This window comes from Oncorhynchus mykiss, chromosome 18 (assembly GCF_013265735.2).
Source record: "Oncorhynchus mykiss isolate Arlee chromosome 18, USDA_OmykA_1.1, whole genome shotgun sequence".
In the NCBI taxonomy this organism is placed as follows: Eukaryota; Metazoa; Chordata; class Actinopteri; order Salmoniformes; family Salmonidae; genus Oncorhynchus; species Oncorhynchus mykiss.
Window position 1 is genome coordinate 2,332,944 of NC_048582.1, and position 144,179 is coordinate 2,477,122.

The window sequence follows — 144,179 nt, forward strand, 5'->3', positions numbered from 1 at the left end:
TCTCACATCCCACAGAGAGGCTGTGTATCGATAATTGACCAAGCGGTTCTCTCACATCCCACAGAGAGGCTGTGTATCGATAATTGACCAAGCGGTTCTCTCACATCCCACAGAGAGGCTGTGTATCGATAATTGACCAAGCGGTTCTCTCACATCCCACAGAGAGGCTGTGTATCGATAATTGACCAAGCGGTTCTCTCACATCCCACAGAGAGGCTGTGTATCGATAATTGACCAAGCGGTTCTCTCACATCCCACAGAGAGGCTGTGTATCGATAATTGACCAAGCGGTTCTCTCACATCCCACAGAGAGGCTGTGTATCGATAATTGACCAAGCGGTTCTCTCACATCCCACAGAGAGGCTGTGTATCGATAATTGACCAAGCGGTTCTCTCACATCCCACAGAGAGGCTGTGTATCGATAATTGACCAAGCGGTTCTCTCACATCCCACAGAGAGGCTGTGTATCGATAATTGACCAAGCGGTTCTCTCACATCCCACAGAGAGGCTGTGCATCGATAATTGACCAAGCGGTTCTCTCACATCCCACAGAGAGGCTGTGTATCGATAATTGACCAAGCGGTTCTCTCACATCCCACAGAGAGGCTGTGTATCGATAATTGACCAAGCGGTTCTCTCACATCCCACAGAGAGGCTGTGTATCGATAATTGACCAAGCGGTTCTCTCACATCCCACAGAGAGGCTGTGTATCGATAATTGACCAAGCGGTTCTCTCACATCCCACAGAGAGGCTGTGTATCGATAATTGACCAAGCGGTTCTCTCACATCCCACAGAGAGGCTGTGTATCGATAATTGACCAAGCGGTTCTCTCACATCCCACAGAGAGGCTGTGTATCGATAATTGACCAAGCGGTTCTCTCACATCCCACAGAGAGGCTGTGTATCGATAATTGACCAAGCGGTTCTCTCACATCCCACAGAGAGGCTGTGTATCGATAATTGACCAAGCGGTTCTCTCACATCCCACAGAGAGGCTGTGTATCGATAATTGACCAAGCGGTTCTCTCACATCCCACAGAGAGGCTGTGTATCGATAATTGACCAAGCGGTTCTCTCACATCCCACAGAGAGGCTGTGTATCGATCTCAGCCTCTGGGAAATTAGACAGGATATATTTTTTTTAAAAGTTCAGAACAGTCAAAGTCACGTCGTTCATGAAATTGGATAAAACCAGATCAAAGTACGACGACCAAAGTTTGAAAACGGACTGTTACCCCTACATCGATAAAGTTACATCAGAAAGTTCCTGACTCAGACCCCAGACTGTTGCCCCTACATCGATAAAGTTACATCAGAAAGCTCCTGACTCAGACCCCAGACTGTTACCCCTACATCGATAAAGTTACATCAGAAAGTTCCTGACTCAGACCCCAGACTGTTACCCCTACATCGATGAAGTTACATCAGAAAGTTCCTGACTCAGACCCCAGACTGTTGCCCCTACATCGATAAAGTTACATCAGAAAGCTCCTGACTCAGACCCCAGACTGTTACCCCTACATCGATAAAGTTAAATCAGAAAGTTCCTGACTCAGACCCCAGACTGTCACCAACAGACAGAGAGACTCAGACCCTAGACTGTTACCAACAGACAGAGACTCAGACCCCACACTGTTACCAACAGACAGAGACTCAGACCCCAGACTGTTACCAACAGACAGAGACTCAGACCCCACACTGTTACCAACAGACAGAGAGACTCAGACCCCAGACTATTACCAACAGACAGAGAGACCCCAGACTGTTACTAACAGACAGAGACTCAGACCCCACACTGTTACCAACAGACAGAGACTCAGACCCCAGACTGTTACCAACAGACAGAGACTCAGACCCCACACTGTTACCAACAGACAGAGACTCAGACCCCAGACTGTTACCAACAGACAGAGACTCAAACCCCACACTGTTACCAACAGACAGAGAGACTCAGACCCCAGACTGTTACCAACAGACAGACTCAAACCCCACACTGTTACCAACAGACAGAGAGACTCAGACCCCAGACTGTTACCAACAGACAGAGAGACTCAGACCCCAGACTATTACCAACAGACAGAGAGACTCAGACCCCAGACTGTTACCAACAGACAGAGAGACTCAGACCCCAGACTGTTACCAACAGACAGAGAGACCCCAGACTGTTACCAACAGACAGAGAGACTCAGACCCCAGACTGTTACCAACAGACAGAGACTCAGACCCCAGACTGTTACCAACAGACAGAGACTCAGACCCCAGACTGTGACCTGGAGACAGAGAGACCCCAGACTGTTACCTGGAGACAGAGAGACCCCAGACTGTTACCAACAGACAGAGAGACTCAGACCCCAGACTGTTACCAACAGACAGAGAGACCCAGACCCCAGACTGTTACCAACAGACAGAGAGACCCCAGACTGTTACCAACAGACAGAGAGACCCCAGACTGTTACCAACAGACAGAGAGACTCAGACCCCAGACTGTTAGCAACAGACAGAGACTCAGACCCCAGACTGTTACCAACAGACAGAGACTCCACACTGTTACCAACAGACAGAGAGACTCAGACCCCAGACTGTTAGCAACAGACAGAGACTCAGACCCCAGACTGTTACCTGGAGACAGAGAGACCCCACACTGTTACCAACAGACAGATACTCTCAGACTCCACACTATTACCAACAGACAGAGACTCCACACTGTTACCAACAGACAGAGAGACCCCACACTGTTACCAACAGACAGAGAGACTCCACACTGTTACCAACAGACAGAGAGACTCCACACTGTGACCTGGAGGCTCAAGTTCAGCAGGCTAAATGTGGAACCAATCCAACTAATGACATCACCACGGTCAGTCAGTCACAGCCAGCAGCTACACTACAGGGAGGGACGGCAAGACACTTAGAGGGACACAGAGAACCACACACACAGACAACAGAACCACACACACACACAGACAACAGAACCACACACACACACACAGACAACAGAACCACACAGAGGCGACACAGAAACCCACACACACACAGACAAACGTAGAAAACCACACACACACAGAAAACCACACACACACACAGACAGACGTAGAAGACCACACACACACACAGACACACAGAACCACACACACAGACACACAGAACCACACACACATACAAACACACAGAACCACACACACACAGATCCACACAAGGTGGGACGGCAGTCGCTAGGTAGTAAGTATTCTTGTCTGAGCCAGAACGGCCCACAGGGCAGGAGCCCATGTCCTGTAGTGTGAGGCAGCTTGATGAACTCCCTCTGGACCAGACACTAGTCTACGGCAGGAGGTCACTAGGTCAAAGTGCTGTTTAAACAACCAGACACTAGTCTACGGCAGGAGGTCACTAGGTCAAAGTGCTGTTTAAACAACCAGACACTAGTCTACAGCAGGAGGTAACTAGGTCAAAGTGCTGTTTAAACAACCAGACACTAGTCTACGGCAGGAGGTCACTAGGTCAAAGTGCTGTTTAAACAACCAGACACTAGTCTACGGCAGGAGGTCACTAGGTCAAAGTGTTGTTTAAACAACCAGACACTAGTCTACGGCAGGAGGTCACTAGGTCAAAGTGTTGTTTAAACAACCAGACACTAGTCTACGGCAGGAGGTCACTAGGTCAAAGTGTTGTTTAAACAACCAGACACTAGTCTACGGCAGGAGGTCACTAGGTCAAAGTGTTGTTTAAACAACCAGACACTAGTCTACGGCAGGAGGTCACTAGGTCAAAGTGTTGTTTAAACAACCAGACACTAGTCTACAGCAGGAAGTAACTAGGTCAAAGCTTTGCTGAGAATAAACAAGTTGGAGGTAGAGAACTATAATTATAATTCAGTTCACACAGTACACAGCTACAGTCCAAATGTGTTCTGACTCGCTATACTGTCTCCGGAACATTCTCAGGGAAAGAGAGAGAACCAGGAAATAGAACCTAGTGACAAACAAGGAAGTCCACACTCCAGAATCCTCTAGAATGACATAACCATGGCAACACCACAGTTGATATTCCCTGGGTATTATTATTCTGTTATGTTTAACTCCCTCCAACAACGTCACAGGGATCCCTGGCCTTCAAGAAAACCCCACCCCAACTGAACACTCGGGGGGGGGGGGGGGGGGGGGAACCTATTTCCTATACGGTGCACTTCACACCATAGTACATAGGGTCCAATTTGGGACGCAACTCCATTCAAACGAAAACGGGTCCATTATCACAACCTGTTCAGCTGATTTCCTGTTCTACACTCCCTGTGTCAATCCCTCCATTCCAAATCTCTGAAACGTCTCTGGAAGTAAAAAAACATTTTACCGCCCAGATTGAGCTAAACGAGTGTGTGTGTTTGAGTGTCACATTACCAAGGTACTTAACAGATTGGAAGAGGACCCAGGGACCTCAGGAGAAGACTCTCATAATGATTAAAACTTTAATCTAGGGCAGCAGTGTAATAGACTGTCAGCAATTCCATTTGAAAAGGTAACATAACCCTCTGGCTGACGGAGGGAGCTCAGAATATACATCCAAATGGACCCCTATTTCCATAAGGATCTGGTCCAAAGTAGTGCACTATGTAGGGAATAGGGTTCTATAGGGCTCTGGTCTAAAGTAGTGCACTATATAGGGAATAGGGTTCTATGGGGCTCTGGTCTAAAGTAGTGCACTAAATATAGGGAATAGGGTTCTATAGGGCTCTGGTCTAAAGTAGTGCACTATATAGGGAATAGGGTTCTATGGGGCTCTGGTCTAAAGTAGTGCACTAAATATAGGGAATAGGGTTCTATAGGGCTCTGGTCTGAAGTAGTGCACTAAATATAGGGAATAGGGTTCTATAGGGCTCTGGTCTAAAGTAGTGCACTATATAGAGAATAGGGTGCCGTTTGGAACAAAGGCCTTATTTCCAACTTCTGCAGTCGGTTGCTCAAGCCTGCATATTTGCATTGGATTAGAATTAAAAAGTCAGAGAAGAGAGAGAGAGACAGAGAGGAGATACTCCATTAGTTTTGTGTCGCTCATAAAATGTCATTAACATTTGTCGGCCGTGATCTGCTGCCTAAAGAAGGAAAGAACCATTTCTCTAAGATGAAAGAAGCTCTTATAAAAAAAAGTTCCTAAGACAAGCATCAATGCTTCTCTTCAATACTGGCACAGGTGACAACGCAAATGAATCAAAGTGTTTAAATATATATATATATATAATTTAACCTGGCTGCAGAATAAACTGAAACATTGTTGCTGAAAAAAATAAAGCTGAAGCAATGAAAAGGGAATGTGTGGAAGTCGGAACCCTTGAATTAGAATCATCATTAGACTCGTTCTAATTCTAGAAGTGGAACATCTGAAAGACTAGACTGATGTCTGGTGTGGCAGGAGCAGTCTCACAGTATGGAGTCTCAAATGGCCTCCTATTCCCTTTACAGAACACTACTTCTGACCAGTCAGCCCAAGGAGAGGTCAAACCTTATTTGTCCACGTGGTGTCGAGAAAGACGGACCAGAGCAGTCAGACAACATCGGTCAGTAGAGTACAGAGGCAGCGGGATTACATCTAGCTTACTTATCCCCTGGCTAATTTGACGTGTTGATACAGCCCAGCTTGTCTGAGGCAAAGCAAATACAACCACCACAACGTAATGCTGGACTGTAGGCCTGTATCTGGGATATCAACAATACTTCTTCGTCCTGAACTGACTGAATATCCTACATTGTTATTTTAACATTAGTCAGCTACCACACCCTTAGTGAAGTACCTCAACTCCTCCACCGACTAGAGTTCTTCAAATGAACCTCTGACTCGCTATGCATCTACACTTAACATTGTTTAAATTCTTAAACCCTTATGTGTTTGTTCTCTGGCGTTGCATGCCTGTCTTAGTTTGCTGAAATCCAAACGACGTTTTGTAAAGGTAACCTGTAACAGCTAGTAATGGATACCACAAATCTCAGGTATACAATCTTGTAGCTATGTTTGACTCTATGCTATATTACAGACGACCATTAGAAAAAGGAGAGACAAAATGTCCCTTTCATTTGAAGAGAGAGAGAGAGTGGGCTTTGCTAGATTTGGCACAGAGCAAATCCTTGTAAAAAATTATTAATGTCAACGTTTACATTATCAGTGGAGAAAAAAAATGAGATTTAGCACAATGTGAGTGCAGACAAGACAGATTGACTTTCAAAACAAACATCAGTACATGGCATTGTACTGGAATGTCAATTATTAGCAGGTTTACGGGAACAAGTATTTAACTACCAAGCCTGAATTGCATGATGATGGTGGGCAAAAACGCATTGTCAAAACGTCACTTCAGCTCGTCCTGAGAGTTAATTTACAACCCAGGGTGAGTTGTTTCACTTGAGTTAAACTGTGTCGAGTCAGTGACACTTTCAGCGATCGATTTTTAGAAAAGGCCTACTTACAAACTTTGGTTTACGGTCTCCATCCTCGCCTCCAGACGATCCACCTTGTCCTGCGGTGAATCCCTTCTTTCGCTGTTTGTCTCGTCCACTGGACTGAAGATTACTCCAATGGTTCTCCATGATAACTACAGTAGCTTAGCTGGGCTACTCACTGTCACTACTGTACCCGACCTTTGCAACAAAAAAAAACGGCGAAACATACAATACGGTTTGTTAACAAAAGAGATTATTGGTGGAAAGTTACTTTAACCTGATATCGGGTACAAACAGACAATGTGATAACGAGGACAGAGAGAGAAAAGCGACGCCTTCAAAGATGCTAACGAGCTAGCTAACTATCACGGTCGGATTGCCTTAATCCTATTTGTGGCTTTTCAGGTAGTTTGCCTTCCAAGACGTATAGAAAAGATAAACTACTGTTATCAACACGTTTTCTTGAATACTATTGTTGAAATATTTGCAAAACGATGTTGACAAAGTCAGTTAAGCTATCAGACAACGTTAAAGCGAGTTGATATTTTTACAGCTCAAACTTCTGACTGTAAAAAAAAAATGTTCAGTCCGAAAACCGCGCCACCAGAAGTTGTCAGTGTGACGTTGTTTCATTCTAGCCAATTGTTTTAGCCGAAAACGGAAACGCCTTTAATTTTGAGATAAATGATTGGCCGTTTGTCATGTCACTCATTTCATTCAAGAGATGAGCAACATGATAAAAAAACGACGCGGGGAAAAAAGCACGTTGTTTATTAATCTACAAAGGCTCTTTTGACAAAAATGTTGACAGTTTTACCTTGTAGACTAAAACATTTTCCCTGAATCCAACTCTTTCATGTGTCGAACATAAACAGACACTTGGCAAAATCGTACTGTGTGTAGTCTGTCGGAATCATCTAATCTTTCTTTGGGTATTTTACAATTATTTAGTGGTTTCTTGTAGAGGACTGTATTGCTTGTAGCCGTTCCCGACATAGATCATTGAGGCGCGGTCGGTCGGACAGACATGCAATTTTGGGATGAAAATATTTTCGTTGTCCCTGAGATTATTTGTAAACGGTTGTCTTTCTGCTTTGTATGCGTTAGCCTAATTTTATATATCGTATTAAAATAACATATTTGACTTTTTTTCACATTATTCACACACTCAGAATTCAACGTCAGTAGTTTACCCCTCCTTGCCTCTCTCCTAGTTGAGCTTGCGAGTTCATGTGCCCCTTACATGTATGTTGTACATGTGTGTCTGGCCTCACTGGAATAGAGTAAATCAAATCAAATGTTATTGGTGACATAAACATGGTTAGCAGATGTTAATGCGAGTGTAGCGAAATGCTTGTGCTTCTAGTTCCGACAATGCAGTAATAACCAACGAGTAATCTAACCTAACAATTCCACAACTACTACCTTATACACACAAGTGTAAATTAATGAGAATATGTACATCAAGATATATGAGTGAGCGATGGTACAGAACGGCATAGGCAAGATGCAGTAGATGGTATCGAGTACAGTATACACATATGAGATGAGTAATGTAGGGTATGTAAACATTATATTAAGTGGCATTGTTTAAAGTGGCTAGTGATATATTTTACATCAATTTCCATCTTTTTCCACCATCAATTTCCATTATTAAAGTGGCTGGAGTTGAGTCAGTGTCAGTGTGTTGGCAGCAGCCACTCAATGTTAGTGGTGGCTGTTTAACAGTCTGATGGCCTTGAGATAGAAGCTGTTTTTCAGTCTCTCGGTCCCTGCTTTGATGCACCTGTACTCACCTCGCCTTCTGGATGATAGCGGGGTGAACAGGCAGTGGCTCGGTTGGTTGTTGTCCTTGACGATCTTTATGGCCTTCCCGTGACATCGGGTGGTGTAGGTTTCCTGGATGGCAGGTAGTTTTCCCCCGGGGGTGATGCGTTGTGCAGACCTCACCACCCTCTGGAGAGCCTTACGGTTGTGGGCGGAGCAGTTGCCGTACCAGGCGGTGGTACAGCCCGACAGGATGGCTCTCGGTTGTTCATCTGTAGAAGTTTGTGATGGTTTTAGGTGACAATTGGTGAGTATGCTGCCTACACGGCGGACAATCACGTGGCAGTTAACTTTAATATGAAATTAACTTAAATATGATTAGACTGCAGTTTACTACAGTGTCTGTAAAATACATATTGACAATGGCTAAAGAAGTGGATGGTGCTCAACCAACGTGAGTTGAGATTTAATCAGAAGATAATTGAACAGGAAGGGGTATAGTATAGTATTTGATTATGCATGTATTTAGTCTCTGACTGCAAACCGTCCTCCTAAAAGGTATATCCAATATGCAAAACGTAGAGCAAGTGTTGCTGTCATCTTCCTTCATGCTTCAAGTTCAGTAGTACCTGCAAGCAATGGTGATCCATCAGTCAGAGCAGGTGGGGCCCCACACTTTTAGAAAATAAATAAATACAAATGCAAATTATATATATATATCTATTATTTATTTATTTTGTATTTATTTTTTTGGGGGGGGGGCTTGCCTGTTTTTTTGCATGTTATTTTGGCATTAATATGTGTCCCATATCAGTTTGCAAACAATGTAATAAAAATATATATATATGTATAATTGAGTTAATAAAGTCTCATACACACACGTTCTCTCTTTAGTTTTCTTGAGTAAGGCAGCTCCAAAACGCAGGTGTTTCAGTCTAGGCTCAGTGCTTTCCTGTGGTGGTGGGAGCGAGCCAGCAAAAAAATAGGAGTATTGCGCCGTGATTGGCTCAGTGTTCTGTCACTCATGGAGACACTACGTCATCGCCAAGTTTAAGTCCTTAGTAAGGGTAGACATGCAACATTTCAGCCCTTTGGGTCCTGCCATAGAGTTATATTACAAGTGTCCTTCCAAGAAGGCTGAAGGTCATTGGCCACAGATAGAATGATGTCAAATCATGTTGTATGTAGTTTTGAATGGACTGATCATGTCAACATCTCATTTTCAAAGTCTTATCTAGCAGTCATCATCATGAATCAAGTCGACAATCTACTGGCAAATCATGTTTATTCCTTGTCATATGAAGATAAATAATGAAGAGAAATTAAAGATAAAATGTATCGGTGCTCATAATGAATAGAAATTATAGATAAAACGTATCGTAGCTCATCGGCCATTGGACATAAAGATTACACAACAAGTTGGAAATCGTAAATTCAACAATGAGTCGTTTGGAAGGAATCAGTGGCTAACTGCAAGCATTGCAAAGCAACCAGTAGCCTGCTATTCAATGGAGTGGCTGTGTGGGGGTTTTTCTCTCCAAGAGTTCCCACCATACATCCAGAGAAGGCCAGACTATGATGACAAAGTTTGATGACAAAATTCACCCACAGGAAGGACCCTCGCGCCAGCTTCCTGTTCAAGTGAGCACATCACAACAACGTGAGTCCAACAATGTCTTGTCTGCTGCTGCATAAATGATGTAACATGCCAGGGAGATATGTACAGTATACTGTAGCTAAGAAATCAATACTAAGTGTGTGTTGTGTAGTAAGCTGTTAGTAGCCCATGTGCCTCACCCTAATAATTTGGCTATTTTCACCTAACGTTACTGCTCTGGCTTGGTGGTGCTGCACATGAAGCCTATAACCTGTTTTTGAGAAATGTCATCATCTAATATTGTAAGAGTTTTCACTGTCTGCTTATATGCCCCCTTTATTTATCCTACGGTTCTGACTTGGTGTACAGGGAGAACAGCCCATGTTCTGCATTCTGTCACAGTACTTTTCAAAAGTGCTAAACACAGTAGTTATATTTACTACGCCAGTCTTACTGTAGCGGGCTCATTAATGTCTTAATCGAAATGACGGATTGCCTCTTATCTGCTCATCTTTCCCTTATGTAATAGTTTGTCCATCTCACTTGTCAGTAGAAACCACATTTGTTTACGCGAGTCAAAAAAAACTAGGCTGAATTAATTGTTTCGCTGCCAGACAAGGCTCAGCTGATAGCCAGGTGTAGCCGTGGTAAGGATTCACTCCATGGTGCTGAACAGACAGCTCTGCTGATGAGACAGCTTTATGTAGGGCCCTAACAGATTGTGGGCTCCGCTTGTCGCCGTTATAGTGCAATTAATGCATTGTTTAGTGTTGTGTTGTGTCTATGCTGGCATGCATCTAAATGTTTTAGAGTTTGCCACACCAAGATTTTTATTTACATGCTAACATTATCACTGCCTCCGAGATCAGGTGCGCGTGAGGTCTCAATTGAATAGAGTAGGCTGTGGCCTCTATGCATGGATGGAGAAGCACGGGGCAGTTACCTTTTCCAAGGAAATATACTTCCTAAATAGGCCTATGATTAGGCTATAGTTTACAAAATTGCCTAGAAAATAAATAATGGTCACCCATATTTCTCCTTCTGAAAATCCTCCCGTTCCTAAAAGGTAGGATATAAAAATAGCTCAAGAAAAGTGCTCAATCTCTCCAACTCTGATCTCTTCCAACTACATCTATCATAGTGGCTGATAGAGCCCAGTAATACAGACAGCCTACTATAATAATCTACCATAGTAGCTGATATTGCCCAGTAATACAGATAGCCTAATATAATGTGCCTCGTGAAAATCTCTCATATTTTAATCTATTTCTTCAGTTATTTTTTGCGCATTTGATATTGCCTATACAGGGCGCAAAAATGCTGTGACCATGGCTGGAAAGTGAGCGTCGTCACACACGCCTAAAATGACATTGCTGGACTGCGGTTGGGTTTGGGACCAGTTCTTGCGGTACCGGGTTGGAGTCAGGACATAAAGCCAGCGGGTGCGCTATGAAATGCTGTGGGTGTGGGTGGGAGCTGGATTAAGAAATCAGTCCCGGGCAGACCACTAGTTAGTTGCTTGTCGCTACCCTGTGGTGCCAATTGAAATGACAGTCTTATAACGCGTTATAACGGCACGGCATTAGGTCTCATTCAAATCTGCTTACTCACTCTCAAACCTATAGGCCCTAACTAACTGAATTCCTCGTGGATATGAAATATACTGGATATATGATAAAACAGTTCGACACAATCTCACGACAAAAAGGGCCTTTCTAACTACAAGTTCACCAGTATCCCAAAGTATTAAGCGAAATCAAGCCTAGAAAACCACATTGGTATAATAAAACACATTTTCCCATAAATTAAGTCGCACTTAAAAATGTGTGTCTTTTCTCACAAATTCTGTTCAGAAAGTATTGTGTGTGTAGTCTACTGGTAAAATGCGTGTCTTTTCTCACGAATTAATCCGCACAAAAGCGCACGAAATCTGCTGAAATACATTATGTACATTTATGCACGAATTCAATGTGAGATTGTGTTGAACAGTTCCCCCTAGGATATAAGAGCTTCTGCTAAATGACTAAATTGTTAATGTAAATGAGGGTGTAACAGAACAAGTGTGCTGTTGGAGGCAAATGTGTTCACCGTCTCTGTCTCGTGCAGCCGTGCGTTATTGACCGGAGGCGAACCCCAAGTCAAACACTTCACTACCAAACCATACAAGGATATCAAGAAGCAATGATTTGTGTATCAGTAATCTTTTGTCAAAGAACGGGACATTAGTTTTTGGGGAGGCGAGAGTTTTAGAATTGATGAGTGAATGATTCTACACCCTCCAGTGTTCCGGGAAGTGCCGGAACTGTCACATGACGCTGGAGAGACGAAGCAGGTACGGGGAGTAAACCATTTAATCATAACGGACAGAGACGAGACCGGAACAGCGTCAGAAACACATTCAAAAGACAAAAACAATACAATGCAGCGGCTGGGAACAGAGCTGGGGAACTGATCTGGGAACAGAGCTGGGGAACTGATCTGGGAACAGAGCTGGGAACAGAGCTGGGAACAGAGCTGGGGAACTGATCTGGGAACAGAGCTGGGGAACTAATCTGGGAACAGAGCAAGGGAACAGAGCTGGGGAACTGATCTGGGAACAGAGCTGGGAACTGATCTGGGAACAGAGCTGGGGAACTGATCTGGGAACAGAGCTGGGGAACTGATCTGGGAACAGAGCTGGGGAACTGATCTGGGAACTGATCTGGGAACAGAGCTGGGGAACTGATCTGGGAACAGAGCTGGGGAACTGATCTGGGAACAGAGCTGGGGAACTGATCTGGGAACAGAGCTGGGGAACTGATCTGGGAACAGAGCTGGGGAACTGATCTGGGAACAGAGCTGGGGAACTGATCTGGGAACTGATCTGGGAACAGAGCTGGGGAACTGATCTGGGAACAGAGCTGGGGAACTGATCTGGGAACTGATCTGGGAACAGAGCTGGGGAACTGATCTGGGAACAGAGCTGGGGAACTGATCTGGGAACAGAGCTGGGGAACTGATCTGGGAACAGAGCTGGGGAACTGATCTGGGAACAGAGCTGGGGAACTAATCTGGGAACAGAGCAAGGGAACAGAGCTGGGGAACTGATCTGGGAGCAGAGCCGGGGAACTGATCTGGGAACAGAGCAAGGGAACTAATCTGGGAACAGAGCTGGGGAACTAATCTGGGAACAGAGCTGGGGAACTGATCTGGGAACAGAGCTGGGGAACAGAGCTGGGGAACTGATCTGGGAACAGAGCTGGGGAACTAATCTGGGAACAGAGCAAGGGAACAGAGCTGGGAACAGAGCTGGGGAACTGATCTGGGAACAGAGCCGGGGAACTGATCTGGGAACAGAGCTGGGGAACTAATCTGGGAACAGAGCTGGGGAACAGAGCTGGGGAACTGATCTGGGAACAGAGCTGGGGAACTAATCTGGGAACAGAGCAAGGGAACAGAGCTAGGGAACTGATCTGGGAACAGAGCTGGGGAACTGATCTGGGAACAGAGCTGGGGAACTGATCTGGGAACAGAGCTGGGGAACTGATCTGGGAACAGAGCTGGGGAACTGATCTGGGAACAGAGCAAGGGAACAGAGCTGGGGAACTGATCTGGGAACAGAGCTGGGGAACTGATCTGGGAACTGATCTGGGAACAGAGCTGGGGAACTGATCTGGGAACAGAGCTGGGGAACTGATCTGGGAACAGAGCTGGGGAACTGATCTGGGAACAGAGCTGGGGAACTGATCTGGGAACAGAGCAAGGGAACAGAGCTGGGGAACTGATCTGGGAACAGAGCTGGGGAACTAATCTGGGAACAGAGCAAGGGAACAGAGCTGGGGAACTGATCTGGGAACAGAGCTGGGGAACTGATCTGGGAACAGAGCTGGGGAACTGATCTGGGAACAGAGCTGGGGAACTGATCTGGGAACAGAGCAAGGGAACAGAGCTGGGGAACTGATCTGGGAACAGAGCTGGGGAACTGATCTGGGAACAGAGCTGGGGAACTGATCTGGGAACTGATCTGGGAACAGAGCTGGGGAACTGAAGCAATGATTTGTGTATCAGTAATCTTTTGTCAAAGAACGGGACATTAGTTTTTGGGGAGGCGAGAGTTTTAGAATTGATGAGTGAATGATTCTACACCCTCCAGTGTTCCGGGAAGTGCCGGAACTGTCACATGACGCTGGAGAGACGAAGCGGGTAAACCATTTAATCATAACGGACAGAGACGAGACCGGAACAGCGTCAGAAACACATTCAAAAGACAAAAACAATACAATGCAGCGGCTGGGAACAGAGCTGGGGCTGGGAACTGATCTGGGAACAGAGCTGGGGAACAGAGCTGGGGAACTGATCTGGGAACAGAGCTGGGGAACTAAGAGCTGGGAACTGATCTGGGAACAGAGCTGGGGAACAGAGCTGGGGAACTGATCTGGGAACAGAGCTGGGAACAGAGCTGGGAACAGAGCTGGGGAACTGATCTGGGAACTGATCTGGGAACAGAGCTGGGGAACTGATCTGGGAACAGAGCTGGGGAACTGATCTGGGAACAGAGCTGGGGAACTGATCTGGGAACAGAGCTGGGGAACTGATCTGGGAACTGATCTGGGAACAGAGCTGGGGAACTGATCTGGGAACTGATCTGGGAACAGAGCTGGGGAACTGATCTGGGAACAGAGCTGGGGAACTGATCTGGGAACAGAGCTGGGGAACTGATCTGGGAACAGAGCTGGGGAACTGATCTGGGAACAGAGCTGGGGAACTGATCTGGGAACAGAGCTGGGGAACTGATCTGGGAACAGAGCTGGGGAACTAATCTGGGAACAGAGCAAGGGAACAGAGCTGGGGAACTGATCTGGGAACAGAGCCGGGGAACTGATCTGGGAACAGAGCAAGGGAACTAATCTGGGAACAGAGCTGGGGAACTAATCTGGGAACAGAGCTGGGGAACTGATCTGGGAACAGAGCTGGGGAACTAATCTGGGAACAGAGCAAGGGAACAGAGCTGGGGAACTGATCTGGGAACAGAGCCGGGGAACTGATCTGGGAACAGAGCTGGGGAACTAATCTGGGAACAGAGCTGGGGAACAGAGCTGGGGAACTGATCTGGGGAACTGATCTGGGAACAGAGCCGGGGAACTGATCTGGGAACAGAGCTGGGGAACTAATCTGGGAACAGAGCTGGGGAACAGAGCTGGGGAACTGATCTGGGAACAGAGCTGGGGAACTAATCTGGGAACAGAGCAAGGGAACAGAGCTGGGGAACTGATCTGGGAACAGAGCTGGGGAACTGATCTGGGAACAGAGCTGGGGAACTGATCTGGGAACAGAGCTGGGGAACTGATCTGGGAACAGAGCAAGGGAACAGAGCTGGGGAACTGATCTGGGAACAGAGCTGGGGAACTGATCTGGGAACAGAGCTGGGGAACTGATCTGGGAACTGATCTGGGAACAGAGCTGGGGAACTGAAGCAATGATTTGTGTATCAGTAATCTTTTGTCAAAGAACGGGACATTAGTTTTTGGGGAGGCGAGAGTTTTAGAATTGATGAGTGAATGATTCTACACCCTCCAGTGTTCCGGGAAGTGCCGGAACTGTCACATGACGCTGGAGAGACGAAGCGGGTACGGGGAGTAAACCATTTAATCATAACGGACAGAGACGAGACCGGAACAGCGTCAGAAACACATTCAAAAGACAAAAACAATACAATGCAGCGGCTGGGAACAGAGCTGGGGCTGGGAACTGATCTGGGAACAGAGCTGGGGAACAGAGCTGGGGAACTGATCTGGGAACAGAGCTGGGAACAGAGCTGGGAACAGAGCTGGGGAACTGATCTGGGAACAGAGCTGGGGAACTAAGAGCTGGGAACTGATCTGGGAACAGAGCTGGGGAACAGAGCTGGGGAACTGATCTGGGAACAGAGCTGGGAACAGAGCTGGGAACAGAGCTGGGGAACTGATCTGGGAACTGATCTGGGAACAGAGCTGGGGAACTGATCTGGGAACAGAGCTGGGGAACTGATCTGGGAACAGAGCTGGGGAACTGATCTGGGAACAGAGCTGGGGAACTGATCTGGGAACTGATCTGGGAACAGAGCTGGGGAACTGATCTGGGAACTGATCTGGGAACAGAGCTGGGGAACTGATCTGGGAACAGAGCTGGGGAACTGATCTGGGAACAGAGCTGGGGAACTGATCTGGGAACAGAGCTGGGGAACTGATCTGGGAACAGAGCTGGGGAACTGATCTGGGAACAGAGCTGGGGAACTAATCTGGGAACAGAGCAAGGGAACAGAGCTGGGGAACTGATCTGGGAACAGAGCCGGGGAACTGATCTGGGAACAGAGCAAGGGAACTAATCTGGGAACAGAGCTGGGGAACTAATCTGGGAACAGAGCTGGGGAACTGATCTGGGAACAGAGCTGGGGAACTAATCTGGGAACAGAGCAAGGGAACAGAGCTGGGGAACTGATCTGGGAACAGAGCCGGGGAACTGATCTGGGAACAGAGCTGGGGAACTAATCTGGGAACAGAGCTGGGGAACAGAGCTGGGGAACTGATCTGGGGAACTGTTCTGGGAACAGAGCCGGGGAACTGATCTGGGAACAGAGCTGGGGAACTAATCTGGGAACAGAGCTGGGGAACAGAGCTGGGGAACTGATCTGGGAACAGAGCTGGGGAACTAATCTGGGAACAGAGCTGGGGAACAGAGCTGGGGAACTGATCTGGGAACAGAGCTGGGGAACTAATCTGGGAACAGAGCAAGGGAACAGAGCTGGGAACAGAGCTGGGGAACTGATCTGGGAACAGAGCCGGGGAACTGATCTGGGAACAGAGCTGGGGAACTAATCTGGGAACAGAGCTGGGGAACAGAGCTGGGGAACTGATCTGGGAACAGAGCTGGGGAACTAATCTGGGAACAGAGCAAGGGAACAGAGCTAGGGAACTGATCTGGGAACAGAGCTGGGGAACTGATCTGGGAACAGAGCTGGGGAACTGATCTGGGAACAGAGCTGGGGAACTGATCTGGGAACAGAGCAAGGGAACAGAGCTGGGGAACTGATCTGGGAACAGAGCTGGGGATCTGATCTGGGAACAGAGCAAGGGAACAGAGCTGGGGAACTGATCTGGGAACAGAGCTGGGGAACTAATCTGGGAACAGAGCAAGGGAACAGAGCTGGGGAACTGATCTGGGAACAGAGCTGGGGAACTGATCTGGGAACAGAGCTGGGGAACTGATCTGGGAACAGAGCTGGGGAACTGATCTGGGAACAGAGCTGGGGAACTGATCTGGGAACTGATCTGGGAACAGAGCTGGGGAACTGATCTGGGAACAGAGCTGGGGAACTGATCTGGGAACAGAGCTGGGGAACTGATCTGGGAACAGAGCAAGGGAACAGAGCTGGGGAACTGATCTGGGAACAGAGCTGGGGAACTGATCTGGGAACAGAGCTGGGGAACTGATCTGGGAACTGATCTGGGAACAGAGCTGGGGAACTGATCTGGGAACAGAGCTGGGGAACTGATCTGGGAACAGAGCAAGGGAACAGAGCTGGGGAACTGATCTGGGAACAGAGTTGGGGAACTGATCTGGGAACAGAGCTGGGGAACTGATCTGGGAACAGAGCTGGGGAACTGATCTGGGAACAGAGCTGGGGAACTGATCTGGGAACAGAGCTGGGGAACTGATCTGGGAACAGAGCTGGGGAACAGAGCAAGGGAACAGAGCAAGGGAACAGAGCAAGGGAACAGAGCAAGGGAACAGAGCAAGGGAACAGAGCTGGGGAACTGATCTGGGAACAGAGTTGGGGAACTGATCTGGGAACAGAGTTGGGGAACTGATCTGGGAACAGAGCTGGGGAACTGATCTGGGAACAGAGCTGGGGAACTGATCTGGGAACAGAGCTGGGGAACTGATCTGGGAACAGAGCTGGGGAACTGATCTGGGAACAGAGCTGGGGAACAGAGCAAGGGAACAGAGCAAGGGAACAGAGCAAGGGAACAGAGCAAGGGAACAGAGCTGGGGAACTGATCTGGGAACAGAGCTGGGGAACTGATCTGGGAACAGAGCAAGGGAACAGAGCAAGGGAACAGAGCTGGGGAACTGATCTGGGAACAGAGCAAGGGAAAAGACAAATATAGGGGAGGAAAAGAACAGACAAATATAGGGGAGGAAAAGAACATGTGATAAGTGAGTCCAATAACGCAGATGGAGTGACGAGGGAGGGCAGGTGTGAGTGATGGATGGCAGGAAGTGAGTGATGCAGGGTAATCTGGCGCCCTCAAGCGCCAGAGGAAGGGAAGAGCGGGAGCAGACGCGACAGGAACAGAAAGTGAGCGTGAGAGGGGGATGACTTGGGGAACTCTGAGGTAAAAAAACAAACACATTTAGGATAAAGCAGTAAAGATATATCATTGTATTTGCGTAGTGGCCTCGAGCAGTAGACTAGAGGCGGTTATAGAAGTTGCAAACATGGCGATTTTTTTTTTCATCTCGCATTTTTTTTTTGCCTTTTATAAAAACATTTTATGCAATTCTATATCCTTTTACATGACTGGAGACTTTGTCAGAATCTTTTTTTTTAATACTGAACAAATGATCGAAATGTCAGGCTACTTTGACACTGACAATCTGACAATCTGAGATCAATAAAAAAAACGACCGTGTCTTGAACCCGTCAAATCAAATCAATTTATTTGTCACGTGCGCCGAATACAACAAGTGTAGGTAGACCTTACAGTGAAAATGCTTACTTACAGGCTCTAACCAATAGTGTGAGAAAAAAAAGGTGTGTGTGTGTGTGTGTGTGTGTGCGTGCATGCGTGCGTGTGCGTGTGTGTGTGCGTGTGCATGCGTGAGTGCGTGCATGTGTGTGTAGGTAAGTAAAGAAATAAAACAACAGTAAAAAATACATTTGAAAATAAGAGTAGCGAGGCTACATACAGACTGGACCGGAGGCGAACCCCAAGTCAAACACTTCACTACCAAACCATACAAGGATATCAAGAAGAAATGATTTGTGTATCAGTAATCTTTTGTCAAAGAACGGGACATTAGTTTTTGGGGAGGCGAGAGTTTTAGAATTGATGAGTGAATGATTCTACACCCTCCAGTGTTCCGGGAAGTGCCGGAACTGTCACATGACGCTGGAGAGACGAAGCAGGTACGGGGAGTAAACCATTTAATCATAACGGACAGAGACGAGACCGGAACAGCGTCAGAAACACATTCAAAAGACAAAAACAATACAATGCAGCGGCTGGGAACAGAGCTGGGGAACTGATCTGGGAACAGAGCTGGGGAACTGATCTGGGAACAGAGCTGGGAACAGAGCTGGGAACAGAGCTGGGGAACTGATCTGGGAACAGAGCTGGGGAACTAATCTGGGAACAGAGCAAGGGAACAGAGCTGGGGAACTGATCTGGGAACAGAGCTGGGAACTGATCTGGGAACAGAGCTGGGGAACTGATCTGGGAACAGAGCTGGGGAACTGATCTGGGAACAGAGCTGGGGAACTGATCTGGGAACTGATCTGGGAACAGAGCTGGGGAACTGATCTGGGAACAGAGCTGGGGAACTGATCTGGGAACAGAGCTGGGGAACTGATCTGGGAACAGAGCTGGGGAACTGATCTGGGAACAGAGCTGGGGAACTGATCTGGGAACAGAGCTGGGGAACTGATCTGGGAACTGATCTGGGAACAGAGCTGGGGAACTGATCTGGGAACAGAGCTGGGGAACTGATCTGGGAACTGATCTGGGAACAGAGCTGGGGAACTGATCTGGGAACAGAGCTGGGGAACTGATCTGGGAACAGAGCTGGGGAACTGATCTGGGAACAGAGCTGGGGAACTGATCTGGGAACAGAGCTGGGGAACTAATCTGGGAACAGAGCAAGGGAACAGAGCTGGGGAACTGATCTGGGAGCAGAGCCGGGGAACTGATCTGGGAACAGAGCAAGGGAACTAATCTGGGAACAGAGCTGGGGAACTAATCTGGGAACAGAGCTGGGGAACTGATCTGGGAACAGAGCTGGGGAACAGAGCTGGGGAACTGATCTGGGAACAGAGCTGGGGAACTAATCTGGGAACAGAGCAAGGGAACAGAGCTGGGAACAGAGCTGGGGAACTGATCTGGGAACAGAGCCGGGGAACTGATCTGGGAACAGAGCTGGGGAACTAATCTGGGAACAGAGCTGGGGAACAGAGCTGGGGAACTGATCTGGGAACAGAGCTGGGGAACTAATCTGGGAACAGAGCAAGGGAACAGAGCTAGGGAACTGATCTGGGAACAGAGCTGGGGAACTGATCTGGGAACAGAGCTGGGGAACTGATCTGGGAACAGAGCTGGGGAACTGATCTGGGAACAGAGCTGGGGAACTGATCTGGGAACAGAGCAAGGGAACAGAGCTGGGGAACTGATCTGGGAACAGAGCTGGGGAACTGATCTGGGAACTGATCTGGGAACAGAGCTGGGGAACTGATCTGGGAACAGAGCTGGGGAACTGATCTGGGAACAGAGCAAGGGAACAGAGCTGGGGAACTGATCTGGGAACAGAGCTGGGGAACTGATCTGGGAACAGAGCTGGGGAACTAATCTGGGAACAGAGCAAGGGAACAGAGCTGGGGAACTGATCTGGGAACAGAGCTGGGGAACTAATCTGGGAACAGAGCAAGGGAACAGAGCTGGGGAACTGATCTGGGAACAGAGCTGGGGAACTGATCTGGGAACAGAGCTGGGGAACTGATCTGGGAACAGAGCTGGGGAACTGATCTGGGAACAGAGCTGGGGAACTGATCTGGGAACAGAGCTGGGGAACTGATCTGGGAACAGAGCTGGGGAACTGATCTGGGAACAGAGCAAGGGAACAGAGCTGGGGAACTGATCTGGGAACAGAGCTGGGGAACTGATCTGGGAACAGAGCTGGGGAACTGATCTGGGAACAGAGCTGGGGAACTGATCTGGGAACAGAGCTGGGGAACTAATCTGGGAACAGAGCAAGGGAACAGAGCTGGGGAACTGATCTGGGAACAGAGCTGGGGAACTAATCTGGGAACAGAGCAAGGGAACAGAGCTGGGGAACTGATCTGGGAACAGAGCTGGGGAACTGATCTGGGAACAGAGCTGGGGAACTGATCTGGGAACAGAGCTGGGGAACTGATCTGGGAACAGAGCAAGGGAACAGAGCTGGGGAACTGATCTGGGAACAGAGCTGGGGAACTGATCTGGGAACAGAGCTGGGTAACTGATCTGGGAACAGAGCTGGGGAACTGATCTGGGAACAGAGCTGGGGAACTAATCTGGGAACAGAGCAAGGGAACAGAGCTGGGGAACTGATCTGGGAACAGAGCCGGGGAACTGATCTGGGAACAGAGCAAGGGAACTAATCTGGGAACAGAGCTGGGGAACTAATCTGGGAACAGAGCTGGGGAACTGATCTGGGAACAGAGCTGGGGAACTAATCTGGGAACAGAGCAAGGGAACAGAGCTGGGGAACTGATCTGGGAACAGAGCCGGGGAACTGATCTGGGAACAGAGCTGGGGAACTAATCTGGGAACAGAGCTGGGGAACAGAGCTGGGGAACTGATCTGGGGAACTGTTCTGGGAACAGAGCCGGGGAACTGATCTGGGAACAGAGCTGGGGAACTAATCTGGGAACAGAGCTGGGGAACAGAGCTGGGGAACTGATCTGGGAACAGAGCTGGGGAACTAATCTGGGAACAGAGCTGGGGAACAGAGCTGGGGAACTGATCTGGGAACAGAGCTGGGGAACTAATCTGGGAACAGAGCAAGGGAACAGAGCTGGGAACAGAGCTGGGGAACTGATCTGGGAACAGAGCCGGGGAACTGATCTGGGAACAGAGCTGGGGAACTAATCTGGGAACAGAGCTGGGGAACAGAGCTGGGGAACTGATCTGGGAACAGAGCTGGGGAACTAATCTGGGAACAGAGCAAGGGAACAGAGCTAGGGAACTGATCTGGGAACAGAGCTGGGGAACTGATCTGGGAACAGAGCTGGGGAACTGATCTGGGAACAGAGCTGGGGAACTGATCTGGGAACAGAGCAAGGGAACAGAGCTGGGGAACTGATCTGGGAACAGAGCTGGGGAACTGATCTGGGAACTGATCTGGGAACAGAGCTGGGGAACTGATCTGGGAACAGAGCTGGGGAACTGATCTGGGAACAGAGCAAGGGAACAGAGCTGGGGAACTGATCTGGGAACAGAGCTGGGGAACTAATCTGGGAACAGAGCAAGGGAACAGAGCTGGGGAACTGATCTGGGAACAGAGCTGGGTAACTGATCTGGGAACAGAGCTGGGGAACTGATCTGGGAACAGAGCTGGGGAACTGATCTGGGAACAGAGCAAGGGAACAGAGCTGGGGAACTGATCTGGGAACAGAGCTGGGGAACTGATCTGGGAACAGAGCTGGGGAACTGATCTGGGAACAGAGCTGGGGAACTGATCTGGGAACAGAGCTGGGGAACTAATCTGGGAACAGAGCAAGGGAACAGAGCTGGGGAACTGATCTGGGAACAGAGCTGGGGAACTAATCTGGGAACAGAGCAAGGGAACAGAGCTGGGGAACTGATCTGGGAACAGAGCTGGGGAACTGATCTGGGAACAGAGCTGGGGAACTGATCTGGGAACAGAGCTGGGGAACTGATCTGGGAACAGAGCAAGGGAACAGAGCTGGGGAACTGATCTGGGAACAGAGCTGGGGAACTGATCTGGGAACAGAGCTGGGTAACTGATCTGGGAACAGAGCTGGGGAACTGATCTGGGAACAGAGCTGGGGAACTAATCTGGGAACAGAGCAAGGGAACAGAGCTGGGGAACTGATCTGGGAACAGAGCCGGGGAACTGATCTGGGAACAGAGCAAGGGAACTAATCTGGGAACAGAGCTGGGGAACTAATCTGGGAACAGAGCTGGGGAACTGATCTGGGAACAGAGCTGGGGAACTAATCTGGGAACAGAGCAAGGGAACAGAGCTGGGGAACTGATCTGGGAACAGAGCCGGGGAACTGATCTGGGAACAGAGCTGGGGAACTAATCTGGGAACAGAGCTGGGGAACAGAGCTGGGGAACTGATCTGGGGAACTGTTCTGGGAACAGAGCCGGGGAACTGATCTGGGAACAGAGCTGGGGAACTAATCTGGGAACAGAGCTGGGGAACAGAGCTGGGGAACTGATCTGGGAACAGAGCTGGGGAACTAATCTGGGAACAGAGCTGGGGAACAGAGCTGGGGAACTGATCTGGGAACAGAGCTGGGGAACTAATCTGGGAACAGAGCAAGGGAACAGAGCTGGGAACAGAGCTGGGGAACTGATCTGGGAACAGAGCCGGGGAACTGATCTGGGAACAGAGCTGGGGAACTAATCTGGGAACAGAGCTGGGGAACAGAGCTGGGGAACTGATCTGGGAACAGAGCTGGGGAACTAATCTGGGAACAGAGCAAGGGAACAGAGCTAGGGAACTGATCTGGGAACAGAGCTGGGGAACTGATCTGGGAACAGAGCTGGGGAACTGATCTGGGAACAGAGCTGGGGAACTGATCTGGGAACAGAGCTGGGGAACTGATCTGGGAACAGAGCAAGGGAACAGAGCTGGGGAACTGATCTGGGAACAGAGCTGGGGAACTGATCTGGGAACTGATCTGGGAACAGAGCTGGGGAACTGATCTGGGAACAGAGCTGGGGAACTGATCTGGGAACAGAGCAAGGGAACAGAGCTGGGGAACTGATCTGGGAACAGAGCTGGGGAACTAATCTGGGAACAGAGCAAGGGAACAGAGCTGGGGAACTGATCTGGGAACAGAGCTGGGGAACTGATCTGGGAACAGAGCTGGGGAACTGATCTGGGAACAGAGCTGGGGAACTGATCTGGGAACAGAGCTGGGGAACTGATCTGGGAACAGAGCAAGGGAACAGAGCTGGGGAACTGATCTGGGAACAGAGCTGGGGAACTGATCTGGGAACAGAGCAAGGGAACAGAGCTGGGGAACTGATCTGGGAACAGAGCTGGGGAACTGATCTGGGAACAGAGCTGGGGAACTGATCTGGGAACTGATCTGGGAACAGAGCTGGGGAACTGATCTGGGAACAGAGCTGGGGAACTGATCTGGGAACAGAGCTGGGGAACTGATCTGGGAACAGAGCAAGGGAACAGAGCTGGGGAACTGATCTGGGAACAGAGCTGGGGAACTGATCTGGGAACAGAGCTGTGGAACTGATCTGGGAACTGATCTGGGAACAGAGCTGGGGAACTGATCTGGGAACAGAGCTGGGGAACTGATCTGGGAACAGAGCAAGGGAACAGAGCTGGGGAACTGATCTGGGAACAGAGTTGGGGAACTGATCTGGGAACAGAGCTGGGGAACTGATCTGGGAACAGAGCTGGGGAACTGATCTGGGAACAGAGCTGGGGAACTGATCTGGGAACAGAGCTGGGGAACTGATCTGGGAACAGAGCTGGGGAACAGAGCAAGGGAACAGAGCAAGGGAACAGAGCAAGGGAACAGAGCAAGGGAACAGAGCAAGGGAACAGAGCAAGGGAACAGAGCTGGGGAACTGATCTGGGAACAGAGTTGGGGAACTGATCTGGGAACAGAGTTGGGGAACTGATCTGGGAACAGAGCTGGGGAACTGATCTGGGAACAGAGCTGGGGAACTGATCTGGGAACAGAGCTGGGGAACTGATCTGGGAACAGAGCTGGGGAACTGATCTGGGAACAGAGCTGGGGAACAGAGCAAGGGAACAGAGCAAGGGAACAGAGCAAGGGAACAGAGCAAGGGAACAGAGCTGGGGAACTGATCTGGGAACAGAGCAAGGGAAAAGACAAATATAGGGGAGGAAAAGAACAGACAAATATAGGGGAGGAAAAGAACATGTGATAAGTGAGTCCAATAACGCAGATGGAGTGACGAGGGAGGGCAGGTGTGAGTGATGGATGGCAGGAAGTGAGTGATGCAGGGTAATCTGGCGCCCTCAAGCGTCAGAGGGAGGGAAGAGCGGGAGCAGACGTGACAGGAACAGAAAGTGAGCGTGAGAGGGGGATGACTTGGGGAACTCTGAGGTAAAAAAACAAAAAAAACACATTTAGAATAAAGCAGTAAAGATATATCATTGTATTTGCGTAGTGGCCTCGAGCAGTAGACTAGAGGCGGTTATAGAAGTTGCAAACATGGCGATTTTTTTTTTCATCTCGCATTTTTTTTTGCCTTTTATAAAAACATTTTATGCAATTCTATGTCCTTTTACTTGACTGGAGACTTTGTCAGAATCTTTTTTTTAACACTGAACAAATGATCGAAATGTCAGGCTACTTAAGGGCGCTGTACTGCAGCGCCAGCTGTGCCATCAGAGTCCCTGGGTTCTCTGTCGTAACCGGCCGCGACCGGGAGGTCCGTGGGGCGACGCACAATTGGCCTAGCGTCGCCCGGGTTAGGGAGGGCTTGGTCGGTAGGGGTGTCCTTGTCTCATCGCGCACCAGCGACTCCTGTGGCGGGCTGGGCGCAGTGTACGCTAGCCAAGGTGGCCGGGTGCACGGTGTTTCCTCCGGCGGGCGCATTGGTGCGGCTGGCTTCCGGGTTGGATGCGTGCTGTGTTAAGAAGCAGTGCGGCTTGGTTGGGTTGTGTATCGGAGGACGCATGACTTTCAACCTTCGTTGTAGCGATGAGACAAGATAGTAGCTACTACAACAATTGGATACCACGAAATTGGGGAGAAAAAGGGGTAAAAATCAAAAAATAAATAAAAAATAAATAAAAAGAAATGTCAGGCTACTTTGACACTGACAATCTGACAATCTGAGATCAATAAAAAAAACGACCGTGTCTTGAACCCATCAAATCAAAGTTTATTTGTCACGTGCGCCGAATACAACAAGTGTAGGTAGTTCACCTCACAGTGAAAATGCTTACTTACAGGCTCTAACCAATAGTGTGAAAAAAAGGTGTGTGTGTGTGTGAGTGTGTGTGTAGGTAAGAAATAAAACAACAGTAAAAAGACATTTGAAAATAAGAGTAGCAAGGCTACATACAGACACCGTTAGTCAGGCTAAAAGCACAATAGGTTAGGAGACCGTAAAACGGCGGCCATCTTCTCCGACGCCATCAATAGCCTACGTGTGTGGATAAACTCTCAACGTGTGGCATTCAACAAGGGTTCTTCTAGGATCCTCAAAGTTCTTCAAAGAACCTTAGGGTTCTTGGCATTGAAAATGACCCAAAGGTTCTTTCAAGAACCCCCATAGGAGGTGGGGTTCCGCGTGGAACCTCCTTAGATGGTGGGGGGGGTTCTTGCAGGAACCTAACGGCCCAACTGAAACATTAGGATTTGAATTTGAAAGGACAGCAGGTGAAGGCACTTAACTTATTTATTTTTTAAGATCTCCTCAATTTAAAGAGAGGTTGGTCCCTTGTATATGAGCTACATTTATATTGTTTTATAATCATACCATCTATCTTTTCATGTTGGTGCAAATCTTTCTAAAAAACAGAAAATGGACACAATTCAATGGACAAACAGTCAACAAAGAGGTAAGAATATGTAGGCTATAGCCTACAGCAGATAGATACCAGTTGTGTCTTTTCAGCAGGAGTTATGTCCTTTCCAACCTGTGTTTTCTGGCAATTATATCTGAAATATTGCAAAACGGCCTGTTTTGTCTGCATGCTGTTTGTTCGCTGACAGATTTGCTGCTGTGTTCCCGACTGTAAATTGACTGTGAGAAAGTTCTGGACTGTAGGCTATGCTTTGTCATTTGGCTACAGCCACAGCTAGGATATATATATATATATATATAAAATTAGAAGAAGCCATTGATCTTCTGTGGCTAAATTATAGGCCTTATCTCGGTGTATTAGGCTATTCTGAATTATTTCCTTCTTCCTCAACAAACAATAATTCTATAATTTTGGAAAATGTCTTTCAATTTATCAGGGGTGCTGCGGCTCCTCCAGAACCCTGCGCACAGCCATGATTCTATAAATAAACTAAGTATTAAGTGCAACGCTGGAGAGATGAGAGTTGCAGGTTCTCGTCTATCAGAGAAGAGAGCGGGAGAGAGATTATGATAAGTGAATACAGGCGTGCTTCTCACACAACCACCGCCAGGTGTTGGTCTCAAACAGGTTCGTTACCATGGTAAGGGAGCAAAAATATTGTTATCAATTTACAGATACTTTTGAAAAACGAGATGATTACTTCGAGGATTAGGCCTACTTTTAAATTCAGAAAGGATGTTTTCTCGATGACATTCAAATCAGCATTGTAAAAAAAAGCGCAAGTTTAAGTTTGTTCCACCTGAGCGAGTCTGACCACCAATCAGAGACCACTATGATGACACACCAAATGATGACCACCAATCAGAGACCAGTATGATGACACACCAAATGATGACCACCAATCAGAGACCACTATGATGACACACCAAATGATAACCACCAATCAGAGACCACTATGATGACACACCAAATGATAATCACCAATCAGAGACCACTATGATGACACACCAAATGATGACCACCAATCAGAGACCACTATGATGACACACCAAATGATGACCACCAATCAGAGACCACCATGATGACACACCAAATGATGACACACCAATCAGAGACCACTATGATGACACACCAAATGATGACCACCAATCAGAGACCACTATGATGACACACCAAATGATGACCACTATGATGACCCATCAAATGATAACCACCAATCAAAGACCACTATGATGACACATCAAAGGATGACCACCAATCAGAGACCACTATGATGACACATCAAATGATGACCACTATGATGACACACCAAATGATAACCACCAATCAAAGACCACTATGATGACACACCAAATGTGTTTGATGGATCGCGGGGAAAAGAGCAGGAATGTTTTTTTTTGTCGGCTTCAGTCCAAACTATGTCCTCCAATGGTGTGACTGCTGTCGGCATCCAAAGATGATCCATCTTGAATAAACGCTTGGAGGTAAAGGATGACATCAGAGGTGTAGTCTACAGCGATACGGATATCACCTTGTTATTGTTATCTACATAGCGCATTGATGTGGATCTCACTGCCGCTCTCTCATTTAGCTATTTGTGCCTTACGGATTGTTGTTGTTGTGGACGGCTGTGTTCACAAATCTAAAATGTATGTTCGAACCCAATGAATGGTTGAATTCTCTACATATTATGTCAAACAGAAAATGAACGTTGACCTCAGGGATGCAGCAGCCCGAGTCGGCTCACAACCTGTTCTGAAACCGACAGAGTGTTGGATGTGTGCTGGGTCGCCAGGCGGGTTTTGTTCTCTCTGTACGTCACCGGGTGCACTTGTACAGATGAGAGGAGAACCAACACAGAGAAACAAAACATACAAAGGGGGATTAGACCGCGGCCTTGTGCACGATACACTGCATGAGCTAAGCTTCAGAATCGCTCTAGAACTCTCCTCAGAGCAGAGCAACTTCTAATTCACACAGAGAGATATGTTCTAATTCACACAGAGAGATATGTTCTAAATCACACAGAGAGATATGTTCTAGTTCACACAGAGAGATATGTTCTAGTTCACACAGAGAGATATGTTCTAATTCACACAGAGAGATATGTTCTAGTTCACACAGAGAGATACGTTCTAATTCACACAGAGAGATATGTTCTAGTTCACACAGAGAGATATGTTCTAGTTCACACAGAGAGATATGTTCTAATTCACACAGAGAGATATGTTCTAGTTCACACAGAGAGATATGTTCTAATTCACACAGAGAGATATGTTCTAAATCACACAGAGAGATATGTTCTAATTCACACAGAGAGATATGTTCTAGTTCACACAGAGAGATATGTTCTAATTCACACAGAGAGATACGTTCTAATTCACACAGAGAGATATGTTCTAATTCACACAGAGAGATACGTTCTAGTTCACACAGAGAGATATGTTCTAAATCACACAGAGAGATACGTCCTTTTGGTATTTTATTCATAAATATTCACAAAAATCAAACCTTTTAAATGAAGTAAAATTATTGAAATAAATATTTTTCTCTAAAACATGTGTGCCACAATTATTGGCACCCCCAGAAGTTCTAATGAGTAAAATCTAACTGAAGTATATTACCATTCATATGTTACATTTTTTAAGTTCACCTGAGTGTGTAGGAACACTTAAGTGGTAAGCCATGACTTCCTGTTTCACTGGGGGTATAAATATGAGGTGACACACAGGCCAAGTTCCCATAGTCATCCATCACAATGGGAAAAACCTGGGAAAACAGTAACGATTTGAGACAAAAGGTTGTTGAGCTGCACAAACCAGGAAATGGCTGTGAGAAAATAGGTTTAAAATGTCCATTTCCTCTATCAGGGCAATAATGAAGAAGTCTAAAGCAACTGGAGATGGTAACGATCGGCCTGGAAGAGAACGTGTCTCTATATTGACCCCAAGCACAGTGAGGAGGATGGATCGAGTGGCCAACAAAAATCTCCAAGGATCACAGATGGAGAATTGCAGACGTTAGTTGGGTTTTGGGGTCAGAAAGTCTCCAAAACTACGATCAGACGCCATCTACATAACCACAAGTTGTTTAGGAGGGTTTCCATTAAAAAATCCTTTGCTGTCATCGAACAACAAACTCAAGTTCTATGTTCAGATGAGACCAATATAGAGTTTCAATGGGACCCGGTTCTATGGTCAGATGATACCAACATAGAGGTTCAATGGGACCGGGTTCTATGGTCAGATGATACCAACATAGAGGTTCAATGGGACCGGGTTCTATGGTCAGATGAGACCAATATAGAGGTTCAATGGGACCGGGTTCTATGGTCAGATGAGACCAATATAGAGGTTCAATGGGACCAGGTTCTATGATCAGATGAGACCAATATAGAGTTTCAATGGGACCGGGTTCTATGATCAGATGAGACCAACATAGAGTTTCAATGGGACCAGGTTCTATGGTCAGATGAGACCAATATAGAGTTTCAATGGGACCAGCTTCTATGGTCAGATGAGACCAATATAGAGTTTCAATGGGACCGGGTTCTATGATCAGATGAGACCAACATAGAGTTTCAATGGGACCAGGTTCTATGGTCAGATGAGACCAATATAGAGTTTCAATGGGACCAGCTTCTATGGTCAGATGAGACCAATATAGAGTTTCAATGGGACTGGGTTCTATGGTCAGATGAGACCAACATAGAGGTTCAATGGGACCAGGTTCTATGGTCAGATGAGACCAATATAGAGTTTCAATGGGACCAGGTTCTATGGTCAGATGAGACCAATATAGAGTTTCAATGGGACCCGGTTCTATGGTCAGATGAGACCAATATAGAGTTTCAATGGGACTGGGTTCTATGTTCAGATGAGACCAATATAGAGTTTCAATGGGACTGGGTTCTATGTTCAGATGAGACCAACATAGAGTTTCAATTGGACTGGGTTCTATGTTCAGATGAGACCAACATAGAGTTTCAATTGGACTGGGTTCTATGTTCAGATGAGACCAACATAGAGTTTCAATGGGACTGGGTTCTATGGTCAGATGAGACCAATATAGAGTTTCAATGGGACTGGGTTCTATGGTCAGATGAGACCAACATAGAGGTTCAATGGGACCAGGTTCTATGGTCAGATGAGACCAATATAGAGTTTCAATGGGACCGGGTTCTATGGTCAGATGAGACCAATATAGAGTTTCAATGGGACTGGGTTCTATGTTCAGATGAGACCAATATAGAGTTTCAATGGGACTGGGTTCTATGTTCAGATGAGACCAACATAGAGTTTCAATGGGACCCGGTTCTATGATCGGATGAGACCAACATAGAGTTTCAATGGGACCGGGTTCTATGATCAGATGAGACCAACATAGAGTTTCAATGGGACCGGGTTCTATTGTCAGATGAGACCAATATAGAGTTTCAATGGGACCCGGTTCTATGGTCAGATGAGACCAATATAGAGTTTCAATGGGACCCGGTTCTATGATCAGATGAGACCAACATAGAGTTTCAATGGGACCGGGTTCTATGGTCAGATGAGACCAATATAGAGTTTCAATGGGACCAGCTTCTATGGTCAGATGAGACCAATATAGAGTTTCAATGGGACCCGGTTCTATGGTCAGATGAGACCAATATAGAGTTTCAATGGGACCCGGTTCTATGGTCAGATGAGACCAACAGAGTTTCAATGGGACCAGCTTCTATGGTCAGATGAGACCAAAATGGAGCTTTTTGTAAACAAACACCAGAGGTCGGTTTGGCGAAGACAAAAGAAAGATAGCCTTGTAGAAAAGTACCTCATCCCCACTATGAAGTATGGGCGGTGGATCTTTGATGCTGTGGGGCTGTTCTTCTTCCAAAGGTCCTGGACCACTTGTTAGGATACATGTTATCATGGACTCAATGACCTACACTTCCTACACTTCCTACTCTTCTATATGCCTAGCATTATTAGTGCCTGAATGTATCCTAATGCACAAATTGAGTTGAGGAGGCTGTCGGGCTCACCGGCTGCCCCCCCGAACCCCTGTGATTGACACCTTGCATAGCCACGGGGCAGGGAGCGCGTTTTCGGGTAAAGCCCCCATCTGAGACAGCAATGTTACGTCCATTGTTAACCTGTTACAGGTCTAACCACAAGCCTCAGTCTATAGATGATGAAGGTCATTATACAAGAATGGTGTCTTTCCTGTCCAGCCCCACCTTAACTACCAGGAGAAAACACCTAGAAATATTAAATAATGACACAATATATGTTTTACTTTTAACATAAGTGTTTTATTGTTCATAAAACATATTTGTAAGACAGTTATATTGCAATTTTTTTAGGCGGGCTGTTTTGAAAAGCACATCATGAGTCTGCACTTTTCCGTCATATGTTAAGCAATTTGACTACTAATTTGGTAATTTCATGCGAAGCTTTTAGATGTGTCTCTGGTGTTACACAGTTTATAGTAAAAGGTGAAAAGGAAATTTGATTAAAATAATTGATCCAATCACGTGATTTTCATTCATTTACAACTTAAGAAGTACTGTTTGAGCTACTGTTGGCCTCCATTTTAGATATTCTATATTCTCTGAAGATTTGTCACTGGTGTTGCCGGTACTGGTCTTATTATAGAAAAACATGTTCAAAGTCAATTATTACTAATGAATACAAATATGCAAAGTAAAGAGTAAAATTACATTCTGGAATGCCTGAATTGTCACTAAAAGGTTATAGAGGCATATGATCTAACAGGTTATAGAGGTAAGGCATATGAACTAACAGGTTATAGAGGTAAGACATATGAACTAACAGGTTATAGAGGCATATGAACTAACAGGTTATAGAGGCATATGAACTAACAGGTTATAGAGGCATATGAACTAACAGGTTATAGAGGCATATGAACTAACAGGTTATAGAGGTAAGGCATATGAACTAACAGGTTATAGAGGCATATGAACTAACAGGTTATAGAGGCATATGAACTAACAGGTTATAGAGGTAAGGTATATGAACTAACAGGTTGTAGAGGTAAGGCATATGAACTAACAGGTTATAGAGGTAAGGCATATGAACTAACAGGTTATAGAGGCATACGAACTAACAGGTTATAGAGGCATATGATCTAACAGGTTATAGAGGCATATGAACTAACAGGTTATAGAGGCAAGGCATATGAACTAACAGGTTATAGAGGTATATGAACTAACAGGTTATAGAGGTAAGGCATATGAACTAACAGGTTATAGAGGCATATGAACTAACAGGTTATAGAGGTATATGAACTAACAGGTTATAGAGGCAAGGCATATGAACTAACAGGTTATAGAGGCATATGAACTAACAGGTTATAGAGGTAAGGCATATGAACTAACAGGTTATAGAGGCATATGATCTAACAGGTTATAGAGGCAAGGCATATGAACTAACAGGTTATAGAGGCATATGAACTAACAGGTTATAGAGGTATATGAACTAACAGGTTATAGAGGCATATGAACTAACAGGTTATAGAGGCATATGATCTAACAGGTTATAGAGGCAAGGCATATGAACTAACAGGTTATAAAGGCATATGAACTAACAGGTTATAGAGGTATATGAACTAACAGGTTATAGAGGCATATGAACTAACAGGTTATAGAGGCATATGAACTAACAGGTTATAGAGGCATATGAACTAACAGGTTATAGAGGAAACAACGCAATTATCACAACACACAGGTTGTAATGTGTCTTTTTTCTGGCTTGGCTTCCCCAGTGATTTTACCCATGCATTCTACTGGATTTTTAGTTACCCCCTAATTCTAAAATTCTCTTTTGTTATATAGGCCTAGCTGTTAGACTTCCTAAACTAGGCTATGTAAGGTGTTGGCCTAAATTATGCAGAAGAACTTTGTAGCTAATTCTGGGTGCAGACCGACCCGGGACTCAACCCCTGGTCTCATTGTCAGTGACAATAGACATTAAAACCAGTCTTATTGACTTGTGTGTTTGTTTTAGTCCATGTGTAACTCTGTGTTGTTTTATACGTCGAACTGCATTGCTTTACAATTGGCCAGGTCGCAATTGTAAATGAGAACTTGTTCTCAACTTGCCTCCCTGGTTAAATAAAGGTGAATTGAAATTAACATTATTATATTTCACAGAGTGTAGTAGATAGATCATTGGATTGATAAAAGCACCGGAGATGTAGTGACTGTCTTTGCCACTGGGGCTGCTGTTTTTCTTCCTTCCCTCTTTGCCGACAAGTATCAGATTCAACTTTGACGTCTCTTCCAACGGGAGGTCATTTGTTTTTAGTCCGGCAAAACGCTAAAAATATCCGGCTAAACTCATTGATTATCGGATGAATTATTAAAGATTAAAAAAACAATGGATAATCCACAAATTAAATAGTTAATCGACTATATTTGCATTTGATACTTTATTTTTTTATTTGAAAGAAAATGGCTGAAATCAACTTAGCCCTCACTAAAGAAGGCTGGTGGGTAGCTTGTGGCTAATGTGCTAGCTAGCTAGCTACATTACACGTTCACTTTGCTAGCATAGCTTTAGCTTTTCTAGTTAACACCTCATTTAGGATCTCACATACTGTGATGCCTGTGATAATGTAGATAGATATATGAAATTTCTGGCCTACGGACTGGTAACAGTAGCTAATAATTATTATTTTGGCAGTTGATGTTGTGAATTTGTCTAGCAAATTGCTGTCAATTATTTTAGCATGTTTAGCTTTGATATGCTAACTAACAAGGCCGTGTATGCTCATTTGAAGCTTAGTAGCTACCTAGCAATACATTACTGTACTGTAGCTAGCTAGCAATACATGAATGTACTGTAGCTAGCTAGCTCTACATTACTGTACTGTAGCTAGCTCTACACTACTGTACTGTAGCTAGCAATACATTACTGTACTGTAGCTAGCTCTACACTACTGTACTGTAGCTAGCTCTACACTACTGTACTGTAGCTAACTCTACATTACTGTACTGTACTCTACACTACTGTACTGTACTGTAGCTAGCTCTACACTACTGTACTGTAGCTAGCTCCACTACTGTACTGTAGCTAGCTAGCAATACAACACTGTACTGTAGCTAACTAGCAATACATTACATTACTGTAGCTAGCTAGCAATACATTACATTACTGTAGCTAGCTCTACATTACTGTACTGTAGCTAGCTAGCTCTACACTACTGTACTGTAGCTAGCTCTACACTACTGTACTGTAGCTAGCTCCACTACTGTACTGTAGCTAGCTAGCAATACATTACTGTACTGTAGCTAACTAGCAATACATTACATTACTGTAGCTAGCTAGCAATACATTACATTACTGTAGCTAGCTCTACATTACTGTACTGTAGCTAGCTAGCTCTACACTACTGTACTGTAGCTAGCTCTACATTACTGTACTGTAGCTAGCTAGCAATACATTACATTACTGTAGCTAGCTAGCAATACATTACATTACTGTAGCTAGCAATACATTACATTACTGTAGCTAGCTTTACATTACTGTACTGTAGCTAGCTCTACATTACTGCACTGTAGCTAGCTCTACACTACTGTACTGTAGCTAGCTAGCAATACATTACTGTACTGTAGCTAGCTAGCAATACATGAATGTACTGTAGCTAGCTAGCAATACATTACATTACTGTAGCTAGCTCTACATTACTGTAGCTAGCTCTACATTACTGTACTGTAGCTAGCTAGCAATACATTACTGTACTGTAGCTAGCTAGCAATACATTACTGTACTGTAGCTAGCTAGCTCTACATTACTGTAGCTAGCTAGCTCTACATTACTGTAGCTAGCTATTAATATATCTTCAAAGTTGATCTGCTAGTCAGTTGTTAGCTATGTTATTTCGAGTGATATGCGAGTTGGCTGGCTAGCTTTTGATTTTCAATGTGTTTGTTCACTGTGGCTAGCTGGAGTGTTGTTGTTTAATAACCACAGTGCATTGGTTACGCCATTGACACGTGAGCCCTTTCTTTTGGTTGACCTCCTACACAGGTACCTTACAGACGAAGGAATAGAGGAGTTGAAAGGCACTTCTGAGAACCCCTCAGCTAATTACCTTATTCGCGTTGCACTCAATGTAAGTAGCTAGTATTCTCACATCTCTCTTCTAGTATACCAACAACAAAATAAAATATGTTTTCACCTTTCACCTGTGTAGATGTACATTTAACTGACCCCAGGGGTTGGAGTAGAAAAGAGACGTGATTTTTAAAAAATCAATCAAGCTTTTTACAAAAAACAGGTTTGTGTAAAACAGATTCCTCTACATTGTTTTGAATATTGCTTATTGAATGGTTTGCCGGTATGTCAGATAAATGAAAGTCACACTAATGTGGCTGCATTCCAATTCTCCACCATTGTTTGTACTTGCACACTTCACCCTGTCCCTCCAGCCAATGCTTTACGACAATCTAGTCTGAATAATCAGGCTGTAGTACACACTTAATTGGTATAGACAGCCTCTGGGCCATGTGTGAGCACAAATGGTGTAAATGTTCCTTTACAAGCCAGAATGTTGATTAAAATGACATGTAAAGTTTGACCTTCCGCTGTTCTAAATTTGAGACAAAATCTCCACAGGAAAGTATTGTTTTAAGTGACTTTTTAGTTAAAGCCCAGAATCTCTCGTCAACAGCTATTGAACCAAGTATGCTGTGACAATGAAAATGGTATATTCTATCAACAGCTATAGAACCAAGTATGCCGTGACAATGAAAATGGTATATTCTATCAACAGCTATAGAACCAAGTATGCCGTGACAATGAAAATGGTATATTCTGTCAACAGCTATTGAACCAAGTATGCTGTGACAATGAAAATGGTATATTCTATCAACAGCTATTGAACCAAGTATGCTGTGACAATGAAAATGGTATATTCTGTCAACAGCTATTGAACCAAGTATGCTGTGACAATGAAAATGGTATATTCTGTCAACAGCTATTGAACCAAGTATGCTTTTGAGTTCTCTTTCTTGTTTTCGTTAGTTTGTTCATGTATAGTGTCTTCATTAAAATACTATGAACAACCACCACGCTGCTTTTTGGTCCGCTTCTACTTCACAACAAGAGAACCGTTACACAATGGGACCGGGTTCTATGATCAGATGAGACCAATATAGAGTTTCAATGGGACCGGGTTCTATGGTCAGATGAGACCAATATAGAGTTTCAATGGGACTGGGTTCTATGATCAGATGAGACCAACATAGAGTTTCAATGGGACCCGGTTCTATGGTCAGATGAGACCAACAGAGTTTCAATGGGACCGGGTTCTATGGTCAGATGAGACCAAAATGGAGCTTTTTGTAAACAAACACCAGACGTCGGTTTGGCGAAGACAAAAGAAAGATAGCCTTGTAGAAAGGTACCTCATCCCCACTATGAAGTATGGGCGGTGGATCTTTGATGCTGTGGGGCTGTTCTTCTTCCAAAGGCCCTGGACCACTTGTTAGGATACATGTTATCATGGACTCAATGACCTACACTTCCTACACTTCCTACTCTTCTATATGCCTAGCATTATTAGTGCCTGAATGTATCCTAATGCACAAATTGAGTTGAGGAGGCTGTCGGGCTCACCGGCTGCCCCCCCTAACCCCTGTGATTGACACCTTGCATAGCCACGGGGCAGGGAGCGCGTTTTCGGGTAAAGCCCCCATCTGAGACAGCAATGTTACGTCCATTGTTAACCTGTTACAGGTCTAACCACAAGCCTCAGTCTATAGATGATGAAGGTCATTATACAAGAATGGTGTCTTTCCTGTCCAGCCCCACCTTAACTACCAGGAGAAAACACCTAGAAATATTAAATAATGACACAATATATGTTTTACTTTTAACATAAGTGTTTTATTGTTCATAAAACATATTTGTAAGACAGTTATATTGCAATTTTTTTAGGCGAGCTGTTTTGAAAAGCACATCATGAGTCTGCACTTTTTCGTCATATGTTAAGCAATTTGACTACTAATTTGGTAATTTCATGCGAAGCTTTTAGATGTGTCTCTGGTGTTACACACAGTTTATAGTAAAAGGTGAAAAGGAAATTTGATTAAAATAATTGATCCAATCACGTGATTTTCATTCATTTACAACTTAAGAAGTGCTGTTTGAGCTACTGTTGGCCTCCATTTTAGATATTATATATTCTCTGAAGATTTGTCACTGGTGTTGCTGGTACTGGTCTTATTATAGAAAAACATGTTCAAAGTCAATTATTACTAATGAATACAAATATGCAAAGTAAAGAGTAAAATTACATTCTGGAATGCCTGAATTGTCACTAAAAGGTTATAGAGGCATATGATCTAACAGGTTATAGAGGTAAGGCATATGAACTAACAGGTTATAGAGGTAAGACATATGAACTAACAGGTTATAGAGGCATATGAACTAACAGGTTATAGAGGCATATGAACTAACAGGTTATAGAGGCATATGAACTAACAGGTTATAGAGGCATATGAACTAACAGGTTATAGAGGCATATGAACTAACAGGTTATAGAGGCATATGATCTAACAGGTTATAGAGGCATATGAACTAACAGGTTATAGAGGCATATGATCTAACAGGTTATAGAGGCATATGATCTAACAGGTTATAGAGGCATATGAACTAACAGGTTATAGAGGTAAGGCATATGAACTAACAGGTTATAGAGGTAAGACATATGAACTAACAGGTTATAGAGGCATATGAACTAACAGGTTATAGAGGCATATGAACTAACAGGTTATAGAGGCATATGATCTAACAGGTTATAGAGGTAAGGTATATGAACTAACAGGTTATAGAGGCATACGAACTAACAGGTTATAGAGGTATATGAACTAACAGGTTATAGAGGCATATGAACTAACAGGTTATAGAGGCATATGATCTAACAGGTTATAGAGGCATATGAACTAACAGGTTATAGAGGCAAGGCATATGAACTAACAGGTTGTAGAGGTAAGGCATATGAACTAACAGGTTATAGAGGCATATGAACTAACAGGTTATAGAGGTAAGGTATATGAACTAACAGGTTATAGAGGCATACGAACTAACAGGTTATAGAGGTATATGAACTAACAGGTTATAGAGGCATATGAACTAACAGGTTATAGAGGCATATGATCTAACAGGTTATAGAGGCAAGGCATATGAACTAACAGGTTATAGAGGCATATGAACTAACAGGTTATAGAGGTATATGAACTAACAGGTTATAGAGGCATATGAACTAACAGGTTATAGAGGCATATGATCTAACAGGTTATAGAGGCAAGGCATATGAACTAACAGGTTATAAAGGCATATGAACTAACAGGTTATAGAGGTATATGAACTAACAGGTTATAGAGGCATATGAACTAACAGGTTATAGAGGCATATGAACTAACAGGTTATAGAGGCATATGAACTAACAGATTGTAGAGGAAACAACGCAATTATCACAACACACAGGTTGTAATGTGTCTTTTTTCTGGCTTGGCTTCCCCAGTGATTTTACCCATGCATTCTACTGGATTTTTAGTTACCCCCTAATTCTAAAATTCTCTTTTGTTATATAGGCCTAGCTGTTAGACTTCCTAAACTAGGCTATGTAAGGTGTTGGCCTAAATTATGCAGAAGAACTTAGTAGCTAATTCTGGGTGCAGACCGACCCGGGACTCAACCCCTGGTCTCTTTGTCAGTGACAATAGACATTAAAACCAGTCTTATTGACTTGTGTGTTTGTTTTAGTCCATGTGTAACTCTGTGTTGTTTTATACGTCGAACTGCATTGCTTTACAATTGGCCAGGTCGCAATTGTAAATGAGAACTTGTTCTCAACTTGCCTCCCTGGTTAAATAAAGGTGAATTGAAATTAACATTATTATATTTCACAGAGTGTAGTAGATAGATCATTGGATTGATAAAAGCACCGGAGATGTAGTGACTGTCTTTGCCACTGGGGCTGCTGTTTTTCTTCCTTCCCTCTTTGCCGACAAGTATCAGATTCAACTTTGACGTCTCTTCCAACGGGAGGTCATTTGTTTTTAGTCCGGCAAAACGCTAAAAATATCCGGCTAAACTCATTGATTATCGGATGAATTATTAAAGATTAAAAAAACAATGGATAATCCACAAATTAAATAGTTAATCGACTATATTTGCATTTGATACTTTATTTTTTTATTTGAAAGAAAATGGCTGAAATCAACTTAGCCCTCACTAAAGAAGGCTGGTGGGTAGCTTGTGGCTAATGTGCTAGCTAGCTAGCTACATTACACGTTCACTTTGCTAGCATAGCTTTAGCTTTTCTAGTTAACACCTCATTTAGGATCTCACATACTGTGATGCCTGTGATAATGTAGATAGATATATGAAATTTCTGGCCTACGGACTGGTAACAGTAGCTAATAATTATTATTTTGGCAGTTGATGTTGTGAATTTGTCTAGCAAATTGCTGTCAATTATTTTAGCATGTTTAGCTTTGATATGCTAACTAACAAGGCCGTGTATGCTCATTTGAAGCTTAGTAGCTACCTAGCAATACATTACTGTACTGTAGCTAGCTAGCAATACATGAATGTACTGTAGCTAGCTAGCTCTACATTACTGTACTGTAGCTAGCTCTACACTACTGTACTGTAGCTAGCAATACATTACTGTACTGTAGCTAGCTCTACACTACTGTACTGTAGCTAGCTCTACACTACTGTACTGTAGCTAACTCTACATTACTGTACTGTACTCTACACTACTGTACTGTACTGTAGCTAGCTCTACACTACTGTACTGTAGCTAGCTCCACTACTGTACTGTAGCTAGCTAGCAATACAACACTGTACTGTAGCTAACTAGCAATACATTACATTACTGTAGCTAGCTAGCAATACATTACATTACTGTAGCTAGCTCTACATTACTGTACTGTAGCTAGCTAGCTCTACACTACTGTACTGTAGCTAGCTCTACACTACTGTACTGTAGCTAGCTCCACTACTGTACTGTAGCTAGCTAGCAATACATTACTGTACTGTAGCTAACTAGCAATACATTACATTACTGTAGCTAGCTAGCAATACATTACATTACTGTAGCTAGCTCTACATTACTGTACTGTAGCTAGCTAGCTCTACACTACTGTACTGTAGCTAGCTCTACATTACTGTACTGTAGCTAGCTAGCAATACATTACATTACTGTAGCTAGCTAGCAATACATTACATTACTGTAGCTAGCAATACATTACATTACTGTAGCTAGCTTTACATTACTGTACTGTAGCTAGCTCTACATTACTGCACTGTAGCTAGCTCTACACTACTGTACTGTAGCTAGCTAGCAATACATTACTGTACTGTAGCTAGCTAGCAATACATGAATGTACTGTAGCTAGCTAGCAATACATTACATTACTGTAGCTAGCTCTACATTACTGTAGCTAGCTCTACATTACTGTACTGTAGCTAGCTAGCAATACATTACTGTACTGTAGCTAGCTAGCAATACATTACTGTACTGTAGCTAGCTAGCTCTACATTACTGTAGCTAGCTAGCTCTACATTACTGTAGCTAGCTATTAATATATCTTCAAAGTTGATCTGCTAGTCAGTTGTTAGCTATGTTATTTCGAGTGATATGCGAGTTGGCTGGCTAGCTTTTGATTTTCAATGTGTTTGTTCACTGTGGCTAGCTGGAGTGTTGTTGTTTAATAACCACAGTGCATTGGTTACGCCATTGACACGTGAGCCCTTTCTTTTGGTTGACCTCCTACACAGGTACCTTACAGACGAAGGAATAGAGGAGTTGAAAGGCACTTCTGAGAACCCCTCAGCTAATTACCTTATTCGCGTTGCACTCAATGTAAGTAGCTAGTATTCTCACATCTCTCTTCTAGTATACCAACAACAAAATAAAATATGTTTTCACCTTTCACCTGTGTAGATGTACATTTAACTGACCCCAGGGGTTGGAGTAGAAAAGAGACGTGATTTTTAAAAAATCAATCAAGCTTTTTACAAAAAACAGGTTTGTGTAAAACAGATTCCTCTACATTGTTTTGAATATTGCTTATTGAATGGTTTGCCGGTATGTCAGATAAATGAAAGTCACACTAATGTGGCTGCATTCCAATTCTCCACCATTGTTTGTACTTGCACACTTCACCCTGTCCCTCCAGCCAATGCTTTACGACAATCTAGTCTGAATAATCAGGCTGTAGTACACACTTAATTGGTATAGACAGCCTCTGGGCCATGTGTGAGCACAAATGGTGTAAATGTTCCTTTACAAGCCAGAATGTTGATTAAAATGACATGTAAAGTTTGACCTTCCGCTGTTCTAAATTTGAGACAAAATCTCCACAGGAAAGTATTGTTTTAAGTGACTTTTTAGTTAAAGCCCAGAATCTCTCGTCAACAGCTATTGAACCAAGTATGCTGTGACAATGAAAATGGTATATTCTATCAACAGCTATAGAACCAAGTATGCCGTGACAATGAAAATGGTATATTCTATCAACAGCTATAGAACCAAGTATGCCGTGACAATGAAAATGGTATATTCTGTCAACAGCTATTGAACCAAGTATGCTGTGACAATGAAAATGGTATATTCTATCAACAGCTATTGAACCAAGTATGCTGTGACAATGAAAATGGTATATTCTGTCAACAGCTATTGAACCAAGTATGCTGTGACAATGAAAATGGTATATTCTGTCAACAGCTATTGAACCAAGTATGCTTTTGAGTTCTCTTTCTTGTTTTCGTTAGTTTGTTCATGTATAGTGTCTTCATTAAAATACTATGAACAACCACCACGCTGCTTTTTGGTCCGCTTCTACTTCACAACAAGAGAACCGTTACACAATGGGACCGGGTTCTATGATCAGATGAGACCAATATAGAGTTTCAATGGGACCGGGTTCTATGGTCAGATGAGACCAATATAGAGTTTCAATGGGACTGGGTTCTATGATCAGATGAGACCAACATAGAGTTTCAATGGGACCGGGTTCTATGGTCAGATGAGACCAACAGAGTTTCAATGGGACCGGGTTCTATGGTCAGATGAGACCAAAATGGAGCTTTTTGTAAACAAACACCAGACGTCGGTTTGGCGAAGACAAAAGAAAGATAGCCTTGTAGAAAGGTACCTCATCCCCACTATGAAGTATGGGCGGTGGATCTTTGATGCTGTGGGGCTGTTCTTCTTCCAAAGGCCCTGGACCACTTGTTAGGATACATGTTATCATGGACTCAATGACCTACACTTCCTACACTTCCTACTCTTCTATATGCCTAGCATTATTAGTGCCTGAATGTATCCTAATGCACAAATTGAGTTGAGGAGGCTGTCGGGCTCACCGGCTGCCCCCCCTAACCCCTGTGATTGACACCTTGCATAGCCACGGGGCAGGGAGCGCGTTTTCGGGTAAAGCCCCCATCTGAGACAGCAATGTTACGTCCATTGTTAACCTGTTACAGGTCTAACCACAAGCCTCAGTCTATAGATGATGAAGGTCATTATACAAGAATGGTGTCTTTCCTGTCCAGCCCCACCTTAACTACCAGGAGAAAACACCTAGAAATATTAAATAATGACACAATATATGTTTTACTTTTAACATAAGTGTTTTATTGTTCATAAAACATATTTGTAAGACAGTTATATTGCAATTTTTTTAGGCGAGCTGTTTTGAAAAGCACATCATGAGTCTGCACTTTTTCGTCATATGTTAAGCAATTTGACTACTAATTTGGTAATTTCATGCGAAGCTTTTAGATGTGTCTCTGGTGTTACACACAGTTTATAGTAAAAGGTGAAAAGGAAATTTGATTAAAATAATTGATCCAATCACGTGATTTTCATTCATTTACAACTTAAGAAGTGCTGTTTGAGCTACTGTTGGCCTCCATTTTAGATATTATATATTCTCTGAAGATTTGTCACTGGTGTTGCTGGTACTGGTCTTATTATAGAAAAACATGTTCAAAGTCAATTATTACTAATGAATACAAATATGCAAAGTAAAGAGTAAAATTACATTCTGGAATGCCTGAATTGTCACTAAAAGGTTATAGAGGCATATGATCTAACAGGTTATAGAGGTAAGGCATATGAACTAACAGGTTATAGAGGTAAGACATATGAACTAACAGGTTATAGAGGCATATGAACTAACAGGTTATAGAGGCATATGAACTAACAGGTTATAGAGGCATATGAACTAACAGGTTATAGAGGCATATGAACTAACAGGTTATAGAGGCATATGAACTAACAGGTTATAGAGGTAAGGCATATGAACTAACAGGTTATAGAGGTAAGACATATGAACTAACAGGTTATAGAGGCATATGAACTAACAGGTTATAGAGGCATATGAACTAACAGGTTATAGAGGCATATGAACTAACAGGTTATAGAGGCATATGATCTAACAGGTTATAGAGGTAAGGTATATGAACTAACAGGTTATAGAGGCATACGAACTAACAGGTTATAGAGGTATATGAACTAACAGGTTATAGAGGCATATGAACTAACAGGTTATAGAGGCATATGATCTAACAGGTTATAGAGGCATATGAACTAACAGGTTATAGAGGCAAGGCATATGAACTAACAGGTTGTAGAGGTAAGGCATATGAACTAACAGGTTATAGAGGCATATGAACTAACAGGTTATAGAGGTAAGGTATATGAACTAACAGGTTATAGAGGCATACGAACTAACAGGTTATAGAGGTATATGAACTAACAGGTTATAGAGGCATATGAACTAACAGGTTATAGAGGCATATGATCTAACAGGTTATAGAGGCAAGGCATATGAACTAACAGGTTATAGAGGCATATGAACTAACAGGTTATAGAGGTATATGAACTAACAGGTTATAGAGGCATATGAACTAACAGGTTATAGAGGCATATGATCTAACAGGTTATAGAGGCAAGGCATATGAACTAACAGGTTATAAAGGCATATGAACTAACAGGTTATAGAGGTATATGAACTAACAGGTTATAGAGGCATATGAACTAACAGGTTATAGAGGCATATGAACTAACAGGTTATAGAGGCATATGAACTAACAGATTGTAGAGGAAACAACGCAATTATCACAACACACAGGTTGTAATGTGTCTTTTTTCTGGCTTGGCTTCCCCAGTGATTTTACCCATGCATTCTACTGGATTTTTAGTTACCCCCTAATTCTAAAATTCTCTTTTGTTATATAGGCCTAGCTGTTAGACTTCCTAAACTAGGCTATGTAAGGTGTTGGCCTAAATTATGCAGAAGAACTTTGTAGCTAATTCTGGGTGCAGACCGACCCGGGACTCAACCCCTGGTCTCTTTGTCAGTGACAATAGACATTAAAACCAGTCTTATTGACTTGTGTGTTTGTTTTAGTCCATGTGTAACTCTGTGTTGTTTTATACGTCGAACTGCATTGCTTTACAATTGGCCAGGTCGCAATTGTAAATGAGAACTTGTTCTCAACTTGCCTCCCTGGTTAAATAAAGGTGAATTGAAATTAACATTATTATATTTCACAGAGTGTAGTAGATAGATCATTGGATTGATAAAAGCACCGGAGATGTAGTGACTGTCTTTGCCACTGGGGCTGCTGTTTTTCTTCCTTCCCTCTTTGCCGACAAGTATCAGATTCAACTTTGACGTCTCTTCCAACGGGAGGTCATTTGTTTTTAGTCCGGCAAAACGCTAAAAATATCCGGCTAAACTCATTGATTATCGGATGAATTATTAAAGATTAAAAAAACAATGGATAATCCACAAATTAAATAGTTAATCGACTATATTTGCATTTGATACTTTATTTTTTTATTTGAAAGAAAATGGCTGAAATCAACTTAGCCCTCACTAAAGAAGGCTGGTGGGTAGCTTGTGGCTAATGTGCTAGCTAGCTAGCTACATTACACGTTCACTTTGCTAGCATAGCTTTAGCTTTTCTAGTTAACACCTCATTTAGGATCTCACATACTGTGATGCCTGTGATAATGTAGATAGATATATGAAATTTCTGGCCTACGGACTGGTAACAGTAGCTAATAATTATTATTTTGGCAGTTGATGTTGTGAATTTGTCTAGCAAATTGCTGTCAATTATTTTAGCATGTTTAGCTTTGATATGCTAACTAACAAGGCCGTGTATGCTCATTTGAAGCTTAGTAGCTACCTAGCAATACATTACTGTACTGTAGCTAGCTAGCAATACATGAATGTACTGTAGCTAGCTAGCTCTACATTACTGTACTGTAGCTAGCTCTACACTACTGTACTGTAGCTAGCAATACATTACTGTACTGTAGCTAGCTCTACACTACTGTACTGTAGCTAGCTCTACACTACTGTACTGTAGCTAACTCTACATTACTGTACTGTACTCTACACTACTGTACTGTACTGTAGCTAGCTCTACACTACTGTACTGTAGCTAGCTCCACTACTGTACTGTAGCTAGCTAGCAATACAACACTGTACTGTAGCTAACTAGCAATACATTACATTACTGTAGCTAGCTAGCAATACATTACATTACTGTAGCTAGCTCTACATTACTGTACTGTAGCTAGCTAGCTCTACACTACTGTACTGTAGCTAGCTCTACACTACTGTACTGTAGCTAGCTCCACTACTGTACTGTAGCTAGCTAGCAATACATTACTGTACTGTAGCTAACTAGCAATACATTACATTACTGTAGCTAGCTAGCAATACATTACATTACTGTAGCTAGCTCTACATTACTGTACTGTAGCTAGCTAGCTCTACACTACTGTACTGTAGCTAGCTCTACATTACTGTACTGTAGCTAGCTAGCAATACATTACATTACTGTAGCTAGCTAGCAATACATTACATTACTGTAGCTAGCAATACATTACATTACTGTAGCTAGCTTTACATTACTGTACTGTAGCTAGCTCTACATTACTGCACTGTAGCTAGCTCTACACTACTGTACTGTAGCTAGCTAGCAATACATTACTGTACTGTAGCTAGCTAGCAATACATGAATGTACTGTAGCTAGCTAGCAATACATTACATTACTGTAGCTAGCTCTACATTACTGTAGCTAGCTCTACATTACTGTACTGTAGCTAGCTAGCAATACATTACTGTACTGTAGCTAGCTAGCAATACATTACTGTACTGTAGCTAGCTAGCTCTACATTACTGTAGCTAGCTAGCTCTACATTACTGTAGCTAGCTATTAATATATCTTCAAAGTTGATCTGCTAGTCAGTTGTTAGCTATGTTATTTCGAGTGATATGCGAGTTGGCTGGCTAGCTTTTGATTTTCAATGTGTTTGTTCACTGTGGCTAGCTGGAGTGTTGTTGTTTAATAACCACAGTGCATTGGTTACGCCATTGACACGTGAGCCCTTTCTTTTGGTTGACCTCCTACACAGGTACCTTACAGACGAAGGAATAGAGGAGTTGAAAGGCACTTCTGAGAACCCCTCAGCTAATTACCTTATTCGCGTTGCACTCAATGTAAGTAGCTAGTATTCTCACATCTCTCTTCTAGTATACCAACAACAAAATAAAATATGTTTTCACCTTTCACCTGTGTAGATGTACATTTAACTGACCCCAGGGGTTGGAGTAGAAAAGAGACGTGATTTTTAAAAAATCAATCAAGCTTTTTACAAAAAACAGGTTTGTGTAAAACAGATTCCTCTACATTGTTTTGAATATTGCTTATTGAATGGTTTGCCGGTATGTCAGATAAATGAAAGTCACACTAATGTGGCTGCATTCCAATTCTCCACCATTGTTTGTACTTGCACACTTCACCCTGTCCCTCCAGCCAATGCTTTACGACAATCTAGTCTGAATAATCAGGCTGTAGTACACACTTAATTGGTATAGACAGCCTCTGGGCCATGTGTGAGCACAAATGGTGTAAATGTTCCTTTACAAGCCAGAATGTTGATTAAAATGACATGTAAAGTTTGACCTTCCGCTGTTCTAAATTTGAGACAAAATCTCCACAGGAAAGTATTGTTTTAAGTGACTTTTTAGTTAAAGCCCAGAATCTCTCGTCAACAGCTATTGAACCAAGTATGCTGTGACAATGAAAATGGTATATTCTATCAACAGCTATAGAACCAAGTATGCCGTGACAATGAAAATGGTATATTCTATCAACAGCTATAGAACCAAGTATGCCGTGACAATGAAAATGGTATATTCTGTCAACAGCTATTGAACCAAGTATGCTGTGACAATGAAAATGGTATATTCTATCAACAGCTATTGAACCAAGTATGCTGTGACAATGAAAATGGTATATTCTGTCAACAGCTATTGAACCAAGTATGCTGTGACAATGAAAATGGTATATTCTGTCAACAGCTATTGAACCAAGTATGCTGTGACAATGAAAATGGTATATTCTATCAACAGCGATTGAACCAAGTATGCCGTGACAATGAAAATGGTATATTCTATCAACAGCGATTGAACCAAGTATGCTGTGACAATGAAAATGGTATATTCTATCAACAGCGATTGAACCAAGTATGCCGTGACAATGAAAATGGTATATTCTGAATCTTTTTTTTTTTTTTTAAAGATTGGAATCCAAATATCCAATATAAAACTCACTTTACCTCAGTACCAAACCGCCTCTACCCACCGACTCTCTACAATGTCGGGTAAACAAGACCTTCCTGTGGATATTTAGTCTCAAATTTAGAGCAGGGGAAGAGACAAACGGGGAGAGTAAGTTAAAATGTCATTGTATTAAACATTCTGGCTTGTAAGGAACATTTGCACACGACTGGCTGTCTATACCCATTAATTGTACATTACTTTATTTAACTAGGCAAGTCAGTTAAGAACAAATTCTTATTTTCAATGACAGCCTAGGAACAGTGGATTAACTGCCTGTTCAGGGTCAGAACGACAGATTTGTACCTTGTCAGCCTCGGGGGTTTGAACTTGCAACTTTCCGGTTACTAGTCCAACGCTCTAACCACTAGGCTACCCTGCCGCCTCTACACTCTAACCACTAGGCTACCCTGCCGCCTCTACACTCTAACCACTAGGCTACCCTGCAGCCTCTACAGTCTAACCACTAGGCTACCCTGCCGCCTCTACACTCTAACCACTAGGCTACCCTACCGCCTCTACACTCTAACCACTAGGCTACCCTGCCGCCTCTACACTCTAACCACTAGGCTACCCTGCCGCCTCTACGCTCTAACCACTAGGCTACCCTGCCGCCTCTACGCTCTAACCACTAGGCTACCCTGCCGCCTCTACGCTCTAACCACTAGGCTACCCTGCCGCCTCTACGCTCTAACCACTAGGCTACCCTGCCGCCTCTACGCTCTAACCACTAGGCTACCCTGCCGCCTCTACACTCTAACCACTAGGCTACCCTGCTGCCTCTACGCTCTAACCACTAGGCTACCCTGCCGCCTCTACGCTCTAACCACTAGGCTACCCTGCCGTCCCTACACTCTAACCACTAGGTTACCCTGCCTCCTCTACACTCTAACCACTAGGCTACCCTGCCGCCTCTACACTCTAACCACTAGGCTACCCTGCCTCCTCTACACTCTAACCACTAGGCTACCCTGCCGCCTCTACACTCTAACCACTAGGCTACCTGCCACCTCTACACTCTAACCACTAGGCTACCCTGCCGCCTCTACGCTCTAACCACTAGGCTACCCTGCCGCCTCTACGCTCTAACCACTAGGCTACCCTGCCGCCTCTACGCTCTAACCACTAGGCTACCCTGCCGCCTCTACGCTCTAACCACTAGGCTACCCTGCCGCCTCTACGCTCTAACCACTAGGCTACCCTGCCGCCTCTACACTCTAACCACTAGGCTACCCTGCCGCCTCTACGCTCTAACCACTAGGCTACCCTGCCGCCTCTACGCTCTAACCACTAGGCTACCCTGCCGCCTCTACGCTCTAACCACTAGGCTACCCTGCCGCCTCTACGCTCTAACCACTAGGCTACCCTGCCGCCTCTACGCTCTAACCACTAGGCTACCCTGCCGCCTCTACGCTCTAACCACTAGGCTACCCTGCCGCCTCTACGCTCTAACCACTAGGCTACCCTGCCGTCCCTACACTCTAACCACTAGGTTACCCTGCGTCCTCTACACTCTAACCACTAGGCTACCCTGCCGCCTCTACACTCTAACCACCAGGCTACCCTGCCGCCTCTACACTCTAACCACTAGGCTACCCTGCCTCCTCTACACTCTAACCACTAGGCTACCCTGCCGCCTCTACACTCTAACCACTAGGCTACCTGCCACCTCTACACTCTAACCACTAGGCTACCCTGCCGCCCCAATCAGACTAATCAGACCGACACCAATCCAATAGTTTTTGACGTCCGTGACTAGGGGTGTGCTCTTGCCCACTCTGAGAGACATGTGGAGAATCAAGATTCAAGCCAATATTTGCCAGTGCTTTCAAAACAGGTTTCTCTACATTGCTTTTCAATGATGCATCTCGAGGTTTACTACAGGTCATCTCATTGTCGGCCTAATATGTTGGTTGGGATGAGTGTTGCTTATCTCTCCCCCCCCCTGTCTCTGTGACTATCTCTACAGAGTGACCTGAGGCCTATTGGCAGGAAGTTTCTCCCTGTGGACATCAACAGTGGCCGGGTGGAGAAGGTGAGGCGGTGTGTGTGTGTGTGTGTGTGTGTGTGTGTGTGTGTGTGTGTGTGTGTGTGTGTGTGTGTGTGTGTGTGTGTGTGTGTGTGTGTGTGTGTGTTAGCACAGATATGTCTATGCCAAAGGGTCAGCGAAACTGTCAAAGATCCTATCATAATGATTCGACACAGAACAAAAACAAAGTTAGAACCAACAGGATTGTCTAATGGTCTGTGGATTGGGGGTTAGTCAAGCTAGACTGCTGTGGTGAGTAACCATGCTGAAGACACATGGCTACATAGAAAGCTAATTCCTAGGCTTTAGCTCAGTGGGCTATTTATCTCAGCCTTGAAAACAACATGCACCTGACCTGGGTTTGATACCCTGTTGGTGACACTTTCCTGTGCACGTTTGAGAAATACAGAAACATGCACTACTTCCAAAGGCCACTAGATGTCTCTGTCACACCAGCTTTAAAATGCCTTCATTCCTTCCTTCAGCTATGTGGGGAGTTGCACTGAGTTCAACTGAGAAAAAGCCACAGATGATGACGAGGAAGATAATTAATTCATTTGTATGTGAGCAAATAACCCACGGTCCTCCTAAAGCAAAGAGAGCTAATAACCCACGGTCATAAAGCTCAGAGAGATAATAACCCACGGTTCTCAGAGAGCTAATAACCCACGGTCCTCCTAAAGCTCAGAGAGCTAATAACCCATGGTCCTCAGATAGCTAATAACCCGCGGTCCTCCTAAAGCTCAGAGAGCTAATAACCCACGGTCCTCAGAGAGCTAATAACCCACGGTCCTCCTAAAGCTCAGAGAGCTAATAACACACGGTCCTCCTAAAGCCCAGAGAGCTAATAACCCACAGTCCTCCTAAAGCTCAGATAGCTAATAACCCGCGGTCCTCCTAAAGCTCAGAGAGCTAATAACCCACGGTCCTCAGAGAGCTAATAACCCACGGTCCTCCTAAAGCTCAGAGAGCTAATAACACACGGTCCTCCTAAAGCCCAGAGAGCTAATAACCCACAGTCCTCCTAAAGCTCAGAGAGCTAATAAGCCACAGTCCTCCTAAAGCTCAGAGAGCTAATAACCCACGGTCCTCCTAAAGCTCAGAGAGCTAATAACCTACTGTCCTCAGAGAGCTAATAACCCGTGGTCCTCCTAAAGCTCAGAGAGGCAATAACCCACGGTCCTCAGAGAGCTAATAACCCACGGTCCTCCTAAAGCTCAGAGGCAATAACCCACGGTCCTCAGAGAGCTAATAACCCACGGTCCTCAGAGATCTAATAACCCATGGTCCTCCTAAAGCTCAGAGAGATAATAACCCACGGTCCTCAGAGATCTAATAACCCACGTTCCTCCTAAAGCACAGAGAGCTAATAACCCACGGTCCTCCTATATCCCAGAGAGCTAATAACCCACGGTCCTCAGAGAGCTAATAACCCACAGTCCTCAGAGAGCTAATAACCCACGGTCCTCCTAAAGCTCAGAGGCAATAACCCACGGTCCTCAGAGAGCTAATAACCCACGGTCCTACTAAAGCTCAGAGAGGCAATAACCCACGGTCCTCAGAGAACTAATAACCCACGGTCCTTAGAGATCTAATAACCCACGATCCTCCTAAAGCACAGAGCTAATAACCCACGGTCCTCCTAAAGCTCAGAGAGATAATAACCCACATTCCTCTTAAAGCTCAGAGATCTAATAACCCACGGTCCTCCTAAAGCACAGAGAGCTAATAACCCACGGTCCTCCTAAAGCTCAGAGAGATAATAACCCACGGTCCTCTTAAAGCTCAGAGAGCTAATAACCCACGGTCCTCTTAAAGCTCAGAGAGCAAATAACCCACGGTCCTCTTAAAGCTCAGAGAGCTAATAACCCACGGTCCTCAGAGAGCTAATAACCCACAGTCCTCAGAGAGCTAATAACCCACAGTCCTCCTAAAGCTCAGAGAGGCAGTAACCCACGGTCCTCAGAGAGCTAATAACCCACGGTCCTCAGCGATCTAATAACCCACGGTCCTACTAAAGCTCAGAGAGTCAATAACCTACGGTCCTCAGAGAACTAATAACCCACGGTCCTCAGAGATCTAATAACCCACAGTCCTCCTAAAGCACAGAGCTAATAACCCACAGTCCTCCTAAAGCTCAGAGAGATAATAACCCACAGTCCTCTTAAAGCTCAGAGATCTAATAACCCACGGTCCTCCTAAAGCTCAGAGAGATAATAACCCACAGTCCTCCTAAAGCTCAGAGAGCTAATAACCCACGGTCCTCCTAAAGCTCAGAGAGCTAATAACCCACGGCCCTCCTAAAGCTCAGAGAGCTAATAACCCAAGGTCCTCAGAGAGCTAATAACCCATGGTCCTCCTAAGGCTCTGATAGCTAATAACCCACGGTCCTCAGAGAGCTAATAACCCACGGTCCTCAGAGAGCTAATAACCACGGTCCTCCTAAGGCTCTGAGAGCTAATAACCCATGGTCCTCAGAGAGCTAATAACCCACGGTCCTCAGAGATAATGACCCACGGTCCTCAGAGAGCTAATAACCCACGGTCCTCAGAGAGCTAATAACCCACGGTCCTCCTAAGGCTCTGTATAAGATATTGCACTCCTTTCAGGTAAGTACAACTCCCACTCTGCATTCGTCTAACAGGGGAAGCGCCATCAATGCTGGTGATTCAGAATGTATCAGTCTGTCTGCATTAAGTTATTATCATCTTTGCTTGGCTCTTTTCCCAGAGTTGGTTATCACTAGACTGCAATTAATATGTACTGCATTTACAAAGAGGTAATTGAATATGCCGTAGAATGCCAGCTCTTGGAGCTCAGAAACTATTTTAATTGGAACGTGTAAACCTCAGTTGAATGTAAACGAGGGAATCAGAACCAGAGCTGTGAAAAGAACCATCTGAGTAGTGTTATTTCTTTATGGCTCTTTAGTTGCCGCTTCTCTGTTTACAGCATGGACCTGAAGAACAAACACACTCTGTTTAACGGTACTTAAGTGTTAAGGAAGGTCAGGTACTTAAGCATTCAGGAAGGATGATAACCCAAAGCTCAGAGAGCTAATAACCCATGGTCCTCAGATAGCTAATAACCCGCGGTCCTCCTAAAGCTCAGAGAGCTAATAACCCACGGTCCTCAGAGAGCTAATAACCCACGGTCCTCCTAAAGCTCAGAGAGCTAATAACACACAGTCCTCCTAAAGCCCAGAGAGCTAATAACCCACAGTCCTCCTAAAGCTCAGAGAGCTAATAAGCCACGGTCCTCCTAAAGCTCAGAGAGCTAATAACCCACGGTCCTCCTAAAGCTCAGAGAGCTAATAACCTACTGTCCTCAGAGAGCTAATAACCCGTGGTCCTCCTAAAGCTCAGAGAGGCAATAACCCACGGTCCTCAGAGAGCTAATAACCCACCGTCCTCCTAAAGCTCAGAGAGGCAATAACCCACGGTCCTCAGAGAGCTAATAACCCACGGTCCTCAGAGATCTAATAACCCATGGTCCTCCTAAAGCTCAGAGAGATAATAACCCACGGTCCTCAGAGAACTAATAACCCATGGTCCTCAGAGATCTAATAACCCACGTTCCTCCTAAAGCACAGAGAGTTAATAACCCACGGTCCTCCTATATCCCAGAGAGCTAATAACCCACGGTCCTCAGAGAGCTAATAACCCACAGTCCTCAGAGAGCTAATAACCCACGGTCCTCCTAAAGCTCAGAGAGGCAATAACCCACGGTCCTCAGAGAGCTAATAACCCACAGTCCTACTAAAGCTCAGAGAGGCAATAACCCACGGTCCTCAGAGAACTAATAACCCACGGTCCTCAGAGATCTAATAACCCACGGTCCTCCTAAAGCACAGAGCTAATAACCCACGGTCCTCCTAAAGCTCAGAGAGATAATAACCCACATTCCTCTTAAAGCTCAGAGATCTAATAACCCACGGTCCTCCTAAAGCACAGAGATAATAACCCACGGTCCTCCTAAAGCTCAGAGAGATAATAACCCACGGTCCTCTTAAAGCTCAGAGAGCTAATAACCCACGGTCCTCTTAAAGCTCAGAGAGTAAATAACCCACGGTCCTCTTAAAGCTCAGAGAGCTAATAACCCACGGTCCTCAGAGAGCTAATAACCCACGGTCCTCCTAAAGCTCAGAGAGGCAGTAACCCACGGTCCTCAGAGAGCTAATAACCCACGGTCCTCAGAGATCTAATAACCCACGGTCCTACTAAAGCTCAGAGAGTCAATAACCTACGGTCCTCAGAGAACTAATAACCCACGGTCCTCAGAGATCTAATAACCCACAGTCCTCCTAAAGCACAGAGCTAATAACCCACAGTCCTCCTAAAGCTCAGAGAGATAATAACCCACAGTCCTCTTAAAGCTCAGAGATCTAATAACCCACGGTCCTCCTAAAGCTCAGAGAGATAATAAACCACGGTCCTCCTAAAGCTCAGAGAGCTAATAACCCACGGTCCTCCTAAAGCTCAGAGAGCTAATAACCCAAGGTCCTCAGAGAGCTAATAACCCATGGTCCTCCTAAGGCTCTGATAGCTAATAACCCACGGTCCTCAGAGAGCTAATAACCCACGGTCCTCAGAGAGCTAATAACCACGGTCCTCCTAAGGCTCTGAGAGCTAATAACCCATGGTCCTCAGAGAGCTAATAACCCACAGTCCTCAGAGATAATTACCCACGGTCCTCAGAGAGCTAATAACCCACGGTCCTCAGAGAGCTAATAACCCACGGTCCTCCTAAGGCTCTGTATAAGATATTGCACTCCTTTCAGGTAAATACAACTCCCACTCTGCATTCGTCTAACAGGGGAAGCGCCATCAATGCTGGTGATTCAGAATTTCTCAGTCTGTCTGCATTAAGTTATTATTATCTTTGCTTGGCTCTTTTCCCAGAGTTGGTTATCACTAGACTGCAATTAATATGTACCGCATTTACAAAGAGGTGATTGAATATGCCGTAGAATGCCAGCTCTTGGAGCTCAGAAACTATTTTAATTGGGGCGTGTAAACCTCAGTTGAATGTAAACAAGGGAACCAGAACCAGAGCTGTGAAAAGAACCATCTGAGTAGTGTTATTTCTTTATGGCTCTTTAGTTGCCGCTTCTCTGTTTACAGCATGGACCTGAAGAACAAACACACTCTGTTTAACGGTACTTAAGTGTTAAGGAAGGTCAGGTACATGATTGTTGAGGAAGGTCAGGTACTTACAGTTGAGGAAGGTCAGGTACATGATCGTTAAGGAAGATCAGGTACTTACAGTTAAGGAAGGTCAGGTACATAAGTGTTAAGGAAGGTCAGGTACTTACAGTTAAGGAAGGTCAGGTACATGATTGTTGAGGAAGGTCAGGTACTTACAGTTGAGGAAGGTCAGGTACATGATCGTTGAGGCAGGTCAGGTACTTACAGTTGAGGAAGGTCAGGTACATGATTGTTGAGGAAGGTCAGGTACTTACAGTTGAGGAAGGTCAGGTACATGATTGTTGAGGAAGGTCAGGTACTTACAGTTGAGGAAGGTCAGGTACATGATTGTTGAGGAAGGTCAGGTACTTAAGCGTTAAGGAAGGTCAGGTACATGATTGTTGAGGAAGGTCAGGTACTTAAGCGTTAAGGAAGGTCAGGTACATGGCCGTTAAGGAAGGTCAGGTACTTAAGCGTTAAGGAAGGTCAGGTACATAAGTGTTAAGGAAGGTCAGGTACATAAGTGTTAAGGAAGGTCAGGTACATAAGTGTTAAGGAAGGTCAGGTACATCAGCATTAAGGAAGGTCAGGTACATAAGTGTTAAGGAAGGTCAGGTACATCAGTGTTAAGGGAGGTCAGGTACTTACAGTCGGAAGTCTACATACACCTTAGCCAAATACATTTAAACTCAGTTTTTCACAATTCCTGACATTTCATCCTAGTAAAAATTCCCAGTCTTAGGTCAGTTAGGATCACCACTTTATTTTAAGAATGTGACATTACAGAATAATAGTAGAGAGAGTGATTTATTTCAGGTTTTATTTTTTTCATCACATTCCCAGTGGATCAGAAGTTCACATACACTCAATTAGTATTTGGTAACATTGCCTTTAAATTGTTTAACTTGGGTCAAACATTTCGGGTAGCCTTCCACAAGCTTCCCACAATAAATTGGGTGAATTTTGGCCCATTCCTCCTGACAGAGCTGGTGTAACTGAGTCAGGTTTGTAGGCCTCCTTGCTCGCACACGCTTTTTCAGTTCTGCCCGCAAATGTTCTATAGGATTGAGGTCAGGGCTTTGTGAGGGCCACTCCAATACCTTGACTTTGTTGTCCTTAAGCCATTTTGCCACAACTTTGGAAGTATGCTTGGGGTCATTGTCCATTTGGAAGACCCATTTGTAACCAAGCTTTAACTTCCTGACTGATGTATTGAGATGTTGCTTCAATATATCCACATAATTTTCTTGCCTCATGATGCCATCTATTGTGTGAAGTGCACCAGTCCCTCCTACAGCAAAGCACCCCCACAACATGATGCTGCCACCCCCGTGCTTCACGGTTGGGATGGTGTTCTTCGGCTTGCAAGCCTCCCCCTTTTTCCTCCAAACATAACGATGGTCATTATGGCCAAACAGTTCTATTTTTGTTTCATCAGACCAGAGGACATTTCTCCAAAAAGTACGATCTTTGTCCCCATGTGCAGTTGCAAACCGTAGTCTGTTTTTTTTATGGTGGTTTTGGAGCAGTGGCTTCTTCCTTGCTGAGTGGCCTTTCAGGTTATGTCGATATAGGACTTGTTTTACTGTGGATATAGATACTTTTGTACCGGTTTCCTCCAGCATCTTCACAAGGTCCTTTGCTGTTGTTCTGGGATTGATTTACACTTTTCGCACCAAAGTACGTTCATCTCTAGGAGACAGAATGTGTCTCCTTCCTGAGCAGTATGACGACTGCGTGGTCCCATGGTGTTTATTCTTGCGTACTATTGTTTGTACAGATTAACGTGGTATCTTTAGGCGTTTGGAAATTGCTCCCAATGATGAACCAGACTTGTGGAGGTCTACAATTTTTTTTTCTGATTTCTTTAAATTTTCCCATGATGTTAAGCAAAGAGGCACTGAGTTTGAAGGTAGGCCTTGAAATACATCCGCAGGTACACCTCCAATTGACTCAAATGATGTCAATTAGCCTATCAGAAGCTTCTAAAGCCATGACATCATTTTCTGGAATTTTCCAAGCTGTTTAGAGGCACAGTCAACATAGTGTATGTAAACTTCTGACCCACTGGAATTGTGATACAGTGAAGTAATAAGTGAAATAATCAGTTCGAAAACAATTGTTGGAAACATTAATTGTGTCGTGCACAAAGTAGATGTCCTAACCGACTTTCCTAAACTATAGTTTGTTAACAAGAAATGTGTGGAGTTGTTGAAAAACGAGTTTTAATGACTCCACCCTAAGTGGATGTAAACTAGTTTTAATGACTCCAACCTAAGTGGATGTAAACTAGTTTTAATGACTCCAACCTAAGTGTATGTAAACTAGTTTTAATGACTCCAACCTAAGTGTATGTAAACTAGTTTTAATGACTCCAACCTAAGTGGATGTAAACTAGTTTTAATGACTCCAACCTAAGTGTATGTAAACTAGTTTTAATGACTCCAACCTAAGTGTATGTAAACTAGTTTTAATGACTCCAACCTAAGTGTATGTAAACTAGTTTTAATGACTCCAACCTAAGTGTATGTAAACTAGTTTTAATGACTCCAACCTAAGTGTATGTAAACTAGTTTTAATGACTCCAACCTAAGTGTATGTAAACTAGTTTTAATGACTCCAACCTAAGTGTATGTAAACTAGTTTTAATGACTCCAACCTAAGTGTATGTAAACTAGTGTTAATGACTCCACCCTAAGTGTATGTAAACTAGTGTTAATGACTCCACCCTAAGTGTATGTAAACTAGTTTTAATGACTCCACCCTAAGTGTATGTAAACTAGTTTTAATGACTCCAATCTAAGTGGATGTAAACTAGTTTTAATGACTCCACCCTAAGTGTATGTAAACTAGTGTTAATGACTCCACCCTAAGTGTATGTAAACTAGTTTTAATGACTCCACCCTAAGTGTATGTAAACTAGTGTTAATGACTCCACCCTAAGTGTATGTAAACTAGTTTTAATGACTCCACCCTAAGTGTATGTAAACTAGTTTTAATGACTCCAACCTAAGTGTATGTAAACTAGTGTTAATGACTCCACCCTAAGTGTATGTAAACTAGTGTTAATGACTCCACCCTAAGTGTATGTAAACTAGTTTTAATGACTCCACCCTAAGTGTATGTAAACTAGTTTTAATGACTCCAATCTAAGTGGATGTAAACTAGTTTTAATGACTCCACCCTAAGTGGATGTAAACTAGTGTTAATGACTCCACCCTAAGTGTATGTAAACTAGTTTTAATGACTCCACCCTAAGTGTATGTAAACTAGTTTTAATGACTCCAACCTAAGTGTATGTAAACTAGTGTTAATGACTCCACCCTAAGTGTATGTAAACTAGTTTTAATGACTCCACCCTAAGTGTATGTAAACTAGTTTTAATGACTCCAATCTAAGTGTATGTAAACTAGTTTTAATGACTCCAACCTAAGTGTATGTAAACTAGTTTTAATGACTCCAACCTAAGTGTATGTAAACTAGTTTTAATGACTCCACCCTAAGTGTATGTAAACTCGTTTTAATGACTCCAACCTAAGTGTATGTAAACTAGTTTTAATGACTCCAACCTAAGTGTATGTAAACTAGTTTTAATGACTCCAACCTAAGTGTGTGTAAACTAGTTTTAATGACTCCAATCTAAGTGGATGTAAACTAGTTTTAATGACTCCAATCTAAGTGGATGTAAACTAGTTTTAATGACTCCAACCTAAGTGTATGTAAACTAGTTTTAATGACTCCAATCTAAGTGGATGTAAACTAGTTTTAATGACTCCAATCTAAGTGGATGTAAACTAGTTTTAATGACTCCAATCTAAGTGGATGTAAACTAGTTTTAATGACTCCAACCTAAGTGTATGTAAACTAGTTCTAATGACTCCAATCTAAGTGTATGTAAACTAGTTTTAATGACTCCACCCTAAGTGTATGTAAACTAGTTTTAATGACTCCAACCTAAGTGTATGTAAACTAGTTTTAATGACTCCAACCTAAGTGTGTGTAAACTAGTTTTAATGACTCCAACCTAAGTGTGTGTAAACTAGTTTTAATGACTCCACCCTAAGTGTGTGTAAACTAGTTTTAATGACTCCAACCTAAGTGTATGTAAACTAGTTTTAATGACTCCACCCTAAGTGTATGTAAACTAGTTTTAATGACTCCAACCTAAGTGTATGTAAACTAGTTTTAATGACTCCACCCTAAGTGTGTGTAAACTAGTTTTAATGACTCCAACCTAAGTGTATGTAAACTAGTTTTAATGACTCCAACCTAAGTGTATGTAAACTAGTTTTAATGACTCCACCCTAAGTGTGTGTAAACTAGTTTTAATGACTCCAACCTAAGTGTGTGTAAACTAGTTTTAATGACTCCAACCTAAGTGTATGTAAACTAGTTTTAATGACTCCAACCTAAGTGTGTGTAAACTAGTTTTAATGACTCCAACCTAAGTGTATGTAAACTAGTTTTAATGACTCCAACCTAAGTGTATGTAAACTAGTTTTAATGACTCCAACCTAAGTGTGTGTAAACTAGTTTTAATGACTCCAACCTAAGTGTGTGTAAACTAGTTTTAATGACTCCACCCTAAGTGTGTGTAAACATCCCGACTTCATCTGTAAAAGCAGTAAGGTCCATTTGAGCGAGGAGACGGCGAGGGTAGCTCAATTCAATAAACTTTATTCATCCCAGAGGAGCAGTTATTGAAGCTGGAACCATCTGGTGACGTTGTTTGCCAGTTCGTGGGTTACAAGGCTGATGTCTTTACTGCAACAAACCCTGGCATTAGGACACACCGGAGCGAAAAAAACATGTTTTTTTTGCAACGTAAAAACTAACATTTTAATTTCTTATTGGACAAGTTCAGCTCCCCTCTCGCTTTGTCTGTTTTGATCCGTTTGGTGCCTAATGAATACGGACCCCTAACTCACTCTCTGGCTGTAAAAAACGGTTTTGCTACAGTGTGCCCTAATTAACACGACCCCGCTGTCTTTCATCTTTTCCTCCCTCAGTTGGAGGGTCCGTGTGTGCTGCAGGTTCAGAAGGTGAGGAACGTGTCGGCTCCCAAGGACAACGAGGAGTCTCAGGGAGCCCCCAGGATGCTGAGGCTGCAGATGACAGACGGACACACCAACGCTGTGGGCCTCGAGTTCACACACCTGTCCCAGATCAGGTAGAGAACAACTAGTTCAGACACCTGTCCCAGATGAGGTAGAGAACAACTAGTTCAGACACCTGTCCCAGATCAGGTAGAGAACAACTAGTTCAGACACCTGTCCCAGATCAGGTAGATAACAACTAGTTCAGACACCTGTCCCAGATCAGGTAGGGAACAACTAGTTCACACACCTGTCCCAGATCAGGTAGGGAACAACTAGTTCACACACCTGTCCCAGATCAGGTAGAGAACAACTGCTAGTTCAAACACCTGTCCCAGATCAGGTAGAAAACAACATCTAGTTCACACACCTGTCCCAGATCAGGTAGAGAACAACTAGTTCAGACACCTGTCCCAGATCAGGTAGATAACAACTAGTTCAGACACCTGTCCCAGATCAGGTAGAAAACAACATCTAGTTCAGACACCTGTTCTACACCTGTCCCAGATCAGGTAGAGAACAACTACTAGTTCACACACCTGTCCCAGATCAGGTAGAGAACAACTAGTTCAGACACCTGTCCCAGATCAGGTAGAAAACAACATCTAGTTCACACACCTGTCCTACACCTGTCCCAGATCAGGTAGAGAACAACAAGTTCAGACACCTGTCCCAGATCAGGTAGATAACAACTAGTTCAGGCACCTGTCCCAGATCAGGTAGAGAACAACTACTAGTTCACACACCTGTCCTACACCTGTCCCAGATCAGGTAGATAACAACTAGTTCAGACACCTGTCCCAGATCAGGTAGAGAACAACTACTAGTTCACACACCTGTCCCACACCTGTCCCAGATCAGGTAGAGAACAACTAGTTCAGACACCTGAAGGCTATCCGCCTCTCCTCCGAAGGCACAGAACCAACACCTAGTAAATCATTAGGTTTTTCTGGACTCCATTCCAGTGAACAAGGAGTTTTACCACCCAGGAAAAGTACCGTTGTACGGTGCCAGGAACGGAGAAAACAACAACAACAACAACAACAGCAACAACAACAACAACAAATATATGTACAGTGCATTCAGAAAGTATTCAGACCCCTTGATATTTTTCCCCCCACATTTTGTTTTGCGTTACAGCCTCATTCTAAAATGGATTACATCGTCCCCCCCCCCCCCCCCCACACTGATCAATCTACACACAATACCCTAAGCAAAAACAGTTTTTTTGGACAAAAAATTTGACTCCTAGATAGGGCCTTCCATCTGAATATCTAGTCATCAATTAATAACTCCTAGATAGGGCCGTACCATCTGAATATCTAGTCATCAATTAATAACTCCTAGATAGGGCCGTACCATCTGAATATCTAGTCATCAATTAATTACTCCTAGATAGGGCCATACCATCTGAATATCTGGTTATCAATTAATTACTCCTAGATAGGGCCGTACCATCTGAATATCTGGTTATCAATTAATTACTCCTAGATAGGGCCGTACCATCTGAATATCTAGTCATCAATTAATTACTCCTAGATAGGGCCGTACCATCTGAATATCTAGTCATCAATTAATTACTCCTAGATAGGGCCATACCATCTGAATATCTGGTTATCAATTAATTACTCCTAGATAGGGCCGTACCATCTGAATATCTGGTTATCAATTAATTACTCCTAGATAGGGCCGTACCATCTGAATATCTAGTCATCAATGAATTACTCCTAGATAGGGCCATACCATCTGAATATCTAGTCATCAATTAATTACTCCTAGATAGGGCCATACCATCTGAATATCTAGTCATCAATTAATTACTCCTAGATAGGGCCATACCATCTGAATATCTAGTCATCAATTAATTACTCCTAGATAGGGCCATACCATCTGAATATCTGGTTATCAATTAATTACACCTAGATAGGGCCATACCATCTGAATATATAGTCATCAATTAATTACTGACTAAAATGTTAAAATGGTACGTTCCCCTGACAGAGGCCTCGTTAGATCCCCATTTCAGATATCTCTGTTGATGATTCTGTCTATTCCCTACGTAGAGCATTACTTTTGACCAGAGCCCTATGGGCCTCCCTATGGGTCTCCCTATGGGCCTCCCTATGGGTCTCCCTATGGGTCTCCCTATGGGTCTCCCTATGGGCCTCCCTATGGGTCTCCTTATGGGTCTCCCTATGGGTCTCCCTATGGGCCTCCCTATGGGTCTCCCTATGGGTCTCCCTATGGGCCTCCCTATAGGTCTCCCTATGGGCCTCCCTATGGGTCTCCCTATGGGTCTCCCTATGGGCCTCCCTATGGGCCTCCCAATGGGTCTCCCTATGGGTCTCCCTATGGGCCTCCCTATGGGTCTCCCTATGGGCCTCCCTATGGGTCTCCCTATGGGTCTCCTTATGGGTCTCCTTATGGGTCTCCCTATGGGTCTCCCTATGGGTCCTGGTCTAAGGCAATTTGGGATGCAGCTTCCATCTAACAGGCTGATGAAATAACACATATCCTGTATAGACCTGTAGACTGACCTGTAGACTGACCTGTAGACTGATACTGCTTCACACCAGTCTACAAATCACCTCCTGTTGACTGTATAGACCTGTAGACTGACCTGTAGACTGACCTGTAGACTGACCTGTATAGACCTGTAGACTGACCTGTATAGACCTGTAGACTGACCTGTAGACTGACCTGTAGACTGGTGCTGCTTCATTCCTGTCTACAAATCACCTCCTGTAGACTGACCTGTAGACTGACCTGTAGACTGATGCTGCTTCACACCGGTCTACAAATCACCTCCTGTAGACTGACCTGTAGACTGATTCTGTAGACTGACCTGTAGACTGACCTGCAGACTGATGCTGCTTCAGTCCTGTCTACAAATCACCTCCTGTTGACTGTATAGACCTGTAGACTGACCTGTAGACTGATGCTGCTTCACTCCTGTTTACAAATCACCTCCTGTTGACTGTATAGACCTGTAGACTGACCTGTAGACTGACCTGCAGACTGATGCTGCTTCACTCCTGTCTACAAATCACCTCCTGTTGACTGTATAGACATGTAGACCAACCTGTAGACTGACCTGTAGACTGATGCTGCTTCACTCCTGTCTACAAATCACCTCCTTTTGACTGTATAGACATGTAGACTGACCTGTAGACTGACCTGTAGACTGATGCTGCTTCACTCCTGTCTACAAATCACCTCCTTTTGACTGTATAGACCTGTAGACTGACCTGTAGACTGATACTGCTTCACTCCTGTCTACCAATCAGCCAGTATCGTAGGTCCTCATTTTCAACCAAAACTCTCGTCTTGAATGGAAGCACAGACCGATGTTGGTGACTTTCTGAACTTCCTCAGCCTCTCTCCCTCTCTCCCTCCCTCCCTCCCTGCACTCCCTCCCTCCCTATACTCCCTCCCCTCCCTCCCTCCCTCCCTCCCCCGGTCTCCATCTCTCTCGCTTTCTTCTCCTCTCTCTGCAATTTCCACTCGTCAGTGGCTGATCCGCTACCAATCCGTTTCCTTAATTACAACTCCATCCAAGCAGCGTCCGCGGCGACGGCTGCCGTGGCGACCAGCCAGCCCCTACAGGTGGAGTGGCCGGAGAGGAACGCTGAGTCCCACATGGTTCCCTATTATCTATGGACTCAAAACGATGTTAGTGCACTACAAAGGGGATTAGGGTCCCATTTGGGACGGAGAGGAGAGCTTGCCCGGAATCTATCCGCGAGGAGAGAACAGTACAACCCTTTTATTATGACAACACTAACTAGTGTCTGTTCTGTTGATATCAGCTAGCTCTGATAGTGGAGGGAGGGAGGGAGAGAGAGAGGGAGGGAGGGAGGGAGGGAGAGAGAGAGAGAGAGAAAAGGAAACAGAACGAGATGGATGAGAGGATGGATAGAAGGAAACAGAAAGAGGTTAGTTTGTAATGGCGTGCAGCTCCGTTCCACAGTGTTATTATGAGACAGTACCCTGAGAGAGGACCCTGCTCCAGTCCCAGCTAGCTCTGATAGTGGAGAGAGAGAGGGAGGGAGGGAGAGAGAGAGAGAGGACCCTGCTCCAGTCCCAGCTAGCTCTGATAGTGGAGGGAGAGAGGGAGGGAGGGAGAGAGAGAGAGAGGACCCTGCTCCAGTCCCAGCTAGCTCTGATAGTGGAGGGAGAGAGGGAGGGAGGGAGAGAGAGAGAGAGGACCCTGCTCCAGTCCCAGCTAGCTCTGATAGTGGAGAGAGGGAGGGAGAGAGAGAGAGGACCCTGCTCCAGTCCCAGCTAGCTCTGATAGTGGAGGGAGAGAGGGAGGGAGGGAGGGAGAGAGAGAGAGGACCCTGCTCCAGTCCCAGCTAGCTCTGATAGTGGCGGGAGGGAGGGAGAGAGGACACTGCTCCAGTCCCAGCTAGCACCAAGCTGTCCCAAATGGCTTCCTATTCCCTACTACTTGCCCTATTGATGTAGGGGGAGTGGCTGCCGTTTGAGACATACTGGGCCATTGGGTTGGAAGTGAAATCCCTAATTGCTGCATCAGCAGCTGGACATCCCTCTAAGTCCCTGTGCTTTTTAATGAGAGGACTAGGGAGGCTGAATTCCAAATGGCACCTTATTCCCTATAGGGCCCTGGTCAAAAGTAGTGCACTACATAGGTAATAGGATCCCGTTTGGGACGCAGGCCGGGGCCTCAGAGGTGGTGGTGATCAGAACTGGGCTGTTAATTTAAAATGAGAACGGCCTGAACCGGGGAATGGGATTATTCCTAGGATGTGTCCCAATTTGCCCCCCTCCCCCCTATTCCCTATATAGTGCACTACTTTTGGCCACAGGCCATGCCCTATCCAGACCACTTTTTTCTAAATGACACATCTGTGTTTCTATAGGGTGCTATTTTAGGACACGATCCCTCAGTCTCACCATCCTACTGCAACACAGCGTGTCATTTAGAAGAGTGGTCTGACAGGACAGAGAGGGGAGAGGTTTGTGGGTAACGTAAGCTAAGCTGTTCTTCTGGCACGGCTAGCCCTCGGTGGACAGTAGCCATCACAGGCACAGCTGACTGGATGAAGAGTTTTAGGAAGGGAAAATGAATCGTGATGAATTGTTGTTTCTCTTTTCTAATTAAAGCTGCCCCCCCCCCCCCCCCCCCAAAAAAAAATCTGCTTTCATACCAATACACAGTCTGTTCTGTGTGTTGTTTGTGCCGTTGATACAGAGATAGAAATCTATTGTTCATCAATCTCCTGTTTTTGTTTTTGTCCTATCCAATATGAGGTTAACATATGACCTGTGCTTCCATTCCATTACTGTAGCCAATCTGTATTTAATGTACCTGTAAACATGTTCCATGTAAACCTATTATAGTCAATCTCCCTGTTTGTTTGTTTGTTTGTTTGTTTGTTTGTTTTGGCATATTAACCGCTTAATTGATTTGATCTACTGAGAGTTCTCCGTTTAATACAAAATGGGTTCTCTATGGAGCTGTCCTCTGGCCTCCCTAATTCACCCCCCCCCCCCTGTATTTTTAAATTTTTTTTAGCCTGAACACCCCTCCAGGAACCAAGGTGAAGGTCCTTGGTACGGTCCAGGTGAAGAATGGCATTCTGCTTCTGGACGACTCCAAGATCTCCGTCCTCGGAGGGGAGGTCGACCACATGATGGAGAAATGGGAACTGCAAAGGGTGAGGAAGAGGAGGTGTTTTACCCTTCGTTTTACAGCGGACTGTCTCTGTGAGTGTGTTCCAAACAGTACCTTATTCCCTACATAGGGCGTGCACTTCAAAAGTAGTGCACTAGACTCTTTATACTATACGGGGAATAGAGAGCCTGAACCTCAAATGGTAGTGTTTATTACGCTGTTACTGGACAGTTGTTCGTCCTGTCTGGTTCAAAGGACCATGAAAAAGGTTGTCCTGAAGGGCGTTGTAAAGGGCGTTGTAAAGGGCGTACTAAAGGACGTACTAAAGGGCGTACTAAAGGGCGTTGTAAAGGGCGTTGTAAAGGGCGTTGTAAAGGGTGTACTAAAGGGTGTACTAAAGGGTGTACTAAAGGGCGTTGTAAAGGGTGTACTAAAGGGCGTACTAAAGGGCGTTCTAAAGGGCGGTGTAAAGGGCGTACTAAAGGGCGCACTAAAGGGCGTTGTAAAGGGCGTACTAAAGGGCGTACTAAAGGGCGTTCTAAAGGGCGGTGTAAAGGGCGTACTAAAGGGCGTACTAAAGGGCGTTGTAAAGGGCGTTGTAAAGGGCGTACTAAAGGGCGTACTAAAGGGCGTTGTAAAGGGCGTACTAAAGGGCGTTGTAAAGGGCGTACTAAAGGGTGTACTAAAGGGGGTACTAAAGGGCGTTGTAAAGGGCGTTGTAAAGGGTGTACTAAAGGGCGTACTAAAGGGCGTTGTAAAGGGTGTTGTAAAGGGCGTACTAAAGGGCGTTGTAAAGGGCGTTGTAAAGGGCGTACTAAAGGGCGTTGTAAAGGGTGTACTAAAGGGCGTACTAAAGGGCGTAGTGAAGGGTGTACTAAAGGGCGTACTAAAGGGCGTTGTAAAGGGCGTACTAAAGGGCGTTGTAAAGGGTGTACTAAAGGGCGTACTAAAGGGCGTTGTAAAGGGTGTACTAAAGGGCGTTGTAAAGGGCGTACTAAAGGTTGTCCTGAAGGGCGTACTAAAGGGCGTACTAAAGGGCGTTGTAAAGGGCGTTGTAAAGGGCGTACTAAAGGGCGTACTAAAGGGCGTTGTAAAGGGCGTTGTAAAGGGCGTACTAAAGGGCGTTGTAAAGGGCGTACTAAAGGGCGTACTAAAGGGCGTTGTAAAGGGTGTACTAAAGGGCGTACTAAAGGGCGTTGTAAAGGGTGTACTAAAGGGCGTACTAAAGGGCGTACTAAAGGGTGTACTAAAGGGCGTACTAAAGGTCGTTCTAAAGGGCGTACTAAAGGGCGTTGTAAAGGGCGTACTAAAGGGCGTACTAAAGGGCGTTGTAAAGGGCGTACTAAAGGGCGTTGTTAAGGGCGTACTAAAGGGCGTACTAAAGGGCGTACTAAAGGGCGTTGTAAAGGGCGTACTAAAGGGTGTACTAAAGGGCGTTGTAAAGGGCGTACTAAAGGGCGTTGTAAAGGGCGTACTAAAGGGCGTACTAAAGGGCGTTGTAAAGGGCGTACTAAAGGGCGTACTAAAGGGCGTTGTAAAGGGCGTTGTAAAGGGCGTTGTAAAGGGCGTACTAAAGGGCGTACTAAAGGGCGTTGTAAAGGGCGTACTAAAGGTTGTCCTGAAGGGCGTTGTAAAGGGTGTACTAAAGGGCGTTGTAAAGGGCGTACTAAAGGGCGTACTAAAGGGCGTTGTAAAGGGCGTACTAAAGGTTGTCCTGAAGGGCGTTGTAAAGGGTGTACTAAAGGGCGTACTAAAGGGCGTACTAAAGGGCGTACTAAAGGGCGTTGTAAAGGGCGTACTAAAGGGCGTTGTAAAGGGCGTACTAAAGGGCGTACTAAAGGGCATACTAAAGGGCGTACTAAAGGGCGTACTAAAGGGTGTTGTAAAGGGCGTACTAAAGGGCGTACACACATCTACACAACACATTCCCAATACACACACATCTAAGTAAAGGAATGTCTAAATATATACTAAAGGGCGTTGTAAATTCTTCTCCCCTTTGACCTCCAGAGCTTGGCCAAACACAGCAGGAGTAACATCGGAAGAGAAGGTGGAGCCCCTCCCTTCGTGCCCTTCGGACAGGTATGACCTGCCAATATTTAACGAGTTCCACGCACAGCCAATCAGACTGATTCTCTCTCTGTTGACTAACCAATCAGACTGATTTTCTGTTTGTTGACCAACCAATCAGACTGATTCTCTGTTTGTTGACTAACCAATCAGACTGATTCTCTCTCCGTTGACTAACCAATCAGACTGATTTTCTGTTTGTTTACTAACCAATCAGACTGATTCTCTCTGTTGACTAACCAATCAGACTGATTCTCTCTCCGTTGACTAACCAATCAGACTGATTCTCTGTTTGTTGACCAACCAATCAGACTGATTCTCTCTCCGTTGACTAACCAATCAGACTGATTCTCTGTTTGTTGACCAACCAATCAGACTGATTCTCTGTTTGTTGACTAACCAATCAGACTGATTCTCTCTCCGTTGACTAACCAATCAGACTGATTTTCTGTTTGTTTACTAACCAATCAGACTGATTCTCTCTGTTGACTAACCAATCAGACTGATTCTCTCTCCGTTGACTAACCAATCAGACTGATTCTCTCTTTGTTGACTAACCAATCAGACTGATTCTCTCTGTTGACTAACCAATCAGACTGATTCTCTCTTTGTTGACTAACCAATCAGACTGATTCTCTCTCCGTTGACTAACCAATCAGACTGATTCTCTGTTTGTTGACCAACCAATCAAGACTGATTCTCTGTTTGTTGACTAACCAATCAGTCCGATTCTCTCTCTGTTGACTAACCAATCAGACTGATTCTCTCTCCGTTGACTAACCAATCAGACTGATTCTCTCTCTGTTGACTAACCAATCAGACTGATTCTCTCTCCGTTGACTAACCAATCAGACTGATTCTCTGTTTGTTGACCAACCAATCAGACTGATTCTCTCTCCGTTGACTAACCAATCAGACTGATTCTCTGTTTGTTGACTAACCAATCAGACTGATTCTCTCTGTTGACTAACCAATCAGACTGATTCTCTCTTTGTTGACTAACCAATCAGACTGATTCTCTCTCTGTTGACTAACCAATCAGACTGATTCTCTGTTTGTTGACCAACCAATCAGACTGATTCTATGTTTGTTGACTAACCAATCAGACTGATTCTCTCTCCGTTGACTAACCAATCAGACTGATTTTCTGTTTGTTTACTAACCAATCAGTCTGATTCTCTCTGTTGACTAACCAATCAGACTGATTCTCTCTCCGTTGACTAACCAATCAGACTGATTCTCTGTTTGTTGACCAACCAATCAGACTGATTCTCTCTCCGTTGACTAACCAATCAGACTGATTCTCTGTTTGTTGACCAACCAATCAGACTGATTCTCTGTTTGTTGACTAACCAATCAGACTGATTCTCTCTCCGTTGACTAACCAATCAGACTGATTTTCTGTTTGTTTACTAACCAATCAGACTGATTCTCTCTGTTGACAAACCAATCAGACTGATTCTCTCTCCGTTGACTAACCAATCAGACTGATTCTCTCTTTGTTGACTAACCAATCAGACTGATTCTCTCTGTTGACTAACCAATCAGACTGATTCTCTCTTTGTTGACTAACCAATCAGACTGATTCTCTCTCCGTTGACTAACCAATCAGACTGATTCTCTGTTTGTTGACCAACCAATCAAGACTGATTCTCTGTTTGTTGACTAACCAATCAGTCCGATTCTCTCTCTGTTGACTAACCAATCAGACTGATTCTCTCTCCGTTGACTAACCAATCAGACTGATTCTCTCTCTGTTGACTAACCAATCAGACTGATTCTCTCTCCGTTGACTAACCAATCAGACTGATTCTCTGTTTGTTGACCATCCAATCAGACTGATTCTCTGTTTGTTGACAAACCAATCAGTCCGATTCTCTCTGTTGACTAACCAATCAGACTGATTCTCTCTCCGTTGACTAACCAATCAGACTGATTCTCTCTCCGTTGACTAACCAATCAGACTGATTCTCTCTCCGTTGACTAACCAATCAGACTGATTCTCTCTGTTGACTAACCAATCAGACTGATTCTCTCTGTTGACTAACCAATCAGACTGATTCTCTCTCCGTTGACTAACCAATCAGACTGATTTTCTGTTTGTTTACTAACCAATCAGACTGATTCTCTCTGTTGACTAACCAATCAGTCCGATTCTCTCTGTTGACTAACCAATCAGACTGATTCTCTCTCCGTTGACTAACCAATCAGACTGATTCTCTCTCCGTTGACTAACCAATCAGACTGATTCTCTCTCCGTTGACTAACCAATCAGACTGATTCTCTGTTTGTTGACCAACCAATCAGACTGATTCTCTGTTTGTTGACTAACCAATCAGTCCGATTCTCTCTGTTGACTAACCAATCAGACTGATTCTCTCTCCGTTGACTAACCAATCAGACTGATTCTCTCTCCGTTGACTAACCAATCAGACTGATTCTCTCTCCGTTGACTAACCAATCAGACTGATGAAATTGTCGTCTCTCTGTGCTCCTCAGAAGTGTGTAAGGAATGAGGAAGTGGACTCCAGAGAGCTGGACACGAGGAAGACTCTTGTCAGCACCAGTGTGGTGAAGACGGCTGACGAGAACGAAGAGTTTGAGAAGCAGAGGCTAGCAGCCATCGCTGAGGTGGCCAAGAACAAAGAGGTCTGTGTGTGTGTGTGTGTGTGTGTGTGTGTGTGTGTGTGTGGTTTTATCCCTGTTGTCGTAGCTATAGTAACTGGACCACCCATGTCTGTGAAACTCTGTCCGTGTCCCACTGTGTGAGTTGGTACTGTTTCTACTGGCTTGTTGTATCTGAAGGGCCAGTTTCCCAGACACAGACCAGGTCTAGATTCTCCATTGTAAAACAGTTGTTTAGTCCAGGAAGAGACTTTGTCTGTCTGCCCCCGGGAGGAATCCAGCTCTGAGTGTCTTTTGACCTCTTCTGAAGGGAACTCGGACGTTTGGCGGCGGAGGCAATGCTGGCGGGAACCTCGTTAATACAGGCGGTCGGGACCGACGAGGAGGAGGAGACCGAGGAGACAGGGACTCGTACCGGCAGAGACGAGAGGAGAGGACGGAGGAGTCCAGCCGTCCAGAGGGAAACTACAGAGAGCTCGGGAGTTACCGGGAACAACCAAACTACCGGGAACTAGGAAATTACCGCGAGCTGGTGAGGGCTTTGACCTTTTGAACCAGTGTTTCCCTTAGCTCTGTGTAGGCGGGTGGGTCTCTTTCCCTCTGTCTAAAAGCCCCCCCCCCCAACCCTGGCTCCTTTCAGTTTTAATTGAAGATGTTTGAGGTCTTTGTGGTCAGGAGAATAATTCTGGTAAAATATGCCTGGGCTCTCTGGTTTTGGGCTTGACCTGTCTAGGGCTTCACAACAACAACAACAACAACAACAACAAGTCAGCTTAATTAATTTGTTTAATCTAGATTCCTGGCTTGCAGTGTCTCTGATTTAGGTTTTTATTGAGCGTTTTGGTGTCAGAGTCAGATGATGGTTTTAGGGTCCCTCTGTGGTCTGATTGTGAAATAATCTCGGGGACCCTCATTGGTGTCAGACGGTGTGGGACTGGGCCTCAACAACAACGAGTCTTTCATTCAGTTGTGTAATGTAGACTCCTGGCTTGCAGTAAGACCCCTCCCTTCCTCCATTAGGCTGTCTCCCAAAGGGCACCATATTCCCTCTATAGTGCACTACTTTAGACCCTATTCCCTCTATAGTGCACTACTTTAGACCCTGTTCCCTATATAGTGCACTACTTTAGACCCTGTTCCCTATATAGTGCACTACTTTAGACCCTATTCACTCTATAGTGCACTACTTTAGACCCTGTTCCCTATATAGTGCACTACTTTAGACCCTGTTCCCTATATAGTGCACGGCAGGGTAGCCTAGTGGTTAGAGCGTTGGGCTAGTAACCGGAAGGTTGCAAGTTGTTCTTAACTGACTTGCCTGGTTAAATAAAGGTAAAATAAATAAAAACTACTTTAGACCCTATTCCCTATATAGTGCACTACTTTAGACCCTGTTCCCTCTATAGTGCACTACTTTAGACCCTGTTCCCTCTATAGTGCACTACTTTAGACCCTATTCCCTATATAGTGCACTACTTAGACCCTATTCCCTCTATAGTGCACTACTTAGACCCTATTCCCTCTATAGTGCACTACTTTAGACCCTATTCCCTATATAGTGCACTACTTTAGACCATATTCCCTCTATAGTGCACTACTTTAGACCCTATTCCCTATATAGTGCACTACTTTAGACCATATTCCCTCTATAGTGCACTACTTTAGACCCTATTCCCTCTGTAGTGCACTACTTTAGACCCTATTCCCTATATAGTGCACTACTTTAGACCCTATTCCCTCTGTAGTGCACTACTTTAGACCCTATTCCCTCTGTAGTGCACTAGTTTTGCAAGTAGGGAATATAATGCCATTTGGGACATGGGCTATGTTTCCTCCTCAGTGCGTCTTGACGGGAGGGGTGGGGAGAGGAGGAGGGGGAGGGAGGAGGGGACAGGAGAGGTGGAGGGGGGAGGGTAACAGATTAAGGAGATAATCTGAGGAGTCTCAGTAGAATAGAAAGGCTGTTAATCTGGAGCAGACTACAGTAGAAGTGGTGATGAACTGTGGATGTAGTTTTATGGGGTGAATGAAGACCTGAGAGAGAGAGGGAGGTTCAAATGGGGGGGAGAGGGGGAATTAAGACCAGAGAGAGGGAAGTTCAAATGGGGGGGTTAATGAAGACCAGAGAGGGAAGTTCAAATGGGGGGGGGGGGGTGTCAATGAAAACCAGAGAGGGAGAGGGAAGTTCAAAGGGGGGTGGGGGGGGTTAATGAAGACCAGAGAGAGGGAAGTTCAAATGGGGGGGGGGGGGGGGGTAATGAAGACCAGAGTACATCGTTACAACACTGTATTTATACATGACATTTGTAATGTCTTTATTCTTTTGGAACTTCTGTATGTGTAATGTTTTACTGTTCATGTTTGTTGTTTATTTCACTTCTGTTTATCTACTTCACTTGCTTTGGCAACGTTAACACATGTTTCCCAGGCCAATAAAGCCCAGAAAATTGAATTGAGAGAAGTGCGTCACCTCTCCTAAATTCCAAAATAATAAAGACATTTCAGATGTCATATTATGTCTATATACGGTGTTTAAACGATGTGCTTCGGGTCTTCATTAACCCCCCCCATTTGACCTCTCCTCCCCCATTTGACCTCTCCTCCCCCATTTGACCTCTCCTCCCCCATTTGAACTCTCCTCCCCCATTTGAACTCTCCTCCCCCATTTGAACTCCCCTCCCCCATTTGAACTCCCCTCCTCCATTTGAACTCCCCTCCCCCATTTGAACTTCTCCTCTTTATCTCTCCTTTTTCCCTCCTCCCTTCACCCTTGCATTATTTATCTCTGCTACCATCCCCCCTCCTCCCATCGCTCCATCCCCCCTCATCCCATCTCTCCATCCCCCCTCATCCCATCTCTCCATCCCATCTCTCCATCCCCCCTCATCCCATCTCTCCATCCCCCCTCATCCCATCTCTCCATCCTCCCTCATCCCATCCCTCCATCCCCCCTCATCCCATCCCTCCATCCCCACTCCCATCCCTCATCCCCCCTCATCCCATCCCTCCATCCCCACTCCCATCCCTCCATCCTCCCTCCCATCCGTCCATCCCCCATCCCTCCATCCCCCCTCGCATCCCTCCATCCCCCCTCCCATCCCTCCATCCCCCCTCCCTCTAGGTGGATGAGCGGGCCCTAAGGGACATTATGGAGATGGGGTTTGATAAGGAGGATGCTCGTCAGGCCCTGATGGACAACAACAACAACATGGAGGTGGCTCTCAACAGTCTACTGACGGGGACCTTCAAACCCCCCCCACCCCCTGAGGAACCCAGCAGACCCCCACCCAGAGGTAAGCCCCCCCCACCCAGAGGTAAGCCCCCCCCACCCAGAGGTAAGCCCCCCCCCACCCAGAGGTAAGCCCCCCCCCACCCAGAGGTAAGCCCCCCCCACCCAGAGGTAAGCCCTGCTCCCACCCCCCCACCCAGAGGTAAGCCCCCCCCCCCACCCAGCCCCCCCCCCCCCACCCAGAGGTAAGCCTACAACATGACCTACGACTACGTAATAACTATAGAATCCCATTGATAATGTGACTTTTCTGCTGCGTCTGTTTCCTCCATGCAGCAGACAGAGGAAGGGGTCGTGGCCGGGGTCGGGGTCGGTCCAGTAGGTTTGGGGGTGAGGATGAGGAGGAGGGAGCAGGAGGAAGACCGTCAGGACCCAGCACTCTGTTTGACTTCCTGGAATCCAAGATGGGGAGCTTCTCCCTACAAGGTACAGTCCTGTCCTTTACCAATAGTCTTCTCCCTACAAGGTACAGTCCTGTCCTCTACCAATAGTCTTCTCCCTACAAGGTACAGTCCTGTCCTCTACCAATAGTCTTCTCCCTACAAGGTACAGTCCTGTCCTCTACCAATAGTCTTCTCCCTACAAGGTACAGTCCTGTCCTTTACCAATAGTCTTCTCCCTACAAGGTACAGTTAGGAGTCCTGTCCTTTACCAATAGTCTTCTCCCTACAAGGTTCAGTTAGGAGTCCTGTCCTTTACCAATAGTCTTCTCCCTACAAGGTACAGTCCTGTCCTCTACCAATAGTCTTCTCCCTACAAGGTTCAGTTAGGAGTCCTGTCCTTTACCAATAGTCTTCTCCCTACAAGGTTCAGTTAGGAGTCCTGTCCTTTACCAATAGTCTTCTCCCTACAAGGTACAGTCCTGTCCTCTACCAATAGTCTTCTCCCTACAAGGTACAGTTAGGAGTCCTGTCCTTTACCAATAGTCTTCTCCCTACAAGGTACAGTTAGGAGTCCTGTCCTTTACCAATAGTCTTCTCCCTACAAGGTTCAGTCCTGTCCTCTACCAATAGTCTTCTCCCTACAAGGTACAGTCCTGTCCTTTACCAATAGTCTTCTCCCTACAAGGTTCAGTCCTGTCCTCTACCAATAGTCTTCTCCCTACAAGGTTCAGTCCTGTCCTTTACCAATAGTCTTCTCCCTACAAGGTTCAGTCCTGTCCTCTACCAATAGTCTTCTCCCTACAAGGTACAGTCCTGTCCTCTACCAATAGTCTTCTCCCTACAAGGTACAGTCCTGTCCTCTACCAATAGTCTTCTCCCTACAAGGTACAGTCCTGTCCTTTACCAATAGTCTTCTCCCTACAAGGTTCAGTTAGGAGTCCTGGTGTTTACCAATAGTCTTCTCCCTACAAGGTACAGTCCTGTCCTTTACCAATAGTCTTCTCCCTACAAGGTTCAGTTAGGAGTCCTGTCCTTTACCAATAGTCTTCTCCCTACAAGGTACAGTCCTGTCCTCTACCAATAGTCTTCTCCCTACAAGGTACAGTCCTGTCCTCTACCAATAGTCTTCTCCCTACAAGGTTCAGTCCTGTCCTTTACCAATAGTCTTCTCCCTACAAGGTACAGTCCTGTCCTCTACCAATAGTCTTCTCCCTACAAGGTTCAGTTAGGAGTCCTGTCCTTTACCAATAGTCTTCTCCCTACAAGGTTCAGTCCTGTCCTCTACCAATAGTCTTCTCCCTACAAGGTTCAGTCCTGTCCTTTACCAATAGTCTTCTCCCTACAAGGTACAGTCCTGTCCTCTACCAATAGTCTTCTCCCTACAAGGTTCAGTCCTGTCCTTTACCAATAGTCTTCTCCCTACAAGGTTCAGTCCTGTCCTCTACCAATAGTCTTCTCCCTACAAGGTACAGTTAGGAGTCCTGTCCTTTACCAATAGTCTTCTCCCTACAAGGTTCAGTCCTGTCCTTTACCAATAGTCTTCTCCCTACAAGGTACAGTTAGGAGTCCTGTCCTTTACCAATAGTCTTCTCCCTACAAGGTTCAGTCCTGTCCTTTACCAATAGTCTTCTCCCTACAAGGTACAGTTAGGAGTCCTGTCCTTTATCAATAGTCTTCTCCCTACAAGGTACAGTTAGGAGTCCAGGTGTTTACCAATAGTCTTCTCCCTACAAGGTACAGTTAGGAGTCCTGGTGTTTACCAATAGTCTTCTCCCTACAAGGTTCAGTCCTGTCCTTTACCAATAGTCTTCTCCCTACAAGGTTCAGTTAGGAGTCTTGTCCTTTACCAATAGTCTTCTCCCTACAAGGTACAGTCCTGTCCTTTACCAATAGTCTTCTCCCTACAAGGTACAGTCCTGTCCTTTACCAATAGTCTTCTCCCTACAAGGTTCAGTCCTGTCCTCTACCAATAGTCTTCTCCCTACAAGGTTCAGTCCTGTCCTTTACCAATAGTCTTCTCCCTACAAGGTTCAGTCCTGTCCTTTACCAATAGTCTTCTCCCTACAAGGTACAGTTAGGAGTCCTGTCCTTTACCAATAGTCTTCTCCCTACAAGGTACAGTCCTTCCTCTACCAATAGTCTTCTCCCTACAAGGTACAGTCCTGTCCTCTACCAATAGTCTTCTCCCTACAAGGTTCAGTCCTGTCCTTTACCAATAGTCTTCTCCCTACAAGGTACAGTCCTGTCCTCTACCAATAGTCTTCTCCCTACAAGGTTCAGTCCTGTCCTTTACCAATAGTCTTCTCCCTACAAGGTTCAGTCCTGTCCTTTACCAATAGTCTTCTCCCTACAAGGTTCAGTCCTGTCCTTTACCAATAGTCTTCTCCCTACAAGGTACAGTCCTGTCCTCTACCAATAGTCTTCTCCCTACAAGGTACAGTTAGGAGTCCTGTCCTCTACCAATAGTCTTCTCCCTACAAGGTACAGTCCTGTCCTCTACCAATAGTATTCTCCCTACAAGGTACAGTCCTGTCCTCTACCAATAGTCTTCTCCCTACAAGGTACAGTTAGGAGTCCTGGTGTTTACCAATAGTCTTCTCCCTACAAGGTACAGTCCTGTCCTTTACCAATAGTCTTCTCCCTACAAGGTACAGTCCTGTCCTCTACCAATAGTCTTCTCTCTACAAGGTACAGTTAGGAGTCCTGGTGTTTACCAATAGTCTTCTCCCTACAAGGTACAGTCCTGTCCTCTACCAATAGTCTTCTCCCTACAAGGTACAGTCCTGTCCTCTACCAATAGTCTTCTCCCTACAAGGTACAGTCCTGTCCTCTACCAATAGTATTCTCCCTACAAGGTACAGTCCTGTCCTCTACCAATAGTCTTCTCCCTACAAGGTTCAGTCCTGTCCTTTACCAATAGTCTTCTCCCTACAAGGTTCAGTCCTGTCCTCTACCAATAGTCTTCTCCCTACAAGGTACAGTCCTGTCCTCTACCAATAGTCTTCTCCCTACAAGGTACAGTCCTGTCCTCTACCAATAGTCTTCTCCCTACAAGGTACAGTCCTGTCCTCTACCAATAGTATTCTCCCTACAAGGTACAGTCCTGTCCTCTACCAATAGTCTTCTCCCTACAAGGTACAGTTAGGAGTCCTGGTGTTTACCAATAGTCTTCTCCCTACAAGGTTCAGTCCTTCCTCTACCAATAGTCTTCTCCCTACAAGGTTCAGTCCTGTCCTCTACCAATAGTCTTCTCCCTACAAGGTTCAGTTAGGAGTCCTGTCCTTTACCAATAGTCTTCTCCCTACAAGGTACAGTCCTTCCTCTACCAATAGTCTTCTCCCTACAAGGTACAGTCCTGTCCTCTACCAATAGTCTTCTCCCTACAAGGTTCAGTTAGGAGTCCTGTCCTTTACCAATAGTCTTCTCCCTACAAGGTACAGTTAGGAGTCCTGTCCTCTACCAATAGTCTTCTCCCTACAAGGTTCAGTCCTGTCCTTTACCAATAGTCTTCTCCCTACAAGGTTCAGTCCTTCCTCTACCAATAGTCTTCTCCCTACAAGGTACAGTCCTGTCCTCTACCAATAGTCTTCTCCCTACAAGGTACAGTCCTGTCCTCTACCAATAGTCTTCTCCCTACAAGGTACAGTCCTGTCCTCTACCAATAGTATTCTCCCTACAAGGTACAGTCCTGTCCTCTACCAATAGTCTTCTCCCTACAAGGTACAGTTAGGAGTCCTGGTGTTTACCAATAGTCTTCTCCCTACAAGGTTCAGTCCTTCCTCTACCAATAGTCTTCTCCCTACAAGGTTCAGTCCTGTCCTCTACCAATAGTCTTCTCCCTACAAGGTTCAGTTAGGAGTCCTGTCCTTTACCAATAGTCTTCTCCCTACAAGGTACAGTTAGGAGTCCTGTCCTTTACCAATAGTCTTCTCCCTACAAGGTTCAGTTAGGAGTCCTGTCCTTTACCAATAGTATTCTCCCTACAAGGTACAGTCCTGTCCTCTACCAATAGTCTTCTCCCTACAAGGTACAGTTAGGAGTCCTGGTGTTTACCAATAGTCTTCTCCCTACAAGGTTCAGTCCTTCCTCTACCAATAGTCTTCTCCCTACAAGGTTCAGTCCTGTCCTCTACCAATAGTCTTCTCCCTACAAGGTTCAGTTAGGAGTCCTGTCCTTTACCAATAGTCTTCTCCCTACAAGGTACAGTCCTTCCTCTACCAATAGTCTTCTCCCTACAAGGTACAGTCCTGTCCTCTACCAATAGTCTTCTCCCTACAAGGTTCAGTTAGGAGTCCTGTCCTTTACCAATAGTCTTCTCCCTACAAGGTACAGTTAGGAGTCCTGTCCTCTACCAATAGTCTTCTCCCTACAAGGTTCAGTTAGGAGTCCTGTCCTCTACCAATAGTCTTCTCCCTACAAGGTTCAGTCCTTCCTTTACCAATAGTCTTCATCAGGGTTTTTTGCTACAGTTGAAACTTGTTGGTTTTAACAGTAAAGAAGTGTCTCTACTTTGCTCCTGAATTAATGCACCTTGATGGGAGAGCGAGGTCGCAGCAGAGATCGTTCCCTTCCTCTACCTTTTATCCCGCTGTGGTGCCTGCTTTCAACCTGACATTTTGTTTCACAAAGCACACAGCAGTTTGTTACAGCTATTTGTGACATGCTTTGAGAAGGGGTATTTTCTCTTCCAGGTAGATAATACGTTTCTTCTGTTACTGTTTTTCTTTCTGATTCACACTCTTTTTTTTCAGCATCAAAGATGAACTGTCATTCAAAATTCCTTCAAGTATTGTACATTTCTTTTTATAAGACATAGACTTTTGTGAGAAACGGTGTATATCTGTGTTGAAGTGGCTCCATGAACATGTACCGTTCCCCTCTGGAGACCAGGGTTCATAGTCTCTAGTCCTCTAGTCCTGTCTCTGGTGTTATAGTCTCTGGTGTATATCTGTGTTGAAGTGGCTCCATGAACATGTACCGTTCCCCTCTGGAGACCAGGGTTCATAGTCTCTAGTCCTGTCTCTGGTGTTATAGTCTCTGGTGTTATAGTCTCTGGTTCTGTCTCTGGTGTTATAGTCTCTGGTGTTATAGTCTCTGGTTCTGTCTCTGGTGTTATAGTCTCTGGTGTTATAGTCTCTAGTCCTGTCTCTGGTGTTATAGTCTCTGGGTTATAGTCTCTGGTCCTGTAGTCCTGTCTCTGGTGTTGTAGTCTCTGGTGTTGTAGTCTCTGGTGTTATAGTCTCTGGTCCTGTCTCTGGTGTTATCATCTCTGGTCCTGTAGTCCTGTCTCTGGTGTTATAGTCTCTAGTCCTGTCCCTGGTGTTATAGTCTCTGGTGTTATAGTCTCTAGTCCTGTCTCTGGTGTTATAGTCTCTGGTCCTGTAGTCCTGTCTCTGGTGTTATAGTCTCTGGTGTTATAGTCTCTGGTGTTATAGTCTCTGGTGTTGTAGTCTCTGGTGTTGTAGTCTCTGGTGTTGTAGTCTCTGGTGTTATAGTGTATGGTGTTATAGTCTCTGGTGTTATAGTCTCTAGTCCTGTCTCTGGTGTTATAGTCTCTGGTCCTGTAGTCCTGTCTCTGGTGTTATAGTCTCTGGTGTTATAGTCTCTGGTGTTATAGTCTCTGGTGTTATAGTCTCTGGTGTTGTAGTCTCTGGTGTTGTAGTCTCTGGTGTTGTAGTCTCTGGTGTTATAGTGTATGGTGTTATAGTCTCTAGTCCTGTCTCTGGTGTTATAGTCTCTGGTGTTATAGTGTATGGTGTTATAGTCTCTGGTGTTATAGTCTCTGGTGTTATAGTGTCTGGTGTTATAGTCTCTAGTCCTGTCTCTGGTGTTATAGTCTCTGGTGTTATAGTCTCTGGTGTTATAGTCTCTAGTCCTGTCTCTGGTGTTATAGTCTCTGGTGTTATAGTCTCTGGTGTATATCTGTGTTGGAGTGGCTCCATGAACATGTACCGTTCCCCTCTGGGGACCAGGGTTCATAGTCTCTAGTCCTCTAGTCCTGTCTCTGGTGTTATAGTCTCTGGTGTTATAGTCTCTGGTTCTGTCTCTGGTGTTATAGTCTCTGGTGTTATAATGTATGGTGTATATCTGTGTTGAAGTGGCTCCATGAACATGTACCGTTCCCCTCTGGAGACCAGGGTTCATAGTCTCTAGTCCTCTAGTCCTGTCTCTGGTGTTATAGTCTCTGGTGTTATAGTCTCTGGTGTATATCTGTGTTGAAGTGGCTCCATGAACATGTACCGTTCCCCTCTGGAGACCAGGGTTCATAGTCTCTAGTCCTGTCTCTGGTGTTATAGTCTCTGGTGTTATAGTCTCTGGTTCTGTCTCTGGTGTTATAGTCTCTGGTTCTGTCTCTGGCGTTATAGTCTCTGGTGTTATAGTCTCTAGTCCTGTCTCTGGTGTTATAGTCTCTGGGTTATAGTCTCTGGTCCTGTAGTCCTGTCTCTGGTGTTGTAGTCTCTGGTGTTGTAGTCTCTGGTGTTATAGTCTCTGGTCCTGTCTCTGGTGTTATCATCTCTGGTCCTGTAGTCCTGTCTCTGGTGTTATAGTCTCTAGTCCTGTCCCTGGTGTTATAGTCTCTGGTGTTATAGTCTCTAGTCCTGTCTCTGGTGTTATAGTCTCTGGTCCTGTAGTCCTGTCTCTGGTGTTATAGTCTCTGGCGTTATAGTCTCTGGTGTTATAGTCTCTGGTGTTGTAGTCTCTGGTGTTGTAGTCTCTGGTGTTGTAGTCTCTGGTGTTATAGTGTATGGTGTTATAGTCTCTGGTGTTATAGTCTCTAGTCCTGTCTCTGGTGTTATAGTCTCTGGTCCTGTAGTCCTGTCTCTGGTGTTATAGTCTCTGGTGTTATAGTCTCTGGTGTTATAGTCTCTGGTGTTATAGTCTCTGGTGTTGTAGTCTCTGGTGTTGTAGTCTCTGGTGTTGTAGTCTCTGGTGTTATAGTGTATGGTGTTATAGTCTCTAGTCCTGTCTCTGGTGTTATAGTCTCTGGTGTTATAGTGTATGGTGTTATAGTCTCTGGTGTTATAGTCTCTGGTGTTATAGTCTCTGGTGTTATAGTCTCTAGTCCTGTCTCTGGTGTTATAGTCTCTGGTGTTATAGTCTCTAGTCCTGTCTCTGGTGTTATAGTCTCTGGTGTTATAGTCTCTGGTGTTATAGTCTCTAGTCCTGTCTCTGGTGTTATAGTCTCTGGTGTTATAGTCTCTGGTGTATATCTGTGTTGGAGTGGCTCCATGAACATGTACCGTTCCCCTCTGGGGACCAGGGTTCATAGTCTCTAGTCCTCTAGTCCTGTCTCTGGTGTTATAGTCTCTGGTGTTATAGTCTCTGGTTCTGTCTCTGGTGTTATAGTCTCTGGTGTTATAATGTATGGTGTAAATCTGTGTTGGAGTGGCTCCATGAACATGTACCGTTCCCCTCTGGAGACCAGGGTTCATAGTCTCTAGTCCTCTAGTCCTGTCTCTGGTGTTATAGTCTCTGGTGTTATAGTCTCTGGTGTTATAGTCTCTGGTGCCGTAGTCCTGTCTCTGGTGCTGTTGTCCTGTCTCTGGTGTTAATGTCTCTGGGGTTAATGTCTCTGGTGTTATAGTCTATGGTGTTATAGTCTCTGGTCCTGTCTCTGGTGTTAATGTCTCTGGTGTTATAGTCTCTGGTGTTATAGTCTCTGGTCCTGTCTCTGGTGTTAATGTCTCTGGTGTTATAGTCTCTGGTGCTGTAGTCCTGTCTCTGGTGTTATAGTCTCTGGTGGTATAGTCTCTGGTACTGTAGTCTCTGGTGCTGTAGTCTCTGGTGGTATAGTCTCTGGTACTGTAGTCCTGTCTCTGTAGTCTCTGGTGCTGTAGTCTCTGGTGCTGTAGTCTCTGGTGCTCTAGTCCTGTCTCTGGTGCTGTAGTCTCTGGTGCTGTAGTCTCTGGTGCTGTAGTCTATGGTGTTATAGTCACTGATGTTATAGTCTCTGGTGCTGTAGTCTCTGGTGCTGTAGTCTCTGGTGCTGTAGTCCTGTCTCTGGTGTTAATGTCTCTGGTGTTATAGTCTCTGGTGCTGTAGTCTCTGGTGCTGTAGTCTCTGGTGTTATAGTCTCTGGTGTTAATGTCTCTGGTGTTAATGTCTCTGGTGTTATAGTCTCTGGTGTTATAGTCTCTGGTGTTATAGTCTCTGGTGTTATAGTCTCTGGTGTTATAGTCTCTGGTGTTAATGTCTCTGGTGTTATAGTCTCTGGTGTTAATGTCTCTGGTGTTATAGTCTCTGGTGTTATAGTCTCTGGTGTTATAGTCTCTGGTGTTAATGTCTCTGGTGTTATAGTCTCTGGTGTTAATGTCTCTGGTGTTATAGTCTCTGGTGTTATAGTCTCTGGTGTTATAGTCTCTGGTGTTAATGTCTCTGGTGTTATAGTCTCTGGTGTTAATGTCTCTGGTGTTATAGTCTCTGGTGTTATAGTCTCTGGTGTTATAGTCTCTGGTGTTATAGTCTCTGGTGTTAATGTCTCTGGTGTTATAGTCTCTGGTGTTAATGTCTCTGGTGTTATAGTCTCTGGTGTTAATGTCTCTGGTGTTATAGTCTCTGGTGTTAATGTCTCTGGTGTTATAGTCTCTGGTGTTAATGTCTCTGGTGTTAATGTCTCTGGTGTTATAGTCTCTGGTGCTGTAGTCTCTGGTGCTGTAGTCCTGTCTCTGGTACTGTAGTCTCTGGTGCTGTAGTCTCTGGTGCTGTAGTCTCTGGTGCTGTAGTCCTGTCTCTGGTCTTGTAGTCTCTGGTGCTGTAGTCTCTGGTGCTGTAGTCTCTGGTGCTGTAGTCCTGTCTCTGGTACTGTAGTCTCTGGTGCCGTAGTCATGTCTCTGGTGCCGTAGTCCTGTCTCTGGTGTTATAATCTCTGGTGTTATAGTCTCTGGTGCTGTAGTCCTGTCTCTGGTGCTGTAGTCCTGTCTCTGGTGCCGTAGTCCTGACTCTGGGGCTGTAGTCCTGTCTCTGGTGTTAATGTCTCTGGTGTTATAGTCTCTGGTGCTGTAGTCCTGTCTCTGGTGCTGTAGTCTCTGGTGCTGTAGTCCTGTCTCTGGTACTGTAGTCTCTGGTACTGTAGTCTCTGGTGCCGTAGTCATGTCTCTGGTGCCGTAGTCCTGTCTCTGGTGTTATAGTCTCTGGTGCTGTAGTCTCTGGTGCTGTAGTCTCTGGTGCTGTAGTCTCTGGTGCTGTAGTCCTGTCTCTGGTGATGTAGTCTCTGGTGCTGTAGTCTCTGGTGCTGTAGTCCTGTCTCTGGTGCTGTAGTCTCTGGTGCTGTTGTCTCTGGTGCTGTTGTCTCTGGTGCTGTTGTCTCTGGTGCTGTTGTCTCTGGTGCCATCGTCCTGTCTCTGGTGCTGTAGTCCTGTCTCTGGTGCTGTAGTCCCATGTGCTGTAGTCCCATGTGCTGTAGTCTCTGGTGCTGTAGTCTCTGGTGCTGTAGTCTCTGGTGATGTAGTCTCTGGTGCTGTAGTCTCTGGTGCTGTAGTCTCTGGTGCTGTAGTCTCTGGTGATGTAGTCTCTGGTGCTGTAGTCTCTGGTGATGTAGTCTCTGGTGCTGTAGTCTCTGGTGCTGTAGTCCTGTCTCTGGTGCTGTAGTCCTGTCTCTGGTGCTGTAGTCCTGTCTCTGGTGCTGTAGTCTCTGGTGCTGTAGTCTATGGTGTTATAGTCTCTGGTGTTATAGTCTCTAGTCCTCTAGTCCTGTCTCTGGTGCTGTAGTCTCTGGTGCTGTAGTCCTGTCTCTAGTGCTGTAGTCTCTGGTGCTGTAGTCCTGTCTCTGGTGCTGTAGTCTCTGGTGCTGTAGTCTCTGGTGCTGTAGTCTCTGGTGCCGTCGTCCTGTCCTCTCCTCTGGTGGTTACAGTGAGGAGCCAGGCCAGATGGTCTGTGTCTCTCTACAGAGGGTATTAATCTGTATAAAACAGTGCTGCTGTTAGTTAAGTCTCTGACATCATCAGTGTGTCGGCATGGCGACAAACTGACATATGGTTCACCACAGAGCGGGAAATGGACACAGTCAACAGAGAGGGATGGGTTTCATTTCCTGCCTTTCATGAGGGGAAGTTACCGTTTGATGTTCGGGCTCATTTCAAGTATTGAGACGTTGGAAACCAGAGTCTGGGATCATTTTTACTGAACTCTGGCAATGACTTTAGTTTCTGCCTTCTTTGTTTTAAAAAAAAAGTATATAATGACGTTTGATTTGATTTGTTTCTCAGGTCTCCAATTAAAAGACCGTATGTAGAACGTACTAAGCATGTCTGTGACACGTTAGGGATGTGACCAATGGACAATGTTGCTTAACGTTTAATCTGTATTTTTTTTTACAAATCATTTTCTGTTAAAACTATAAAAAAAACAAATCTGAAAATTCCACGTCAATTTACAATGCATAATGGTCCTATTAATTCACGATGCAGAATAATTAATTCACGATGCAGAATAATTCATTCACGATGCAGAATAATTCATTCACGATGCAGAATAATTCATTCATGAAGCAGAATAATGGTCCTAATAAGGACCTCTAGGGACAGACGGTGAAGTTCTATCTCCCTCAGTCAGACGGTGAAGTTCTATCTCCCTCAGTCAGACAGTGAAGTTCTATCTCCCTCAGTCAGACAGTGACATCTCCCTCAGTCAGACAGTGAAGTTCTATCTCCCTCAGTCAGACAGTGACATCTCCCTCAGTCAGACAGTGAAGTTCTATCTCCCTCAGACAGACAGTGACATCTCCCTCAGTCAGACAGTGAAGTTCTATCTCCCTCAGTCAGACAGTGAAGTTCTATCTCCCTCAGACAGACAGTGAAGTTCTATCTCCCTCAGACAGACAGTGAAATCTCCCTCAGTCAGACAGTGAAATCTCCCTCAGTCAGACAGTGAAATCTCCCTCAGTCAGACAGTGAAATCTCCCTCAGTCAGACAGTGAAATCTCCCTCAGTCAGAAAGTAAAATCTCCCTCAGTCAGACAGTGAAATCTCCCTCAGTCAGACAGTGAAATCTCCCTCAGTCAGACAGTGAAATCTCCCTCAGTCAGACAGTGAAATCCCCCTCAGTCAGACAGTGAAATCTCCCTCAGTCAGACAGTGAAATCTCCCTCAGTCAGACAGTGAAATCTCCCTCAGTCAGACAGTGAAATCTCCCTCAGTCAGACAGTGAAATCTCCCTCAGTCAGACAGTTATATCTCCCTCAGTCAGACAGTGAAATCTCCCTCAGTCAGACAGTGAAATCTCCCTCAGTCAGACAGTGAAATCTCCCTCAGTCAGACAGTGAAATCTCCCTCAGTCAGACAGTGAAATCTCCCTCAGTCAGACAGTGAAATCTCCCTCAGTCAGACAGTGAAATCTCCCTCAGTCAGACAGTGAAATCTCCCTCAGTCATATCCCCTTGAAAGCACCTCTGCTTCGGCATGTTTGTTTGTCTGTTAAGTGTACAACGACAGCTTTTAAAATGCCCAAACCAAACGTTCTCTGGAGAGTCGAAGCGCCCGCTGAACGGGTACTTTAAAGGAAGGTCGCTTCTGAAGTGGGACTAACGTCCATCAAATGAATCTTGAGCTGCCTGTGGGATAAACAATTTTACAGCCTGCCTGCTGCCTGCCGCCTGAGCACAGACCAATCTTTACATCTCGTTAAATACCATGACTTGCCAATTCCATTTATTTTATTTCACCTTTATTTAACCAGGGAGGCCAGTTGAGAACAAGTTCTCATTTACAACTGCAACCCTGACCAAGATAAAGCAAAGCAGTGCGACAAAAACAACAACACAGAGTTACACATGGAGTAAACAAACATAAAAACAACAACACAGAGTTACATAAACAAACGTACAGTCAATAACACAATAGAAAACTCTGTTTATTCACTGTGTTCAAATGTAGTAAGGAGACATTTAGTAGACTGAAAATACATCTTCCTCTACGAATCGCCTCCTGACATTCAGTATTTTTGAAAACGGAGACAGGATTAGTTGCCGTACTTCCGAGAACACAAACACTCACATCTTTTCATAGCGAGCTAGAGAGGTGGGAGGGGCACAGAGACAGACAGAACAGCTAGAGAGGTGGGGAAGAGAGAGGGGAGGGGCACACAGACAGACAGACAGACAGAACCGTGCACTAGGTCTATCTATCAGTATAGACAGGTCAGACACCAGACAGAACCGTGCACCAGGTCTATCTATCAGCATAGGCAGGTCAGTCACCAGACAGACAGAACCGTGCACTAGGTCTATCTATCAGTATAGGCAGGTCAGTCACCAGACAGACAGAACCGTGCACTAGGTCTATCTATCAGTATAGGCAGGTCAGACACCAGTCAGAACCGTGCACTAGGTCTATCTATCAGTATAGGCAGGTTAGCCACCAGACAGACAGACAGTCAGAACCGGGCACTAGGTCTATCTATCAGTATAGGCAGGTCAGACACCAGACAGACAGACAGACAGAGCTGTGCACTAGGTCTATCTATCAGTATAGACAGGTCAGACACCAGATAGACAGACAGAACCGTGCACTAGGTCTATCTATCAGTATAGACAGGTCAGACACCAGACAGACAGTCAGAACAGTGCACTAGGCCTATCTATCAGTATAGGCAGGTCAGACACCAGACAGACAGAACAGTGCACTAGGCCTATCTATCAGTATAGACAGGTCAGACACCAGACAGACAGTCAGAACAGTGCACTAGGCCTATCTATCAGTATAGGCAGGTCAGACACCAGACAGACAGAACAGTGCACTAGGTCTATCTATCAGTATAGGCAGGTCAGACACCAGACAGTCAGAACAGTGCACTAGGCCTATCTATCAGTATAGACAGGTCAGACACCAGACAGACAGTCAGAACAGTGCACTAGGCCTATCTATCAGTATAGGCAGGTCAGACACCAGACAGACAGAACAGTGCACTAGGTCTATCTATCAGTATAGGCAGGTCAGACACCAGACAGTCAGAACTGAGCACTAGGTCTATCTATCAGTATAGACAGGTCAGACACCAGACAGACAGAACAGAGCACTAGGCCTATCTATCAGTATAGACAGGTCAGACACCAGACAGACAGAACAGAGCACTAGGCCTATCTATCAGTATAGACAGGTCAGACACCAGACAGACAGAACAGTGCACTAGGCCTGTCTATCAGTATAGGCAGGTCAGTCACCAGACAGACAGAACAGAGCACTAGGCCTATCTATCAGTATAGACAGGTCAGTCACCAGACAGACAGAACAGTGCACTAGGCCTGTCTATCAGTATAGGCAGGTCAGTCACCAGACAGACAGAACAGTGCACTAGGCCTGTCTATCAGTATAGGCAGGTCAGACACCAGACAGACAGAACAGTGCACTAGGCCTGTCTATCAGTATAGGCAGGTCAGTCACCAGACAGACAGAACAGTGCACTAGGCCTATCTATCAGTATAGGCAGGTCAGACACCAGACAGACAGTCAGAACAGTGCACTAGGCCTATCTATCAGTATAGGCAGGTCAGACACCAGACAGACAGAACAGTGCACTAGGCCTGTCTATCAGTATAGACAGGTCAGACACCAGACAGACAGAACAGTGCACTAGGCCTATCTATCAGTATAGGCAGGTCAGACACCAGACAGACAGAACAGGGCACTAGGTCTATCTATCAGTATAGGCAGGTCAGACACCAGACAGACAGAACAGTGCACTAGGCCTATCTATCAGTATAGGCAGGTCAGACACCAGACAGACAGAACAGTGCACTAGGCCTGTCTATCAGTATAGACAGGTCAGACACCAGACAGACAGAACAGTGCACTAGGCCTGTCTATCAGTATAGGCAGGTCAGACACCAGACAGACAGAACAGTGCACTAGGCCTGTCTATCAGTATAGACAGGTCAGACACCAGACAGACAGAACAGTGCACTAGGCCTGTCTATCAGTATAGGCAGGTCAGACACCAGACAGACAGAACAGTGCACTAGGCCTATCTATCAGTATAGACAGGTCAGACACCAGACAGACAGAACAGTGCACTAGGCCTATCTATCAGTATAGACAGGTCAGACACCAGACAGAACAGAGCACTAGGCCTATCTATCAGTATAGTCAGGTCAGTCACCAGACAGAACAGAGCACTAGGCCTATCTATCAGTATAGTCAGGTCAGTCACCAGACAGAACAGAGCACTAGGTCTATCTATCAGTATAGACAGGTCAGACACCAGACAGACAGTCAGAACAGTGCACTAGGTCTATCTATCAGTATAGGCAGGTCAGTCACCAGACAGACAGAACAGTGCACTAGGCCTATCTATCAGTATAGGCAGGTCAGTCACCAGACAGACAGAACAGTGCACTAGGCCTGTCTATCAGTATAGGCAGGTCAGACACCAGACAGACAGAACAGTGCACTAGGCCTGTCTATCAGTATAGACAGGTCAGACACCAGACAGACAGAACAGTGCACTAGGCCTATCTATCAGTATAGGCAGGTCAGACACCAGACAGACAGAACAGGGCACTAGGTCTATCTATCAGTATAGGCAGGTCAGACACCAGACAGACAGAACAGTGCACTAGGCCTATCTATCAGTATAGGCAGGTCAGACACCAGACAGACAGAACAGTGCACTAGGCCTGTCTATCAGTATAGACAGGTCAGACACCAGACAGACAGAACAGTGCACTAGGCCTGTCTATCAGTATAGGCAGGTCAGACACCAGACAGACAGAACAGTGCACTAGGCCTGTCTATCAGTATAGACAGGTCAGACACCAGACAGACAGAACAGTGCACTAGGCCTGTCTATCAGTATAGGCAGGTCAGACACCAGACAGACAGAACAGTGCACTAGGCCTATCTATCAGTATAGACAGGTCAGACACCAGACAGACAGAACAGTGCACTAGGCCTATCTATCAGTATAGACAGGTCAGACACCAGACAGAACAGAGCACTAGGCCTATCTATCAGTATAGTCAGGTCAGTCACCAGACAGAACAGAGCACTAGGCCTATCTATCAGTATAGTCAGGTCAGTCACCAGACAGAACAGAGCACTAGGTCTATCTATCAGTATAGACAGGTCAGACACCAGACAGACAGTCAGAACAGTGCACTAGGTCTATCTATCAGTATAGGCAGGTCAGTCACCAGACAGACAGAACAGTGCACTAGGCCTATCTATCAGTATAGGCAGGTCAGTCACCAGACAGACAGAACAGTGCACTAGGCCTGTCTATCAGTATAGGCAGGTCAGTCACCAGACAGACAGAACAGTGCACTAGGTCTATCTATCAGTATAGGCAGGTCAGACACCAGACAGACAGAACAGTGCACTAGGCCTGTCTATCAGTATAGGCAGGTCAGACACCAGACAGACAGAACAGTGCACTAGGCCTGTCTATCAGTATAGGCATGTCAGACACCAGACAGTCAGAACAGTGCACTAGGCCTGTCTATCAGTATAGGCAGGTCAGACACCAGACAGACAGAACAGTGCACTAGGCCTGTCTATCAGTATAGACAGGTCAGACACCAGACAGTCAGAACAGTGCACTAGGCCTGTCTATCAGTATAGGCAGGTCAGACACCAGACAGACAGAACAGTGCACTAGGCCTGTCTATCAGTATAGGCAGGTCAGTCACCAGACAGACAGAACAGAGCACTAGGCCTGTCTATCAGTATAGACAGGTCAGACACCAGACAGACAGAACAGTGCACTAGGCCTGTCTATCAGTATAGGCAGGTCAGACACCAGACAGACAGAACAGTGCACTAGGCCTGTCTATCAGTATAGGCAGGTCAGACACCAGACAGACAGAACCGGGCACTAGGCCTGTCTATCAGTATAGACAGGTCAGACACCAGACAGACAGAACCGGGCACTAGGCCTGTCTATCAGTATAGGCAGGTCAGACACCAGACAGACAGAACAGTGCACTAGGCCTGTCTATCAGTATAGGCAGGTCAGACACCAGACAGACAGAACCGGGCACTAGGCCTGTCTATCAGTATAGGCAGGTCAGACACCAGACAGACAGAACAGTGCACTAGGTCTATCTATCAGTATAGACAGGTCAGTCACCAGACAGACAGAACAGTGCACTAGGCCTGTCTATCAGTATAGGCAGGTCAGACACCAGACAGACAGAACAGTGCACTAGGCCTATCTATCAGTATAGGCAGGTCAGTCACCAGACAGACAGAACAGTGCACTTGGTCTATCTATCAGTATAGGCAGGTCAGACACCAGTCAGAACCGTGCACTAGGTCTATCTATCAGTATAGGCAGGTCAGACACCAGACAGACAGAACAGTGCACTAGGCCTATCTATCAGTATAGGCAGGTCAGTCACCAGACAGACAGAACAGTGCACTAGGTCTATCTATCAGTATAGGCAGGTCAGACACCAGTCAGAACCGTGCACTAGGTCTATCTATCAGTATAGGCAGGTCAGACACCAGACAGACAGAACAGTGCACTAGGTCTATCTATCAGCATAGGCAGGTCAGTCACCAGACAGACAGAACCGTGCACTAGGTCTATCTATCAGTATAGACAGGTCAGACAGACAGTCAGAACCGGGCACTAGGTCTATCTATCAGTATAGGCAGGTCAGTCACCAGACAGACAGAACCGTGTACTAGGCCTATCTATCAGTATAGACAGGTCAGTCACCAGACAGACAGTCAGAACCGTGCACTAGGTCTATCTATCAGTATAGGCAGGTCAGTCACCAGACAGAACTGTGCACTAGGTCTATCTATCAGTATAGTCAGGTCAGACACCAGACAGTCAGAACCGTGCACTAGGTCTATCTATCAATAATAGTCATGTCAGACACCAGACAGTCAGAACCGGGCACTAGTTATATCTATCAGTATAGGCAGGTCAGTCACCAGACAGACAGAACCGTGCACTAGGTCTATCTATCAGTATAGGCAGGTCAGACACCAGACAGACAGAACAGTGCACTAGGCCTATCTATCAGTATAGGCAGGTCAGTCACCAGACAGACAGAACAGTGCACTAGGTCTATCTATCAGTATAGGCAGGTCAGACACCAGACAGACAGAACAGTGCACTAGGCCTATCTATCAGTATAGGCAGGTCAGTCACCAGACAGACAGAACAGTGCACTAGGCCTATCTATCAGTATAGGCAGGTCAGACACCAGACAGACAGAACAGTGCACTAGGCCTGTCTATCAGTATAGGCAGGTCAGACACCAGACAGACAGAACAGTGCACTAGGCCTATCTATCAGTATAGGCAGGTCAGACACCAGACAGACAGAACAGTGCACTAGGCCTATCTATCAGTATAGGCAGGTCAGACACCAGACAGACAGAACAGTGCACTAGGCCTATCTATCAGTATAGTCAGGTCAGTCACCAGACAGACAGAACAGTGCACTAGGCCTATCTATCAGTATAGTCAGGTCAGACACCAGACAGACAGAACAGTGCACTAGGCCTATCTATCAGTATAGGCAGGTCAGACACCAGACAGACAGAACAGTGCACTAGGCCTGTCTATCAGTATAGGCAGGTCAGACACCAGACAGACAGAACAGTGCACTAGGCCTGTCTATCAGTATAGGCAGGTCAGACACCAGACAGACAGAACAGTGCACTAGGCCTGTCTATCAGTATAGGCAGGTCAGACACCAGACAGACAGAACAGTGCACTAGGCCTATCTATCAGTATAGGCAGGTCAGACACCAGACAGACAGAACCGGGCACTAGTTATATCTATCAGTATAGGCAGGTCAGTCACCAGACAGACAGAACCGTGCACTAGGTCTATCTATCAGTATAGGCAGGTCAGACACCAGACAGACAGAACAGTGCACTAGGCCTATCTATCAGTATAGGCAGGTCAGTCACCAGACAGACAGAACAGTGCACTAGGTCTATCTATCAGTATAGTCAGGTCAGTCTATCAGTATAGGCAGGTCAGACACCAGACAGACAGAACAGTGCACTAGGCCTGTCTATCAGTATAGTCAGGTCAGACACCAGACAGACAGAACAGTGCACTAGGCCTATCTATCAGTATAGGCAGGTCAGTCACCAGACAGACAGAACAGTGCACTAGGCCTGTCTATCAGTATAGACAGGTCAGACACCAGACAGTCAGAACAGTGCACTAGGCCTGTCTATCAGTATAGGCAGGTCAGACACCAGACAGACAGAACAGTGCACTAGGCCTGTCTATCAGTATAGGCAGGTCAGTCACCAGACAGACAGAACAGAGCACTAGGCCTGTCTATCAGTATAGACAGGTCAGACACCAGACAGACAGAACAGTGCACTAGGCCTGTCTATCAGTATAGGCAGGTCAGACACCAGACAGACAGAACAGTGCACTAGGCCTGTCTATCAGTATAGGCAGGTCAGACACCAGACAGACAGAACCGGGCACTAGGCCTGTCTATCAGTATAGACAGGTCAGACACCAGACAGACAGAACCGGGCACTAGGCCTGTCTATCAGTATAGGCAGGTCAGACACCAGACAGACAGAACAGTGCACTAGGCCTGTCTATCAGTATAGGCAGGTCAGACACCAGACAGACAGAACCGGGCACTAGGCCTGTCTATCAGTATAGGCAGGTCAGACACCAGACAGACAGAACAGTGCACTAGGTCTATCTATCAGTATAGACAGGTCAGTCACCAGACAGACAGAACAGTGCACTAGGCCTGTCTATCAGTATAGGCAGGTCAGACACCAGACAGACAGAACAGTGCACTAGGCCTATCTATCAGTATAGGCAGGTCAGTCACCAGACAGACAGAACAGTGCACTTGGTCTATCTATCAGTATAGGCAGGTCAGACACCAGTCAGAACCGTGCACTAGGTCTATCTATCAGTATAGGCAGGTCAGACACCAGACAGACAGAACAGTGCACTAGGCCTATCTATCAGTATAGGCAGGTCAGTCACCAGACAGACAGAACAGTGCACTAGGTCTATCTATCAGTATAGGCAGGTCAGACACCAGTCAGAACCGTGCACTAGGTCTATCTATCAGTATAGGCAGGTCAGACACCAGACAGACAGAACAGTGCACTAGGTCTATCTATCAGCATAGGCAGGTCAGTCACCAGACAGACAGAACCGTGCACTAGGTCTATCTATCAGTATAGACAGGTCAGACAGACAGTCAGAACCGGGCACTAGGTCTATCTATCAGTATAGGCAGGTCAGTCACCAGACAGACAGAACCGTGTACTAGGCCTATCTATCAGTATAGACAGGTCAGTCACCAGACAGACAGTCAGAACCGTGCACTAGGTCTATCTATCAGTATAGGCAGGTCAGTCACCAGACAGAACTGTGCACTAGGTCTATCTATCAGTATAGTCAGGTCAGACACCAGACAGTCAGAACCGTGCACTAGGTCTATCTATCAATAATAGTCATGTCAGACACCAGACAGTCAGAACCGGGCACTAGTTATATCTATCAGTATAGGCAGGTCAGTCACCAGACAGACAGAACCGTGCACTAGGTCTATCTATCAGTATAGGCAGGTCAGACACCAGACAGACAGAACAGTGCACTAGGCCTATCTATCAGTATAGGCAGGTCAGTCACCAGACAGACAGAACAGTGCACTAGGTCTATCTATCAGTATAGGCAGGTCAGACACCAGACAGACAGAACAGTGCACTAGGCCTATCTATCAGTATAGGCAGGTCAGTCACCAGACAGACAGAACAGTGCACTAGGCCTATCTATCAGTATAGGCAGGTCAGACACCAGACAGACAGAACAGTGCACTAGGCCTGTCTATCAGTATAGGCAGGTCAGACACCAGACAGACAGAACAGTGCACTAGGCCTATCTATCAGTATAGGCAGGTCAGACACCAGACAGACAGAACAGTGCACTAGGCCTATCTATCAGTATAGGCAGGTCAGACACCAGACAGACAGAACAGTGCACTAGGCCTATCTATCAGTATAGTCAGGTCAGTCACCAGACAGACAGAACAGTGCACTAGGCCTATCTATCAGTATAGTCAGGTCAGACACCAGACAGACAGAACAGTGCACTAGGCCTATCTATCAGTATAGGCAGGTCAGACACCAGACAGACAGAACAGTGCACTAGGCCTGTCTATCAGTATAGGCAGGTCAGACACCAGACAGACAGAACAGTGCACTAGGCCTGTCTATCAGTATAGGCAGGTCAGACACCAGACAGACAGAACAGTGCACTAGGCCTGTCTATCAGTATAGGCAGGTCAGACACCAGACAGACAGAACAGTGCACTAGGCCTATCTATCAGTATAGGCAGGTCAGACACCAGACAGACAGAACCGGGCACTAGTTATATCTATCAGTATAGGCAGGTCAGTCACCAGACAGACAGAACCGTGCACTAGGTCTATCTATCAGTATAGGCAGGTCAGACACCAGACAGACAGAACAGTGCACTAGGCCTATCTATCAGTATAGGCAGGTCAGTCACCAGACAGACAGAACAGTGCACTAGGTCTATCTATCAGTATAGTCAGGTCAGTCTATCAGTATAGGCAGGTCAGACACCAGACAGACAGAACAGTGCACTAGGCCTGTCTATCAGTATAGTCAGGTCAGACACCAGACAGACAGAACAGTGCACTAGGCCTATCTATCAGTATAGGCAGGTCAGTCACCAGACAGACAGAACAGTGCACTAGGCCTGTCTATCAGTATAGGCAGGTCAGTCACCAGACAGACAGAACAGTGCACTAGGCCTGTCTATCAGTATAGTCAGGTCAGACACCAGACAGACAGAACCGGGCACTAGGCCTATCTATCAGTATAGGCAGGTCAGTCACCAGACAGACAGAACAGTGCACTAGGCCTATCTATCAGTATAGGCAGGTCAGACACCAGACAGACAGAACAGAGCACTAGGCCTATCTATCAGTATAGGCAGGTCAGACACCAGACAGACAGAACAGAGCACTAGGCCTATCTATCAGTATAGGCAGGTCAGTCACCAGACAGACAGAACAGTGCACTAGGCCTGTCTATCAGTATAGTCAGGTCAGTCACCAGACAGACAGAACAGTGCACTAGGCCTGTCTATCAGTATAGTCAGGTCAGACACCAGACAGACAGAACCGGGCACTAGGCCTATCTATCAGTATAGGCAGGTCAGTCACCAGACAGACAGAACAGTGCACTAGGCCTATCTATCAGTATAGGCAGGTCAGACACCAGACAGACAGAACAGAGCACTAGGCCTATCTATCAGTATAGGCAGGTCAGACACCAGACAGACAGAACAGAGCACTAGGCCTATCTATCAGTATAGGCAGGTCAGTCACCAGACAGACAGAACAGTGCACTAGGCCTGTCTATCAGTATAGTCAGGTCAGTCACCAGACAGACAGAACAGTGCACTAGGCCTATCTATCAGTATAGGCAGGTCAGTCACCAGACAGACAGAACAGTGCACTAGGCCTGTATATCAGTATAGACAGGTCAGACACCAGACAGACAGAACAGTGCACTAGGCCTATCTATCAGTATAGACAGGTCAGTCACCAGACAGACAGAACAGTGCACTAGGCCTGTCTATCAGTATAGACAGGTCAGACACCAGACAGACAGAACAGTGCACTAGGCCTATCTATCAGTATAGACAGGTCAGTCACCAGACAGACAGAACAGTGCACTAGGCCTGTCTATCAGTATAGTCAGGTCAGTCACCAGACAGACAGAACAGTGCACTAGGCCTGTCTATCAGTATAGTCAGGTCAGTCACCAGACAGACAGAACAGTGCACTAGGCCTGTCTATCAGTATAGTCAGGTCAGTCACCAGACAGACAGAACAGTGCACTAGGCCTATCTATCAGTATAGTCAGGTCAGTCACCAGACAGACAGAACAGTGCACTAGGCCTGTCTATCAGTATAGTCAGGTCAGTCACCAGACAGACAGAACAGTGCACTAGGCCTGTCTATCAGTATAGTCAGGTCAGTCACCAGACAGACAGAACAGTGCACTAGGCCTGTCTATCAGTATAGTCAGGTCAGTCACCAGACAGACAGAACAGTGCACTAGGCCTATCTATCAGTATAGTCAGGTCAGTCACCAGACAGACAGAACAGTGCACTAGGCCTGTCTATCAGTATAGTCAGGTCAGTCACCAGACAGACAGAACAGTGCACTAGGCCTATCTATCAGTATAGTCAGGTCAGTCACCAGACAGACAGAACAGTGCACTAGGCCTATCTATCAGTATAGTCAGGTCTGTCTATCAGTATAGTCAGGTCTATCTATCAGTATAGTCAGGTCTATCTATCAGTATAGTCAGGTCTATCTATCAGTATAGTCAGGTCTATCTATCAGTATAGTCAGGTCTATCTATCAGTATAGTCAGGTCTATCTATCAGTATAGTCAGGTCTATCTATCAGTATAGTCAGGTCTATCTATCAGTATAGTCAGGTCTATCTATCAGTATAGTCAGGTCTATCTATCAGTATAGTCAGGTCTATCTATCAGTATAGAGGTCTGTCTATCAGTATAGAGGTCTGTCTATCAGTATAGAGGTCTGTCTATCAGTATAGAGGTCTGTCTATCAGTATAGAGGTCTGTCTATCAGTATAGAGGTCTATCTATCAGTATAGAGGTCTATCTATCAGTATAGTCAGGTCTATCTATCAGTATAGAGGTCTATCTATCAGTATAGTCAGGTCTATCTATCAGTATAGAGGTCTGTCTATCAGTATAGTCAGGTCTATCTATCAGTATAGTCAGGTCTATCTATCAGTATAGAGGTCTGTCTATCAGTATAGTCAGGTCTATCTATCAGTATAGTCAGGTCTATCTATCAGGTCTGTCTATCAGTATAGGCAGGTCTATCTATCAGTATAGTCAGGTCTATCTATCAGTATAGTCAGGTCTATCTATCAGTATAGTCAGGTCTATCTATCAGTATAGTCAGGTCTATCTATCAGTATAGTCAGGTCTATCTATCAGTATAGTCAGGTCTATCTATCAGTATAGGCAGGTCTATCTATCAGTATAGTCAGGTCTATCTATCAGTATAGTCAGGTCTATCTATCAGTATAGTCAGGTCTATCTATCAGTATAGTCAGGTCTATCTATCAGTATAGTCAGGTCTATCTATCAGTATAGTCAGGTCTATCTATCAGTATAGTCAGGTCTGTCTATCAGTATAGTCAGGTCTATCTATCAGTATAGTCAGGTCTATCTATCAGGTCTGTCTATCAGTATAGGCAGGTCTATCTATCAGTATAGTCAGGTCTATCTATCAGTATAGTCAGGTCTATCTATCAGTATAGTCAGGTCTATCTATCAGTATAGTCAGGTCTATCTATCAGTATAGTCAGGTCTATCTATCAGTATAGGCAGGTCTATCTATCAGTATAGGCAGGTCTATCTATCAGTATAGTCAAGTCTATCTATCAGTATAGGCAGGTCTATCTATCAGTATAGGCAGGTCTATCTATCAGTATAGAGGTCTGTCTATCAGTATAGTCAGGTCTATCTATCAGTATAGTCAGGTCTGTCTATCAGTATAGTCAGGTCTATCTATCAGTATAGTCAGGTCTATCTATCAGTATAGTCAGGTCTATCTATCAGTATAGTCAGGTCTATCTATCAGTATAGTCAGGTCTATCTATCAGTATAGTCAGGTCTATCTATCAGTATAGTCAGGTCTATCTATCAGTATAGTCAGGTCTATCTATCAGTATAGTCAGGTCTATCTATCAGTATAGTCAGGTCTGTCTATCAGTATAGTCAGGTCTATCTATCAGTATAGTCAGGTCTATCTATCAGTATAGTCAGGTCTATCTATCAGTATAGTCAGGTCTATCTATCAGTATAGTCAGGTCTATCTATCAGTATAGTCAGGTCTGTCTATCGGCAAACAAAAACTACTTTTGCGTATCCAATTTGGTTGAAATGTTTTAATGTTTAAACATTCACACCTTTGTGTGTGTGTGTGTGTGTGTGTGTGTGTGTGTGTGTGTGTGTGTGTGTGTGTGTGTGTGTGTGTGTGTGTGTGTGTGTGTGTGTGTGTGTGTGTTCTCTCTGGGTTTCTCCTCCAGAGCCAAAGAGCCAGTCCTCCCAGAGGCATCACGAGGGTAAGATGACGTTCCCTCCTAACAGCCAGTCCCAGGACAGGTACCCCCAACGCAGCGACAGGTCAGACGGTAGGAACGACTGGTCCAGGAACGACAGATCACGGAAGGAGAGAAACGAGAGGAACGACAGATCAGACTTCAGGAACGACAGGAACGACAGACCACCTCGTTTCCAGAGGGATAGTGACAAGGATTTCCCTAAACCTGGCCACGACCCCTCCATCGCCACATCCACCCCTTCCCCAGCCCCAGCTCCAGCAGGGAGCCGGCAGGGCCAGGAGAGAGCCCAGGACAGAGGCCAGGAAAGGGGCCAGACACAGGAGAAGGCTCCTCCTGGAGGTGGAGGAGGGTCAGAGAGGTGGAGAGAGGCCCAGCATGAGAGACAAACAGCCAGGGAGGCCAGAGGACAGACATCAGTTTTCTGCCCTGCTGCTACTTACCCTGCCCCCGGCCAGCGGAACAGAGAACCCAGAGACGGAACCCAGGGGGATTCATCTGGTTCTAGAACCTTCCAACAGGGAATCAGAGTAGGTTCTAGTTCTGGTTCCGGAGGGTTCCAGAACCAAAGTCGGAGAGAGCAGCACTCGGTACCTGATCTGTCGTTTAATAAGAGAGGAGGAGGAGGAGGAGGAGGAGGAGGAGGAGGGATGAAGCAGGACAACGGACCTGCACCAGCTGCCTCTAAACCAGGCCAGCACCAGACAGAGTTCAGTTCTAACTGTGTATCAGAACCTAAAGGGGTCCAGAGGTCTGACTGCGGAACAGACAACAGGTATGGATACTGGATTAGACTTGATTGTGAACGTCGTCTCATCAAATCAAATCACATTTTTATTGATCACATACACATGGTTAGCAGATGTTATTGGTCACATACACATGGTTAGCAGATGTTATTGGTCACATACACATGGTTAGCAGATGTTATTGGTCACATACACATGGTTAGCAGATGTTATTGGTCACATACACATGGTTAGCAGATGTTATTGGTCACATACACACGGTTAGCAGATGTTAATGCGAGTGTAGCGAAATGCTTGTGCTTCTAGTTCCGACAATGCAGTAATATCTAACAAGTAATCTAGCTAACAATTCCAAAACTACTACCCTATAGACACAAGTGTAAGGGGATAAAGAATATGTAAATAAAGATATATGAATGAGTGATGGTACAGAGCGGCATAGGCAAGATACAGTAGATGGTATAGAGGACAGTATATACATATGAGATTAGTAATGTAGGGTATGTAAACATTATATTAAGTGGCTAGTGATACATGTATTACATAAGGATGCAGTAGATGATATAGAGTACAGTATATACATATGAGATGAATAATGTAAGGTATGTAAACATTATATTAAGTGGCATAGTTTGTATGGATACTTGATTAGACTTGACTATGAATGTCGTCTCATTGTCAATGTCATCCGTGTTTATGAATACAACGTGCGAGAGTTGACTGTTTTCTAATGTGTGCGCAGTGCCAACGAAGAAAGGTGCATTCTGGGATGTGCAGTAACGTTGTTTTGTATTGTAGAGCTGAGCCCAACAGCAGACGGAGAGGAGGAGGGGGGAAGTCCCACAGGGAAAGGCCCAACTCTGACAACTTTGACCGTTACCGGGACAACGGACCGTCGAACTCTTCAACGTCGTGGGCGGGGCAAGAGAAGGACTGTAGCGCCGGGACGCAGGACTGGGGCGTGTCCCGTGGCGAGTCTCGTCCAGTGAAAGGCCAAGTGGGCAGCGGCCCAGGCACGGGGCCACACCTCCAAAACGGTGACTCGTCAACGGAACACCGGACAGGGCCAATCAAACAACAGAACTACTCCTCTGGTCCCGCCCCCAGGGAGAGGGAGGAGCCACACAACAGGAACAGCACTAACCCCGCCCATAACAACTCCAACACCGCCCCTAAGAAGAGAACGGGGCAGGTCAAAGGGCAGAGGTCAGACCAGAGGTCAGACCAGGGGCAGGTTGGGACCATGGAGCCTGCAGTGGCTCAAGGCCTGGGGAACTTGAAACCAGGAGACCAGGTTCTAGCGCTCTACTGGGAAGACAACAAGGTACAACTATATTAACACTGGAGTTATGGTTAGGTAGATGGGAGTCATGGTTAGATAGATGGGAGTCATAGTTAGATAGATGGGAGTCATGGTTAGGTAGATGGGAGTCATGGTTAGATAGATGGGAGTCATAGTTAGATAGATGGGAGTCATGGTTAGATAGATGGGAGTCATGGTTAGATGGGAGTCATGGTTAGATAGATGGGAGTCATGGTTAGATAGATGAGAGTCATGGTTAGATAGATGGGAGTCATAGTTAGATAGATGTGAGTCATGGCTAGATAGATGGGAGTCATGGCTAGATAGATGGGAGTCATAGTTAGATAGATGGGAGTCATGGTTAGATTGATGGGAGTCATAGTTAGATAGATGGAAGGACAATCAACTATATTAACACTGGAGTCATGGTTAGATAGATGGGAGTCATGGTTAGATAGATGGGAGTCATGGTTAGATAGATGGGAGTCATGGTTAGATAGATGGGAGTCATGGTTAGATAGATGAGAGTCATGGTTAGATAGATGGGAGTCATAGTTAGATAGATGTGAGTCATGGCTAGATAGATGGGAGTCATGACTAGATAGATGTGAGTCATGGCTAGATAGATGGGAGTCATGGCTAGATAGATGGGAGTCATGGCTAGATAGATGGGAGTCATGGCTAGATAGATGGGAGTCATAGTTAGATAGATGGGAGGACAATCAACTATATTAACACTGGAGTCATGGTTAGATAGATGGGAGTCATGGTTAGATAGATGGGAGTCATGGTTAGATAGATGGGAGTCATGGTTAGATAGATGGGAGTCATAGTTAGATAGATGGGAGTCATGGTTAGATAGATGGGAGTCATGGTTAGATAGATGGGAGTCATAGTTAGATAGATGGGAGTCATGGCTGTGTGTAATGACACCTCTGTGTGTAGTTCTATAGGTCCAGGATAGATGCTGTGTGTAATGACACCTCTGTGTGTAGTTCTCACAGGTCCAGGATAGATGCTGTGTGTAATGACACCTCTGTGTGTAGTTCTACAGGTCCAGGATAGATGCTGTGTATAATGACACCTCTGTGTGTAGTTCTACAGGTCCAGGGTAGATGCTGTGTGTAATGACACCTCTGTGTGTAGTTCTACAGGTCCAGGATAGATGCTGTGTATAATGACACCTCTGTGTGTAGTTCTACAGGTCCAGGATAGATGCTGTGTATAATGACACCTCTGTGTGTAGTTCTACAGGTCCAGGATAGATGCTGTGTGTAATGACACCTCTGTGTGTAGTTCTACAGGTCCAGGATAGATGCTGTGTATAATGACACCTCTGTGTGTAGTTCTACAGGTCCAAGATAGATGCTGTGTATAATGACACCTCTGTGTGTAGTTCTACAGGTCCAGGATAGATGCTGTGTAAATGACACCTCTGTGTGTAGTTCTACAGGTCCAGGGTAGATGCTGTGTGTAATGACACCTCTGTGTGTAGTTCTACAGGTCCAGGATAGATGCTGTGTATAATGACACCTCTGTGTGTAGTTCTACAGGTCCAGGATAGATGCTGTGTATAATGACACCTCTGTGTGTAGTTCTACAGGTCCAGGATAGATGCTGTGTGTAATGACACCTCTGTGTGTAGTTCTACAGGTCCAGGATAGATGCTGTGTATAATGACACCTCTGTGTATAGTTCTACAGGTCCAGGATAGATGCTGTGTATAATGACACCTCTGTGTGTAGTTCTACAGGTCCAGGATAGATGCTGTGTATAATGACACCTCTGTGTGTAGTTCTACAGGTCCAGGATAGATGCTGTGTATAATGACACCTCTGTGTGTAGTTCTACAGGTCCAGGATAGATGCTGTGTGTAATGACACCTCTGTGTGTAGTTCTACAGGTCCAGGATAGATGTTGTGTGTAATGACACCTCTGTGTGTAGTTCTCACAGGTTCAGGATAGATGCTGTGTGTAATGACACCTCTGTGTGTAGTTCTCACAGGTTCAGGATAGATGCTGTGTGTAATGACACCTCTGTGTGTAGTTCTACAGGTCCAGGATAGATGCTGTTCATCCCTCTGGTCTCACGGCCGTCGTGGTCTTCACTGAGTATGGAAACTGTGAGGAGGTCCTTCTACACAACATCAGACCGGTCAGCACGGACTTCTGGGTTAGTATCTATGGGACTACAGTTGCTCTGTCTCGACTCACCTTTCCACGTTCCCTCATGTCCTCTCTCCTCTCCAGCTTCTCAAACCGTATTGGAGCAGAATGTCCAAGGCCCCCACCCCTAGTCCGTCGTCTCTGATGGGTTTTAGAGAAAGAGGAGAGGAAAAGAGGATGTGAGGAAACGAGGAAAGACTCATTGAGAATGAGCCTTCGTTCTACCTAATAGAAAGGCCTTGGTTGCGTCTAAGATGGCGCCTCATATTCAGGTGTGAATACACAGACTGATACAACGTGGGTTTAGCCTTCAGGAAGGTCAGCTGCTCTAATATCATCTCATAAACCAGCCCAGTGTATTCTCAGTGTCTTTAGTCCAGAGGGCAGATCTAGGATCAGGTCCTGCCTGTCAGAACGGCAGAGGGAGGGAGGGAGGGAGGGAGGGAGGGAGGGAGGGAGGGAGGGAGGGAAGGAAGGAAGGAAGGAGCTAGGGAGGGAGGGAGGGAGGAAGAGGGAGGGAGGGAGGAAGGAAGAGGGAGGGTGGCAGGGTAGCCTAGTGGTTAGAGCGTTGGACTAGTAACCGAAAGGTTGCAAGTTCAAATCCCCGAGCTGACAAGGTACAACTCTGTCGTTCTGCCCCTGAACAGGCAGTTAACCCAATGTTCCTAGACCGTCATTGAAAATAAGAATTTGTTCTTAACTGACTTGCCTCGTTAAATAAAGATAAAAATAAAAAAATAAATAAGAATAGAATCGTATTCAGTATGATTGAATAAACAAACAAACTGATGGTCTGTATGTGTGGCGGCAGAAGGAAGAGGAGGGGCTAGAGTACCGGCGCGGGGGAGACGGGCAGCCTAGGACCACCACGAGGACGCGGCCCACGGTCCAGTATTACCAGCCGCCCAGGGCCAGGGACTGACTGACCACATCATGACTGAGTTACGGTACAGACACAACACCTGGACACTACATGACTGAGTTACGGTACAGACAGGTTACACCTGGACACTACATGACTGAGTTACGGTACAGACACAACACCTGGACACTACATGACTGAGTTACGGTACAGACACAACACCTGGACACTACATGACTGAGTTACAGTACAGACACAACACCTGGACACTACATGACTGAGTTACGGTACAGACAGGTTACACCTGGACACTACATGACTGAGTTACGGTACAGACACAACACCTGGACACTACATGACTGAGTTACAGTACAGACAGGTTACACCTGGACACTACATGACTGAGTTACGGTACAGACAGGTTACACCTGGACACTACATGACTGAGTTACGGTACAGACAGGTTACACCTGGACACTACATGACTGAGTTACGGTACAGACAGGTTACACCTGGACACTACATGACTGAGTTACGGTACAGACAGGTTACACCTGGACACTACATGACTGAGTTACGGTACAGACAGGTTACACCTGGACACTACATGACTGAGTTACGGTACAGACAGGTTACACCTGGACACTACATGACTGAGTTACGGTACAGACACAACACCTGGACACTACATGACTGAGTTACGGTACAGACAGGTTACACCTGGACACTACATGACTGAGTTACGGTACAGACACAACACCTGGACACTACATGACTGAGTTACGGTACAGACAGGTTACACCTGGACACTGCATGACTGAGTTACGGTACAGACAGGTTACACCTGGACACTACATGACTGAGTTACGGTACAGACAGGTTACACCTGGACACTACATGACTGAGTTACGGTACAGACACAACACCTGGACACTACATGACTGAGTTACGGTAAAGACAGGTTACACCTGGACACTACATGACTGAGTTACGGTACAGACACAACACCTGGACACTACATGACTGAGTTACGGTACAGACAGGTTACACCTGGACACTACATGACTGAGTTACGGTACAGACAGGTTACACCTGGACACTACGTGACTGAGTTACGGTACAGACAGGTTACACCTGGACACTACATGACTGAGTTACGGTACAGACACAACACCTGGACACTACATGACTGAGTTACGGTACAGACACAACACCTGGACACTACATGACTGAGTTACGGTACAGACACAACACCTGGACACTACATGACTGAGTTACGGTACAGATAGGTTACACCTGGACACTACATGACTGAGTTACGGTACAGACACAACACCTGGACACTACATGACTGAGTTACGGTACAGACAGGTTACACCTGGACACTACATGACTGAGTTACGGTACAGACACAACACCTGGACACTACATGACTGAGTTACGGTACAGACAGGTTACACCTGGACACTACATGACTGAGTTACGGTACAGACACAACACCTGGACACTACATGACTGAGTTACGGTACAGACAGGTTACACCTGGACACTACATGACTGAGTTACGGTACAGACAGGTTACACCTGGACACTACATGACTGAGTTACGGTACAGACACAACACCTGGACACTACATGACTGAGTTACGGTACAGACAGGTTACACCTGGACACTACATGACTGAGTTACGGTACAGACAGGTTACACCTGGACACTACATGACTGAGTTACGGTACAGACACAACACCTGGACACTACATGACTGAGTTACGGTACAGACACAACACCTGGACACTACATGACTGAGTTACGGTACAGACACAACACCTGGACACTACATGACTGAGTTACGGTACAGACACAACACCTGGACACTACATGACTGAGTTACAGTACAGACAGGTTACACCTGGACACTACATGACTGAGTTACGGTACAGACAGGTTACACCTGGACACTACATGACTGAGTTACGGTACAGACACAACACCTGGACACTACATGACTGAGTTACGGTACAGACAGGTTACACCTGGACACTACATGACTGAGTTACGGTACAGACAGGTTACACCTGGACACTACATGACTGAGTTACGGTACAGACAGGTTACACCTGGACACTACATGACTGAGTTACGGTACAGACACAACACCTGGACACTACATGACTGAGTTACTGTACAGACACAACACCTGGACACTACATGACTGAGTTACGGTACAGACACAACACCTGGACACTACATGACTGAGTTACAGTACAGACAGGTTACACCTGGACACTACATGACTGAGTTACGGTACAGACACAACACCTGGACACTACATGACTGAGTTACGGTACAGACACAACACCTGGACACTACATGACTGAGTTACGGTACAGACAGGTTACACCTGGACACTACATGACTGAGTTACGGTACAGACAGGTTACACCTGGACACTACATGACTGAGTTACGGTACAGACACAACACCTGGACACTACATGACTGAGTTACGGTACAGACACAACACCTGGACACTACATGACTGAGTTACGGTACAGACAGGTTACACCTGGACACTACATGACTGAGTTACGGTACAGACACAACACCTGGACACTACATGACTGAGTTACGGTACAGACAGGTTACACCTGGACACTACATGACTGAGTTACGGTACAGACAGGTTACACCTGGACACTACATGACTGAGTTACGGTACAGATAGGTTACACCTGGACACTACATGACTGAGTTACGGTACAGACACAACACCTGGACACTACATGACTGAGTTACGGTACAGACACAACACCTGGACACTACATGACTGAGTTACGGTACAGACACAACACCTGGACACTACATGACTGAGTTACGGTACAGACACAACACCTGGACACTACATGACTGAGTTACGGTACAGACACAACACCTGGACACTACATGACTGAGTTACGGTACAGACACAACACCTGGACACTACATGACTGAGTTACGGTACAGACAGGTTACACCTGGACACTACATGACTGAGTTACGGTACAGACACAACACCTGGACACTACATGACTGAGTTACGGTACAGACACAACACCTGGACACTACATGACTGAGTTACGGTACAGACACAACACCTGGACACTACATGACTGAGTTACGGTACAGACAGGTTACACCTGGACACTACATGACTGAGTTACGGTACAGACAGGTTACACCTGGACACTACATGACTGAGTTACGGTACAGACAGGTTACACCTGGACACTACATGACTGAGTTACGGTACAGACAGGTTACACCTGGACTCTACATGACTGAGTTACGGTACAGACACAACACCTGGACACTACATGACTGAGTTACGGTACAGACACAACACCTGGACACTACATGACTGAGTTACGGTACAGACAGGTTACACCTGGACACTACATGACTGAGTTACGGTACAGACAGGTTACTCCTGGACACTACATGACTGAGTTACGGTACAGACACAACACCTGGACACTACATGACTGAGTTACGGTACAGACAGGTTACACCTGGACACTACATGACTGAGTTACGGTACAGACAGGTTACACCTGGACACTACATGACTGAGTTACGGTACAGACAGGTTACACCTGGACACTACATGACTGAGTTACGGTACAGATAGGTTACACCTGGACACTACATGACTGAGTTACGGTACAGACACAACACCTGGACACTACATGACTGAGTTACGGTACAGACACAACACCTGGACACTACATGACTGAGTTACGGTACAGACACAACACCTGGACACTACATGACTGAGTTACGGTACAGACACAACACCTGGACACTACATGACTGAGTTACGGTACAGACACAACACCTGGACACTACATGACTGAGTTACGGTACAGACACAACACCTGGACACTACATGACTGAGTTACGGTACAGACACAACACCTGGACACTACATGACTGAGTTACGGTACAGACACAACACCTGGACACTACATGACTGAGTTACGGTACAGACAGGTTACACCTGGACACTACATGACTGAGTTACGGTACAGACACAACACCTGGACACTACATGACTGAGTTACGGTACAGACAGGTTACACCTGGACACTACATGACTGAGTTACGGTACAGACAGGTTACACCTGGACACTACATGACTGAGTTACGGTACAGACACAACACCTGGACACTACATGACTGAGTTACGGTACAGACACAACACCTGGACACTACATGACTGAGTTACGGTACAGACAGGTTACACCTGGACACTACATGACTGAGTTACGGTACAGACAGGTTACACCTGGACACTACATGACTGAGTTACGGTACAGACACAACACCTGGACACTACATGACTGAGTTACGGTACAGACAGGTTACACCTGGACACTACATGACTGAGTTACGGTACAGACAGGTTACACCTGGACACTACATGACTGAGTTACAGTACAGACAGGTTACACCTGGACACTACATGACTGAGTTACGGTACAGACACAACACCTGGACACTACATGACTGAGTTACGGTACAGACAGGTTACACCTGGACACTACATGACTGAGTTACGGTACAGACACAACACCTGGACACTACATGACTGAGTTACGGTACAGACAGGTTACACCTGGACACTACATGACTGAGTTACAGTACAGACAGGTTACACCTGGACACTACATGACTGAGTTACGGTACAGACAGGTTACACCTGGACACTACGTGACTGAGTTACGGTACAGACAGGTTACACCTGGACACTACATGACTGAGTTACGGTACAGACAGGTTACACCTGGACACTACATGACTGAGTTACGGTACAGACACAACACCTGGACACTACATGACTGAGTTACGGTACAGACACAACACCTGGACACTACATGACTGAGTTACGGTACAGACACAACACCTGGACACTACATGACTGAGTTACGGTACAGACACAACACCTGGACACTACATGACTGAGTTACGGTACAGACACAACACCTGGACACTACATGACTGAGTTACGGTACAGACAGGTTACACCTGGACACTACGTGACTGAGTTACGGTACAGACACAACACCTGGACACTACATGACTGAGTTACGGTACAGACACAACACCTGGACACTACATGACTGAGTTACGGTACAGACAGGTTACACCTGGACACTACATGACTGAGTTACGGTACAGACACAACACCTGGACACTACATGACTGAGTTACGGTACAGACAGGTTACACCTGGACACTACATGACTGAGTTACGGTACAGACACAACACCTGGACACTACATGACTGAGTTACGGTACAGACACAACACCTGGACACTACATGACTGAGTTACGGTACAGACACAACACCTGGACACTACATGACTGAGTTACGGTACAGACACAACACCTGGACACTACATGACTGAGTTACGGTACAGACAGGTTACACCTGGACACTACATGACTGAGTTACGGTACAGACAGGTTACACCTGGACACTACGTGACTGAGTTACGGTACAGACAGGTTACACCTGGACACTACATGACTGAGTTACGGTACAGACACAACACCTGGACACTACATGACTGAGTTACGGTACAGACACAACACCTGGACACTACATGACTGAGTTACGGTACAGACACAACACCTGGACACTACATGACTGAGATACGGTACAGACACAACACCTGGACACTACATGACTGAGATACGGTACAGACACAACACCTGGACACTACATGACTGAGTTACGGTACAGACACAACACCTGGACACTACATGACTGAGTTACGGTACAGACAGGTTACACCTGGACACTACATGACTGAGTTACGGTACAGACAGGTTACACCTGGACACTACATGACTGAGTTACGGTACAGACAGGTTACACCTGGACACTACATGACTGAGTTACGGTACAGACAGGTTACACCTGGACACTACATGACTGAGTTACGGTACAGACACAACACCTGGACACTACATGACTGAGTTACGGTACAGACACAACACCTGGACACTACATGACTGAGTTACGGTACAGACAGGTTACACCTGGACACTACATGACTGAGTTACGGTACAGACAGGTTACACCTGGGCACTACATGACTGAGATACGGTACAGACACAACACCTGGACACTACATGACTGAGTTACGGTACAGACAGGTTACACCTGGACACTACATGACTGAGTTACGGTACAGACACAACACCTGGACACTACATGACTGAGTTACGGTACAGACACAACACCTGGACACTACATGACTGAGTTACGGTACAGACAGGTTACACCTGGACACTACATGACTGAGTTACGGTACAGACAGGTTACACCTGGGCACTACATGACTGAGATACGGTACAGACACAACACCTGGACACTACATGACTGAGTTACGGTACAGACAGGTTACACCTGGACACTACATGACTGAGTTACGGTACAGACACAACACCTGGACACTACATGACTGAGTTACGGTACAGACAGGTTACACCTGTACACTACATGACTGAGTTACGGTACAGACAGGTTACACCTGGACACTACATGACTGAGTTACAGTACAGACACAACACCTGGACACTACATGACTGAGTTACGGTACAGACACAACACCTGGACACTACATGACTGAGTTACAGTACAGACACAACACCTGGACACTACATGACTGAGTTACGGTACAGACACAACACCTGGACACTACATGACTGAGTTACGGTACAGACACAACACCTGGACACCACATGACTGAGTTACAGTACAGACAGGTTACACCTGGACACTACATGACTGAGTTACGGTACAGACACAACACCTGGACACTACATGACTGAGTTACAGTACAGACAGGTTACACCTGGACACTACATGACTGAGTTACGGTACAGACACAACACCTGGACACTACATGACTGAGTTACGGTACAGACAGGTTACACCTGGACACTACATGACTGAGTTACGGTACAGACACAACACCTGGACACTACATGACTGAGTTACTGTACAGACACAACACCTGGACACTACATGACTGAGTTACGGTACAGACAGGTTACACCTGGACACTACATGACTGAGTTACGGTACAGACACAACACCTGGACACTACATGACTGAGTTACGGTACAGACACAACACCTGGACACTACATGACTGAGTTACGGTACAGACAGGTTACACCTGGACACTACATGACTGAGTTACTGTACAGACACAACACCTGGACACTACATGACTGAGTTACGGTACAGACAGGTTACACCTGGACACTACATGACTGAGTTACGGTACAGACACAACACCTGGACACTACATGACTGAGTTACGGTACAGACAGGTTACTCCTGGACACTACATGACTGAGTTACGGTACAGACAGGTTACTCCTGGACACTACATGACTGAGTTACGGTACAGACAGGTTACACCTGGACACTACATGACTGAGTTACAGTACAGACAGGTTACTCCTGGACACTACATGACTGAGTTACGGTACAGACAGGTTACTCCTGGACACTACATGACTGAGTTACGGTACAGACAGGTTACACCTGGACACTACATGACTGAGTTACAGTACAGACAGGTTACTCCTGGACACTACATGACTGAGTTACGGTACAGACACAACACCTGGACACTACATGACTGAGTTACGGTACAGACACAACACCTGGACACTACATGACTGAGTTACGGTACAGACACAACACCTGGACACTACATGACTGAGTTACGGTACAGACAGGTTACTCCTGGACACTACATGACTGAGTTACGGTACAGACAGGTTACTCCTGGACACTACATGACTGAGTTACGGTACAGACACAACACCTGGACACTACATGACTGAGTTACGGTACAGACAGGTTACACCTGGACACTACATGACTGAGTTACGGTACAGACACAACACCTGGACACTACATGACTGAGTTACGGTACAGACAGGTTACTCCTGGACACTACATGACTGAGTTACGGTACAGACAGGTTACTCCTGGACACTACATGACTGAGTTACGGTACAGACAGGTTACTCCTGGACACTACATGACTGAGTTACGGTACAGACAGGTTACTCCTGGACACTACATGACTGAGTTACGGTACAGACAGGTTACTCCTGGACACTACATGACTGAGTTACGGTACAGACAGGTTACACCTGGACACTACATGACTGAGTTACAGTACAGACAGGTTACACCTGGACACTACATGACTGAGTTACAGTACAGACAGGTTACTCCTGGACACTACATGACTGAGTTACGGTACAGACACAACACCTGGACACTACATGACTGAGTTACGGTACAGACACAACACCTGGACACTACATGACTGAGTTACAGTACAGACACAACACCTGGACACTACATGACTGAGTTACGGTACAGACAGGTTACACCTGGACACTACATGACTGAGTTACGGTACAGACACAACACCTGGACACTACATGACTGAGTTACGGTACAGACACAACACCTGGACACTACATGACTGAGTTACGGTACAGACACAACACCTGGACACTACATGACTGAGTTACGGTACAGACAGGTTACACCTGGACACTACATGACTGAGTTACGGTACAGACACAACACCTGGACACTACATGACTGAGTTACGGTACAGACACAACACCTGGACACTACATGACTGAGTTACGGTACAGACAGGTTACACCTGGACACTACATGACTGAGTTACAGTACAGACAGGTTACACCTGGACACTACATGACTGAGTTACGGTACAGACAGGTTACACCTGGACACTACGTGACTGAGTTACAGTACAGACACAACACCTGGATACTACATGACTGAGTTACGGTACAGACAGGTTACACCTGGACACTACATGACTGAGTTACAGTACAGACACAACACCTGGACACTACATGACTGAGTTACGGTACAGACACAACACCTGGACACTACATGACTGAGTTACGGTACAGACACAACACCTGGACACTACATGACTGAGTTACGGTACAGACAGGTTACACCTGGACACTACATGACTGAGTTACGGTACAGACACAACACCTGGACACTACATGACTGAGTTACAGTACAGACACAACACCTGGACACTACATGACTGAGTTACAGTACAGACAGGTTACACCTGGACACTACATGACTGAGTTACGGTACAGACACAACACCTGGACACTACATGACTGAGTTACGGTACAGACACAACACCTGGACACTACATGACTGAGTTACGGTACAGACAGGTTACACCTGTACACTACATGACTGAGTTACAGTACAGACACAACACCTGGACACTACATGACTGAGTTACGGTACAGACACAACACCTGGACACTACATGACTGAGTTACGGTACAGACACAACACCTGGACACTACATGACTGAGTTACGGTACAGACAGGTTACACCTGGACACTACATGACTGAGTTACGGTACAGACAGGTTACACCTGGACACTACATGACTGAGTTACTGTACAGACACAACACCTGGACACTACATGACTGAGTTACGGTACAGACACAACACCTGGACACTACATGACTGAGTTACGGTACAGACACAACACCTGGACACTACATGACTGAGTTACGGTACAGACACAACACCTGGACACTACATGACTGAGTTACGGTACAGACAGGTTACACCTGGACACTACATGACTGAGTTACGGTACAGACAGGTTACACCTGGACACTACATGACTGAGTTACGGTACAGACACAACACCTGGACACTACATGACTGAGTTACGGTACAGACCGGTTACACCTGGACACTACATGACTGAGTTACGGTACAGACACAACACCTGGACACTACATGACTGAGTTACGGTACAGACACAACACCTGGACACTACATGACTGAGTTACGGTACAGACAGGTTACACCTGGACACTACATGACTGAGTTACGGTACAGACAGGTTACACCTGGACACTACATGACTGAGTTACGGTACAGACACAACACCTGGACACTACATGACTGAGATACGGTACAGACACAACACCTGGACACTACATGACTGAGTTACGGTACAGACACAACACCTGGACACTACATGACTGAGTTACAGTACAGACAGGTTACACCTGGACACTACATGACTGAGTTACGGTACAGACACAACACCTGGACACTACATGACTGAGTTACGGTACAGACACAACACCTGGACACTACATGACTGAGTTACGGTACAGACAGGTTACACCTGGACACTACATGACTGAGTTACTGTACAGACACAACACCTGGACACTACATGACTGAGTTACGGTACAGACAGGTTACACCTGGACACTACATGACTGAGTTACGGTACAGACAGGTTACACCTGGACACTACATGACTGAGTTACGGTACAGACAGGTTACACCTGGACACTACATGACTGAGTTACGGTACAGACAGGTTACACCTGGACACTACATGACTGAGTTACGGTACAGACAGGTTACACCTGGACACTACATGACTGAGTTACGGTACAGACACAACACCTGGACACTACATGACTGAGTTACGGTACAGACAGGTTACACCTGGACACTACATGACTGAGTTACGGTACAGACAGGTTACACCTGGACACTACATGACTGAGTTACGGTACAGACAGGTTACACCTGGACACTACATGACTGAGTTACTGTACAGACACAACACCTGGACACTACATGACTGAGTTACGGTACAAACACAACACCTGGACACTACATGACTGAGTTACGGTACAGACAGGTTACACCTGGACACTACATGACTGAGTTACAGTACAGACACAACACCTGGACACTACATGACTGAGTTACAGTACAGACACAACACCTGGACACTACATGACTGAGTTACGGTACAGACAGGTTACACCTGGACACTACATGACTGAGTTACGGTACAGACACAACACCTGGACACTACATGACTGAGTTACGGTACAGACACAACACCTGGACACTACATGACTGAGTTACGGTACAGACAGGTTACACCTGGACACTACATGACTGAGTTACGGTACAGACAGGTTACACCTGGACACTACATGACTGAGTTACGGTACAGACACAACACCTGGACACTACATGACTGAGTTACGGTACAGACAGGTTACACCTGGACACTACATGACTGAGTTACGGTACAGACAGGTTACACCTGGACACTACATGACTGAGTTACAGTACAGACACAACACCTGGACACTACATGACTGAGTTACGGTACAGACACAACACCTGGACACTACATGACTGAGTTACGGTACAGACACAACACCTGGACACTACATGACTGAGTTACAGTACAGACACAACACCTGGACACTACATGACTGAGTTACGGTACAGACACAACACCTGGACACTACATGACTGAGTTACGGTACAGACAGGTTACACCTGGACACTACATGACTGAGTTACAGTACAGACACAACACCTGGACACTACATGACTGAGTTACAGTACAGACACAACACCTGGACACTACATGACTGAGTTACGGTACAGACAGGTTACACCTGGACACTACATGACTGAGTTACGGTACAGACACAACACCTGGACACTACATGACTGAGTTACGGTACAGACACAACACCTGGACACTACATGACTGAGTTACGGTACAGACAGGTTACACCTGGACACTACATGACTGAGTTACGGTACAGACACAACACCTGGACACTACATGACTGAGTTACGGTACAGACAGGTTACACCTGGACACTACATGACTGAGTTACAGTACAGACAGGTTACACCTGGACACTACATGACTGAGTTACGGTACAGACACAACACCTGGACACTACATGACTGAGTTACGGTACAGACACAACACCTGGACACTACATGACTGAGTTACGGTACAGACAGGTTACACCTGGACACTACATGACTGAGTTACGGTACAGACACAACACCTGGACACTACATGACTGAGTTACGGTACAGACAGGTTACACCTGGACACTACATGACTGAGTTACGGTACAGACACAACACCTGGACACTACATGACTGAGTTACGGTACAGACACAACACCTGGACACTACATGACTGAGTTACAGTACAGACAGGTTACACCTGGACACTACATGACTGAGTTACAGTACAGACAGGTTACACCTGGACACTACATGACTGAGTTACGGTACAGACACAACACCTGGACACTACGTGACTGAGTTACAGTACAGACAGGTTACACCTGGACACTACATGACTGAGTTACGGTACAGACAGGTTACACCTGGACACTACATGACTGAGTTACGGTACAGACACAACACCTGGACACTACATGACTGAGTTACGGTACAGACACAACACCTGGACACTACATGACTGAGTTACGGTACAGACACAACACCTGGACACTACATGACTGAGTTACGGTACAGACACAACACCTGGACACTACATGACTGAGTTACGGTACAGACAGGTTACACCTGGACACTACATGACTGAGTTACGGTACAGACAGGTTACACCTGGACACTACATGACTGAGTTACGGTACAGACACAACACCTGGACACTACATGACTGAGTTACGGTACAGACACAACACCTGGACACTACATGACTGAGTTACGGTACAGACAGGTTACACCTGGACACTACATGACTGAGTTACGGTACAGACAGGTTACACCTGGACACTACGTGACTGAGTTACGGTACAGACAGGTTACACCTGGACACTACATGACTGAGTTACGGTACAGACAGGTTACACCTGGACACTACATGACTGAGTTACGGTACAGACAGGTTACACCTGGACACTACATGACTGAGTTACGGTACAGACAGGTTACACCTGGACACTACATGACTGAGTTACGGTACAGACAGGTTACACCTGGACACTACATGACTGAGTTACGGTACAGACAGGTTACACCTGGACACTACATGACTGAGTTACGGTACAGACAGGTTACACCTGGACACTACATGACTGAGTTACGGTACAGACACAACACCTGGACACTACATGACTGAGTTACGGTACAGACACAACACCTGGACACTACATGACTGAGTTACAGTACAGACACAACACCTGGACACTACATGACTGAGTTACGGTACAGACACAACACCTGGACACTACATGACTGAGTTACGGTACAGACAGGTTACACCTGGACACTACATGACTGAGTTACGGTACAGACAGGTTACACCTGGACACTACATGACTGAGTTACGGTACAGACAGGTTACACCTGGACACTACATGACTGAGTTACGGTACAGACACAACACCTGGACACTACATGACTGAGTTACGGTACAGACAGGACACTACATGACTGAGTTACGGTACAGACACAACACCTGGACACTACATGACTGAGTTACGGTACAGACAGGTTACACCTGGACACTACATGACTGAGTTACGGTACAGACAGGTTACACCTGGACACTACATGACTGAGTTATGGTACAGACACAACACCTGGACACTACATGACTGAGTTACGGTACAGACACAACACCTGGACACTACATGACTGAGTTACGGTACAGACAGGTTACACCTGGACACTACATGACTGAGTTACGGTACAGACACAACACCTGGACACTACATGACTGAGTTACGGTACAGACACAACACCTGGACACTACATGACTGAGTTACAGTACAGACACAACACCTGGACACTACATGACTGAGTTACAGTACAGACAGGTTACACCTGGACACTACATGACTGAGTTACGGTACAGACACAACACCTGGACACTACATGACTGAGTTACGGTACAGACACAACACCTGGACACTACATGACTGAGTTATGGTACAGACACAACACCTGGACACTACATGACTGAGTTACAGTACAGACAGGTTACACCTGGACACTACATGACTGAGTTACGGTACAGACAGGTTACACCTGGACACTACATGACTGAGTTACGGTACAGACACAACACCTGGACACTACATGACTGAGTTATGGTACAGACAGGTTACACCTGGACACTACATGACTGAGTTACGGTACAGACAGGTTACACCTGGACACTACATGACTGAGTTACGGTACAGACAGGTTACACCTGGACACTACATGACTGAGTTACGGTACAGACACAACAGGGGGACACAACTGTCCCCCTTGGCCAGGTAAACACTATAGCAGTTTAGTCCCAAATGGCCCTCTGTTCCCTTGATTGTGCGCTACTTTTGACCAGATTGCTATGGGTTAGTCCTACGGGTCCTGGTCTATGGGTTAGTCCTACGGGTCCTGGTCTATGGGTTAGTCCTACGGGCCCTGGTCTATGGGTTAGTCCTACGGGTCCTGGTCTATGGGTTAGTCCTACGGGCCCTGGTCTATGGGTTAGTCCTACGGGTCCTGGTCTATGGGTTAGTCCTACGGGTCCTGGTCTATGGGTTAGTCCTACGGGCCCTGGTCTATGGGTTAGTCCTACGGGTCCTGGTCTATGGGTTAGTCCTACGGGTCCTGGTCTATGGGTTAGTCCTACGGGTCCTGGTCTATGGGTTAGTCCTACGGGTCCTGGTCTATGGGTTAGTCCTACGGGTCCTGGTCTATGGGTTAGTCCTACGGGTCCTGGTCTATGGGTTAGTCCTACGGGTCCTGGTCTATGGGTTAGTCCTACGGGTCCTGGTCTATGGGTTAGTCCTACGGGTCCTGGTCTATGGGTTAGTCCTACGGGTCCTGGTCTATGGGTTAGTCCTACGGGTCCTGGTCTATGGGTTAGTCCTACGGGTCCTGGTCTATGGGTTAGTCCTACGGGTCCTGGTCTATGGGTTAGTCCTACGGGCCCTGGTCTATGGGTTAGTCCTACGGGTCCTGGTCTATGGGTTAGTCCTACGGGCCCTGGTCTATGGGTTAGTCCTACGGGTCCTGGTCTATGGGTTAGTCCTACGGGTCCTGGTCTATGGGTTAGTCCTACGGGCCCTGGTCTATGGGTTAGTCCTACGGGTCCTGGTCTATGGGTTAGTCCTACGGGTCCTGGTCTATGGGTTAGTCCTACGGGTCCTGGTCTATGGGTTAGTCCTACGGGTCCTGGTCTATGGGTTAGTCCTACGGGTCCTGGTCTATGGGTTAGTCCTACGGGTCCTGGTCTATGGGTTAGTCCTACGGGTCCTGGTCTATGGGTTAGTCCTACGGGTCCTGGTCTATGGGTTAGTCCTACGGGCCCTGGTCTATGGGTTAGTCCTACGGGTCCTGGTCTATGGGTTAGTCCTACGGGTCCTGGTCTATGGGTTAGTCCTACGGGTCCTGGTCTATGGGTTAGTCCTACGGGTCCTGGTCTATGGGTTAGTCCTACGGGTCCTGGTCTATGGGTTAGTCCTACGGGTCCTGGTCTATGGGTTAGTCCTACGGGTCCTGGTCTATGGGTTAGTCCTACGGGTCCTGGCCTATGGGTTAGTCCTACGGGTCCTGGCCTATGGGTTAGTCCTACGGGTCCTGGCCTATGGGTTAGTCCTACGGGTCCTGGTCTATGGGTTAGTCCTACGGGCCCTGGTCTATGGGTTAGTCCTACGGGTCCTGGCCTATGGGTTAGTCCTACGGGTCCTGGCCTATGGGTTAGTCCTACGGGTCCTGGTCTATGGGTTAGTCCTACGGGTCCTGGTCTACGGGCCGTGGTCTATGGGTTAGTCCTACGGGTCCTGATCTATGGGTTAGTCCTACGGGCCCTGGTCTATGGGTTAGTCCTACGGGCCCTGGTCTATGGGTTAGTCCTACGGGTCCTGGTCTATGGGTTAGTCCTACGGATCCTGGTCTATGGGTTAGTCCTACGGGCCCTGGTCTATGGGTCAGTCCCACGGGTCCTTGTCTATGGGTTAGTCCTACGGGCCCTGGTCTATGGGTTAGTCCTACGGGTCCTGGTCTATGGGTTCGTCCTACGGGCCCTGGCCTATGGGTTAGTCCTACGGGCCCTGGTCTAAAGTAGTGTACTGTATTGGAAATGTAGTGCTATTTTGGACGCATGTCCCGTTCTGAGAACCACCCCGCTGACCGTTCACACTAGACCCTCCCTCCCTCCCTCCCTCCCTCCCTCCCTCCCTCCCTCCACACAGTTAGTCAGTAGCTAGCCTGAGGGCCTTATCGTCAAGTAAACAGCCCCCAGAGAGCAGACAGCAGCCGTTACCGCGGTTACCAGCGCTACGTCACGATAATATGATAGGTAAGGTTTGTGTGTTTTATTGACAGAAAGATTGTTTTACTCCCCAAGGCTGGATTGATCTTGGTTCAAAGCAGTGTGAACTGAACACGGGGTTGATGAGGTGATCTGATGAACTGAACACGGGGTTGATGAGGTGATCTGATGAACTGAACACAGGGTTGATGTTGGTTTGATGAGGGGGTTTGATGAACTGAACACGGGGTTGATGAGGTGATCTGATGAACTGAACACAGGGTTGATGTTGGTTTGATGAGGGGGTTTGATGAACTGAACACAGGGTTGATGAGGTGATCTGATGAACTGAACACAGGGTTGATGAGGTGATCTGATGAACTGAACACAGGGTGGATGGGGGTTTGATGAGGTGAACACAGGGTTGATGTTGGTTTGATGAGGTGATCTGATGAACTGAACACAGGGTTGATGAGGTGATCTGATGAACTGAACACAGGGTTGATGAGGTGATCTGATGAACTGAACACAGGGTTGATGGTAGTTTGATGAACTGAACACAGGGTTGATGGTGGTTTGATGAGGTGATCTGATGAACTGAACACAGGGTTGATGGTAGTTTGATGAGGTGGTCTGATGAACTGACAGTCTGTCTGTTTCTTTTCCCCCCCTCAGACGGAATCTACAAAGGATCCCAGAGGTCGACGCATCTGACCTCAAAAAAACCACATCTTTCTTCTCTCGGGGGTTGCAAAATTCCCGCGACTTTCCCAGGATTTTTCCCAGAAATCCCTGTTTTGGAGGATTCCACGTCCTTATTGTTCCCTCCTGATTCCACAGAATCGTTCAACTGTGGATTTCTGAAAAACAGACTTTTGGGAAAGTTAGTGGGATTTTTTTGCAGGCCTTCTCTCCTCTTCACCAAATACACGATGACTGACTCTTCCTCTGTGTTCACTTTGTGTCTCCATATCAAGAAGTGTGAAACATTCAGGAATTGGAATTGTTGCTCAAAAGGAGGCTGACAACGAGGACTCTAGCTAACAGACTTTGTGAAGCGCACAGCCGCTGTACACGGGGAAGATTTGTAAAATAGTTTATTATTAGACAAATAAAAATACTGCTCCTGTATTTCTCTGGTTTTTATTTGTCTGATTTGAAATCTGTTGTCCAATGAACTGTCTCATGTTGCACCCTTATTGTCTCAGTCCGTGTGTTCCTGTCTGACAGCTCAGTCCATGTGTTCCTGTCTGACAGCTCAGTCCATGTGTTCCTGTCTGACAGCTCAGTCCATGTGTTCCTGTCTGACAGCTCAGTCCATGTGTTCCTGTCTGACAGCTCAGTCTGTTACTACAGTCCATGTGTTCCTGTCTGACAGCTCAGTCTGTTACTACAGTCCATGTGTTCCTGTCTGACAGCTCAGTCTGTTACTACAGTCCATGTGTTCCTGTCTGACAGCTCAGTCTGTTACTCCAGTCCATGTGTTCCTGTCTGACAGCTCAGTCTGTTACTACAGTCCGTGTGTTCCTGTCTGACAGCTCAGTCTGTTACTCCAGTCCATGTGTTCCTGTCTGACAGCTCAGTCTGTTACTCCAGTCCATGTGTTCCTGTCTGACAGCTCAGTCTGTTACTACAGTCCGTGTGTTCCTGTCTGACAGCTCAGTCTGTTACTACAGTCCGTGTGTTCCTGTCTGACAGCTCAGTCTGTTACTACAGTCCATGTGTTCCTCTCAGCTCAAGCTCATTTGTTGCGTTCAGCGAAGCGGCTCAGAAGAGGAGGTTAATGTTTGTTTCCGTCTGTCTGTCTGTCTGTCTATCTGCCCATCCATCCTGCTAGATAGGTTTCCATATTACTGCCCATCTATTATTAATCTATGCTCTCTGATGGAGCTGCATTGAGCTGGGGAATATAGAATAACAGGTGACCTCTCAAACCTTAACCTTGTCTGTCCAGTGGACCTCTCAAACCCTAACCTCCTCTGTCCAGTGGACCTCTCAAACCCTAACCTCCTCTGACCAGTGGACCTCTCTAACCCTAACCTCCTCTGACCAGTGGACCTCTCAAACCCTTACCTCCTCTGTCCAGGTGGATCTGGTGGGTGACCTCTCAAACCCTAACCTCGTCTGTCCAATGGATCTGGTGGGTGACCTCTCGAACCCTAACCTCCTCTGTACAGTGGATCTCTCAAACCCTAACCTCCTCTGACCAGTGGACCTCTCAAACCCTAACCTCCTCTGTCCAGTGGACCTCTCAAACCTTCACCTCCTCTGTCCAGTGGACCTCTCAAACCCTAACCTCCTCTGACCAGTGGACCTCTCAAACCCTAACCTCCTCTGTCCAGTGGACCTCTCAAACCCTAACCTCCTCTGTCCAGTGGACCTCTCAAACCTTCACCTCCTCTGTCCAGTGGACCTCTCAAACCCTAACCTCCTCTGACCAGTGGACCTCTCAAACCTTCACCTCCTCTGTCCAGTGGACCTCTCAAACCCTAACCTCCTCTGACCAGTGGACCTCTCTAACCCTAACCTCGTCTGTCCAGTGGACCTGTCAAACCCTAACCTCCTCTGTCCAGTGGACCTCTCTAACCCTAACCTCCTCTGACCAGTGGACCTCTCTAACCCTAACCTCCTCTGTCCAGTGGACCTCTCAAACCCTAACCTCCTCTGTCCAGGTGGATCTGGTGGGTGACCTCTCAAACCCTAACCTCGTCTGTCCAATGGATCTGGTGGGTGACCTGTCAAACCCTAACCTCCTCTGTCCAGTGGACCTCTCAAACCTTCACCTCCTCTGTCCAGTGGACCCTGGTGGGGCAAACTTGAAATGAGAGTGGAGGTGAGGAGATTGGGATACAGCCATTGAAACAAATGGCACCCTATTCTTATGGACTCTGGTCAACGGTGTACTTTACAAGGAATACGGTAACATTTGAGACGCACAAAATCTGTAAAACGCAGGAGGAGTCGTGTCCATAGTGGGGCCCATATAAATAGCCCTGTGTCCAATCATGGCCGAAGAGCTGCGGTGTCCAATCATGGTCAAAGAGCTGTGGTGTCCAATCATGGTCAAAGAGCTGTGGTGTCCAATCATGATCAAAGAGCTGTGGTGTCCAATCATGACTGAAGAGCTGTGGTGTCCAATCATGACTGAAGAGCTGCGGTGTCCAATCATGGTTGAAGAGCTGCGGTGTCCAATCATGACTGAAGAGCTGTGGTGTCCAATCATGACTGAAGAGCTGCGGTGTCCAATCATGACTGAAGAGCTGTGGTGTCCAATCATGGTCGAAGAGCTGCGGTGTCCAATCATGACTGAAGAGCTGTGGTGTCCAATCATGGTTGAAGAGCTGCGGTGTCCAATCATGGTTGAAGAGCTGCGGTGTCCAATCATGGTTGAAGAGCTGTGTTGTCCAATCATGACTGAAGAGCTGCGGTGTCCAATCATGGTTGAAGAGCTGCGGTGTCCAATCATGATCAAAGAGCTGTGGTGTCCAATCATGACTGAAGAGCTGTGGTGTCCAATCATGACTGAAGAGCTGCGGTGTCCAATCATGGTTGAAGAGCTGCGGTGTCCAATCATGATTGAAGAGCTGTGGTGTCCAATCATGACTGAAGAGCTGCGGTGTCCAATCATGACTGAAGAGCTGTGGTGTCCAATCATGGTCAAAGAGCTGCGGTGTCCAATCATGGCTGAAGAGCTGCGGTGTCCAATCATGACTGAAGAGCTGTGGTGTCCAATCATGGTTGAAGAGCTGCGGTGTCCAATCATGGTTGAAGAGCTGCGGTGTCCAATCATGGTTGAAGAGCTGCGGTGTCCAATCATGACTGAAGAGCTGCGGTGTCCAATCATGACTGAAGAGCTGTGGTGTCCAATCATGGTCAAAGAGCTGCGGTGTCCAATCATGACTAAAGAGCTGCGGTGTCCAATCATGGTTGAAGAGCTGCGGTGTCCAATCATGGTTGAAGAGCTGCGGTGTCCAATCATGACTGAAGAGCTGTGGTGTCCAATCATGGTTGAAGAGCTGCGGTGTCCAATCATGGTTGAAGAGCTGCGGTGTCCAATCATGACTGAAGAGCTGTGGTGTCCAATCATGACTGAAGAGCTGTGGTGTCCAATCATGGTTGAAGAGCTGCGGTGTCCAATCATGGTTGAAGAGCTGCGGTGTCCAATCATGACTGAAGAGCTGCGGTGTCCAATCATGACTGAAGAGCTGCGGTGTCCAATCATCACTAAAGAGCTGCGGTGTCCAATCATGACTAAAGAGCTGCGGTGTCCAATCATGGTTGAAGAGCTGTGGTGTCCAATCATGGTTGAAGAGCTGCGGTGTCCAATCATGGTTGAAGATCTGCGGTGTCCAATCATGGTTGAAGATCTGCGGTGTCCAATCATGGTTGAAGATCTGCGGTGTCCAATCATGACTGAAGAGCTGCGGCGTCCAATCATGGTTGAAGAGCTGCGGCGTCCAATCATGGCTGAAGAGCTGCGGCGTCCAATCATGGTTGAAGAGCTGCGGCGTCCAATCATGGTTGAAGAGCTGCGGCGTCCAATCATGGTTGAAGAGCTGCGGTGTCCAATCATGACTGAAGAGCTGTGTTGTCCAATCATGACTGAAGAGCTGCGGTGTCCAATCATGACTGAAGAGCTGTGGTGTCCAATCATGACTGAAGAGCTGCGGTGTCCAATCATGACTAAAGAGCTGCGGTGTCCAATCATGACTGAAGAGCTGCAGTGTCCAATCATGACTAAAGAGCTGCGGTGTCCAATCATGACTAAAGAGCTGCGGTGTCCAATCATGACTGAAGAGCTGCGGTGTCCAATCATGACTGAAGAGCTGTGGTGTCCAATCATGACTGAAGAGCTGCGGTGTCCAATCATGGTTGAAGAGCTGTGGTGTCCAATCATGGTCAAAGAGCTGCGGTGTCCAATCATGACTAAAGAGCTGCGGTGTCCAATCATGACTGAAGAGCTGCGGTGTCCAATCATGACTGAAGAGCTGCGGTGTCCAATCATGACTGAAGAGCTGTGGTGTCCAATCATGACTGAAGAGCTGCGGTGTCCAATCATGGTTGAAGAGCTGCGGTGTCCAATCATGGTCAAAGAGCTGCGGTGTCCAATCATGGTTGAAGAGCTGCAGTGTCCAATCATGGTTGAAGAGCTGCGGTGACCAATCATGGTTGAAGAGCTGCGGTGTCCAATCATGGTTGAAGAGCTGCGGCGTCCAATCATGGTTGAAGAGCTGCGGTGTCCAATCATGACTGAAGAGCTGTGTTGTCCAATCATGACTGAAGAGCTGCGGTGTCCAATCATGACTGAAGAGCTGTGGTGTCCAATCATGACTGAAGAGCTGCGGTGTCCAATCATGACTAAAGAGCTGCGGTGTCCAATCATGACTGAAGAGCTGCGGTGTCCAATCATGACTAAAGAGCTGCGGTGTCCAATCATGACTAAAGAGCTGCGGTGTCCAATCATGACTGAAGAGCTGCGGTGTCCAATCATGACTGAAGAGCTGCGGTGTCCAATCATGACTGAAGAGCTGTGGTGTCCAATCATGACTGAAGAGCTGCGGTGTCCAATCATGGTTGAAGAGCTGTGGTGTCCAATCATGGTCAAAGAGCTGCGGTGTCCAATCATGGTCAAAGAGCTGCGGTGTCCAATCATGGTTGAAGAGCTGCAGTGTCCAATCATGACTGAAGAGCTGCGGTGTCCAATCATGGTTGAAGATCTGCGGTGTCCAATCATGGTTGAAGATCTGCGGTGTCCAATCATGGTTGAAGATCTGCGGTGTCCAATCATGGTTGAAGATCTGCGGTGTCCAATCATGGCTGAAGAGCTGCGGCGTCCAATCATAGTTGAAGAGCTGCGGCGTCCAATCATGGTTGAAGAGCTGCGGCGTCCAATCATGGCTGAAGAGCTGCGGTGTCCAATCATGGTTGAAGAGCTGCAGTGTCCAATCATGACTGAAGTGCTGCGGTGTCCAATCATGGTTGAAGAGCTGCGGTGTCCAATCATGGTTGAAGTGCTGCGGTGTCCAATCATGGTTGAAGAGCTGCGGTGTCCAATCATGGGCTGAAGAGCTGCGGTGTCCAATCATGGGCTGAAGAGCTGCGGTGTCCAATCATAGGCTGAAGAGCTGCGGTGTCCAATCATGGTTGAAGAGCTGTGGTGTCCAATCATGGCTGAAGAGCTGTGGTGTCCAATCATGGCTGAAGAGCTGTGGTGCAGGTCCACTGGACAGGCGTTCGCTCCCTTTGTAATCTGCAAAATGACATCTCTCCTCCAGCGGTCTCTATTACAGGAGGAAGGATCGTCTTACTCTAATGAGCTGCTTCGCTGAACGCTACAAATGAGCTGTCTGTCTGTCTGGACGGACGGACGGACAGAGATGGACAGAGACATTCTGATGGACAGACATTCAGACAGATAGACAGACAGACAGACAGACAGACAGACAGACAGACAGACAGACAGGCAGGCAGGCAGGCAGACAGACAGACAGACAGACAGACAGACAGACAGACAGACAGACAGACAGACAGACAGACAGACAGACAGACAGACAGACAGACAGATACAGACAGATAGACAGACAGGCAGAGACAGACAGACAGGCAGAGACAGACAGACAGGCAGAGACAGACAGACAGACAGACAGTGCTGAAAGTGTAGTGGCGTGGTCAGAGCTGGCAGAAAATCCACTGTTACAGATGAGCTGTTTAAAAGGAAGAAGGCTTGGTTGGTTGGAGACTGTATAGAGTTGGGAGGAATTGATTCCTCTTGTCATTGAACGCAGGGCCCTAGTGACCTACTCTACAAACTTTTTAGAACTTTGGCAGGGCAGGGAGCAGTCGTGTTGTGAAATACAATAGTGAACAGTAGCCTTGCTTGAATTTGATACTATGACTCATAGAATTAGGAATTAGCATACTAGAATGGATTTGAAAGGTACTATGACTCATAGAATTAGGAATTAGCATACTAGAATGGATTTGAAAGGTACTATGACTCATAGAATTAGAATACTAGAATGGATTTGAAAGGTACTACGACTCATAGAATTAGAATACTAGAATGGATATGAAAGGTACTGTGACTCATAGAATTAGAATACGAGAATGGATTTGAAAGGTACTATGACTCATAGAATTAGAATACTAGAATGGATATGAAAGATACTATGACTCATAGAATTAGAATACTAGAATGGATATGAAAGGTACTATGACTCATAGAATTAGAATATTATAATGGATATGAAAGGTACTTTGACTCATAGAATTAGAATACTAGAATGGATATGAACGGTACTATGACTCATAGAATTAGGAATTAGAATACTAGAATGGACATGAAAGGTACTATGACTCATAGAATTAGAAATTAGAATACTAGAATGAGAGAACCTTCCAGAAGGACAACCATCTCTGCAGCATTCCACTAATCAGGCCTTTATGGTAGAGTGGCCAGACGGAAGCCATTCCTTAGTAAAAGGCACATGACAGCCCGCTTGGAGTTTGCCAAAAGGCACCTAAAGGACTCTCACACAATGAGAAACAAGATTCTCTGGTCTGATGAAACCAAGATTAAACTCTTTGGCCTGAATGCCAAGTGTCACATCTGGAGGAAACCTGGTACCATTAATACGGTGGTAAATAAAAGGTAAATAAACTGTAAATAAACTGATAAACACCTTCACAGTAGAAGGTAAATAAACAGATAAACACCTTCACAGTAGAAGGTAAATAAACTGATAAACACCTTCACAGTAGAAGGTAAATAAACTGATAAACACCTTCACAGTAGAAAGTAAATAAACTGATAAACACCTTCACAGTAGAAGGTAAATAAACTGATAAACACCTTCACAGTAGAAGGTAAATAAACTGATAAACACCTTCACAGTAGAAGGTAAATAAACTGATAAACACCTTCACAGTAGAAGGTAAATAAACTGATAAACACTGTCACAGTAGAAAGTAAATAAACTGATAAACACTGTCACAGTAGAAGGTAAATAAACTGATAAACACCTTCACAGTAGAAGGTAAATAAACTGATAAACACCTTCACAGTAGAAGGTAAATAAACTGATAAACACCTTCACAGTAGAAGGTAAATAAACTGATAAACACCTTCACAGTAGAAGGTAAAATAAACTGATAAACACTGTCACAGTAGAAAGTAAATACACTGATAAATATGTTATTGTGGTTGTGGATGCCTGTGTGATCATGACCACAGTTGAGTCATTTCTTGTTTCGCTGTTAGACTCCTGATGGCTTGCAAGCTTTCTGTGTCAATGATTGAGATGGTTTTCTTCTCTCACATTGAGTAAATGAACCCCAGTTTCTGTCCATCATGGTGATGTCTGACACGCGGGTGGAAAGAGATCCCCGATGTTAGAGCTCTTGTGTTGATACGAGTTAACGTCTACAGACCCAAACTGAACCTATGAGGAAATAGGAACCAGTATGTTCCCAGGGTCAGTTGGGATTTAATTTACTCTGGAGGAGAAACAGGAACCAGTATGTTCTCAGGGTTAGTTGGGATTTAATTTACTCTGGATGAGAAGCAGGAACCAGTATGTTCCCAGGGTCAGTTGGGATTTAATTTACTCTGGGGGAGAAACAGGAACCAGTATGTTCTCAGGGTTAGTTGGGATTTAATTTACTCTGGAGGAGAAACAGGAACCAGTATGTTCTCAGGGATGAGAAACAGGAACCAGTATGTTCTCAGGGATGAGAAACAGGAACCAGTATGTTCTCAGGGATGAGAAACAGGAACCAGTATGTTCTCAGGGTTAGTTGGGATTTAATTTACTCTGGGGGAGAAACAGGAACCAGTATGTTCCCAGGGTCAGTTGGGATTTAATTTACTCTGGATGAGAAACAGGAACCAGTATGTTCTCAGGGTCAGTTGGGATTTAATTTACTCTGGATGAGAAACAGGAACCAGTATGTTCTCAGGGAGGAGAAACAGGAACCAGTATGTTCTCAGGGTTAGTTGAAACAGGAACCAGTATGTTCTCAGGGTTAGTTGAAACAGGAACCAGTATGTTCTCAGGGTTAGTTGAAACAGGAACCAGTATGTTCTCAGGGTTAGTTGAAACAGGAACCAGTATGTTCTCAAGGTTAGTTGAAACAGGAACCAGTATGTTCTCAGGGTCAGTTGGGATTTCCATCAGATTAAAAAGGGATTTGTTTGCTGCTTTTCCAGGAAGTGTGGTAGACATCTATTCTAATACAAACACACTCTCTTTGGGACTATCACACACACACGCTGGGACTATCTCACACACACACACACACACACACACACGCACACGCACATGCTCTCGCTCTCGCTCTCGCTCTCGCTCTGGGACCATCACACACACTCTCTCTGGGTCCATCAAACACACAAACGCACACATTCCGGCCGATCACACATCACACATGAAGAAATCTGAAAGAGAAGCATTGGAGAACCTCCGAGGCCCTTGCCTCTAGTCTGCCTCTGCTCTCGTCTCCCAGCTGGCGACGTCCCAGTCAAGCTTCTGTCTGGCTGCGTCCCAGTCAAGCTTCTGTCTTTGTCTGGCTGCGTCCCAGTCAAGCTTCTGTCTGGCTGCGTCCCAGGCAAGCTTCTGTCTGGCTGCGTCCCAGGCAAGCTTCTGTCTGGCTGCGTCCCAGTCAAGCTTCTGTCTGGCTGCGTCCCAGTCAAGCTTCTGTCTGGCTGCGTCCCAGTCAAGCTTCTGTCTGGCTGCGTCCCAGTCAAGCTTCTGTCTGGCTGCGTCCCAGTCAAGCTTCTGTCTGGCTGCGTCCCAGGCAAGCTTCTGTCTGGCTGCGTCCCAGTCAAGCTTCTGTCTTTGTCTGGCGACGTCCCAGTCAAGCTTCTGTCTGGCTGCGTCCCAGTCAAGCTTCTGTCTGGCTGCGTCCCAGTCAAGCTTCTGTCTGGCTGCGTCCCAGTCAAGCTTCTGTCTGGCTGCGTCCCAGTCAAGCTTCTGTCTGGGTGCGTCCCAAGTGGCACCCTATTCCCTATATAGTTGTCATCGGAATTTAATCATTCCTATATGTGTTCAGCAACCAATTCAATTAAAATCACTCTTGTCTGTGTCTACGAATTTGTAAGATCCTTATTTGCATTAAATAGACAGAGACCAGTCTTATCAAAATTAGACAATTAGTATTTTTATTCTCGGAGCGCGCTGCCCATAGAACCAAGTACAACAGTTTATATATAACATATGACGTCATAGGTTATAAAATGTCCTTCCTCCTCTCGATCAGGACAAAGCAGGTTCAAAAGTTCATTCCAACTCACCGGCGCACATACATGACACACACTATATCTGGATTAACTCCTGAAGTCTCACCATAGTTTATTACTACTTTAGCAGACAGTTCCAGATCATGGAAAACCCTGGAGGGGCTGTCGCTGTCTTATTTAATCACCACAGAGTTATAGTTGAGTTGGATCAAACATAGGTTAATGACCCTCTTTGTTTACTTAACACACACACACACAACACATTCCTCTCCAACCTAGTTGGAATGGTGTTTATTATGTTTAATTACTCCTTGTTCATGCTACATTCTTAGGAAATAACATTATTATTCAGATATTTTAAAACAGGGTAGTTTAATTAGTTTAATTTGTTTATCGTTCTATTTAAATGTAGATATTGTTTAGTCATTATTCATTAAATTCCTAACAATAGTGCATCACTGTAGACAGGAGCCTTATGGACCCTGGTCAACAGTAGTGCACTACATAGTGTAGGTAATGGGGTGCTATTTCAGCCTCACTCTCGGGAAGCTCTGACACTCTTACTCTGCACTGCTGGGTGGTCACTGGTCCCTCTGACTCTCTCTCTCTCTCTCTCTCTCACACACACACACACACACACACACACACACACACACACACACACACACACACACACTCACACTCACACTCACACTCTGAGTGAGTGAACAGAGGTGGGGGGCATCTAAAGAGAGGCCCTTTAGTGTTTCAGTCCTGGGGGTTCCCAGCTAGTCGAGCGTCTCCCACAGTCCCTCTCGGAACCCGATCAGCTTTAGTAACAGACGGCGGAATGCTTTCCTGGCTTTGAGAGAAAGAGGGAACCCCCCCACCTCTTACTGGCTTTGAGAGAAAGAGGGAAATCCCCCCCACCCCTTGCAACCTCCCTCTCTCTCGCCTCTTACTTTTCACCTGCTTCCTCCCTCCATCCATCCATCGCTCCATCCCTATCCACATCTATTGGACATTATTTCAGCAGCCTGACCTCTCCATCTCTCCTCCTCTCATCCCCCTCTCCCTCCTATTCACAGCAGCTCTACAGTAGCAACACAGTGGAGACCGTGATATCTGACCCTCTAGTGTGGACTAAAGGTGTCCTTTCTCTCCCTCTAAACCTTCTCCTCTCCCACCTCGTCCCCTCCCTCCCCCCTCTCTCCCCCTCCGCTGTCCCTCTCCCACCTCCTCCTCTCCCTCCCCAGTCCCCTCTCCATCTTGTCCTCTCCCACCTCACCCTCTCTGCCTCACTCCCTCACTTTCCCCCCTCTCTCCCCTCCCCTGTCCCCTCTCCCACCTCACCCTCTCTGCCTCACTCCCTCGCTTTCCCCCCTCCCTTTCTCCCCTCCCCCCCTTTCCCCCCTCTCCCTCCCTTTCTCCCCTCCCCCTCCCTTTCCCCCCTCTCCCTCCCTTTCTCCCCTCCCTTTCTCCCCTCCCCCTCCCTTTCCCCCCTCTCCCTCCCTTTCTCCCCTCCCTTTCTCCCCTCCCCCTCCCTTTCCCCCCTCTCCCTCCCTTTCCCCCCTCTCCCTCCCTTTCTCCCCTCCCCCTCCCTTTCCCCCCTCTCCCTCCCCCTCCCTTTCCCCCCTCTCCCTCCCTTTCTCCCCCCCTCAATTTCTCCCCTCCCCCTCCCTTTCCCCCCTCTCCTTCCCTTTCTCCCCCCCCCTCCATTTCTCCCCTCCCCCTCCCTTTCCCCCCTCTCCCTCCCTTTCTCCCCTCCCTTTCTCCCCTCTCCCTCCCTTTCTCCCCTCCCTTTCTCCCCTCCCCCCTCCCTTTCTCCCCTCCCCCTCCCTTTCCCCCCTCCCCATCCCTTGTGTTTTAAGAGAGGGAGGTCAACTCAACATTGAGCTAACTACTCAGCCAGTACATGGAATGACAAGTAGGAGGGAAGGTTAGATAGCTACCTACAGGTGTTTAATGTGACCCAGTGGGAATCAGGCTATAGCCTGAGTCTGTTGAATGAGGCCTTTACAAGTGAAAGCCCTGTCATCTATAGCCTGAGTCTGTAGAATGAGGCCTTTACAAGTGAAAGCCCTGTCATCTATAGCCTGAGTCTGTAGAATGAGGCCTTTACAAGTGAAAGCCCTGTCATCTATAGCCTGAGTCTGTAGAATTAGGCCTTTACACGTGAAAGCCCTGTCATCTATAGCCTGAGTCTGTGGAACGAGGCCTTTACAAGTGAAAGCCCTGTCATCTATAGCCTGAGTCTGTAGAATGAGGCCTTTACAAGTGAAAGCCCTGTCATCTATAGCCTGAGTCTGTAGAATGAGGCCTTTACAAGTGAAAGCCCTGTCATCTATAGCCTGAGTCTGTAGAATGAGACCTTTACAAGTGAAAGCCCTGTCATCTATAGCCTGAGTCTGTAGAATGAGGCCTTTACAAGTGAAAACCCTGTCATCTATAGCCTGAGTCTGTAGAATGAGGCCTTTACAAGTGAAAGCCCTGTCATCTATAGCCTGAGTCTGTAGAATGAGGCCTTTACAAGTGAAAGCCCTGTAATCTATAGCAGCCGCTGAGTATATGACTCCTCACAGAGCCACAGTTCATAATGGGTTACTTTGTGAAGTGTAATGCTTTGTGTTCAGGACAAAAAGTTAATTTCTTTGTCATTTTTTGTTTGTTGCAGTTTTACTCTCTTATTGCATGATTTTGGAATATTTGTATTCTGAACAGACTTCCTTCTTTTCACTCTGTCATTTAGGTTAATTATTATATTATTAATTAAGTTAGTATCGTGGAGTAACTACAATGTTGTTGATCCATCGCCTATCACTGCCATTGAACTGCCAACAGTTTTAAAGTCACCGTTGGCCTCATGGTGAAGTGGTTTCCTTCCTCTCCGGCAACTGAGTTAGGAAGGACGCCTGTATCTCTGTAGTGACTGGGTGTATTGATACACCATCCAAAGTGTAATTAATAACTTCACCGTCATCAAAGGGATGATCAATGCTTTCTATCTATCAATACTGGTCCCTTCTTTGCGAGGCGTTGGAAAACCTCCCTGGTCTTTGTGGTTGAATATGGTGTTTGAAATTCACTGCTCGACTGAGGGACTTTACAGATAATTGTATGTGTGGGAATACATAGATGTGGTACAGAGATGGGGTACAGAGATGGGGTACATTTAGACTCCTGAACTCATTTAGGCATGCCATAACAAAGTGGTTGAATACTTATTGATTCAAGACATTTCAGCTTTGAATTTCTTATTAAATGTGTAAAAACATAACCTACAGGTTATAGAAAACTATCTGAACTCTCTGTTCAGACCCCAGTCCTTCCTTCCTTCCTTCCTTCCTTCCTTCCTTCCTTCCTTCCTTCCTTCCTTCCTTCCTTCCTTCCTTCCTCCCTGCCTCCCTCCCTCCCTCCCTCCCTCCCTCCCTCCCTCCCTTCCTTCCTTCCTTCCTTCCTTCCTTCCTTCCTTCCTTCCTTCCTTCCTCCCTCCCTCCCTCCCTCCCTCCCTCCCTCCCTCCCTCCCTCCCTCCCTTCCTTCCTTCCTTCCTTCCTCCCTGCCTCCCTCCCTCCCTCCCTCCCTCCCTTCCTTCCTTCCTTCCTTCCTTCCTCCCTCCCTCCCTCCCTCCCTCCCTCCCTCCCTGCCTTCCTTCCTGTCTGACTGTTATGGAACATCAGCTCTGTTGTTATTTCTTCTATACGTTTCCATTTCCATGTCAAAGATAATTAAACTTAAACACTATAGTGAATTCTCCAGTAAAAGTCATCAACAACACTACAGTGAATATTATAGTATTTATACCACATGATACTTAAGCAATAAGGCCCGAGGGGGTGTGGAATATGGCCAATATACCACGGCTAAGGGCTGCTCTTATGCACGATGCAACATGGAGTGCCTGGACAAAGCCCTTAACCGTGCTTTATTGGCCATATACCACAAAACCTCCGAGGTGCCTTACATGCTATTATAAACTAGTTACCAATGAAATTAGAGCAGTAAAGCCAATCAGCATTCAGGGCTCGAACCACCCAGTTTATAATATAATATATTTAATGCCTTCGAGTGGCCTGAGTGCCAGGGAGGGCTTACTGTTGCTAGCTGTGGGAGAGGTGTGTGTGTGTGTGTGTGTGTGTGTGTGTGTGTGTGTGTGTGTGTGTGTGTGTGTGTGTGTGTGTGTGTGTGTGTGTGTGTGTGTGTGTGTGTGTGTGTACTCGGATAAACATGCGAAAGCCATCAGCAACCCTTTAGGCCTTTCTATCACGTTCAAATAAACCTCTATTTTCCAAACTGTTATGATTTTAGAAGAGGAGTCTTTTCCTGAAGGAGACAAGAGAGAAGGAATCAGGAAATGGCGGCTTTGGCTGTTCTTAAAAAAAAACTTTACATTGAATTATCAGGACAGGAAGTTTATATTTGTATTCATTATGGATCCCCATTAGTTCCTGCCAAGGCAGCAGCTACTCTTCCTGGGGTTTATTATGGATCCCCATTAGTTCCTGCCAAGGCAGCAGCTACTCTTCCTGGGGTTTATTATGGATCCCCATTAGTTCCTGCCAAGGCAGCAGCTACTCTTCCTGGGGTTTATTATGGATCCCCATTAGTTCCTGCCAAGGCAGCAGCTACTCTTCCTGGGGTTTATTATGGATCCCCATTAGTTCCTGCCAAAGCAGCAGCTACTCTTCCTGGGGTTTATTAAGGATCCCCATTAGTTCCTGCCAAAGCAGCAGCTACTCTTCCTGGGGTTTATTATGGATCCCCATTAGTTCCTGCCAAAGCAGCAGCTACTCTTCCTGGGGTTTATTATGGATCCCCATTAGTTCCTGCCAAGGCAGCAGCTACTCTTCCTGGGGTTTATTATGGATCCCCATTAGTTCCTGCCAAGGCAGCAGCTACTCTTCCTGGGGTTTATTATGGATCCCCATTAGTTCCTGCCAAGGCAGCAGCTACTCTTCCTGGGGTTTATTATGGATACCCATTAGTTCCTGCCAAGGCAGCAGCTACTCTTCCTGGGGTTTATTATGGATCCCCATTAGTTCCTGCCAAAGCAGCAGCTACTCTTCCTGGGGTTTATTAAGGATCCCCATTAGTTCCTGCCAAGGCAGCAGCTACTCTTCCTGGGGTTTATTATGGATCCCCATTAGTTCCTGCCAAAGCAGCAGCTACTCTTCCTGGGGTTTATTATGGATCCCCATTAGTTCCTGCCAAAGCAGCAGCTACTCTTCCTGGGGTTTATTAAGGATCCCCATTAGTTCCTGCCAAAGCAGCAGCTACTCTTCCTGGGGTTTATTAAGGATCCCCATTAGTTCCTGCCAAAGCAGCAGCTACTCTTCTTGGGGTTTATTATGGATCCCCATTAGTTCCTGTCAAAGCAGCAGCTACTCTTCCTGGGGTTTATTAATTAAGGATCCCCATTAGTTCCTGCCAAAGCAGCAGCTACTCTTCCTGGGGTTTATTAAGGATCCCCATTAGTTTCTGCCAAAGCAGCAGCTACTCTTCCTGGGGTTTATTAAGGATCCCCATTAGTTCCTGCCAAGGCAGCAGCTACTCTTCCTGGGGTTTATTATGGATCCCCATTAGTTCCTGCCAAGGCAGCAGCTACTCTTCCTGGGGTTTATTATGGATCCCCATTAGTTCCTGCCAAGGCAGCAGCTACTCTTCCCGGGGTTTATTATGGATCCCCATTAGTTCTTGCCAAGACAGCAGCTACTCTTCCTGGGGTTTATTATGGATCCCCATTAGTTCCTGCCAAAGCAGCAGCTACTCTTCCTGGGGTTTATTATGGATCCCCATTAGTTCCTGCCAAGGCAGCAGCTTCTCATCCTGGGGTTTATTATGGATCCCCATTAGTTCCTGCCAAGACAGCAGCTACTCTTCCTGGGGTTTATTATGGATCCCCATTAGTTCCTGCCAAAGCAGCAGCTACTCTTCCTGGGGTTTATTATGGATCCCCGTTCGTTCCTTCCAAGGCAGCAGCTACTCTTCCTGTGGTTTATTATGGATCCCCATTAGTTCCTGCCAAAGCAGCAGCTACTCTTCCTGGGGTTTATTATGGATCCCCGTTCGTTCCTTCCAAGGCAGCAGCTACTCTTCCTGGGGTTTATTATGGATCCCCGTTCGTTCCTTCCAAGGCAGCAGCTACTCTTCCTGGGGTTTATTATGGATCCCCATTAGTTCCTGCCAAAGCAGCAGCTACTCTTCCTGGGGTTTATTATGGATCCCCGTTCGTTCCTTCCAAGGCAGCAGCTACTCTTCCTGGGGTCCAGCAAAATTAAAGCAGATTATACAATTTTAAAAAACAACATTACAATACATTCACAGATTTCACAACACACTGTGTTCCCCTCAGGCCCCTACTCCACCACTATCACATATCTACAGTACTAAATCCATGTGTATATATAGTACATATGTTATCGTGTGTGTGTGTGTGTATGCCTGTGCCAATGTTTGTGTTGCTTCACAGTCCCCACTGTTGCATAAGGTGTATTTTTATCTGTTTTTTTAAAATCTAATTTTACTGCTGCGTCAGTTACCTGATGTAGAATAGAGTTCCATGTAGTCATGGCTCTATGTAGTACTGTGGAATAGAGTTCCATGTAGTCATGGCTCTATGTAGTACTGTGGAATAGAGTTCCATGTAGTCATGGCTCTATGTAGTACTGTGGAATAGAGTTCCATGTAGTCATGGCTCTATGTAGTACTGTGGAATAGAGTTCCATGTAGTCATGGCTCTATGTAGTACTGTGGAATAGAGTTCCATGTAGTCATGGCTCTATGTAGTACTGTGGAATAGAGTTCCATGTAGTCATGGCTCTATGTAGTACTGTGGAATAGAGTTCCATGTAGTCATGGCTCTATGTAGTACTGTGGAATAGAGTTCCATGTAGTCATGGCTCTATGTAGTACTGTGGAATAGAGTTCCATGTAGTCATGGCTCTATGTAGTACTGTGGAATAGAGTTCCATGTAGTCATGGCTCTATGTAGTACTGTGGAATAGAGTTCCATGTAGTCAGGGCTCTATGTAGTACTGTGGAATAGAGTTCCATGTAGTCATGGCTCTATGTAATACTGTGGAATAGAGTTCCATGTAGTCATGGCTCTATGTAGTACTGTGGAATAGAGTTCCATGTAGTCGTGGCTCTATGTAGTACTGTGGAATAGAGTTCCATGTAGTCGTGGCTCTATGTAGTACTGTGGAATAGAGTTCCATGTAGTCGTGGCTCTATGTAGTACTGTGGAATAGAGTTCCATGTAGTCATGGCTCTATGTAGTACTGTGGAATAGAGTTCCATGTAGTCATGGCTCTATGTAGTACTGTGGAATAGAGTTCCATGTAGTCGTGGCTCTATGTAGTACTGTGGAATAGAGTTCCATGTATTCATGGCTCTATGTAGTACTGTGGAATAGAGTTCCATGTAGTCATGGCTCTATGTAGTACTGTGGAATAGAGTTCCATGTAGTCGTGGCTCTATGTAGTACTGTGGAATAGAGTTCCATGTAGTCGTTGCTCTATGTAGTACTGTGGAATAGAGTTCCATGTAGTCATGGCTCTATGTAGTACTGTGGAATAGAGTTGCATGTAGTTATGGCTCTGTGTAGTACTGTGGAATAGAGTTCCATGTAGTCATGGCTCTATGTAGTACTGTGGAATAGAGTTCCATGTAGTCATGGCTCTATGTTGTACTGTGGAATAGAGTTCCATGTAGTCATGGCTCTATGTAGTACTGTGGAATAGAGTTCCATGTAGTCATGGCTCTATGTAGTACTGTGGAATAGAGTTCCATGTAGTCATGGCTCTATGTAGTACTGTGGAGTAGAGTTCCATGTAGTCATGGCTCTATGTAGTACTGTGGAATAGAGTTCCATGTAGTCATGGCTCTATGTAGTACTGTGGAATAGAGTTCCATGTAGTCATGGCTCTATGTAGTACTGTGGAATAGAGTTCCATGTAGTCATGGCTCTATGTAGTACTGTGGAATAGAGTTCCATGTAGTCATGGCTCTATGTAGTACTGTGGAGTAGAGTTCCATGTAGTCATGGCTCTATGTAGTACTGTGGAGTAGAGTTCCATGTAGTCATGGCTCTATGTAGTACTGTGGAATAGAGTTCCATGTAGTCATGGCTCTATGTAGTACTGTGGAATAGAGTTCCATGTAGTCATGGCTCTATGTAGTACTGTGGAATAGAGTTCCATGTAGTCATGGCTCTATGTAGTACTGTGGAGTAGAGTTCCATGTAGTCATGGCTCTATGTAGGACTGTGGAATAGAGTTCCATGTAGTCATGGCTCTATGTAGTACTGTGGAATAGAGTTCCATGTAGTCATGGCTCTATATAGTACTGTGGAATAGAGTTCCATGTAGTCATGGCTCTATGTAGTACTGTGGAATAGAGTTCCATGTAGTCATGGCTCTATGTAGTACTGTGGAATAGAGTTCCATGTAGTCATGGCTCTATATAGTACTGTGGAATAGAGTTCCATGTAGTCATGGCTCTATGTAGTACTGTGGAATAGAGTTCCATGTAGTCATGGCTCTATGTAGTACTGTGGAATAGAGTTCCATGTAGTCATGGCTCTATGTAGTACTGTGGAATAGAGTTCCATGTAGTCATGTCTCTATGTAGTACTGTGGAATAGAGTTCCATGTAGTCATGTCTCTATGTAGTACTGTGGAATAGAGTTCCATGTAGTCATGGCTCTATGTAGTACTGTGGAATAGAGTTCCATGTAGTCGTGGCTCTATGTAGTACTGTGGAATAGAGTTCCATGTAGTCATGGCTCTATGTAGTACTGTGGAATAGAGTTCCATGTAGTCATGGCTCTATGTAGTACTGTGGAATAGAGTTCCATGTAGTCGTGGCTCTATGTAGTACTGTGGAATAGAGTTCCATGTAGTCATGGCTCTATGTAGTACTGTGGAATAGAGTTCCATGTAGTCATGGCTCTATGTAGTACTGTGGAATAGAGTTCCATGTAGTCGTGGCTCTATGTAGTACTGTGGAATAGAGTTCCATGTAGTCATGGCTCTATGTAGTACTGTGGAATAGAGTTCCATGTAGTCATGGCTCTATGTAGTACTGTGGAATAGAGTTCCATGTAGTCATGGCTCTATGTAGTACTGTGGAGTAGAGTTCCATGTAGTCATGGCTCTATGTAGGACTGTGGAATAGAGTTCCATGTAGTCATGGCTCTATGTAGTACTGTGGAATAGAGTTCCATGTAGTCATGGCTCTATATAGTACTGTGGAATAGAGTTCCATGTAGTCATGGCTCTATGTAGTACTGTGGAATAGAGTTCCATGTAGTCATGGCTCTATGTAGTACTGTGGAATAGAGTTCCATGTAGTCATGGCTCTATATAGTACTGTGGAATAGAGTTCCATGTAGTCATGGCTCTATGTAGTACTGTGGAATAGAGTTCCATGTAGTCATGGCTCTATGTAGTACTGTGGAATAGAGTTCCATGTAGTCATGGCTCTATGTAGTACTGTGGAATAGAGTTCCATGTAGTCATGGCTCTATGTAGTACTGTGGAATAGAGTTCCATGTAGTCATGTCTCTATGTAGTACTGTGGAATAGAGTTCCATGTAGTCATGGCTCTATGTAGTACTGTGGAATAGAGTTCCATGTAGTCATGTCTCTATGTAGTACTGTGGAATAGAGTTCCATGTAGTCGTGGCTCTATGTAGTACTGTGGAATAGAGTTCCATGTAGTCATGGCTCTATGTAGTACTGTGGAATAGAGTTCCATGTAGTCGTGGCTCTATGTAGTACTGTGGAATAGAGTTCCATGTAGTCATGGCTCTATGTAGTACTGTGGAATAGAGTTCCATGTAGTCATGGCTCTATGTAGTACTGTGGAATAGAGTTCCATGTAGTCGTGGCTCTATGTAGTACTGTGGAATAGAGTTCCATGTAGTCATGGCTCTATGTAGTACTGTGGAATAGAGTTCCATGTAGTCATGGCTCTATGTAGTACTGTGGAATAGAGTTCCATGTAGTCATGGCTCTATGTAGTACTGTGGAATAGAGTTCCATGTAGTCATGGCTCTATGTAGTACTGTGGAATAGAGTTCCATGTAGTCGTGGCTCTATGTAGTACTGTGGAATAGAGTTCCATGTAGTCATGGCTCTATGTAGTACTGTGGAATAGAGTTCCATGTAGTCATGGCTCTATGTAGTACTGTGGAATAGAGTTCCATGTAGTCATGGCTCTATGTAGTACTGTGGAATAGAGTTCCATGTAGTCATGGCTCTGTGTAGTACTGTGGAATAGAGTTCCATGTAGTCATGGCTCTATGTAGTACTGTGGAATAGAGTTCCATGTAGTCATGGCTCTATGTAGTACTGTGGAATAGAGTTCCATGTAGTCATGGCTCTATGTAGTACTGTGGAATAGAGTTCCATGGAGTCATGGCTCTATGTAGTACTGTGGAATAGAGTTCCATGGAGTCATGGCTCTATGTAGTACTGTGGAATAGAGTTCCATGTAGTCATGGCTCTATGTAGTACTGTGGAATAGAGTTCCATGTAGTCATGGCTCTATGTAGTACTGTGGAATAGAGTTCCATGTAGTCATGGCTCTATGTAGTACTGTGGAATAGAGTTCCATGTAGTCATGGCTCTATGTAGTACTGTGGAATAGAGTTCCATGTAGTCATGGCTCTATGTTGTACAGTGGAATAGAGTTCCATGTAGTCATGGCTCTATGTTGTACAGTGGAATAGAGTTCCATGTAGTCATGGCTCTATGTAGTACTGTGGAATAGAGTTCCATGTAGTCATGGCTCTATGTAGTACTGTGGAATAGAGTTCCATGTAGTCATGGCTCTATGTAGTACTGTGGAATAGAGTTCCATGTAGTCATGGCTCTATGTAGTACTGTGGAATAGAGTTCCATGTAGTCGTGGCTCTATGTAGTACTGTGGAATAGAGTTCCATGTAGTCATGGCTCTATGTAGTACTGTGGAATAGAGTTCCATGTAGTCATGGCTCTATGTAGTACTGTGGAATAGAGTTCCATGTAGTCATGGCTCTATGTAGTACTGTGGAATAGAGTTCCATGTAGTCATGGCTCTGTGTAGTACTGTGGAATAGAGTTCCATGTAGTCATGGCTCTATGTAGTACTGTGGAATAGAGTTCCATGTAGTCATGGCTCTATGTAGTACTGTGGAATAGAGTTCCATGTAGTCATGGCTCTATGTAGTACTGTGGAATAGAGTTCCATGGAGTCATGGCTCTATGTAGTACTGTGGAATAGAGTTCCATGGAGTCATGGCTCTATGTAGTACTGTGGAATAGAGTTCCATGTAGTCATGGCTCTATGTAGTACTGTGGAATAGAGTTCCATGTAGTCATGGCTCTATGTAGTACTGTGGAATAGAGTTCCATGTAGTCATGGCTCTATGTAGTACTGTGGAATAGAGTTCCATGTAGTCATGGCTCTATGTAGTACTGTGGAATAGAGTTCCATGTAGTCATGGCTCTATGTTGTACAGTGGAATAGAGTTCCATGTAGTCATGGCTCTATGTTGTACAGTGGAATAGAGTTCCATGTAGTCATGGCTCTATGTAGTACTGTGGAATAGAGTTCCATGTAGTCATGGCTCTATGTTGTACATATCTCTCTGGATAAGAGAGTCTGTTAAATGACTCCCTACTGCAAGTCTCTGGATAAGAGAGACTGTTAAATTACTCCCTACTGTAAGTCTCTCTGGATAAGAGAGACTGTTAAATGACTCCCTACTGTAAGTCTCTCTGGATCAGAGAGTCTGTTAAATGACTCCCTACTGTAAGTCTCTATGTATAAGAGAGTCTGTTAAATGACTCACATGCCTCACATGCCACACGTGTGATACCCCCTATGGGCCCTTCATAGGAGTTAATTGAACTAACTCTGGCGCAGGTATCAGTTGCATTCCTGTCTGCGCCAATTAAAAACGTATTCATGCTTGTCACTATACGATTACTGTGAAACGTGAAGCCGCAGTTTCCCGTTAAACTGATCAGATGAACCATAAGATCATTACCAATCTTCATTATCTGATTACTGGGAAACGTGAAGCCACGGAGTTCTCAATGATATTGACCAGAACAACCACAGAGAAGCGTGAAATGTCAACTTTGGGGTCAAATAGATGGATGGATGAATACAATTTCTGTCCACGATATCTGGACGTTGGCCAGATTGCTTGGTTGTGGTTGAATAGTCTCGGGCTTTGACCTGGATTCACGAGTTTCCTAAAGGCAAGGATGACAATGGCTGTCTTGACTTTAAACAATCAGAATCTCTTCAAGATGTGGAGGAGGAGAGGAGAGGAGGAGAAGAGGAGGAGTGGAGGAGAGGAGGAGAAGAGGAGGAGAGGAAGAGGAGAAGAGGAGGAGGAGGAGTGGAGGAGGAGAAGAGGAGTGGAGGAGAGGAGGAGGAGAAGAGGAGTGGAGGAGTGGAGGAGAGGAGGAGAAGAGGAGGAGGAGTGGAGGAGAGGAGAAGAGAAGAGGAGAGGAGGAGGAGGGGAGTGGAGGAGAGGTGGAGGAGAGGAGAAGAGGAGTGGAGGAGAGGAGTGGAGGAGAAGAGGAGTGGAGAGGAGGAGAGGAGGTGGAGGAGATGAGCAGTGGAGGAGCGGAGAGGAGTGGAGGAGAGGAGGAGGAGAGGTGGAGAGGAGGAGGAGGAGAAGAGTGGAGGAGAGCAAGAGGAGTGGAGGAGAGGAGTGGAGGAAAGGAGGAGGAGTGGAGGAGAAGAGAAGAGGAGTGGAGAGGAGGAGGAGGAGGAGGAGGAGGAGGAGGAGGAGGAGGAGCGGAGAGGAGGAGGAGTGGAGGAGAGGAGGAGGAGTGGAGGAGGAGGAGGAGTGGAGGAGAGGAGGAGGAGGAGTGGAGGAGAGGAGGAGGAGTGGAGGAGGAGGAGGAGTGGAGGAGAGGAGGAGGAGAGGAATGATTCATGGTGAATTCAATCACTGGTTTTATGTAGCCATCCTGTCTAAGAGATTAGAGAGGTCAGGATGTTTTCAGCAAATAAATGAGAAATAATGACACAATCCAACCCAATTGGATTAGTATTTCCTTAAAACGTTAGAGGTTTGTTGAGGTCAATGGTACTATAATGTACAACACAGAGGTTTGTTGAGGTCAATGGTTCTATAATGTACAACACAGAGGTTTGTTGAGGTCAATGGTTCTATAATGTACAACACAGAGGTTTGTTGAGGTCAATGGTTCTATAATGTATAACACAGAGGTTTGTTGAGGTGAATGGTTCTATAATATACAACACAGAGGTTTGTTGAGGTGAATGGTACTATAATGTACAACACAGAGGTTTGTTGAGGTGAATGGTACTATAATGTACAACACAGAGGTTTGTTGTAGTGAATGGTTCTATAATGTATAACACAGAGGTTTGTCGAGGTGAATGGTACTATAATGTACAACACAGAGGTTTGTCGAGGTGAATGGTACTATAATGTACAACACAGAGGTTTGTTGAGGTGAATGGTACTATAATGTACAACACAGAGGTTTGTCGAGGTGAATGGTTCTATAATGTACAACACAGAGGTTTGTTGAGGTGAATGGTACTATAATGTACAACACAGAGGTTTGTTGAGGTGATTTGTACTATAATATACAACACAGAGGTTTGTTGAGGTGGATGGTTCTATAATGTATAACACAGAGGTTTGTCGAGGTGAATGGTACTATAATATACAACACAGAGGTTTGTTGAGGTGATTGGTACTATAATGTACAACACAGAGGTTTGTTGTAGTGAATGGTTCTATAATGTATAACACAGAGGTTTGTTGAGGTCAATGGTACTATAATATACAACACAGAGGTTTGTTGAGGTGAATGGTACTATAATGTACAACACAGAGGTTTGTCGAGGTGAATGGTACTATAATGTACAACACAGAGGTTTGTTGAGGTGATTGGTACTATAATGTACAACACAGAGGTTTGTCGAGGTGAATGGTACTATAATGTACAACACAGAGGTTTGTTGAGGTGATTGGTACTATAATGTACAACACAGAGGTTTGTTGAGGTGATTGGTACTATAATATACAACACAGAGGTTTGTTGTAGTGAATGGTTCTATAATGTATAACACAGAGGTTTGTTGAGGTGAATGGTACTATAATGTACAACACAGAGGTTTGTTGAGGTGGATGGTTCTATAATGTATAACACAGAGGTTTGTCGAGGTGAATGGTACTATAATGTACAACACAGAGGTTTGTTGTAGTGAATGGTTCTATAATGTA

The 144,179-nt window shown here is 45.7% G+C and overlaps 2 protein-coding genes across 7 annotated transcripts in view; one reads left to right on the forward strand and one right to left on the reverse strand.

Moving 5' to 3' along the window:
- The window catches only part of LOC110517047 (protein diaphanous homolog 3), a 536,597-nt gene extending 529,553 nt beyond the window's left edge, over positions 1–7,044 (reverse strand). Inside the window, exon 1 of the mRNA XM_036951469.1 lies at positions 6,458–7,044. Coding sequence (XP_036807364.1) covers positions 6,458–6,577 — 120 coding nt within the window. The 5' untranslated portion in view covers positions 6,578–7,044. The remainder of the gene's footprint in view (positions 1–6,457) is intronic.
- Positions 7,045–44,989: 37,945 nt separating this feature from the next.
- tdrd3 (tudor domain containing 3) lies at positions 44,990–120,827 on the forward strand. 6 transcript variants are annotated; one of them, XM_036951470.1, is made up of 15 exons: positions 44,990–45,217; positions 46,759–46,843; positions 49,935–50,000; positions 60,190–60,350; positions 65,816–65,957; positions 67,925–67,996; positions 70,484–70,633; positions 70,920–71,141; positions 73,731–73,902; positions 74,175–74,324; positions 98,345–99,152; positions 99,925–100,450; positions 102,477–102,602; positions 103,407–103,542; positions 120,372–120,827. In XM_036951470.1, exons 1-14 carry the CDS (start codon positions 45,180–45,182, stop codon positions 103,515–103,517), a joined length of 2,829 nt encoding a protein of 942 aa, XP_036807365.1. In that variant the 5' UTR covers positions 44,990–45,179; the 3' UTR covers positions 103,518–103,542; positions 120,372–120,827. The 6 variants fall into 6 exon arrangements, with proteins under 6 accessions (XP_036807365.1, XP_036807366.1, XP_036807367.1 ...); XM_036951471.1 differs by having other exon boundaries at positions 103,407–103,536; XM_036951472.1 differs by having other exon boundaries at positions 74,178–74,324.
- Positions 120,828–144,179: the final 23,352 nt, after the last annotated feature.

Bases quoted from the DNA above. Each gene is read 5' to 3' on its own strand.
- tdrd3 (XM_036951470.1), top strand. From the start codon at position 45,180: ATGGCTGAAATCAACTTAGCCCTCACTAAAGAAGGCTG. The intron at 46,844-49,934 runs GTAAGTAGCTAG...CTATCTCTACAG, and splicing joins TTATTCGCGTTGCACTCAAT to AGTGACCTGAGGCCTATTGG. The intron at 60,351-65,815 runs GTAGAGAACAAC...AATTTTTTTTAG, and splicing joins ACACACCTGTCCCAGATCAG to CCTGAACACCCCTCCAGGAA.